This window comes from Abramis brama (genome assembly GCF_963993115.1).
Source record: "Abramis brama genome assembly, chromosome: 8".
NCBI classification, from domain to species: domain Eukaryota; kingdom Metazoa; phylum Chordata; class Actinopteri; order Cypriniformes; family Leuciscidae; genus Abramis; species Abramis brama.
This window is the reverse complement of record NC_139970.1, coordinates 9,881,276-10,025,454: the sequence shown is the minus strand read 5'-3', so window position 1 is coordinate 10,025,454 and position 144,179 is coordinate 9,881,276. Positions and strand designations below refer to the sequence as shown.

The following is a 144,179-nucleotide window of genomic DNA, read 5'->3' as shown; positions in this document are numbered from 1 at the left end:
CTTCTAGAGAGAACCGAGGTTACGTTAGTAACCGAGTACGTTCTCTTACGAGAGGTCTCTCGTACTGCGTTGAAAACGCTAGGGGAACCAGTGCAAAACGCCGTGCGTACTGTGATTAATCACCCATAAACCTGGATACCCAGGATTTATCAAGCATAAATCACTAGAGGGACTCACAGAGAGTCCTGGAACAGGAAGGGAACCCTTCTGCCCCTATATGGTGACGTCCACTGACGCAGTAACATGACATCACATAGACAAGGCGGGGAGCCTGAACTAATGTGGGAATTTGTGGGTCTTACGCAATACTGCCCATATGATAGCCGGCAGCGCACTGCGCTCGCGGCCTCAGAGTCCTAATCAGACCACTGATTTGATTATACCGACAATAGCTTAGCCTGTAGAGCGGGAACCTCTAGGTTATAAAACCTAATAAATGTAGACGGCGAGGCCCAGCCTGCTGCCATACATATGTCTTGTAAGGAAATCCCACTAGACCAAGCCCACGATGAGGCAACGCCTCTCGTGGAATGCGCTCTGACACCCAATGGACACTGAAGACCCTTGGCAGTGTAAGCTAGCGCTATAGCATCGACTATCCATCTGGGCAGGCTTTGTTTCGAAACAGCCATTCCCTTGGAACGTCCACTGAACGAGACAAATAGCTGCTCAGTCTGTCTAAAGACAGAAGAGCGAGACACATAAGCTCTCAGGGTCCTTACAGGGCAGAGAAAACTTGAGTCCCCTTCCTCGCCTGACACCGGCAGGGCAGACAGGGAGATAACCTGAGCCCGAAACGGTGTGTTGAGGGATTTTGGCACATAACCATGCCTAGGTTTGAGTATGACTCTCGAGTCACCTGGCCCAAACTCTAAGCACGCTGCGCTCACCGAGAGCGCGTGCAGGTCACCTACGCGCTTAACTGAAGCGAGAGCCAACAGAAACACTGTTTTGAATGACAGATGTTTGAGGCTAGTCGTTTGGATGGGCTCGAAAGGGGGACCTTTCATGGCCTCCAAAACTGTAGAGAGGTCCCACATAGGGACTGAAGGAGGTCTGGGAGGATTCAGCCTCCTAGCTCCCCTGAGGAAGCGGATGACTAGATCGTTCCTCCCTAATGACTGACCGAGCGTTGATTCAGAAAACGCTGCGATAGCCGCCACATAGACTTTGAGCGTGGAAGGGGCTCTGCCCTTATCCAACAGCTCCTGTAGGAAGGAGAGAACCTCCATCACCTCACAATCGAGGGGTGAAAGACCCCGAGCCGTGCACCAGCTGGAGAATACTGACCACTTTGAGGCGTAAAGCCGTCTAGTTGACGGTGCTCTAGCCTGAGTGATAGTGTTTAGCACCCCCACTGAGAGATCAGCGGGTACCCGTTGAGCGCCCACACGTGGAGGGACCACAATTCCGGGTGAGGATGCCAAATCGAACCCCTGGCCTGCGAGAGGAGGTCCTTCCTCAATGGCACTGGCCACGGGGCAGTGTCTGCTAGCTGCATCAGAACTGGGAACCACGGCTGGTTCATCCAGAGCGGCGCTACGAGCAGCACTGAGCATTTCGTTTCCCTGATCCGTTCTAACACCTGAGGCAGGAGGGAGACGGGGGGAAAAGCGTAGAGCGGACAGCGCGGCCACGTTCGGGACAGCGCGCTCTCGCTCTTGGAAAAGAACGCGGGGCAGTGAGCGTTTTCGTGGGACGCGAACAGGTCCACCTCCGCTCTGCCGAATCTCTCCCACAACAGCTGGACTGTTTGCGGGTGTAGAGACCATTCGCTCGTAGGAACGTTGTTCCTGGACAGTCTGTCTGGACCCAGATTCTGGATCCCTGGCACATGCACTGCTCTCAGCGAGCGCAAGTTGCGCTGAGCCCATATCAGGAGGCGTTCCGCCAGCCTGTACAGGTTTAGGGATGTGAGACCGCCCTGGCGATTTATATAGGACACCACAGACATGTTGTCCGAATGGACTAAGACGTGTTGGTCCTTGATTTGGGGACGAAAACGCGTCAGCGCGTTGTCCACTGCCAACATTTCCAGGCAGTTGATATGTTGGAGCTTTTCGCGTTCTGACCACAGGCCGAAAAACGCTCTGCCCTCGAGCAGCGCTCCCCATCCCGATGTGGAGGCGTCTGTCGACACCACTATCACTCTCGAGGAAGTCCCCAGGCTTACACCTGATTGGTACCAGTCGCTCGTCTTCCAAGGTTTTAGAGCTTCCACACAGCTCTGATTGACCCTGAGACGCAGCCAACCGGATGCCCACGCTCTGCGCGGTACTCGCGCTTTCAACCAGAACTGCAGAGGGCGCATGCGGAGCAAGCCCAGCTGGAGAACTGATGATGCTGAGGCCATAAGACCTAGCATCCTCTGAAATTTCCTGAGCGTGACGGTCGCGCCACAGCGGAAAAGTTTCGCCGCGCGCTGAATGTCCAGCACGCGCTGTGGTGACAGCCGCGCTATCATAGACTGTGAGTCCAGAACTGTGCCCAGAAACGAAATCGTTTGACTGGGGTTCAGCGAACTCTTCGTCCAGTTGACTCTGAGACCAAGATTCTCGAGGTGATCGAGTAAAATGGCCCTGTGCTCACGAGCTCTGATCGCGATTGAGCTAGAATCAGCCAGTCGTCCAAATAGTTCAGCACTCGCATGCCTCTGAGTCTGAGAGGTGCGAGCGCTGCGTCCATGCACCTCGTAAATGTACGAGGTGCCAGGGATAAGCCGAACGGCAGGACTGTATACTGGTATGCCTGGCCCTCGAAGGCGAATCTCAAGTATCGCCTGTGACGTGACGCTATCTGTATTTGAAAATACGCATCCTTCAGATCTATCGACATGAACCAGTCTCCTCTGCGAATTTGCGTGAGGATTTTCCTGGTCGTGAGCATTCTGAAACTGCGTTTCATTAATGCTTTGTTCAGCTGTCTTAGATCCAGTATGGGTCTGAAACCCCCGTCTTTCTTGGGAACCAGAAAATATCTGCTGTACAGCCCCCCTTCGCTTTGAGCTTGAGACACAGGCTCTATAGCCCCTTTGCTCATCAGTTTTGATATTTCGGCACAAAGTAGGTGTGCTACTTCTGAATTCACCGTAGTCTCGACGCGCGCTGTGGAGCGGCGAAGACGTCGATAAAACTGTAGCGAGTAGCCTCTCTTTATAATGTCTAGCACCCATTCCGAAACCCCTGGAAGCGCTGCCCATGCGTTCGCATGGATGGCTAAGGGTTGGATGCGAAGCGCGCTCTGTTCGTCGGGCGACAGAGGTGCTTCGGTGTGCTGCAACATAGGCGCAATGCCTGTGACATTCGAGGCGGGGAGCGCGCTGATCACAGCGGGCAGAACGCTCGTCCTCAACCCGACTACGGTGCTTAACCGAGTGAGGGAGGGCTGAGCGGGTCCCAAAGGACTCATGGTGTCTGTGAGTAAGTGTGGGCGTGGGGAAGCGGGCACATTTTCTGCCTGGCTGGGCAGAGCGAGCGCGCACAGGTTTCGTTTTTACAGAAACCCTGTGACATGTGTGACATAGTGTTTGTGGGCACTGGGAAGTGGGCACATTTACTATGTCGTTTGCGCGATCGACCTGAGTCGATTTTATGGGCGCGCGCCCTGTGTGAAGGGCTGTGCTTGTGTGTAGGGATGGGCACTGGGCAGTGGGCATCAGCACTACATTTATTGCACCATCGGCCGTGGCCGGGATACCAGAAAATACACTCTTTACAGGATTTATCTGGGTAGCCGTAAAAACGGCTTTTGTGTGCAGGCAAGCGGGCAACTGTACGGGCTTGCGCGTTGCAGAAGACGCTGAGACAGTCACAAATCCTGGAACTGAAACAGCGGCGCGCTTGGGTGAGAGTCCGGCCGCAGCGGGACTCACACACCGGCGCTTTCCTAGGCATGCTAGGATGTTTTCTGGGCTTCCGGTTTCACCGCAATCCTTGGCCGCGGCCCACGCGGAGCGGGGCGACGGTTGGCAGAGCGAGAGCGGGGCCTCGAGCTGCGTTGCTGTCGGTGTTGCGATGAAGCAGCAGGAGGAGGAGGCTGTGGCTGAGAGCTCCGTGGGGCCGGTTTAGCACGACTCGCTGAAGAGCTAGAGCGCTTCGGAAGGAAGTGCTTGAAAGCTTGAGACGCTTTCTGGACCTCGGCGAATCTCTCTACGAACTCGTTGACAGAGGATCCGAAGAGGCCAGCAGAAGACAGCGGGGCGTCGAGGAACGCGGTGCGCTCAGACTCAGCCATATCCGAGAGCGTTAGCCACAGGTGTCTCTCAGCTACAGTGGCGGAAGCCATGCACCGTCCCATGGCCTGTGCAGCGGACTTAGTAGCGCGGAGAGAGAGATCCGAAGCGCTTCTTAAGTCCGAGAGGCAGATCACATCAGGTCCCATCTCGTCCAGCTTGCGGAGGAGATCTCCCTGGAAGATCTGCAGCGTAGCCATGGTGTGTAGTGCAGACGCAGCCTGCCCAGCGGCGGAAAAGATTCGCGCGAGCAGCGTCGACGTCATGCGGCAGGCTTTGGATGGCAACACCGGTTTCGTCCGCCGTCCAGCAGAGGGCGGGCAAAGATGGGTCGCTATCGCCTGTTCCACCGGCAGAAGAGAATGGTAGCCTCTGTTTTTAGCATCGTCTAGAGTAGCAAATGCTGGTGAAACAGACGAACGTGTTCGGGGTGAAAAGGGAGCGCTCCAAGCCTTCGCGACTTCTTCATGAAGCTCAGGAAGAAAGGGGGCGGGCTTGGATTCCGGAGAAGTGCGCTCACCAGGGAGAAAGCTACCATCCAGTCGAGTCCGAGAAGGGGGCTCCGGAGCGGACCACTCGAGGCCGAGGCTCGCCGCGGCCAGCGAGAGTACGCGCATCAGCTCCTTCTCGATGTTAGCTCTTCTGTTAGGTGTACGAGCAGGAAGCGCGAGATCCACAGAGCTCGCCCAGTCTTCGCTGCCCGAGGCTAACAGAGAGCACGTGTCATCCTCCCCCGACGCGGCTTTAGAATCAACTTCCTCTGCTGAGGCGGCGGCAGACATCGGTCACTGAGCATCAGGAAGTGATCCAGGCGAAACCGGTGAAGCAGGCGGGCGAACCGGCGAGCTTAGTCGGGCTGGAGAAGGCTCCGGGACCCGCTGAGAGCGGCACTTCTTACGGCGCGGCAGTGCAGCGGGAAATGCAGGCTCGGAGAATACTGCCAGGCGAGTCCTCAGAGTCACCATAGGCATAAGCTCGCAGTGAGGGCAGCCGCCGTCAGCGAGCGCGAGCGCTGCATGGTCTTCACCCAGGCAGGAGACGCAGATGACATGACGGTCTCCCTCGCTGAGTGGGGCTCGGCACGAGCCGCATTTAGAAGGCATCTTGAAAAAGACGCGAGCTCTTTTACGAGTGTGTGTCGCAGGGCGAACACACACACACACAGAAAGATAAACAGAAAAGGATATGGGTGCCGGAAAGCGCAGCAGGAACGGCAGTCGAAGGCGGCGTGGGCCAGCAGCTTCTGTACGTGACTCGTCCCGCTGAAGTGCTTCTCAGACGACGCATTGCTTCTTCTCGTGATCCAACGATGCGTGAGCTTCACTGAAGAGATGAAAAATCAGTGAATCAGCCTTTTCGAGCTCCCTTTATAGGACTAAGCCACGCCCGTTTCGGCGGGAAGTGGCAAGGAGGGCACGAAGCGCCCTCATTGGCCTGACGTCACCGCAGGCCTCGCTCGATAGGCTTATGCAGTTGCCGCAGAGCAGCCAATGAGCGAGCGAGCCGTCTCGCCCATGGCTGTGTGCTGCTGCAATGCGCTTTACATTATTTCAAAAATTAAAGGATAATTTTTTGCTTCAGTATTTCGTGAAAAAGAGTTTTTCCCCTAGCGTTTTCAACGCAGTACGAGAGACCTCTCGTAAGAGAACTTGCAGACTTTGAATGGGATTTCGTTTGCACTTTTATGGACTTCAGAACAGAAACAGCAGTTCACTGCCATTATAAAGCTTGGAAGAGCCAGGACATGAAAGAAGAATGTCATATAGATGACTTGAGGGTGAGTAAATCATGGGCTAATTAAAATTTTTGGGTGATCTATCCCTTTAATTAAGCGCTAAGTGTTACCTGTTTGTTGTTAAAGTGTTAAAATTGCATTTTATGTTTAAAAATAATTCAGCCAACATGTTCACAGAAGGCAATTTTCTGATCTTTGCTTTTAACCAAAATAAATGTTTTAAAACCCAGAAAATGTTGTTTTCTTTTTCCTAGTATGGCTACTCTTATGAAACCTTAACGTATAATATTTTAATTATGTAATTATAAAAGCAGCATTCCCTGTAAAATACAATTTATTGCTGTAGACAAGTTTAATATTGTAAAAGTATGTGGTATATACTGTATTTGGTAAAAAAAATGCTTTTTACTGTACTAGTGCTGTAAAAATACAGTATGTGGCTGGCAACGGCAAAATATTTTACATGGCTCTATTGATTGAAAGATATTTTGAGTTTCAGGAACTAAAAGTTAAGTTGGGTCCGTTAGAATATACAATTTAGTTGAATTAGTAATGGAGTAATGCTTACTTAACAAGCTGAGTTAAATAAATGGGTGGGGAATGATTGTTTAAACTAAGTATCTTCAGTTACTTTAACTCGGTTATAAGTACATTCAACTTAAATGTTCTATTCCATTCCATTATGGGCTTAAGTACATTGAACGTAGTCCAGTTCACTTATTCAACTAATGCTTCATTACTTAAAATTTTTAAGGCAACGAGTTACCTAGGTTTTTTTAAGTAAATTCTACTTATCCGGGTTTACAGTGAAAAAGGAGAACGCAAAAGGGCCAGAGTTGCCTGTTCCTTATGTAAATTTACAAAGCAGCAGTCAGCACATTACATAATATACACATTGAAGTATTATATATATAATATTGCAGCCAGTGCTCGAAGTGGGGCGGTACTCACCGGTATGCAGTACCGGCACTTCTGCATTTTACTCCAAAGCGTACCTGCACTTTTTCTTGCGTACCGCTACTTCACGCATGTAGCCGGTACTCTACCACTGACAAAAAAAGCGTCAGTGTCACGCCCATTTCACATATTCTCCGTTTGCAATGCGTATGCGGTGATTATTTTTTTCCGCACCCATATTAACAGGTTAGAGCTTTCACACTGCACGCGCATGCAGTCCGGCAATGCGTTCCAGGAGCGGTGCGTATACAGCAGTGCAACGATCATTTCTGCACCAAGTCTATTTTCGCTGTGCTGCACGCGCTGAATTAAAGTGACAGCGCATGGTTCGTGGTCAAAATTAAAGGGATAGTTCACCCAAAAATGAAAATTCTGTCATCATTTACTCACCCTCAAGTTGTTCCAAACCTGTATGAGTTTCTTTGTTCTGCTGAACACAAAGGAAGATATTTGGAAGAATGTTTGTAATCAAACAGATCTCGGTCCCCATTGACTTCCATAGTAGGAAAAAAATATACTATGGTAGTCAATGGGGACCGAGATCTGTTTGATTACAAACATTCTTCCAAATATCTTCCTTTGTGTTCAGCAGAACAAAGAAACTCATACAGGGTTGGAACAACTTGAGGGTGAGTAAATGATGACAGAATCTTCATTTTTGGGTGAACTATCCCTTTAACACAGAATATGACATGAAAATATAATAATCTCACTTCAAATGCATTTAATTAAATAAAATGTAGTAATCTCACCATAAATGTATTTTTGGACTTGCAGTAGTTCCGTTTTCACACACACACACACACACACACACACACACGCACGCACGCACGCACGCACGCACACACACACACACACACACGACTTGTTTAAAATTGTTTATGTTGTTAATAAATATTGTTGTAAAGTTTTCTTTGTTCGAAGCAGAGACCAGTGAGACAGTCGGGATCGCGTTCAACAGAAGTTATTCTTTGAGAACTCTGCCGTACGCGGCTGTAGAAACGTCCAACATGATCTAACTCTAATACAGTATGCATTGTAGTTATATACATTCCAAGGGGGAGGGATTACATAGAGGTGGAGACTCTGAACAAAGCATGCAAATGAAGTAGGAACACACCCTACTCTGAGTCCAATTGAATCAGCATAACTATACACATGCTGATACTGGCCAGGAACTCCAATTCCAAGAGCCATCCCAGAGCCATTAAAGACAAAAGGTGAAAGTCATTCAACCTAACGATTCAACGTCTGGGCTCCGAAAGGTGAGAATCAAGTGATCTGACTCATTTAAAACACAATAGAGAAAACAGGTCTGGCAGGAATGGAGACTCTTGCTGGAGACTCAATAATCACCTGAAATCAGTCTACTCAATTTGATCAGTTTAGATACTATTGCAGTGGAAAAACTAAATTAAACATTTAAATGTAATCCAACACTTCCCCCTTTGAGAGTTCTAATAACTCTCACAAAAATACAAATTTATACACTTAAAAGTTAATTCTTGTAACTTGTGTAAGTTACAGGCACGTATAACTTATTCTGTGTTGTGTCCTTGATTTACATGAGTGTCATATAGTTCTTCTCAAAACCATAACTGTTGACACCTGCGACGCAGGGTGTAAAATGTCATACAAACTACATGATTACACAGAAAACCATGTAGCATAAGAGTGGAAGTCTTGAAAGTCCATGGCGCCTGAATAGCTGTGAAGTCTGTTTCCTGTAGAGTCCATTTCCCACATAGAGTCGCTCTGATGACTCGTCCCTCATGAGGCTTGTTCATGGAAATCTGAGGTGATGTTTTATACCAGGATGCTGCTTGTGAAGACATCATGGCATACACACATACCTGTAACACAATAAAACAAAGAAACGGCAGACCTGCAGTATTCATGCATGGACTTCACTCTTCCATAAGTTGCACATGTTCTGTGTTGATTTTCTGTAATTGCATGTTGACACAGAAACGAACATGCGATTAGGGTCCGTGAATTCTCTGCGTTGTGTATTTTTCATTTTCTCTTGTGATAGTTCGTTCAGCAGTGGGTCTGGTTGTCTTCTTGAGGTTGGGGCTTCATACGCAGATGAGACGGTCGTTGCATATGGATCTCGAAAAAAAAAAAGCATCAAGTTTTATCTGCACACTGTAAGACAGAAAACAGAAAAACAGAGAGCAGTATTTCTTCAAAACACTACGGTTGTAGCAGTGTAAACACTATGGTTCTATCGTTTTCAGAGTCTACTGTTGTCGTTTCATTCTTTCCCTATTTCTTAATTGATTTGACACCTATGGACCAGTGAGGTAAGGATGGACTAAATGGGGAAAGGCCTATGAGGTTGTCTTCACCCTGGATTCACCCCCGAACGCCTGTTGCGTCAGTTCTTTCCAGGGCCCTCACTGAACCGTGTCCTATTCTGTCCCTGTGTTGTGTACACACTGTACAGTGTGTGAGAAAATTGGCACATTTTCATTCTCCAGTGAAACATCAGTCCTACTAGACATCATTAACAGAGGATGGTTGTCTGACTGCAATATTCTATGGCATAACATTTAAGGCTGTGAGTCTTACTTAACCAGGGTCCCCTAAAAGAAGGCTGAAACAGTCACTTTCCTTTTGTTCTATTAAACAAAAATCAGTCTTTCATCTTTGTTGTTGTTTCTGGGGAAATTAAGCACTCACAGCCCAAATGGTTAACACCTTATCAAGTTGCCCCACGAGTCTAACGAGGAGGGGAGGGGCTGCTTCAGAGTATCAAGCAGGCTAAGCAGAAGCTGAGTAACCTTATTTACATCTTTAAAGTTCTTTTTGCTTTTCCTACACTCATTTCCAAAATGTCCGTGCTTGCCACAGTAAGAACAACTGGCTTCTCTAGGACTTTTGCGTTTCTTTTGCTTCTCTGAGTTGACCTTAACAGAAACTGCTGCAATTCTTACTCTCTCTTTGACATCAGAATCTCTTTCCCAAATAGCTAAACTGTCCAAGTTGTCTTCCAGGGTTCTCGTACACCATGTGATGTTTAAGTAAGGCAACGCCTTTCTGTGTTCTGGCAAAAGACAATGAAACCATGTGCGAACCAAAGGGCCATTATCACCTAACACCTTCTCTGGCGTGTCAGCAATTCCGCTGTAAGCGGCAGCGGTCTGGCAAAATCTTTCTGTGTAATCACAAACAGTTTCCCCCTTCTTCTGTACCAAACTAGTGATCTTTGACCAGTCCACGTTCGGGCCAACAATGTTCGTTAACACTCTCAAAACTCCATCTCTCAATTCATCTTTTCTGGCATTTTGAAACTCAGAATTGTTTACTGCACTTTCAAAATCATTGAATTCTGACTCAGTCAAGATCTGTGATATTAGCTGAGTGACTTCAGCTAGAGACATATCGTAGAGCCGCATCTTTTTGGACAACTCTCTCCTAAACTCAGAAAAATTTCTTTGCACTGATGGCAAACTTTCAGCAATTCTCTCAATATCTTTAGGACATAAAGATGTTTTGACTGCTTGTGGCTGCAATATGGGGGTTGCAAATGAAACTGTATCAACACCTTTTCCCTGAGGCTTTTGTCTAGCTACGCACACTTCAACTGCATTTACATCTGCATTGACATTGTCCTCTATACTATCAAAAGACTGTAAATCAGGATAGCTTTCATCTGACTGTTGGTTTTCTGAGTCACATTTGGTTGAGGCCTTGAGGCCCACCGTTTTCGTGAAACAGGACACTTGAGTAAGCAATTTTTTGTTCTGTTCTTTCAAATTATCTATACAACGAGCTTGTTCTTGTACAATGGATAAGCTAAATTCTCTGTGACAGAAGATAATGCCTTTGACACTGTTCTTGCGAATACTTTCTCCTAGTACCTTCTTACAATCTTCGATTGACCAAACTTTGCCTGGATTAATGCAAAATTTCTTTGTTAAATTCAATCTGACTTCCTCAGTCACGATTGAGTCCATGTGCTCTGATAACAAAGACTTGAATTCACTATCTGTCCAAAAAGGTGTAATCTGTCTAGTACTTTTCCTAAACATTTTGTGAATTTTTGTTACCACAAACAAAACACTAAAACTTCTCTCTACTGTCTACAATAGAGGGTACACTTGTTAACACAGCTTAACTATTGTTAACTTTCCAAATTACCACACTTAACTTCCCTGCTGACAAGAACAGAGAATCAACAGAAATAACTTGCACGTAAAGCTAATTCTTCTCTGCCTAAAGCAAAGGACACCACCTGTTAGCACTTGATGTTAACTTTCTCTAGCTTATAGATAGGTCTTCTCTAGCAAGAGCATACACACAATATTAACATGTAACTGTTAATCTTCCCTGCCAACAACAGAGGATCAATTTCATCTCTAAAAGAAAACTTTTTAGAGGCTTATCTTTAGTTAACCAAACTCTACAGCTGTTTGTTAACTACTTCTCTGAACGGCGCAGAGGAAAACATTTGTACTGGTCTGCATTGGTTCTTTGGATAGAGTGAAACTCACCGAGTCTTTGGTTGTACAGAAAACATTCGTCTGGAACTCAGTCAGCTTTGTTGAGATCTTTGAGCTTGAAGTTTTCAATCTGGAGGAAGCTGGAAAGATTCAGTCTGGCAATCTTTGTCAGATCTTTTGTTGAGCTTGAAGTTTCAAGATTCAGTTCTTTGAGTTTCCTTTTTCTCCATCCGGGTCACGGCACCATCTGTTGTAAAGTTTTCTTTGTTAGAAGCAGAGACCAGTGAGACAGTCGGGATCGCGTTCAACAGAAGTTATTCTTTATTGAGAACTCCGCCGTACGCGGCTGTAGAAACGTCCAACATGATCTAACTCTAATACAGTATGCATTGTAGTTATATACATTCCAAGGGGGAGGGATTACATAGAGGTGGAGACTCTGAACAAAGCATGCAAATGAAGTAGGAACACACCCTACTCTGAGTCCAATTGAATCAGCATAACTATTCACATGCTGATACTGGCCAGGAACTCCAATTCCAAGAGCCATCCCAGAGCCATTAAAGACAAAAGGTGAAAGTCATTCAACCTAACGATTCAACGTCTGGGCTCCGAAAGGTGAGAATCAAGTGATCTGACTCATTTAAAACACAATAGAGAAAACAGGTCTGGCAGGAATGGAGACTCTTGCTGGAGACTCAATAATCACCTGAAATCAGTCTACTCAATTTTATCAGTTTAGATACTATTGCAGTGGAAAAACTAAATTAAACATTTAAATGTAATCCAACAATATCAATAAATTGTTGTTGTACCAGCAATATCTCCAAGTTTTGTTTTTCACTGTAGAAATCTCAAATGTCGTGATTACTTGCCAATGCAAGAGAGTACCGGCACCTTTTTTACCCCACTTCAAGCACTGATTGCAGCACATAATAAGCTGAACAAAAACTGTTTTACCCATATTAAGGGCTCTCAAGTCTCACGCATTGGGCGTGAGACACACGCAATTCAACCAGTTCACACGCTCACACGCCACACCGTGTATTTCTCACGCTGAAAAGGCAATGCCAACCAAGTTGTCCTGCGAGCTTTATATATAACGTTGTATACGAGGCGCGGGCACACAAAGTGAAGTTTCCTGCCGCCAGCACGTATCTCGGCCAGATTGCGTTCGTTACAAGGCAACACAGATGCGCGAACACACGGAAGTTGACGGAACATTCTCGGCCACCGTACGTTCGTTACTAGGTAACCAACAACATCGCGTGAACACACGTCGTGATGGAGAAGGTAAGTTGGAAGAAAGCTCGTCTAACATTTTTAGGCTAGAACATTTAATATATAGCCCATCGTTTACATTATTATTGATGCAGTCAAAAACTCTACAACTACTCTGCAACCAGGCCAGAAGCTTTGGCTCAGTTTGGCTAGCTTACGTTTTCTTAAACTAAGGGAATGTTAGTGGGTAGGCCTATGGGAAGGAATGAAGATGTATTTCTTCATTTTATTTTAAATACATTTAAATTTGTTTATTTTATTTTAAATTATATATTATACTGTATTAATAGTCTTTCTAGTTACATTAAGGCTACATGTATTAAAGCAGAGTGCTCTGGGTAATATTTTATATCCTGTCAAAACATACATTAATCATTGCCATTGCATTTGTATTTTCCAAACACAAAACACATTTCATAAGCTGGAGTGTGTACTCTTGTGTGTACACACACACACACACACACACACACACACCTTAATAATACTCTAATATGTCATTTGTTCACAATGTCCCATGCACCACACAATAAATAATTATACCATTTTGACTAGACACATTCAAAATGCAAAAAGATTTGTTTTTCCAAACTGTTTGGAGCAATTTGTTATATTTTTGTAATTTTTGTATAACTTATTTGTAATTTTGAAATATAACATTAAAGAGTATATTTGATGTGATGAATTGCTCTGTCATTTATCAGATTTACCAAATTGTTATAATTTCAATTTGGGCTGGTTAATTATGAACAATGGGTAAAATTGGGGGGCGGGGACATATGGGGGCAGGGCTCCATTAGGGCTCCTCCCCTAACTGCATGTGATCTCACTCCAAGCTTTTGGTAAAACTTGAGAGCCCTGTTAACTGCAACCTATTTTAAAAGATCTTTTAGAAAGGCATGGTCTCTTTTGAGCCTTTGCCAGTGATGCTTGATTTCTTTCAAGACAACATACTCTTCTGTCACTTCTTTCAAGAGCTTCACTTGGTCAAAAACCAAGTGATAACTTGTACAATGTAAAATTGTCAACATCAAATTATGTACTACATATTACAGCATTGTTTCAATACAAGACATACCAATGGACTCGCGCACCTTTCTGTCTTCTTTGGGCAACAGATATTCCTTCCTCACCCGAAACAAAGGACTTATTCGATTAGCTTGCGTTGATATAAGGACTGGTCTTCCTTCTCTGCTGTAAAACAAGAGAGTCTTGACTTACTCTATGTGCAATTACTATTGTTCTTGAAACATATAAATTAAGACGGTTATAATTCAGTTAATTTACCATATGATTCAGGAGAGAGCATTTGATAAGTAAATTCTGACTGAAATATTCTAGGAACTTTACCTGGGAAGGGCTGATCATGGCAAGATTCGCTGCGACTCACTAGTAGCTCGTGTGAGGGTTGGCTCTTAAAAGAGCTGTTGAGTTTGAAATTGTAGAGATCTTTAAAAAAAGACTAAGTAATCCTGTAAAACAGAAAGGAAGGTAATTTTAATACATTACTTGCAAGTAGTCAGTTTATATATAACTGTGGGATATTTTTCTGTAAAGAGTGTTGCATAATTAAATGTTGAAAGCATTTTTATGTAATAAGTTCACTGATATGTGGGCATTTCTATACTGTAAATAAAAGTATGTCTTTAATAGCAAGCAATAATCATATGAACTCATTTAAAAAAACACGATTTACATGCAAACGGGACAGTTATCAGCAGTGTAACTGATCTGATTACGACAAAATAATCGAGTATCTGATGTCATGTGACATGATAATGTCAGATAAGCTTTTCTACTCAGAGGTAGGATATGAGGTGTGGAGAGACATCGTGTATCATTGGAACATGAACAGACAGGGACCAATTTGTAATAAATTTAATGAATACAATGCAATTAATATAAACTTTCTGACAGTGTGTGGGACATCCGACTACTTTCCAAGAAGGGGCGCAACTGATTTACAAATATCGCGATAAATATGTACAGGAATTGAGGCAGTAGCCAATGACAGCACTAGGAGTAAAAGCTGCAGGATTATGTACGAGTACAAATATGTACGAGTATCGTACTATGTTCGTACTGATTGGGCTATGGGTTTTGTGAGAAAAGGTTTAAGAAACAACAAATGCTTGATAAAATGTTTGATTTAGGGTTAAAACTAACACATACATACCATTGCGAATATTTGCCTTTGCAGCTGTCCGTCTCCTCCGGTTACTTGTCCTCAAACAATAATGGGCTGACTGAGTCCGAAAGGCCCTTTTAGTCTTTTCAGCTGAAAAAAAGAGAATAGAAAATATAATTATGTATAATATTTTTAATAATAGTAAAAGAAAAATGACTGATTTACCTTACAAATATTGGATGTTACATTATTAAGCATTAAAAGCATGGTAAGTGTTGTGGTTAATATGCATTTACAACAAATATCACTTTAAAACTACCAATACTGAGGTAAAGCATGGTAAGTTTTGTTATTACTGTCCTTTACTACACCCATCACAGTAAAACTAATGTTACTGAGGTTTAAAGCATGGTAAGTTTTGTGGTGGTTACTGTCCTTTTACCACACCCATCACAATAAAACTAGGGTTACTTTGGTAAAAGCATGGTGCGTGTTGTGGTTACTGTGCATTTACAATAAGTTTTACATTAAAACTACCAATAGTCTGGTAAAAGCATGGTAAGTTTTGTGATTACTGTGTTTTTACTACACTTATCACAGTAAAACTAATGTTACTGTGGTAAAAGCATGGTAAGTGTTGTTTTTACTGTGCTTCTACTACAAATACAACTTTGGAACTAATAGTACTACTTAACCTGATATGAATATGATGAACTGATTGAAGGTCGGGTCTTAGGCCTATAGCACGTCACGTGACAGACAGTATCACCCTGTTTTGAATTAGAAAACGTAAAGCCTCCGTGGAGATGACAGATATAATGCAGTGACTGTCGACAAACAGAAAAAGACATTATATCAAACATCATTAGAACAGCGTATTTACCAACAATTTACTACCGTATTTACTAACGTTACTTACCAACATCTGGCACACGTGAACTGATGCCAAATATCGCGATGTGTTTGGAATGAGACTTCTTCAGCGCGATTTCCTACTGATAAAATATAATTGTAAACATATCAATAAACAGCAAAGCAATCCAGCTTCCCTGGCAATAAGACCTAAATAATAACATTAAAAGAAATATATAAACCATGATAAGTGAATAAATGTTGATTAAACAGCTTCTCTGCTGCAGCCCGACAGGCATACATCCCAGAGCTCAAAGTGGCAGTTAAGAAGAGAGCAACAGACCATGCATCAGTGTTCACAGTTGAACTCCTGGCTATCACGCTTGCACTAAAATGGTTAGGGGGACACAACAGGGCCAATGCACTCATTGCATCAGATAGCTGGGCAGCCCTCTGTAGTATCAAGACCATGAAGTCATGCAGGCAAGATCTAATCATGGAGATCCATCAAATGCTGTACGACCTTCATAGCAGGGGGAGGACAGTCTGCTTTTTGTGGGTTCCTGCTCATGCAGGGGTTGAGGGTAATGAAGATGCAGATATACTCGCAAAACAAGCACTTAGATTACAAACAGTGAACAATATCCCACTGGGGAAAACAGAAGGAAAGGCAATTATTAAAATACAAATGCAAAAAGTTTGGCAGGAGAATTGGGATATAAATGAGACAGGAAGACACTTTTATAGCATACAGAAACAGGTGGGGAAAGGAGGAGTGGTGGGCGGAAGCAGGAAGGAGGAGGCGGTCATCACCCGCCTTAGATTAGGACACACGGAGCTTAACAGCACGTTACAAAAAATTGGGAAACATCCTACGGGGAAATGTAGATCATGTGGGCAATCTGAATCTGTACAGCATGTTCTTATGGAATGTAAGGAATATGAGAGAGAGAGGAGAGAACTAAGAGCCGCACTGCAAAAGGAAAGTGTCAGTTTCACGGTAGAAAACATGTTGCAAAGATCAGGAAACATTAGGAGGCATGTATATAAATACTTGAGGGAAACAGGGTTAATGTATAGGGTTTAAGTGTTTTTTTTTCTTTTCTTTCTTTTTTTTTTCTGCCATCGAATGTACCACACTCCAGTCCGGTAAGTGGCGGCAATGCACCTATAAGCTGGATGCCAGCCGCCAACCAAATCCAAAAGAAGAAGAAGCAGCCCGACAGGCAGAAAGAATCGTGCTGTGATCACGAAAGCTTCCCATTGAACTACTTTAGTTTTAAAAACGTGCTGACATCACGAAAATAACGAAATAAATTTTAAAAAGTCAATAAATTAAATTACGTGACCATATCACGAACTGCCGTGAGGTTGGAATGTCTATCTGACGGACCCCCGCGTCAAAAAACAACGCAAATGGTACACCACTTTGTTTACATGAATGTCTATCTGACGGACCCCCGCGTCGAAAAACAACGCAAATGGTACACCACTTTGTTTACATGAATGTCTATCTGACGGACCCCCGCGTCGAAAAACGACGTCAAGGGTACACCTCTTTCGTTGAAACTTGACGCCAGGGGTCCTTGACCATGCGTCAGACATTTGACGCGTAGGGAGTGAGACTGTGTTGAACTATACATTTTCTTGGGTGAAATCAGGTGATCATCTGAGCATGAGAGAGAGGGGGTGAAGGGAGGGGGAAGGAGATGTAGATTAGGATGACTCAGAGGTGAGACTTTCGTCTCAATGGTGCACGAGGGCCAATTCAAATGGTAATCTCCAGAGAGGTTCTTTTGTCCTCTCAGGGCCTGGCCACCCCCAAAACAGACTGTCTGGAATTTCCTAATTTATCAATTCTTACAGTTTTCCCTCCTTGACTCCGTGGGTCAAATTCAAATGAGCTCCTATGGAGTCACTGATTAACGTCTGTTGTAATCCTTGAGAAAATTGTCTTTTCAATGTTAGCATCTGTAGAAGCTTGCAGGACTGTGTTCACCTGTAGAACACCTGGTCTCACCAGGTGTATGTTGCTTGAGTCCAGCAGGTGGATGAAAGCGTTCAGGTTTTCTTCCTGTGATCTTGTGATGTGAGCAAAGTTCGTAGAGTCAATCTGGACCTTTGTTACTTGTTCAGTTGACGTGTCATTCCTCCATGGAGAAACTTCTGCTTCTCTGGCACCTTCTCCACGATGATGATCTGACCCTTCTTGACCGATCCTGTCACCTCCAGCGGTGCGGTTGTCTGGGCAGACCTCAGTGGATGAAGGGCTTCTCCTTAGTTCACACTGCTTTGTGTGAAAAGCCTGAGACACCTGAAAAGCATCCTAAATGTCCACTTCACGATTGAGCACTTATGAACTTACAGTCGTAAGGAAATGCATAGAAACGCATAATGCAACAAAACAAAATCATGTCATGTCTAATATAAAATATCATGTTCATGTCAGCAAGTGCGAATGGTACATCTGGTCTCAAATGTTTCTCAGTGTCATGTAGGATGGTCTCATTTTTAAATATCCAATTCTTCACTACCACTGTGATGTTAAATGGTAGTGGAATTTAAATATTCTTGGTCTGAATTAGTCAAAGGAAATGCAGCAAGAGGTCGGTGTAACCTAAATAAATTACAGCAATAATAATATTCAATCACAATTAGGAAGAAATGCATGTATATAATAATCACTTTGTTCATGAATCTTCCAATGCAAGCCACCTATGCAGATCTAAGTGACTTGGAACATGTTTAGGCTTATAAGAATGGAGATTGTTCATTCATTGCAACAGTGTAGTGTGTATGCGTGTTTGTGTTGGTGAGTGTGTGTGTGAGAGAGAGAGAGAGAGAGAGAGCTGGCTAAGTCACAGTCGATGACAGGGTTAAATTGTAAATTTTGTAATTGATTGAAGTGCTCACACTTCAGATCTATCCGTTTTTATGATATTTCTGTTATTAGTGGTAAGTTGAGAAATCAGGGGCCCTCTGATTTTCCAACCAACTTAATAACAATCAGAAAGTTTGAACATTTAGAAATTTTATAGCAGGTCTGTCTCTGCTTTATATTTTGCATCATTGACTTGTGACTGTAGTCATTCATATGTATATTTCAGTGTTTTCCAATGAGTTGGCAGTGTGTTGTGAATAGCGTATGCTATGTGTGTCTCTTTTAGACTGTCATGACCATCCTACATGTCTGAAGCTATCTGGATCTGTTTGTGTGAAGATGACACATCTTCGTATGATGTGTAGTGTTCAGTTGTGAGGGTATAGTCATGGAGGTGTGTGTTCAGTGTTCACTTCTAGGAGATGGGTGGAATATAATCTATAACAATTGTGTTGCAAATTTAGTTCCAGTTCTAAACTGGGAGGCCATATTTATGCAGTAATGTAATAGTGTGACGTGTGAAAAGGCCTTTTATAATGTCTTTTCACCCATCTCCCGAGTCTCAGGTTATGTTCTAACAATTCCGCTGTCCTGGATTTGTTCCAGGTGGGCTCCTGCCCCTCCTGGCATCTTTCCTCCGAGGAATTTGCAGAAGTAAGCCTGAGACAGAAAACAGAGGACAGCGAGCCACAGATAATTCCAATATTTCAAAAGCATTAAATTCAGACGTGTGGAATTCTTGTACTTGTTCCATTATCATGTCAGTCAGATATTTTTTGACCTGCAAAAAACTGTGGTACTTCTGTCTGCTGTTTAGCATTTCACACCCTCCTTGTAAATTTACTTCTCTGATTAGATTACATTTTAGTTGTTGCACAATTTGGTTTGCTATCACCTGTGCCACAATTCTAGCCGTGATTTCTAATGGTGAAAAATCAAGGCATACCCCTCCCCTTTTTTGGCACTGGGTAGCACACAAATGAAATTCTGTTTCAGAAATTCAATTTTAATGACGAAAGTCACACTTCTCCAATTATTATCCTACTCTGCGAGTGTAATATAATGTTTATTATAATTCAAGTTATAATATAATTATATTCTTTAACAATACAAGTCAAATTATATTGTTTTCAGTCTCTGAAGAGTCTCTGGAACAACTTAACGCATGGTCAAATCTCTACTTGTTCTCAGGTCAATGCATTTGAATATGAAAAAGGCTTTTCTGGGTCAGGGCTGATAAGATGTACATTTGCTGTTTCTCTTTTTTATTTGCTAGGTTTCAAATACCTTTTCTTCTCATTTAGTCTTTTTAATTGGCCATTATAACGTTTGATTCTTCTATTTACTCTTACTTTATATTTTTCCGTTTATAGATAAGGAAACTATATCGCTTTGCAGTCCTTCCCAAGGATGCACGACACAATCTCGCCAGTCTGATTATCAAAACAGAGGTAATTGGCCAAATATCTGAGATTTGCCGTATTCACACGTACAAAATAACAGACACTTACATAGCCCCCTTGAATGCCACCTCAGGAACTTAACCAAATTGTTTCACTTTAGTAGAGGTCATGACCACCATAAAAGACGTTAGTCGATCAACTTACTTTTCTTAAAATGGCTTTGGTTTAGTCAAGCCCGTGGTATAACCACGTACACGTATCTAAAGGAACATTTAAATGAGAACAGAGGTTATGGAACGCACCCGAACCCAGGTTGATCAAATAGCATTCGCTAATTCTGGACGGAAATAACTCACCCCCCTCATTCAAGTACACTTGAATCTGATATCAGTATTAGTCGTCACTAATGTCTAGCGCAGGCTTGTGGAAATATACGAATCCGGTAATTATTTTGGAAAAACAAATCTCAGAGTAATTCAGAATACATTCAAACATAACAATATTTAGTTCTCTGAAGCCTTAAATATGAAAAGGTTTTTGTTTCAGGATTAATGAGATGCGTTCGCTGTTTCTGATTTTCAAATTCATTGTGAATCACATTATAGCCACCAAATTTAGCATAGACACACGTGTTTAATTCAGTTTGCACAGGACACATGGCCTAGAATACAACATCTACAACCTTTTACCTAAGTGTTCCAAATACACCCACAGCAAAGCAATAGAATACAACATCTATATCACCTTTGCCTAAGTGTTTCAACTACACTTACAGTAAAGTAATCCTGTGTTTAAAGAATAAACTTTAAATTAGCCTATGTGCATGTTGTAGCACAAACAACCAAATTGTGTTCTATGTGCACAATGTGTTAAGCACAATTTCAAATTTGAAAATTCACAGAATTAATGCATACTTTTTAATCCCATCGTGTTAAAGTTTTAGCATTTAGCATTAGCCTTGAATGCAGCATGGCTTTAACATTTAGCATTAGCCTTGAGCGTTTTGAAAGCAACATGGACAATAGCATTTAACATTAGCCTTGAGCGCAGCATGGCTTTAACATTTAGCGTAGCCTTGAGCGTTTTGAAAGCAACATGGACAATAGCATTTAGCATTAGCCTTGAACGCAGCATAGCATAGCCTTGAGCGTTTTGAAGGCAACATGGACAATAGCATTTAGCATTATCCTTGATATTTGAGTTTTAGCCTGTAAATCATATCATCCTGTTTTCCCAAAATTTTCCTTTCATAAACAATGCATCGATCTGCCTTATTTATAAAATCACGTGTTTTCCGATCGTTTACAAACTTAGATTTTTCTTTCTCTGTTTTCTGTTAGTTTGCTCATTCTCTTCACTTGTTGCTGGTTTCAACAATGGCCGGAAAACATGCGGCTGATTTTAAAACTTTTTAGGCTTGACTTTTTCAGCTCTTCATCGAGTTATTAATTATTTGGAAGATGTTATTCTCACTTTAGGTTTCGCTTCCTGCTGCTTAGGCAAAACAAGGAGATCTTTAAAATCTAATCATTCTTCATCTGGCTGCGGCATCATGCTTACCCATAAACAATGCAAACATTTCTTCAACACTTCTAAGAATGCAAAGAAAATTGACTTACCACAACCACGGAAGAAAGAGAAGATGTTCAAACCTCTTGTTGATTTTAAAATCCTAATACTTGCTGGAAAGGACATTTCTCGTGAAACTGTTTAGATCTGTTTTGAGATCACGTCTCGAGGTCACCATTTTGTAAGGCCCGTTATATTGGTCCAATCTGCCGGTCCGCCAATACACGGGGAAGGTTATCACGTGCTCTGTCCTCACTCATGCAAAGTATTGGTTGGTTAAATTTACAATACATTTAGTTATGTATTCTCTCGTTTATTTCATCTGACTCCATAAATGAAAGGGTTTAATAATATCTGTGCCTCACTAAAAGTGAGCGAATGTTTGACTATTCCTTTTAACCATTAAATGAACAACGTCAAGATCAGTTAGAATAATCACATGTAACAATTTATTATGTCAGGTAAATGTATCATGCCAATTTCATAATCAATTCAAAGATAATCGATACAAAACATCAAATTCTCTGGAATAAAGAAAAGAGATGCATACCCAACATTAAGCAATACATGAGGCTGAGAGCTCTCACTCTCAGCCTCATGGACCAATCTGAAATACAGAAAAGGCCCCGATCTCCCTGCTGTACTCCATTAAATAGACAGACCTCTTTCACATGTAAACATGTGCTAACAATAGTAAATTTGCATTCAGAGATCACACCTTCATGGGGGTGGGAGACCATTTGTCTTGAGAGACCACCTTCCTTTGTAAGTCAGCTATCCATAAACTCTTAAAACCTTATTACCTTGTGTTTTACTTATTCTGAAATGAGACATTTGTACCAGTCGCACTGTGACATTTTAAATGATACCAAACATGAAATACTCTGTGATAATCATTCACATTAAACTATACATTTTCTTGGGTGAAATCAGGTGATCATCTGAGCATGAGAGAGAGGGGGTGAAGGGAGAGGGAAGGAGATGTAGATTAAGATGACTCAGAGGTGAGACTTTCGTGGTGCACGAGGGCCAGTTCAAATGGTAATCTCCAGAGAGGTTCTTTTGTCCTCTCAGGGCCTGGTCACCCCCAAAACAGACTGTCTGGAATTTCCTAATTTATCAATTCTTACAGAAGTGAAATGTGACAACATTCCCCATAGGTGGGGTACATTGTAACATGTGTGGGGCACATTGTAACATGACCATATGACAGCTTAAAATGTTATCTGATCTAATAAAAAAAATATACAAAACAAACTAAAATATTTTCTGAATAAAATACAATTAAACTTTTTTCATATAAAATAATGGCAATTTTTAATAATTAAATATAAACTCATTTTTGAGTTTTGACTACGAACATGAAAACACAGCTGTACAACATAGTTCAAAACAAATAAATAATTAGTAATTTCTGAACATTGACTCTCAGTCTTTATTCACCTTTTTCTCACGTTTTCTCAATAAAATTAATAAAAGTATAGAATATAATAGCATATTTCTAATAGGGGCACATTGTAACGCAGTGTTACAACATGCCCCCGCCTGCACAACTGGGATTTAAACCCTGCTAGTGTCTTCTGCTAGTTAGCGAAGCATTAAATAACTATCTCAACTGTTAAATAACATCTTAGAGATTAAAATAATATCAGATTTGTCTTATTTTAAATAAACAAAAAAATAGAGCTGAAAAATTAACTTAAGTAAGAAATTTACTTTTGCTATGGTTTAATAAATGTCTATGGATATCTTCCAAAAAAATATCTTCCTTTTTTTTCTATAATGTTGATATGGCAACTAGTAAATACACAAAGTTTCGTCATCCAAGCATGTGCGGAAGTATTTAAAACAAGCGTGTTACAACTAGCCCCGCGTTAGGTTGTGCCCCCCGCTCCGTTACATGTTCAAATCCAGCTAAACATTTCATTCTACTTCAGATAATTTACTTTCTGAAAGAAACTCTCAAAAGGCTACATTAATAATTTACAGTAATAACTTTGACTGTATCATTAAACATACTTTATAGGACTATGGTATACCGTTGTATAAGTTCAAAGTAACTTTTAGTCTACTAGCTAATTTTAGCCAAACTCAGTTAGCCAATTTCAGTTGACAATGTGGGCATCATTTCTTTCGGTTCATTCATGTCAAACAAGTAAAACTCTAGCACGTGAATCTAATAATACAAAATGTACGTACCCAACAGTAGAATTCTAATAATATGGATGGATAAAACACGCGCCTCAATTCCTCCTCTCTTCGTGGTTGTTCAAACTTCAGTGTTCTGGAGTGAGTCTATGGGGAAAACGCGTTAACATCTCGTGAGATAATCTAACCTATCGCGGGATTTTGTAATGTCGGGAGATCTTAGGCTTGTTTGAGATGAGCAAAATCTGCGCAGAATCGATCACCGGTGATCAGCGCGAGATGCATGCCGGTTAGAAATGTGTCCGAGTGCGGTCCGCCTTGCTCTGATGTCATGCTGACGTATGTCAAAAATCTCTCGCGAGCGCAAGGCGCACGTGTCGGATTCTGCAGTCGAGCGCAGTTGCTCTCCACCGACTGCGCTGATCATAAGCACGATGGGAAACGACTTGCTGACGACACAGCTTAATGCTCATTGGTTTAAACAACTGTGATGTATTGTTCTCTTTTAAAATGTTTTGATTTTAAAACTCTAATATCATGTTGCATGTGTATATGTTATGTGTGAATATTCCCAAACTATCTGACAGTGCGATCTCTTTGGGTTATGCAATTTAATTTTTATAAAAAAATAAAAATAAATGAAAACACATAAAGAAAAAAATATTGATAAACATGTATTTGGAATGGAATTAAATAACAAGTACCACTGCGAGAAGAGAGATCTGTCCGGCTTGCCTGCGCTTTTTTCACTCCTCCTCTCACTGCAGCCGCCTACTCTCGCATACATTTCAGGCGAGGCAAGGCGCATCTCAAACAAGCCTAATGAACATTAAGCTGTGTCGTCAGCAAGTCGTTTCCCATCATGCTTTTGATCAGCGCAGTCGGTGGAGAGCAACTGCGCTCGACTGCAGAATCCGACAGGTGCGCCTTGCGCTCGCGAGAGATTTTTGACATACGTCAGCATGACATCAGAGCAAGGCGGACCGCACTCGGACACATTTCTAACCGGCATGCATCTCGCGCTGATCACCGGTGATCGGTTCTGCGCAGATTTTGCTCATCTCAAACAAGCCTAATTATACATGCAACTGTAGACATGTACAAATGTATCTGAATGGATTTTTAGGAAATGTTCTGTGTTACATATTTTTACAGATTTATGCCGCCATACCGCGACTATTTTTGGCCAGGGACACGACGTTGCCGTCGGACCAATGTTTGCTGGGAAAAAAACCAACTTATCTGATCGTAGTCATAGTAATCATAAACCAAGGCCCTTCTTGCCCTTGTTGGGGGGATGGGACCACAGATCCCAGAGTGAGTTTTAAAGATTATTTATTAAATATAACAAATAACTGTGTCTGATTTGACTCAGTCGTTACACAACACTGAACCACAATTGTATTAATAAAATAAATACACCATTTTTAATTATCACTTGCATTTTTTAATGAAAATTACAAGACCCATGATTCATTTCTTACATTTTTTATCTGTCCCAACAAAAGCAATTGCAACATACATTTCTTCTAGTATTCCCTTCCGTTTTGACATGGAAAGACTTCAGATAATTGTTAAGCTAGAAATGATAGATGTTGGAATACATTCACTGCAGTAAAATAAGATGCAAGTATTTCTTCAAAGATTTTTTTATATGGTGCATTAAATATTAAATACTTTAAAGTGTAAGTTGCAGGTTAAATTTTTCACGAAGATAATGCAATGTGTTTATTAAACATAAAGATAAGAACCGCCCACCATTGTTTTTTATACCAAAATGCTGATGTAATATGAAAAGTTGGCACTTTTAACAGTGGTTTTAACCGCTCCCGCTCCCTTCCACTAGATGGGGCGTGACGTCATAAGAGGAACTCACTAGTAGAGTTACCGTACGCTAGCAGCTATTTTCGCCTTACATAACTTCAGAAAAGTTGGTTGTATGTTTTATTTGATAAAAAAAATTATGGATAAAATAACTCCATTGTAAACATACTCGTGTGTGCTGACTTCAAGGGGACCGTGATCCTGCCTGAAATGAGAATAAGCTATTCGCAAAACAAACGGGTTCAGGCACGTCAGATCAGCCGGTCACAGGTCGAGCTGTTCCACTAAACTCCAAAACGCGTTCACCTCACGGCAGCACATACTCTCCACTGCTGATTCAATTGGGTGGCATAGCCCACACAAACACAGTGATGGGGACATCGATCTCTCTTTTTCTTTTCTGACAATAAACATCGCTAATTAAATCGTGAGAAATTGATAATGCGTGGATTGAGGAAGGGTATTACATGACGTTTGAGGTGTCGATGAGACTAGCGATTGATGCCTGTGCAGTGTGTGCATCTCTAACGTTGCAGCTCTGATTTGGACTGACTTACTGTAAGTAAATAATGTCTTCAGTCGTTGTCCCTCCTTGCTATTCTACATGACGGCAATATTTTGAAAAGACTTGCTTGTTCCGTTATATTATCCGGGTTAAGTTTGCACCAGGCTAGACTAGCTCTAACGTAGCTAACGTTACTCACCAGGACACCTGGCCAACCCTCCACTAATTCTCCTCACACCAAGCATTAATAACTCTTTGAGTGCCATGGCTCCCCTCTCTCACGCCTGACCAGTTAAAAATTGTAGGGCTGTGGTCCATAAAGAATTTGATGGTTTCCCACATCCTCAGTCGTTCTCCAAATAGCCATAATACAGTAGGAATCTAGCAGAGTATGGGTTGCGAGTTCCTCTTGTGACGTCATCACCCAGTAACTGAAAAAACACGCTACCTTTGAAGAAACCCCAATAAATGTTATTTTAACGCATTTTAAGACAGAAATAATTAAATATATACATATAGAGCACTTTAATTTACACATTAATTGGCTGTGGTGGTTAACCTGCAACTTACACTTTAAGATTAAAAGGTTTTAGAGTTCATCAAATTTACGCTTACTTTATACATTTTGTTTTAGTTTGTAGAAATGCAATTTACACTTTAGACTCAACAAGACACTATTACTTCACAAAAAAATGTTGAGTGTTAGTGTTCAAGTAAATTTATTTTAAGTAAATAAAAAAACCCTGCTGTTCTATTATAAATATACAGCTTTCATTACTATACTTTGTAGCATTTATATTGTATTTTGTGAACAGTTGCCTTAAAAGTAGTTTTATTCTGCTCTATTAGAATATATATTTTTACATATATTTATACAAACTCTCAATGGCATCCTGTTTTGTGAGATTTTTCCATTCATTTGGAATCTTACCCTTTCCCTCAAATTTTTTCTTGTAGTATTTTTCCAGATCTTTCCTGAATCTGCACACAAACCATTTCCAGTAGGGTAGTTCAGAGAGATCAGGGGTGATGCTCCATTTTGCATAATCCCCTCCTGCTCTTCTGTATTCTTTATATGGAAACGACTTATCTGATTCAAGAAATGTGGCATCACTTGACACTAAATTTGTGCAAATACCCACAGAGAGATTATGTGATACATTAAAAAAACATCCATTAATTCCATCTATTCGGTGGAAAGGAACACTGTGATCTCCCTGATGGTTTTCTATGGTGTTGGTGCAGATGGCTTTACAGAAAGGACACTGGACCCAACAGCACTGACAAAAGTGATCAATTAGAATCTCATCTGGCCTAAACTTGAGGTCCAGTTTTTCATCAAATGTCCCTGTGTTAAATCTACTGCTGATCTCAGACATTATAGCAGGAAGTTCTTTCTTTATCACATCTTCTAGGAGGTTGAACTCATCAACATCATCATGTTTCACTCCACTGAGGTCTTTTTCAGAGAAAATCAGCTCATCTGAGAGCTGCTGTGTGAAACTCTTCAACCACAAACCAACATCTCCACTGTTCTCTTGAACATGTTCAGTAGATTCATGTGCTGCTTTCAAGATCTTCTGCTGCAGGAGTTTAATGTTCTCCTTCATCTTGTGTGAAACACTGACACTGAACTTATCAGTGATGTATCGATTGACTTCATCTGTGATTAAACTTTCAAAGTGATCTCTGGGATTATGAATGTAATTCATGTACTTGTCAAAATTCTCCTCTTCTGCCAATATCTTCAGAATTTGTTTCTCAAGATTGGATCGGTTTCCATTCAGTGATTCACAGTTTGATCTCATTTCATCTGCTAAATCTCTGGCAGTCTTCTTGTAGATACTCTGCTCAATGGGCTCTTTAAGTTTCTGACAGATGATCTCACCAAAAATGGCAGCTGATGCGGCTCCATTGAGATGTTTCTGGAAAATACTATAGTACTCTTCTCTCTTCTTCTCAACATATATTACAGGATCATTGGCTTCTCTGAACAGTCTGTGTTGGTCAGTGATCATCTTGTGTGCTCTCTTACAGATGGAAAGAACCAAATCCATAAAGAATTCATTCTTGAACACATATTTCACCGGTCCTTCCTCATGTTCTGTTAGTTTTGCCTTGATGTAACCTGTGAGTTTTTGAATGCAGCTAATGTTGTAGCCCTTCTTTGAAATGTTAAATGATTGAATCTCTTTGTCTGTCTGTTGAACAACATCTGTTATAAACATTCTTATTTGGTTTTCATCCTCTTTAGATAAAATGTAACCAAATGTCTTCTTAGTTGATCTGATGGCATTTGTGAAAACTCCTGTAATTCCAATGGATTTCTTTAATTTTACATAATCTGAATAACTTGGCACAGTGAAAATATCTCTCCTCTCCCTCCAGTGGTCTACAGGGAGACATCCCTCATATATGTCATTGAAGATCTCTCTCACATCTCTCATTATATCAATGTTTTTGATTTCAGGAGTGTCTCTTATGATCTTCTTCACACACTGTTTCCAAAATAAATCAAACTCTTTCTTCAGTGTTTCAACATCGTTTGCTTTGTCTTTGAGTTTTAAGGCAAGTTCTTTGCTCTTTTCATAGAGAATGTTTTCATTATCTGTTTTCTGAGCATCAATCTTTTTCTTCAGGTCTCGTTGCTGAAGAATCTCATTTAATTTCCTCTTCGTTTCTCTCACAATACTTTTCTGAAGCTCTTTGATTTTGATTTCAAATGATGTTTTCCAGTGAATCAGTATATCTTTATCTTTGTCTTTCTCAAAGAACTCTGACATTGATTTTTCCACTTCTTCACTTGTCTTCTTCAGTTCTCTTTGAAGATTAGTTTCCTTAATCTCATGAATTGCTTCATTTTCTATTTTATTGTGTAGTTTGTTCTCAGTTTCCATCATGGCACTGCGAAGACTCCAGGACCACTTGCTGTATTTTGTCTCCAGTTTCCTGTAAGCTGAAATCTCCAGAGAATTTCTGAAGCTGAAGACGAATCGTTCATTCAGTAAAGCTTCCCAGAGATCTTTAATATGATCTTTTAGATGAGTCAGCATCATTCCTTTTGATTTTGATGCATAAGTTTGAATGGATTTCTTTAGTTCTTGAATATTCTCACAGTAGTTTGGGTTTGGTGGTGCCATGGGTGGGCTGCCCTCCCAGAGCTGAGCGAAATACTTCACATCATTCTGAACATCAAATGCAATTACATCACTGAAACTTTCTGCATCATAGACTTCATCTTTAGCTGCAAGTTTTGTCATCTCATCCAGTTTCTCCTGCAGCCGTCTCTTGCCCTCCATGTTTTTCTCTCCAGCTGTGACGTCTGAAACATTCTGATGCACAAACACACAGCTGGGATTCAGTCTGACCTTGTTCATCCTCATGAAGGCCTGAACAACAATCTGAAGAATGTCTTGCATCTCAGATGGGTTTTCTCCAAAGATGTTGATCAAGGTCAGATTTCCAAAACCAACAACAAATGTGGCCAATTCATTGTCATGATGTCTTGTTGATTTTCCAGCTAGTTCTAGAGCACGGAGACCCTCAGTATCAACAACCAGAATATAGTCAAAGTTCATCTGTGTTTTCACCTCGTCTGACACTCTGACCAGCTGCATGAAAGCTCCTCTGGTGCACCTGCCAGCACTGACGGCAAACTGGAGTCCAAACATGGCATTTAGCATGGTGGATTTCCCAGAGCTCTGTATCCCTAAAACTGACAGCACAAAGACTCTCTGGTCTCCCAGTTTCTGGGTAAGTTCATCTAGAACAGCAGAGATCCAGATCAAAGGAACATGAACAGCATCTCCATCCATCAGCTCCAGTGGAAATCCAGAGATCATCATCTCTGCTGCAAGACTAGGGAGAGAAGAGAAGTCAAACTGCAGGTCTTTCTTGTTCTTCTTTACAGATGAACATGACTCATATATCTGACTGATCTCCCTCATGATGTGCTCCAAACCAAAGGCTGCAGCCTGAAGTTCCTCAGATATTCTCTCAAGTTCAGTTTGTTCAGTCTTGAGTAGCTCAGATTTATCATGATTCTCTTTAAGTTTTACAACTGTTGACCACTTTTCATTATACTTGTGGTGTAAAGCAGAAAGGTCAGCTGAGATATATTCATCCAGGAGGATACCAAGACATTTAAGGAAAAACGTCTTGTCATTTATATCATCTGAGTTCATTTCTTTAATGAAGAGCTTCATAAATTCACTGATGTCACAGTCATACTGCTGTTGACGGATTTTCTTCATTTCTATTTGTTTTCTACTGATGTCCATTTCTATCTCATCTCCTTGAGGTTGATGTAGTTCTTTGTTTTTCTGACTCCACTGATGCCACAGTTTCCCCTGACAGGGCAGAAATGTTTCTTTGGTTACTGTCAGATTTCTTTTCTCAAGTAAACCCATCATCTGCTGTGCTGCTTCTCTTCCTCTCCTGCAGTCATCATCATCTTCCTCATCTACTCTGATGCCTGGGTGTTTGGACACATCTTCAAGTCTGAAAGTGGAAGATGATTCTGAAAGACAGTTATTTATAGCTCTTCTGAGTTCTTCAGCTACATCTGACTGATTCCTGTCCTTCAGACCGATTTTGAATTTATCTTTCTTCATCTTCATTACAGTAGATTCATCCTCAGTAAGAAGACAAATGAGTGGCTTTTTGTTTGTGTAAAGGTTTTGGATTATTGTTGCATTTTTGTCATCCTTCTGAAGTTGTGGAAGAACAGCAACATTGACTGAGGCCATTTCAGTGAGGATCTGCAGCTGTTTCTCATGGTCTCCTGCTTCACCGTGGAGATTACAGAACGCAACACAGTCAGTGAATTTATCCGTGTTTTTCCCAGAGGGGCAGAACCAGGCGATCTCCACCACTCCATCCATCAGGACTCTGTTTTTGCTGCTACCTGGGCAGTTTCTGTGGAAGAATGTGTTGTGTTTCTCATTGATCAGACTGTTCATCAGCTGAGATTTAGATGAGGACACAGAGCCAAACCTGAAGAAAGACACCATTGGAGTTTTTGCTTTGTAGATCGGTTGGGTTTGACTGATGATTTCATTGTCTGTGTTTCTCATCTTCCAGCTCTTGTTGATTTTTCTGAATGTCCAGAGAGGAAACTCAATATGTCGTGTGAATGGATCAGGAACAAGCAGAGGCAGAGCGTACTGACACTGAGACAGTTTAGTGACCATCAGCTGCTTCAGCAAACCATCAGCACAATGAAACACAGCCATCTGAACATCCATCGGGTGAATTCGCTCTGATTGACTAGTTACTTTGTTAGACAAAGATGTTGCTTTGAATATATCATCACTGTCTTCAGAGTCACTGTCTCTTTGTTGTGTTTGATCCTGTTCATTGGTCTCTGTAGTTTCAATGTATCTTGCTCTGTAGTTCATCGTCAGTAGTTTTTGTATGAAAGTCTGAACTAGCTCATTTACAGCACAAGACTCATGGGACTGTAATGAATGTGCAGTTAACTGAAGAACATCTGCAGCTCTCAGTTTATTGTTTCTGTAAAGAAGAAGTTTGTGAAATAGATGCTCTGTTTTTTCTCTTTCATACTTTTCTTTTTGTAGGAGTTGATCTGGAATGACTTCTGTTCGTCCAATGTCTTTGTTTTCTCTCTGTTTAATAGACAAAACAATAACATGTATTTTATTATTCAATGTTTAATAAGTATTTTTAATATGTGGCAACAGGTTTTCACATTTGTGTGAAAGATCATTTTGTGTGAATTTGTCTATTCAAGCGCAAGAAGACGTGAAAGAGAACTCAATTTATTATTTGCACGCTGTCTGATGTCTGATACAAACTGCAATCCTAAAAGATCATTGCAAATCACACTGTATGACGTGGATCTAATATTATTGGGTACAACATGTATGTAGACTGTACGATGATGACACTTATTGACTCGTAGGCAACGGCGCAAGTTAGTATAGAAGAATAACACATCATCAGCATGCGCTTGTGGTAAATAAATAGAGCAAGATTAATCACAATTGTGGTTATGTGTACTGAAAAAAGAGGAGGAAGCAAAAAAGTTCAATATCGATGCTGTCATGGCTCGGGAAAACAGGCCAACTTGACATGCCAATTTTGCAAATTGAGCTTGAGGTCAGTAGTTTTAAAGGGATAGTTCACCCAAAAATGAAAATTCTGTCATCATTTACTCACCCTCAATTTGTTCCAAACCTGTATGAGTTTCTTTGTTCTACTGAACACAAAGGAAGATATTTGGAAGAATGTTTTAATCAAACAGATCTCGGTCCCCATTGACTACCATAGTAGGAAAAAATATATATTATGGTAGTCAATGGGGACTGAGATCTGTTTGGTTACAAACATTCTTCCAAATATCTTCCTTTGTGTTCAGCAGAACAAAGAAACTCATACAGGTTTGGAACAACTTGAGGGTGAGTAAACGATGACAGAATTTTCATTTTTGGGTGAACTATCCCTTTAAGTTTTAGTGCCATGTCACACTGATTAATATGCCATTTCATGTTGCATTTGTATTGGCCAGTCATTAGACAGTAGTTATAGCAGCAAACACACTGAGATGATCATGCTAAATTTCTGATTCTGTTGCAGACTGTCTTTGGTCACAAGACCGTGACAATGGCTGTCTTTGAAACTCTCTCACTCTATGACGTAGGACTATGGAAGTAAAATAATGCCAAATGTTTTTGAAATAAAAAAAGCCTGTTGAATGTTGCACTACTTGAAAAAAATTATGCATTGCATTTTTATGTTGAATATTTAAGCTGTGAATATTTCAATTCAAAACATTTCAAACACATTTTCATTATTAAAAATTCAATAATCCATATTCACCTTTCATATTTCACTTCCAAAATATTCAAACTGTTTAAAAATACAACCTATAATATTCAACAGGCAATTTTTGGTCCATTTTATTTCGCTTTGCAAATTCGCAGATGTGCTGCATGTAGGCTACTATGGTTTCCCTCAATACTTCAGGATTCCCCTGCTGGATATATAAAACGCTTAACGTAGCTTAATGGACTAATACAGTGATATAAAAGACCAAACTCGCAGGCAAGCAGATGGACTCAGAATATGAACTTAACTCGCAAAGTTTAATGCTGAGCGTTTCCCAGTGATGTACTGGCATAAAGTTTGTTTGACATTGGACATTCGCATATTTAGGGACCGTCTCTAAAGTTACATATGACATTGGTATACACGTTTCTAACTTCAATAGCATTTGAATAGACTTACAGTCATAAAACCAACTGTTAAGTGTTCATGTAGGAGTCAGGCATAATGCGCACCCTTTAGATTTTTGATATTTATTCAAATAAATTGAAGTTTGCTTTTGAAGTTAGAAACGTGTATGCCAGTATTGTATGCAACTTTAGAGACGGTCTTTTTTTTTTTTAAGTATGAGATGTATCGGCCCAAAAAGCACGCCGGCCCAGCTGGAAAGTGCATAGTCTGCCTGATGGCCAGTCCACCCCTGATCACAGTCATGCAGTAAATACATTGACTCTACTATAATATCTAAGAATTCTACTTGAAACATGAAGTTTGTGATCAGACTAAAATTTGGGAGAATCTTAATCAACATGCAGTATCCGTGATGTTCTGAGTAATTTATGTACAGTAGGTAGTCAACCAGAATGCCATTACCGCCACGCTAGCAAAAATAAACCAGTCGTTCGCAAAATGACCGCCAGGTTGTGCAAAGGGACATTTTGCAAAGCAGTTGCAATTGCCTCATTTTGAAACATAAGTGGGGCTTATGTCAATTAACAGTAAGGATGAAATACTACAACTTTCCAAATAAGCCTACAACAAACATGAAAAAAAGCTGAAATTTGCTGTACAATAATGAATCCTAAGATTTGGTGGAGTTGAAACTGCATGTTATAAAGTAATAATTGTATTATTAAATAAATAAAGAAAATTTGGTTAATGTTGTTTAAACAAACAATACATAAATATAAACTATTATTTGAATAAGCAGTGAACTATAATACCGACTATAAGACTAGGTTTTTGTCCTAAAAATAGGCTGAAAAATGGGGTGGTCGTCTTATATTCGCGATATAGACAAAATCACGGGGGGAAAGGGAGAAAGAACAACGGAATTAATATGAAATAGTGACTGAAACGCGACCCATTAAGACAAAACCAGCTCTCCCTTCCAAGATGTTAATCTGCACAAAAATCCTGATAATCGAGCCGTTACCTGAATTAAAACGCTGCTCCTCTCTGCCGCGCGAGACGCAGAGCGAGAGAGCGAGAGAGAGGTGCGCGCGCGAGACTCAGAGCGAGAGAGAGAGAGAGAGAGAGAGAGGTGCGCGCGCGAAGAGAGAGAATGAATTATCACAGCAATTTTCAAATAAAATTATTTTCTGTTGATAACCAGATTTTTTCCACAAAAATCTCTTTTTGTCCCAAAAATAAGTCTGGAAAATGGGGGGGTCGTCTTATATTCAGGGTCGTCTCATAGTCGGGTATATACCGTATATCTCTGTTTGTAGGCTATCTGTTTATTAAAAAAAAAAAAAAAGTTTTTTATTTTGATGCCACGGAGAACACTGGCTCTGAGAACGGCAGCCTTTGAGCGCACAGCTTTCCTATTCTCCGTCTTCATTTGGTCTGTTTAACAGTTTTGTGTAATATGTTACTAGATTAAACTGTTAAACAAAGAAAGTAATCTGTATATGAAAAAGTATTATAACATTTGCTTTTACATTATTTGTAACAGAAAGGCAAACTGTATACAAAAAAAGTTTTATAGCATTTGGTTTTATATTATTAGTAACAGATAGGAAGACACTACAAGACTTTCTCATTTACTGTCAACATTCAGCAAATCTTCATTTATATCATTTAAACAGATCTTTGAATATCTAATAAACATTTCATTTTACAAACCATGACAAACATGTTACTCTGTGCATGATGGTCAGCCCGTGAATATACGTAATGCGTAGGCCTACAGGAAAGTTCAGCTTCACTGGAGATGCAAAATCGACAAACTTTAAACCCTTGATTTCAAACTATGCTGCACCATATTCAGTTGCCCACTGTATGTAAAATTAATGTTAACTTGTCTTTATTTGAAAAAATATGATTCCCAGAGCGCACAAACTTAATTACTGAGTGCTCTGTTCGTTACAGTGTTAACTTCCTTTTTATTTAATATTTTTTCATGCAATTTCTATTGTGAATTTTTTTGTGAAAAATACAGTAATACAATTACAGAATCAAGAAGTTGCCTTCTAAAGTAATTCTGTTTAATTCATAGATTTATTCTTTAAATTCCTTTTCAAATTATTTACTTCTAATTTATTAAATATTAATTCAAATATATATAAAGTATATTATATATCCTGCTCTCTAAAGATATCGGCATTAGCCATAAAAAAACAACCACTATTCTGTGTCAGTGTTCATGCCAAAGAAATCAGGTCAGGTTGCTTGATTTATTTTTATTTCCCCTTCGTCAGCTCACTATGACGTGAGTCAGAAGGGATTCTGACAAAAGGGAATCGCTTGCGAGAGCCTATCTACATCGAGTGAAACTAACGAGCCAATGCACATTGGCATGCGATAATTGCACCAGCTGCCGTGCATCGCTGCGCGAGCATATAACGAGCAGCAGGTGCGTTCGCATCCTTGTCTTTCGCTTCGGAGCCAGATGGTGTATGCTGTTCTTATCTCCTGCAAGATCTACTGAGTGTCTTCGAGTCTCTGCCAAGAAGAAACTCTGAATTGTGGTGTTGGTATGATGGCGCTGACAGTGAGGGTCGTGATCTCTCTGCGTCTTCTCTCTCAGCATAAACAGCTGTTTTCACAGCTTTTTTGGTTCGGTGGGCGCGAAGATTGAGAGTGAGTGCTCACACTGGTTTGCATTCCTGGTGTGTAGCCACGGCTATCTCCCTGTGCGTTTCAGCACCTCAGAGCAGCTGTAAAAGAGCTAACATGATCTGTCTGCGTCTTTTTCAAGATGTCATTCAGATTTTGTGTTTCTGGATGCGGCCAATGTTTGACTCCGGCTGACAGGCATGATTGCTGAAATGGCACTCATGGATGACTCATGTTCTCATTGCGGGAACATGACCATCGCAGCGTTATGGTCGAGACTCCGTTACCTCGAAAGAGGTGGAGCCCCTTTATTCCCCGATCTAGCGCTTCTTCTGCACAGCAGAAGAAAACTACTTCAGTTAATAGCCTTGGTGACCTGAGGATCACAGTGAGAGGTAACCTGCCGACCCACGGCGGTCCCGATCGTTTCTTTTTGAGCTCGATCGGATGATCAAATGTCAATCGCTGCATCAGAGGGTGAGCATCCACGGTAGTGGTCCAGGAGCGACACCTGTGGCTGAACTTGGCAGAAATGTGTGAGCCCGACAAAGTGCAGTTCCTCAACGCCCCTGTATGCAAGGCCGGCCTCTTCGACAATGCTGTGGAAAACTCACAAGAGGAGCACCCAGCCCGTACAGGCCCCCCGCTAAATCCGGTGGCAAGCGTAAGGGCAAGCGGCCCTGAGGCGGGCGACCCAACGATGGAGGAAGTTGCTCTTCTGGAGATAGTGTCCGCACCTGGTGGACCAGGTGGAGAATTTTTTTTCCGTTTTGTTTCTGTTCAAGTTCTGTTCTTGTTCTATTCACCATGCGGTACCCACATTTTCAATGAAAGAGCAATATCTTCCATCTCTGGGTCACAAGAGGGCGAGGATTGCAGTAAGCGACGCTCCCATGCCTTGCCACTCCTATCCCCCTCTTCCATCACCAGCGGGCAGCAGTGTGCGGCTTGGGAACGCCACCAAGCCTTCCCACGCACGCTCTGCCACACCCTGGAACCAGGTAAGAGTGACACAACACACTCAGACTCTGCTTCGGGCCGCCACAGTGCCTCCCGAGCCGAGTCTCTGCATTCCACCTTGGGTTGCCCCACACCGGGTGTGTTTATGGTACCATTGGTCCCGCTTGCATGGTGTCTGGGAGCCTGGCTAGCGCTTCCCAGCCCGTCTCGCTGGCTCATCTGTACCATCAGACTCGGCTATGCGATTCAGTTCACACGGCGCCCTCCCAAGTTCAGGGGCACCCACTTCACCTCTGTGCAGAGTTGCGATGCCCCTGTCTTGCGGACAGAGATCGATGTCCTACTAGCGAAGGACGCAATCGAGCCGGTTCCTCCAGCCGATATGAAGACAGGGTTCTACAGCCCCTACTTCATTGTACCCAAGAAAGGTGGTGATTTACAGCCAATCTTGGACCTGCGAACCTTGAATCGGGCCCTGCACAAGCTCCCATTCAAGATGCTCACGCAGAAACGCATTTTCAAATGCATCCGTCCCCAAGATTGGTTTGTAGCAATTGACCTGAAGGACATGTACTTTCATGTTTTGATTCTTCCTCAACACAGACCGTTCCTGCAGTTTGCGTTCTAGGGTTGGGCATATCAGTACAAAGTCCTGCCCTTCGTGCTGTCCCTGTCGCCCTGTGTCTTCACGAAAGTCGAGGAGGCAACAATTTTTCCCCTCCGAGAACGCCACTCGGATTGCTTCATATGAGACCGCTTCAGTACTGGCTTCATGGCCGAGTCCCGAGATGGGCGTGGCAGAGTGGCACGTACCAGGAACACGTCACCCCACACTGCCCCCAAACTTTCAGCCCGTGGTCAGACCCTTCATTTCTACAGGCAGGTGTTCCCCTAGAACAAGGGTCCAGGCATGCTGTGGTCTTCACGTATGCCTCTGCCACTGGCTGGGGAGCCACGTGGAACAGGCATGCAGTTTCAGGTCTGTGGACAGGGCCTCAACTGCATTGGCACATCAATTGCCTTGAGTTGCTCACAGTACGCCTTGCGCTGGGCCGCTACATGGCAAGCACATACTGGTCCGTACGGACAGCACTGCAACCGCTGCGTATAACAACCATCAAGGTGGTCTACGCTCCCACTGCATATCACAACTCGCCTGCAATCTCCTCCTATGGAGTCGCTTCGTGCCATTCACATGCCAGGCATGCTCAATCGTGCAGCCGACGAGCTCACATGACAGCCTACGCTTCCAGAAGAGTGGCGTCTCCATCCCCAGGTGGTCCAGCTGATCTAGGACTTCTTCGGAGCCGCTCAGATAGATCTGTTTGCCTCTACGGACTCAACCCATTGCCAGTTGTTTTATTCCCTGACCGAGGGGACCCTCGGCAAGGATGCACTGGCACACAGCTGGCCGGGGCCTACACAAGTATGCGTTTCCCCCAGTGAGCCTTCTCGCACAGACTTTGTGCAAAGTTAGGGAGGACAAGGAGCAGATCTTGTTAGTTGCGCCGTATTGGCCCAACCGGACCTGGTTCCCAGAACTCATGCTCCTCGCGACAGCACCTCCTTGGCTCATTCCTCTGAGGAAGGACCTGCTTTCTCAGAGACGGGGCACTCTATGGCACCCGTGTCCAGACCTCTGGAAACTCCATCACTTCTGCTAGAGCCCCCTCAACGAGGCGCCTGAAGTGGAACCTATTCGTTGAATAGTGTTCTTCCCACCGGGAAGACCCCTGAAGATGTTAACCTGAGACCCCGGCTTGGATATGTGCCCAAGGTTCCGACCACTTCCTTCAGGGATCAGGTAGTGAACCTGCAACCTCTGCTTTCGGAGGAGGCAGACCCAGCCCTAGCTTTTCTCTGTCCTGTCCACTATGTGCGGTTATATGTGGACAGAACGCAAAGCTTCAGGACCTCAGATCAGCTCTTCATCTTACGGAGGCCAGCAGAAGGGAAAGGATGTCTACAAGCAGAGGATGGCCCACTGGATAGTGGATGCCCTCGCCTTTAGCCCAAGGCATGCCTTGCCCGTTTGGGTTGCGAGCACACTCAACTAGAAGTGTTGCTTCCTCCTGACCCCATATGTGTATTACTCCACGATCAGCTCCTCTGCCGACGAGCCCGTGTCTTTCCCTCGAAAGAGCCCGCTCTGTTGTCTCTGCTGGTGTTCTTTCCCCCCTATAACTAGGCTGGAACCACCCCAGAGACTACCATATGTTGTACTACCCTGCTTGGCTAGTCCATATGTGTAACCATCACAGTGCCTCCCTCCGGGGTAGGATGTGGCTTCTGCAGCGTTCCCTTACCCAAGGGCACGCTTTCCCAGTGAGCTGACAAAGGGGAATGTCTCCGTTACGTATGGTAACCCTCGTTCCCCGAGGAGGAAACGGAGACGTGAGTCCCCTCGCCACAGTTGCTGAGCATCCGCTGTACGGCCGAGTCACAGGTCCGGCTCCTCAGCGGAAAAACAAGGATGCGAATGCACCTGCTGCTCATTATATGCTCGTGCTGCGATGCATGGCAGCTGGTGCAATTATCGCATGCCAATGTGTATTGGCTCGTTATTTTCACTCGAAGAAGATAGGCTCCCCATTCGTCAAAATCACTTCTGACTCACGTCTCTGTTCCCTCCTCGGGGAACGAGGGTTACCATACGTAACCGAGATGTGTTTTTTTTAGATATATTATATGCTGTGGGCTACTGAGGTTTAAAATTTGCTTAATGGGATAAAATGGAATAAAAAAAAAAGTTTTTTAGTGAATACTCACTTTTACTGAATCATTTGATTTGGAATCTTTTTTTTGCTTTTGCTCAGGAATGCTGTTTCCTGTTACTCCATTCACTGTGTTTTCAGGTGAATCTGAAAAAGAGAAAACAGCATTAATCTTGCACTGTGAAATATTGCTACTGAACCCAGGTAGCAGGCACAGATTCAGCCACGTGGAATGATGGCATTTGGGTGGTCCGCTTTGCCAGATCAAGCCATAGCAATGCCACATGTCAGCCAAGAGCAAAGAAATAAACCAGACTTGGACTTATCTGCACCACAAAATCTGTGTATATTATATATAGAATCGTTTCAGCCTTCCCTTATGGAAAGAAAATGTATTTTCATATATTTATGATCAATATATTAAGTAGTTTAAATATTGAATAATACATAATGAATTGCAGCTTTTCATATATTGAAAAATATGTGACAATATATTTACTATGTTGTACAATGTAAAATGTAATTAGTTGTGTGTACTTAGAAAACATGAGGAAACCGATTGCCTTAATTTTCTCAAGCATGTTTTATTCAAAGTTTTTAATAAAAAAGATTGTTGGGACAATGATATACTGTGCATTTATTTGTACTTATTTGCATTTATTCAACTTTGTGTACAGAAGAAACATGCAGCATATCATTAGTGTTTACTGGTCTTCTCCTGGACTGAATCACAGGCACTACTCTTCAGCACAATGGTAATCCAAAAAACTCAGACAACAGAAACCCTTTAAATTTCAACAGAACATTATCGTCTCAGGTTACGCATGTAATGTCTCGGTTACCAATGTAACACTCGTTTCCTGAAGGAGGGAACGGAGACTTAGTTGATCGTACCGACTGTATGGGATAACGCCTAGTGAGCCTGATCACTCTGATTACTTTTAAATCAAACCAACAAGCTTTGGCAGGTGCGTAATCAACGCCCCGCCCTACCCTGCGGGTATAAACACGGAAGTGGATGCACCTACCAGTTGTTTTTCGCTGAGGAGCAGATCGTGCCCCAGTCAGCGGTGGTCCAGTAGAAGTGGCAAGGGAACTAAGTCTCCATTCCCTCCTTCAGGGAACGAGGGTTACATTGGTAACCGAGACGTTCCCTTTCAGTCGCGTAACGTTCGACTTAGTCAATCCAACTGTATGGGATCCTCTAACACGCCACTACTACTGCCACCTTCCGGTGCCTAAACACAAAGCTGCAAGAGCCTCCGCATGGCGGACGGTCGAGCTTAGGTCAGGAAGTCACTGCTGTTCCACAGGACCACTGGTTAAGCGTACCTTGAAGGAGAGGTCTATGCTGCGAAGCCACATCTGCATGAGAGTAACATGTGGAAAACACATATGGACCAGGCGCCTAAGTGGGTAGTACAACATATGGGATGTCATTGAGGTGGCTCCAGCCGCAGAAGGGGGGGAGGCCCAACCAGTCAATGACGGCAGAGGTGACTCTGCCAAAGGAAGATACAAGCTTACCGTAGGAAGCATGTCGTAGAGAAATACACATACGGGATCACCGTAAGGATCACAACGTATGGGCCCCACCTAACACAAGTTTCACAAGCATACAAGTGATAGGACTAGTATCAGATGCTCCGCCACGTCTACTTCCGACAGGGGGCTCGGAGGAACTCAATAGGGTTCAGTAGAACTCACCAGAGTAAATTTACGCACTTATCCAGTCCATAGGAGGGGAATGGCGTAGCAAGCCTACACTAAACTCAGGCTAAGTGAGGCTAACTTCAATGAAGGAGCCTACTAAGCCATGAGTTAAGTACACATTAGTGTAATGTCGCCCAACCCCTAACACAATATCTGTTCAGCGAGGCACCCATGTCGACGCTTTAGGATAGAGCACACGCTCCAGATGGAGGGACTCTTAACCCAAGTGGACACGGTGCACCTTGGACTTCCACCAAGATGATGGCCACACATCCCACGTGGGCCAACCATTGCACAGGGAACCGCCCTCCTTTCTGCTGGTCCCCAAACAGACAAGTAGTTAGTCCGGTACCGAGACTTTGCATTCTGTTCTACCACTGCAGAGCGAGAGAAGCAGAGAAAAGTCAGAGCTGGGTCTGCCTCCTCCGAGGCAGCGCTTGCAGGCTCACTATCTATTCCCATTACAGGAGAGATAGGAGCCTTGGCATATATCCAGGCCAGGGTCCCCTGCAGGAGTAGACCTGGCCCGAATCCAGGCACACTTCGTCAACTGAAATGATGCAAGTTCCCACCTTCTGAGGAGTAAAACACAATAGGAGAACTGTTACTTAGAACAGGTTTTTAACTCGCTACCTGACTACTCAGAGGACCGCTCCGAGCGCATGGCACTGGAGAAGTTTCTGAGAAGGTAAGAGCTATGCAAGAAGGGTGACCCCTTGCATTGCTCAGGAACCAGACGATCAAATTGTACCTCCCTCAGAAGCCACACCGTGACGTGCCCATGAGAACAACGTCACCCAGAAAGGTGGAGCGGAAGCTGCACTCCACAATTCTAGTGCAGGAGGGAAGTGACAAAATGACCGAACATGTCAGGGGTTCTTATTTCTAAGAACGCCAACGAACCGGTTCTACTTCAGATCACAAGCAGGCCTCTAGTATGGAGGGGGCTCATGCAGAAGTATTAGTATCCATAGCTCTACCAGAGATAGATACTGAACCACCACAACCAAGCTGCCATTTAGGGCTCAGTGCGGGTGTCATCGATGCCCATCTCTGAGTGACTCAGAGGAAGTCAGAAGGCTCTCGAGGAATAAGTCTAGTTGGGCCGGAACGGGGCAACTGAAGACTGTTCCATTCTGACATAGCACGCTGACGTGCAGGAAAGCTCACCGGGGAACGCCCTTAGCGTGAACCCTGCTGTCAGTCCATTCCGATACAACCACTATTCCCAGTGAATAGCGAAAGGATAGGGGAATACCCAAAGCAGCACAGATGACTCAGTGCAGCCCCGAGAATCCTCCCTAATGACACCTAGGGGGATTTGGTTTCCACTCTCTTCCACTGGCGTTTGCTATCATGAGGCCATGAGGTGTCATGATTGAGCAGGCCAGAGTTCTACTGTGGAGAAGCGTACCCAGCTTCAGCCCCATCGGAGGTAGTGGCAGGCGAGTTTGGACCAGCGAGGAAGCCCTTGAATTATCCTCGCTGAAACTCTAGGAGAAAAGACGCAAATGTAGTCTGACACGCCCAACCTAACTGATTACATGCCCGTTAGGGGTGTGCATTGGCACTGCCCCCACAATTCGATTCGATTACGATTCACCAGGTAACGATTCGATACAATTCGATTCTACGATGCATTGCGATGCATCAAAATTCTACTGCACACAACAAGGCAAAATTTTCATCAGTCATGAGGCAATACAAGCAGTCAGATATTGAACAACAGATTTTATTGGCTGCTATGTGTGTATTATCACTCTCCTGTATCTTTGACATAAATGTCATTAAATAAAATAAAATTGAATGGTACAGGGTATTGGATATGGCATTTTCAAACCTGAAAAAGAAAACATAAATCACTGCTTTTAGTGCTTTGAATGAGAAATGTTTCTCTTCTCTCTGCTTGAGAACCATTTGAAATTAAATTTCAACTTTATTGTCCAACTCAAGGCCAGAAAATAAACAGTCTAGGGGTGTAACGGTTCACAAAATTCACGGTTCGGTTCAATACGATACACTTGTGTCACGGTTCGGTACGTTTTCGATACAGCAAAAAGAAAGAAATGCCAGAGAAATTTCCTTGATTTTTTTTTTAATTCTTTTTTTATTAGAACTAACATCATAAAGTATGAAAAAATTTTCAAGTATTTACATTTTTTAGCTCAGTTTCGTTCCGCTTACATTGCGTTTGCCATTTGATGTTGTGGTCGCGCCAGCGTCTACATTATGAGTGCGCTCGCGATGCGCTTACATTTGAAATAACCGTTCGGTTTGAAAATGCGTGCCTTGTACCGAACGGTTTAATACGAATACGCGTACCGTTACACCCCTAAAACAGTGACATAATCGATTATGGCACTTTGCCGCATCGATGCTGAATTGTGCATGCCCCGCATTGCGATGGATCGCCGAATCGATTATTGTTGACACCACTAATGCCCGTTATACATGGCCCCTGCGCTCATGTCCCCAGATCTGGTCTACAGTCACTGATTCGAAAACCAAGACCTGGACACGGCTAAGGATTTTGTAGCACACCACGTGAGTGTGCTACTCTGTCACGGCCACTAGCGAATTTGGTCATAAAGTCAATGTTGAAGCGGTCAACACATGGAGGAAACCATCCAGAATGGCTACGTCTCACACATGAGTTCAAAGACTCTATGGAATTCATTAATATGATTCAATCTATTCAATTATCAGATGAACATTGCTTCCTGGTGACCATGGACATTGAGTCTCATTACTCGTCATCATTGCTAAAGCAGTAGAATTCTTTTTAAATCAGCGCTCTAGCTGCACCCCAAGCACTTCCTGTATTGTGGGCCTCATTGAAATTGTTTTTACATCCAACTATTTTCTTTTTGGCTCTGACTTTTACCTCCAGGTGTCAGGCATGAGCATGGAAGCTAAAATGGCCCCAAGTTTTGCATCCCTATACTGCGGACTCCTTAAAAAGGAAATCATCCTGAATAAACTATGCAACCCACACCTACCCTCAATTTCCAACTGGAGGAGGTATATAGATGATATTTTTTTTCATTTGGACCGGTTCTGAGATTCAGTTAAAACAGTTCCATGAGTTTATCAACGCTAACAGTCGCCATTTGAAATTCACAATGGAATATGACAAGCACAGGATGAACTTTTTAGACATCCTTGTTTACAGAGACTTGAATAGACTGGGATCCAACCTGTACTGAAAAAGCACTGACAGAAATTCTATTCTTCATGGACATTCTTTTCACCCTATTCCACTCAAGAGGAGTCTGCCTTTGTCTCAGTTCAGTCGCATTCGCCGGATCTGTAGTTCTGATAGTGATTTCCAAGCCCAGGCAGCTGATTTAGAAAAACGTTTTCAACAGAGACAATACAAACATGAATGGATTACCCAAGCACGTAATCGCTTTGAAAATATATCGCAAACTGATTGTCTCAGCAACATCAGATCCAGAACTTCTGAGTCTAGAGTTGACTGTATTGTCCAATACTCACCTCTTGGCAGAGATTTCGAATCCATCATTAAAAAACATTGGCACATTATTGACTCTGATCCAGCACTTAAATGCTTCACCACATCACCCCGCATTGTGTACAAGAGAGCACCTAATCTCAAAAACATGTTGGTGAGAGCGCATCTTCCACCATTGACTCCACCACATTTTTTGCAGTCTATGCCCTTTGGGAATTACAGATGTGGCAACTGCCCTCAATGCAACTTCACACATAAAACTACCACCTTCAATCACCTACGTACTGGAAAACTCTATGGGCCCTATTTTAACGATCTGAAACGCAAATGTCAAAGCGCAAAGCGCAAGTAACTTTGTGGGCGGGTCTCTGCGCTGTTGCTATTTTCCCGGCGGGATAAATGGCTCTTGCGCCCGGCGCAAATCTAAAAGGGGTTGGTCTGAATTAGCTTCATTATTCATAGGTGTGGTTTGGGCGTAACGTGAAATAAACCAATCAGAGCGTCATCTCACATTCCCTTTAAGAGCAGACGCGCTTTTTCCTTGGCGTATTGCTATTATAACGGCGGATTTGCCAGGCGCGCGCCAGGAGCGGTTCACAGCCGAGGAGAGCAACGCTCTCGTCACGGCCGTAAAAGAGAGAGAAGTGACATTGGGGATGGAGAAACACACCCAAATTAAACAGGCATATAATAATGTGGGTAAATGTGTAAGCTAGATGTATGCTTTTATAATAAATTGTCTATCTATCTATCTATCTATCTATCGTTTGTAATAATATGATTTGCAAAAATGAAAACTGCTGCTTCTGTGTAGATTAGAGAATCAAAGTGTATGCGCGTTGTGCACGCAATACATTATGGTCAAGCATGCGCCCTTAAAATAGCATAATGAACAACGCGTGACGCGCCACTGACTTTAGACTAGGTTTTTTCTGGCCAGTGGCGCAATTGTTTTATGGAACAGTAAAATAGCACCAGGGATTGTTTGCGCCGGGACACGCCTCCTTTTTTGCGCTGAACCGCCCAGGGAGCGCAAGTTCATTCCCTAGTTTAGCGACGTGCTTTTGTGGAGGGAAAAGCGCGCTTTGCGCGGGTGCAAAATAGGAATGAAACATGCGTCGGTGTACAAAGTCAATTGCGCTGGGTGCAAGATAGGGCCCTATGACATCAAAGGTGTGATCACCTGTAACACAAAGAATGTTATCTATTTACTTAAATGCCCGTGCGACTTGGCCTATGTTGGTAAAACAACCAGGCCACTGAAAACAAGAATCTCAGAACACAGATCAAATATTCGTAACCATGACATCAAAAGCCCAGTAGCGGTGCATTTTTCACAAGCCTCTCATAACGTTTCCTCTCTCAGATATTGCGGCATTGAACTTGTGAAACAGCCCTCCCGTGGAGGAGATGTAAATTGTCTGTTACTCAAAAGAGAAGCCCTCTGGATCTATACCCTGGACACTTTAGCTCCAAAAGGGTTGAATGAAGATTTTGACCTGAGGCCATTTCTGTAAATAACTCCTGTAATTGTGTACATATTGTAAATGTTGTGTTATCGTTTTGCTGACTTGATATATGATATATGTAACACACCTTTGTGGTACCCCTTATGTATCTACATCCTTGCTCATCTATCACAACTGCCTACAGTGGTAGAGACATTTTTAAAAGCTTTCTAGGCTATGCTTTAAACACTGCAGGCCTTCTCTTAGCCACTTAATATATTTCTAATATATTTTTGTATTACAAATGTTGGTATATTTTTTTAAAATCTGTTTTCCTGATGTAATTGCATTTTCACTTGATTGGTCATGTGATTAATCATGGATGTATGTGATCATGTAATCATGCATGGCTGTATATATGGAGGTGTGTCTCACTTGTTTTCATGTCTGATGAAGGGCTTGGGCCCGAAACGTTACACGTGGTGAGCAACCATTAAAATCGCTAAGGAGCATTTTCTGGTGTGCGGACTCATTGTTTACCTTTGCGTCTCACACATGCCCCGGGAGCCTCTGAAATTAATCAGTGGGACCCTTTCTCACCCCAACACTGACCGGACATGTCTCCTGAGGAACATGTAAACCAAGTTCACCTCCAGACTAAGAAAAGGTTATTCTCTGTTTAGGAAAGGAACCCCTCTCAGTTGACCTGCGAACCCCACTGGCTATGCAGCAATCGTAGGGTAGGGACCCATACCGAGACCTCCACCCCAGATGCCAGGCACGGGATAACCCATGTCTCGCGGGAGAGTGGAGCCCAAAGAACTGATCCAGTAGGTCCTTTGTTGCAACCACTGAAGGACCACAGTTTTACCTGCTGTGTGAAAACTGAACAGGGGCTTTTTATCTTTCAAAAAAGGCCTGAACAGTAAACACAGATCCCAATGAACTCATTGTAACCCAAGTATTACAGAAACGGATCCCATAGAGACCCGTTTCCATATCGGCTGGAGGAATGGCCTCACCGCAACCCTCACCAGTGGGAAGCGATGACCACGCTCGTCACGGTACTACCTGCACACATAGTGACACAGGCAGCAGTGGACCGAACGGGTGCCAGACAAACTGAATCGCCTTAGCCGAGTCAAAAATACACGAACCAATCGAGACGATCAGGAACACTTTTCAGCGCTACAACTGACCACCCAAAAAGGCTCAGCATACCAGACCTACTCAGAATGAGGCGACGGTTCAGAGGCAGAGATCTAGCTTCAGAGAGCCCGTAGGCGGCCAAAGACCAGGTCTCCTGGTCTCCTGGGTTGCACACCTACAGCTCACCTCTGCTAATGCTCGGGGATAAAGAAATTTGCTCTTTCTTTGAAAATGTAGGTACTGCTGGCCCTGCCAGCGGTGGAACAAACCTACACAAACAAAAGACTCTCCCCGGTCCTCCACCGAGGGGAGGGAGTGAACCGGTACCATCTCCAAGAACAAAATCCCATCCCTGGGCGGCCCACCTCACTAGCGCTTACCACCTGGCTTGGCAGCACCTGAGGTGGGCGGGGCGCTATGCCTGCGTCTGGATCCATGCTGAGCCCCGGGTGAAGGCTGCTGCACGTGCTCAGCGGGAGAAAAGGCAGACACAGGGGGACGCCCTCGGCGACGGGCAGTTGGAGGATCTACCCTCGACGGCCGGGTTGGAGGCAGCAGCAGGCCGTCAGGGAAGGATGTGCCGGATGGCCTCCATCTGCTTCTGTACAGTGGAGAACTGTTGGGCGAAGTTCTCCACTGCGTCGCCGAATAACCCAACCTGGGAAATGGGAGAGTAACGCAAAAACCCCTAACCCTAACTAACCCTAACCTAAACCTAACCCTAACGAACACCACTAACCACTCGGTGAGTTGCACAGTTTTGAAAACGAACGTAAAGGGTTGTTTTAAGGACATGTTTGTGCATGCCCGTAGCCAGCCACTCTGAAGCAGTCAAAGGCGATTCTAAACGAGTCAAAAAGTCGAGACAGGACCCATCGTCAAAATTTCTGTGTCCACCACTCTAGTTCATTCAAAACAAACCAGAAAAGAGAGTCAAAGTGCTAAATACCGGAATTATCCTTGTCATTGTCTTCTTAGGTGTGAATCACATCATTATTCATGATCATTCACACCCCCATGCATATTGCCTTTCCAAACAAAAAGTGTCTTACAAAATTTAAATCAATGTATTGTTTTATGTGATTAGGCAGGGTGATTTTCAGATCATTTCGAAGCAAAAATTCTAGGCGACAACATCCATTAGTCAAAAGTCTTGTGGACACATATTAAATATATGTGTTTTGTGGCCTTATTTCAGAAACTTTAATTTTTAGTTTTTCAATAACCATGCTTAAAAATTATTCTCTCAAAAATACAAACATGTACAAACATGTTGATCACATATTATGGTAGCCCTGTTTGTGCTAATTAGAGTGTAATTACATCTTTGTCATTAATATGTTTATAAGCAACTGAAATAAGCACAAATGTCAGGGCATGTCAAAACATCTTAAGGACCCCAAAAACACCTTAGACCCCAGAGGGTTAAACCGGAGTGTTGTTAGGCCTCCTCTCGCTATAGAGAGACACTTAGTGTTTTGAAACAAGGAGCTGATGAGTGCCAGCTGCAAGTGGCAGCTCATCCAGTAGCTTTGTTTGTGCTCTCGTGTTTTCGCTCTTTTATAGCCCACTTTTAAGTTTAACTTTATTATTTATATGTTTATATGTTTAGTATAGTGTTCTACTATATTTTTATTCTATCCTATGGATATGGACTTTATATTACTGAATAACGATCATGGACTTGTTTACAAGAGAGATCAGCTGATTGCTCTCAGAACTTCGGCCAGTGCCGGTGTTGTACCGCATCTACCTCGGGAGGTGAGGCGACCGTACTGTGGATGCCCAGTGGGCGCTAAGTTAAAAGCAAGGTGCAGGGAGAAGCGGTGGAGATTAAAGCCCTTTGTTCCATCTGTGGTAATGGGGAACGCAACTCACTGGCTAACAAAATCGATGAACTGGCTGCATTGGTGAAGAATGTGAGGATCTACATGGATTGCAGTTTACTGTGTTTCACTGAGACATGGCTAACCTCTATCATCCCGGATGCTAACTTGGATTTACCTGGCTTCACTACAGTCAGAGCAGACAGAGACACGAAGGCTAGCAGGAAGCGTAAGGGAGGGGGGCTTGTGATATTTATCAACAATAGATGGTGTAATCCTGGACATGTTACTTTGAAGATGACAACCTGCAGTAGGGACATTGAGCTGTTGGCTGTAAGTCTCCGCCCTTACTACATGCCTAGAGAGTTTTCACACACCATCGCGGTTTGTGTTTACATTCCCCCGTGAGCACAAGCTGAAGTGTGACGTCATCCACTCGGTAGTCGTGAAACTGCAGACACAGCACCCAGAAGCCTTCCTGATTATTTCTGGGGATTTTAACCAAATCACACTTGACTCCTCACTGTCTGCTTTCTGCCAGTATGTTGACTGTTCCACCAGAGGAAACAGAACTATTGATTTACTGTATGCTAATGTTAAGGATGCATACACTGCCATTTCTCTACTGCCACTGGGGAGATTAGACCACAATCTTGTTCTGCTCCAGCGCAAAGTTGTAAAGCAACCCATCACCACATGTTCCTTCAGGAAGTGGTCTCATGGGGTGGAGGAAGCCATGCAGAGCTGTTTCCTGTGTACTGACTGGGGAATGCTACAGGAGGCAAAAGGGGAGGACATTGAGGCTATCACTAGTTGTACAAGTAACTACATGAATTTATGTATGGACATTGTTGTTCCCACTAGATCTGTATGCTGCTTTGCCAACAACAAACCCTGAATCACGAGCAACATCAAACCAGAAGAAAGAGGGATTTTATGATTGGTGACCAGGAATAGTTAAAAGATGTAATGACATGCTTGGCAACAATGGTAAAATGACCTGCTCTGATCACATTCTCTGGTAATAATAGCTTTGTAGGACTATATTTTATTTTGATAATTAGTAAAAAAAAAAAAAGTAAAAAAATCTGTTAAATTGATTATGTTGATTGATTATTTAAAAAGAATAATATATTGATATATTGATGATATTTTAATATAGGGCTATTTTCTGTTCCTTTTTTTTCCTGTGTTGTTTAATTTAATTAGGTGATTCTAAGTTTAAATATTGATGATTACAAGCTTGGGGGAAATGCAATTAATTGCAATTAATTACAGCAAATTGTGCAATTAATTAGCAATTTTTTTAATCGATTCCCAGCCCTAATATATATATATATATATATATATATATATATATATATATATATATTTCTTGTGGCTCAGTGTCACACCTGAATGAAAGGCTCATTATGCAGCTCATTATGCGGGTCTTTTGTCCTTGCATTCGTTCTTCTGGCTCAGTGACACACGTGAATGAAAGGCTCATTATGCATATATATATATATATATATATATATATCCATCCATCCATCCATCCATCTTCTTCCGCTTATCCGGGGCCGGGTCGCGGGGGCAGCAGTCTAAGCAGAGATCCCCAGACTTCCCTCTCCCTAGACACTTCCTCCAGCTCTTCTGGGGGGACACCGAGGCGTTTCCAGGCCAGCTGGGAGACATAGTCTCTCCAGCGTGTCCTAGGTCTTCCCCGGGGTCTCCTCCCAGTGGGATGCGCCCGGAACACCTTCCCGGGAAGGCATCCAGGAGGCATCCGGAACAGATGCCCGAGCCACCTCAGCTGACCCCTCTCGATGTGGAGGAGCAGCGGCTCTACTCTGAGCTCCTCCCGAGTGACCGAGCTTCTCACCCTATCTCCAAGGGATCGCCCAGCCACCCTGCGGAGAAAGCTCATTTCGGCCACCTGTATCCGGGATCTTGTCCTTTCGGTCATGACCCAAAGCTCATGACCATAGGTGAGAGTAGGAACGTAGATTGACCGGTAAATCGAGAGCTTCGCCTTGCGGCTCAGCTCTTTCTTTACCACGACAGACCGGTACATCGACCGCATTACTGCAGAAGCTGCACCGATCCGTCTGTCAATCTCCCGTTCCATCCTTCCCTCACTCGTGAACAAAACCCCAAGATACTTAAACTCCTCCACTTGAGGCAGGAACTCTCCACCAACCTGAAGTGGGCAAGCCACCCTTTTCCGACTGAGGACCATGGCCTCGGATTTGGAGGTGCTGATTCTCATCCCAGCCGCTTCACACTCGGCTGCAAAACGTCCCAGTGCATGCTGAAGGTCCTGGCTTGATGAGGCCAACACGACAACATCATCCGCAAAGAGCAGAGACGAAATCGTGTTGTCACCAAACCTGACACCCTCCGGCTCCTGGCTGCGCCTAGAAATTCTGTCCATAAAAATCATGAACAGAACCGGCGACAGGGCAGCCTTGCCGGAGTCCAACACGCACCGGGAACAAGTCTGACTTACTGCTGGCAATACGAACCAAGCTCCTGCTTCGGTCGTACAGGGACCGGATAGCCCTTAGCAAAGGGCCCCGGACCCCATACTCCCGGAGCACCCTCCACAGGCCGCCGCGAGGGACACAGTCGAATGCCTTCTCCAAATCCACAAAGCACATGTGGACTGGTTGGGCAAACTCCCATGAACCCTCCAGCACCCTGTAGAGGGTATAGAGCTGGTCCAGTGTTCCACGGCCTGGACGAAAACCACACTGTTCCTCCTGAATCCGAGGTTCTACTATCGGCCGGATTCTCCTCTCCAGTACCCTGGCATAGACTTTCCCAGGGAGGCTGAGAAGTGTGATCCCCCTGTAGTTGGAACACACCCTCCGGTCCCCCTTCTTAAAAAGAGGGACCACCACCCCGGTCTGCCATACCAGAGGCACTGTCCCCGACTGCCACGCGATGCTGCAGAGGCGTGTCAGCCAAGACAGCCCCACAACATCCAGAGACTTGAGGTACTCAGGGCGGATCTCATCCACCCCCGGTGCCTTGCCACCGAGGAGTTTCTTGACTACCTCGGTGACTTCAGCTTGGGTGATGGACGAGTCCACCTCTGAGCCCTCAGCCTCTGCTTCCTCAATGGAAGACGTGACAGCGGGATTGAGGAGATCCTCAAAGTATTCCTTCCACCGTCCAACGACATTCCCAGTTGAGGTCAACAGCTCCCCACCTCTACTGTAAACAGCGTTGGTAGGGCACTGCTTCCCTCTCCTGAGGCACCGGACGGTTTGCCAGAATCTCTTCGAGGCCAGTCGATAGTCTTTCTCCATGGCCTTACCGAACTCCTCCCAGGCCCGAGTTTTTGCCTCCACAACCACCCGGGCTGCAGTCCGCTTGGCCTGCCGGTACCTGTCAGCTGCCTCAGGAGTCCCACAAGCCAACCAGGCCCGATAGGACTCCTTCTTCAGCTTGACGGCATCCCTTACTTCCGGTGTCCACCACCGGGTTCAGGGATTGCCGCCTCGACAGGCACCGGAGACCTTACGGCCACAGCTCCGAGCGGCCGCTTCGACAATGGAGGTGGAGAACATGGTACACTCGGACTCAATATCTCCAGCCTCCCTCGGGATCCGGTCGAAGCTCCGCCGGAGGTGGGAGTTGAAGATCTCTCTGACAGGAGACTCGGCCAAACATTCCCAGCAGACCCTTACAGTACGCTTGGGTCTGCCGAGTCTGTCCAGCTTCCTCCCCCGCCATCGGATCCAACTCACCACCAGGTGGTGATCAGTTGACAGCTCCGCCCCTCTCTTTCAGATGAAACGACCACAAAGTCGATCATCGACCTACGGCCTAGGGTGTCCTGGTGCCACGTGTACTGATGGACACCCTTATGCTTGAACATGCTGTTCGTTATGGACAAGCTGTAACTAGCACAGAAGTCCAATAACTGAACACCGCTCGGGTTCAGATCAGGGGGGCCGTTCCTCCCAATCACGCCCCTCCAGGTGTCACTGTCGTTGCCCACGTGGGCATTGAAGTCCCCCAGTAAAACGATGGAGTCCCCAGTCTGAGCACTTTCCAGCACCCCTCCCAGAGACTCCAAGAAGGCCGGTTACTCTGCAATGCCGTTTGGCCCGTAGGCACAAACGACAGTGAGAGATCCCCGACCCGAAGGCGCAGGGAAGCGACCCTATCGTTCACCGGGGTAAACTCCAACACATGGCAGCTGAGCTGGGGGGCTATAAGCAAACCCACACCAGCCCGCCGCCTCTCACCATGGGCAACTCCAGAGTGGTGAAGAGTCCATCCTCTCTCGAGGAGTGTGGTTCCAGAGCCCAAGATGTGCGTAGAGCAGTGTTAATTTTGGCAGCCATTTTTGATTTAGTCTTAGTTTTCATCTTGAGACGAAAATACTTATTGGTCTTAGTCACATTTTAGTCATTTTGTCTTTCATAGTTTTAGTCTAGTTTTAGTTGACGAAAAGTCATTGCATTTTTTGTCAACTTTTAGTCAAACTGCAGTTACCGACATTAATTTTGGTAGCTATTTATATGTATTCTTTATTTTTTATCTCTAGGCCAATTCAGTTAAGCTTATGAGAAATGTAAATTAAGGTAACAGGCTGTATTGACATTGCACTCTTTAGCAGTAGCACTTGTGCAATTCTACATACCCCTTTTCCTTAGTTCAGTGGTTTTTAGAGTGCCCTACCCCCTGGCACCCCCTCTCTTCCACTTAGACTGCAGTCACAATTTTTCCATTAAGGGACAATATTTTTTAAATATTTTTTTTTATTAAACAATGTTCAATAAATATGCAATGATGGTAAAAACAAAGTGATACCGGTACTTTTAAAATATTAAATTAAAGCCAGTAGTAAGTCACTGTCTTTATGAGTGAGTCATGGAGTCATTCATTCATTCATTCATTCAGTAAGGAAGCAAGCTGCTATTTTTATGAACGGGTCAGGAATCTCACGATTCTTTCAAAGCAACAGATTCGTTCACGAATCACCGCTGTGTGCTGCAGTTCTGCTGTGGCTTTCGTTGCAAAATAGAGCAATAAGCCTAAATGTAGGCTAGTACATTATTTAATGTTACCCTTCTGTTTGTTGAACTGTTGTATAAAATTAATGTCACATTTGAAATCGTGTGGATATTCAGGAAACATTGCATTCTTGCTCGTATAATATGATAAACATTAAAACACTGCTGGATATCAGCCTATATTTTGATCGCAGATTTAGTAGCACAGATAGCGCAAACCGCTCGTGGCAGAACACAGACCGACTGAACGACACTTTAATTTAAGTAGAAAATCTCAAATGAAGATCGCTAAACTCCAGCTTACTCGTCTGTGTTTTCAGATCATCCGCGGTTCTTCAGCAGTGTAGAGAGCGCGCGCGCATGGTTGCCAGATACTATTGAAAAGACCGGGTAGAAAACGTGTTATATTAACAGAAAAGCTCTGACTCGGGGTTTAATTATTGAAATCTGGCAACCGTAAGCATGAACGCTCGTAAAAAACAGTCAATGTGTTGTCGTCTCCTTTATTTGACACAAACTACAAGTGGTTTTGGTTAAGTTTAAAAAATGTTTAAAGTTTAAACACATTTCAGTCTCGTCTTTTTTCGTCAACGATATTGCATGTTCATATAGTCACAGTTATCGTTTAATGACGTGGGTGTCGTCTCTCATCGTCTTGTCTTAGTCAGGGGAAAAAAGGTCGTCAACGAACATTTTTCGTCATAGTTTTCGTTAACGAAATTAACACTGGCGTAGAGGTGATCCCGACTATCGCTAGTCGGAACCTCTCAACCTCACGCACAATCTCGGGCTCCTTCCCCGCCAGCGAGGTGATGTTCCACGTCCCTAGAGCTAGTTTCCGTGTCCAGGGATCGGGCTGTCGAGGCCCCCGCCTTCGACTGCCGCCCGATTCTCTAAGCACCGGCCCCTTACGGTCCCTCCTGTAGGTGGTGAGCCCACGGGAAGGCGGCCCCACGTCGCTCCTTCGGGCTGAGCCCGGCCGGACCCCGTGGGGGGAGGCCCGGCCACCAGGCGCTCGTATACGAGCCCCATAACATATGAGCAGAAATTGGTGAATAAAAGCTTATTTGATGTGGCAGTCTATTTTACAGTAAAAACTTTATAATCTATCCAAAACTAGTCAACGAAATGTTGCCTTTCATATTTCGTCTGTAACATAGGCCTATTGTTTTCATGATATATTAGGGCATATAAATGTTAATTTGCAGTTTAATACGTTGCTTATACAAAGACATTTTATTTCAACATATTTCAGTCGATTTTGACTCATCTAAGTATAGCAATATAGTTTGGTAAAAGCTGTTCATTCATTCACACACAGAAACACGATTCAAATTTAAACAGTCTTTTTGCAAGCTGTAGTAAACAACTGCATGCATCTCTGCCATTCATTCATTCACACACAGACACACAATTCAAATTTAAATTTAAAGTCATTTTGCGGTTTACAGACACTATTCCATATTTCGATTAGAACAAAGCACTTAAGAATAAAGAATTTACTATTCCTCAGCTGGATCTGTTGCTCCTCGAAATGAAACTACCAGCACTTCTGAGGTAAATTTTCCAGGATTATTATTATGATAGTATTATTCCTCACAGCGTTGTGAGACGGCATAAGCAAGTACATTAATCTGATTAAACTTGAGTTTTATCGAGCTGATGTGGGCGTTCACAGGTTTGCATGTAGTGCCTCAGACCATTTGCATTTGAATAGTGCGCGCTCTCCATGGGTGTGTTCATATTAGCAGATAATGAGTTGCAATGGGCTGTAATGAGAACAACTGACATCTCTCTCTTTTCATACAGATTACATAAACAGAGAATATTTGTTTTAGTTTTGAATTATATAATTTAAAAGCAGACAATTAAATGATTATAAAGATAGCTCATGTCTGGGTGACTAGTATTCGCTGAGTTTTGTTTAAGTTTAGAGACGTGCTCCAGAAAAAAAGTTCACGGAGACAGAGAGCCAGAAAGCACAATCTATTTATTTACTTTATTTTACAAAAACACAATGTTTATTTTCGCTTGTAGGTGGACACATAAAAAAGTAGACATTTAACAGTCTTAAGTCTGTATGACCATAAATGACGGAGTATTTTAAGTCTATTTTGCTGCTATGTGAAAAAAATCGAGCAAAACGTGCCGGCGCATTTGCCGACCCCAGGGGGTAAAGCTCAGCCAGGGAGGCTGACCAGAGAGCCTAGCAACTTAGTCCCTGGCTGAGCTCATAGGACAGAGGCCTCATCACTCCGTCCTCTACGCTCAGAACAGGAGCCTACCAAGGAGGCTTCACAAACCCTAACAACTCAGATTCGCTATTCAGGCGGAGCTCTAGGGGAGCGGAGGCCTCAGAAGAATGACTCTCAATAACAAGAGGAGGCCTAACAACGCTCCTTTTTAAAAGCAGCAGCCAAGGAGACTCACATACAGTCTGACAACTTGGCACAACTTGGCGCGTGCCCTTGCCCTTCAGTATCATAATCTAAATGGCAGAATCAGAACCTTCATGAGGACGCCTCAACCAAAGAAAGATAGTATGGTAGCATCACCACGTCTCTGTGCTCCCGCAAACCCTTCACATTTACATATTGTGAAAAAAGGATGAATGCAGGCTGAATATGGTTTCCCCCGTGCTTGATCTTGCCTCACCGCAGTAGAGAAAGAGTCATGCCTGGCTGGAACAGATGACTGCGACTGCATTGCAAAAACGTGCTTTTAACCACTTCGTGAGTCAAGCACACTTTTTTCAAGCATCAGATTATTCTTATAAAGAACCATAAGAGAATGCATAGCTATGAGTGCCATCAACTCCCTTGAGAGCTGAACGTTAATTATTATGCTGAGCTTGTGCAAACATTAACTACTATCCCTCAGGAGAGAGCAGAAAAGGAAAAGTCTTGTGAATGCATCATAACTAGTGCATCAAGCTTCTTAGAAGAGTCAACAGCAATCCACCGCGCGAACAGAGCTTTTGATTGAGAAAACCTCACAATTTGTGCATTCAGCTCCATCAAGAGCTAAAGGTGCATGATCCTCACTCTGTACAAAACGCACCAGATGCAAGGAGCTTCATGAAATGCTGGGCAAAGTGTTTATCCATGATATTCGCTCCTTAACACATACACAGACAAACGGTATACTGAAGACAAAAAAAGGATGACGTATTTCACATGTGCCTTTTTATACTCACGGTCTCACCTGAAGTGACGTCATTGGCTGTCGCCAGCCAATGTCAAGTTCATTGTCGTGTTTAGACTCATGCTTCAGACACCGGAGGTATTCCCTATAACGCCCTCTAGGGGACGCAGTTAGAGTTCCCATTCAAAAGGGAAACACTAACAGATCTCCCAAGATCTCAGCAAAGGAGGGTTAAACAACAAAAACAGCTTTACCAGAAACACTTATTACAAACAAGTTTGACTTTATTTCTGTCATATATCATAGATGAGTTTATTGAGAATTTAGATATTGACGACTTGTTGAAAATAATAAAGTCTGATATCACCATTAAGGTGATCAGTGTTTGCTTTAGTTGAGCTCTTGACCCTTAACGTTTAAACATTAGATTTTCTTGGCTAAAAAAATCCAAGACAAATACTGCGGGTGAACTGTTGGGTATTTATTGTTGATGTCCCAGTTCGTAAATCTTATTCAAAGATTTATCACTAAACAAAAGTGTGGTAGATCATTAAATGCTTTTAAATATTGTAATAAAACGATTTGATAATATAATACATTGTGCTCAAATTTTAATATTTAGAATCTAGACACACAAATATCAAGAATTAGCGTATGAATCTCAACAACGATGACATGCTTCATGTTGCAATGAATGCTGGGAACCATGGATGAGTTTTATACCTTGGTAGCTCCCAGAATGCATTTGTGTTGTGCACAATGTGTCTAAAAAAGTAACTGATTACCACAACATTGCTGAACCTCTTGTTATAGTATCACAGTGTTTATAATACAATATTTGTAGTGGCTTTCCTATAAGCCCGGTAAGGTGTTCTTCGTGCATAGTTAAAACAATGTCCACACAGCAGTATCTGTTTGAACAGTTTGTTATCCATTTAATGAGATGTATGTTACAGAGTTTAAAAAGCATTGGTTCTATGGTAAGAACCATAATATTCCCGCCACCTGTCCCTCTCTGATTCAAACCAGTTTAAAAGTTTAAATATCATATGATTGAACAGGTGTGGGTTTCACCTGCACCACTGGTGCACACCGCCATCTAGTGGTTGAACAAATTACATTATGCTCGAACAATATTTATAATGCATTTAAAGGGGGGGGTGAAATGCTCATTTTCACTCAATCTCCTGTTAATCTTGAGTACCTATAGAGTAGTATTGCATCCTTCATATCTCCAAAAAGTCTTTAGTTTTATTATATTTATAAAAGAAAGATAGGCTGTACCGAGTCTTTCCGGAAAAAAACGAGCGTCTGGAGGCGGGCCGTGTGGGCGAAGCTAAAGCTGTGCTAACCGAGCTAACAACAACACACAGAGACATTTGAAGCAGTTTTACTCATCGCCTGCGACCGCGAACCTTTATCATTGTGACTGCTCCATCCTTAAGCATTAGACGATCTGCAAATCCGTCGATCTGGGCTTTGTTTATAAAACAATCATCGTCGAAATGCAGGGAACAAACAGTCTTGCACAAAAACAAACAGTCTCTGAAAAAACAAACTCCATCCACTGGTCCCTTAACGCTGGGTTCTTTAGGAATCTGTGCAGGGTTGTCTTGCCCTGGCAACCAAAAACCCACTTCTTTGGTGAGCCGAGCAGAGCGCTTTGATGAGGTAAGTTACTGCTTTCGCTCTCTTCTCTCTCTGTCTGGTCTACGAGTGCGCGCGCGCCCGCGGAGAAGTGCCCTTAGGACCCATATAAGGAAATTCTGCCCCAGCTGACGTCACGCAGACCCATACTCAAAAAAAACTTTCCGAAACTTGTGACAAACCGGAAGGACAATTTTTGGCACAGAAATACTCCTTCAAACGTACAATTTAATTTTTGAAACTTTGTCCATGTTTAGCATGGGAATCCAACTCTTTAACAGTGTAAAAAACTCAGTATGCATGAAATAGCATTTCACCCCCCCTTTAATGAACTAACACCCTTTTGATCAGTGGACATTGGGATGAAACCTGTGAACCAGGATATTTAATGATGATAATGTCATCATCAATAAATACCCAACAGACCCATTTCTTCACCTATGCCTATCCTTAGCCCTACGCCCCCTCCATTTTCATTTGTATTTGATTCTTGTTTTGTTTTGTTTTGTTTTGCATTGTTATTATTATCTACCTGCCCTGTAAAGCGACTTTGGGTTCGTGAAAAGCGCTATACAAATTCAATTTATTATTATCATCCTCAGCATTTCTCTTGGCATTCTTGCCATAACAACTGTGTCTTCAAAAGACAGTTACAGCAGCCAGAAAAAAAAACTAAAACTAAAAAGTCAGGGGCAAGAGCCCAACTAAAGCAAACACAATCTCAATAATGGTAACTATTGTTTTAAATAAATAAACAACATCTAAACCTCTGTTGATTCTCAATAAGAACTTCTGTAGATGTATGACTGAATGTCAAACAGGGGTACATGCATCGTTGAAGAAATCAACTAGCTAGTCACAACTGTTTCCCAAAACCATACTGTCGCAAACCTGTCATTCAACCACACTGATTAATGATATCACACAGATGGTGGAGTAATAACTTCTTTAATAAATCTGTTTGAGATTGAATTAATGCTATATGTTTTGCTATAAATTACGTCATTATGGCATCTGATGACTATTTCTATTTCTCAGTTATTTTGCTTTATTTCCAGATTCAATCATAGGCTGGTTTTTACGTAGCCGTGCATGTTCGCACATGCGCACTCTCCAAAAACTACGCTTTAAATCTCTTGACAAACTAAAAGTCGTAAATGACAATGTATTTGTTAGAAATAAAAGATATAGATTATACTGAATGTCAGCTTGCTTATTTTGCTCAAGATAAGGATTTATTGAGTCCACATGTCATGCAAACAAGAAACTGTATCTAACCACAGGTCGAGAGCTGTCGTTCCAGCTAACCAACTTTGCGATGCTGTTTGAGAATGTTTGTTAGAACAATGGTTTCGGGAAACATTGACTCGTTGAACTATGCTGATAACGATGGAAATTGCGACCACTGTTTGCTAACAATGCTTTCTGGAAACTCTTCTGTTGTGATCTTGAGAGATCTGTTAGTGTTTAATGTTCTGTTGGGATTTAAAGGGTTTCTGTTGTGTGAGTTTTGTGGGTCACAATTGTGCTGAAGAGTAGAGTCTGTGATTCAGTCTGGGAGAAGACCATGAAGCACTGATGCTGTGCTGCATGTTGCTTTATTTAAAAGGCAATAACTGAATTGCAGTGATGTCTATTAATTACGTTGTTTAGTTGTAGTTGTTTTTTAGTTAAGTATTTCCACACAAAGTATTTGCAGCTTAATAAATACACTTCTATGCTGAAAAGGCCATTTTACCCATTAGGCCATTAGGCTTGTGAAAGGCACCTATCCAATTTCCCCTCAATAACAGCAAATTTTCATTTTTGGGTGAACTATCCTAACGATTAAGAACTAACTATTCAGATTTTCATATGGTCAGAGAAGGGGAAGGATCACTGCCACTATATTACATCACATCATGGATAGCATCAAAGCTAGGACTCACATTCAGTGTGTTCAAAGAGTAAATTGTTTAAAAAAAATATTTAATTATTTAAACTCTAAATATTTTACCTGGCATTAGAGGAGCTTGCTCTTTGTCTGTTGTTTTCACCTCAGTCCATGTCCTATCTGTCTGTGGAGGTCCATCTTCCTTCATAAATGTAACTGTCTGTGGAGATTCATCTGTCTGTGGAGATTCATGGATGATGGTCTGAGTTACAAACTACATATGAACAAAAAAAAATATTTAAATAATAATTAAATGCATTCTAATGCAGAGTTCACACTGCACGATTTTGTAAGTAGTCAGGTCTCGGTTCCCTTTCAGCTGCTCACGTTCAACGTAGTCGACGTGTCGACTGATTGGGATCACGCTTAGGGAGCCTGTCATCTTCGAGTATTGTTAAAACGAGCCAATGCACACATTGGCGTGCGAGATTTGCATCCACACTCCGCCCTGCAGCGCGGGTATAAATACGGAAGTGGATGCACGCACCACTTGTTTTTCGCTGAGGAGCCGATCGGAGCCCGGAGTCAGCGGTGGTCCAGCAATAGTGGTGACGGGACTACGTCTCTGTTCCCTCCTTCAGGGAACGAGGGTTACATCCGTAACCGAGACGTTCCCTTTCAGTCGCTCACGTTCGACATAGTCGACGTGTCGACTGATTGAGATCCCTATTATCCACGGACCACTTGTCTTTCACTTCAGAGCTGATCGGTCTTCATGTTGATGTTTCTGAAGAATGTTCTTTGTTATATTACAATGAGCGAGTGTGTCGGTGCTTCTTCAGGAAGTCTCTACCAGTGCTGATGGTTCTACAACATGAGTGCAGCGGTGTTCGCAAGCTTTCTGAGCTCTCAACTGCTGTTTTAACAGCATCACATTTCTGTTTGTGTTTGCTTGTCTGACGGCCGGTTGAGGGCGAAGAGAGTGAGTGCTTCACTGGTACAGGCTGCACCATCCCTGTCAATGTTGCAGCGATCATTCCCCTGTGTGTTCCAGCACTGGTGAGAGTTTTTCCATTTCCTGAAAGAGCAACACAGGTGCTTTTGCGCCTTTTTCAAGATGTCATTCCACCTGTGCGTTTCTGGATGCGAACGTTCCCTGTCCCCCTCTGACGGTCACAATTGTTGCATCACGTGTTTGGGCTTACAGCACGCTGAAGCAGCTTTTGTGGATAGTTCATGTTCTCATTGCGGGAATTTGTCTTGGTGTTGAGATCAAGACTCGCCTTTATCCGTGAACTTTCCATACCCCACCCTCAGGTGCCGTATGAGTGGCTGACCGTAGGATAGTGATGGAGTTTCTGCCCGGTAACCATTCCCCCTGGACTCCTCACGATTCCATCACACCGCTACCGGTGGATTCCTTTGTTGAGCACGCTGGCCTGTCTATAATGGATGGGCCAGAGGTTCAATTGGAGGTTCCTCAGGAGGATAGGATGCCGATTGCAGCATCAGAGGGTGAGTTGGGCTCTGGAGATGATGACTCAGCTGCGATGTCCCCTTTGGGGAGTACAACGTTGCCTGAGCTGGATCCACAGTTGTCAGCTATGCTGAAACGGGCCGCTGCTGACGGGCTCGAGTGGAACCCTCCACCGTGTCCCGCTCAGTCTCGGTTGGATGATTGGTTTCTCAGGGCGGGCCTTGCTGGTTCTCAGTTCGCCGCCCCAGTACCTTTCTTTCCCAAGGTGTATGAAGAACTGACCAGGTCGTGTATGGCACCTTTTAATGCTAGAAACGACCTGGATAGTTTCTCCCCCCTCACTACCCTTGAAGGAGGAGCAGTGAGAGGTTACATGGCTGTCCCTCCTGTGGAGTGGTCTGTCGCGGCACACCTGTGTCCGGCGGCCGCTGCATCTCGGTTGGGGGAGCCACGTTTCCCCTCGCAGGCCTGTAAGTTTTTGTCTGTCAGACGTAGCTTATAGAGCTTGCGGGCAAGCTGCTTCCTCTCTGCATGCCATGGTGTTGTTACAGGTCTATCAGGCCAAGAAACTCATGGACATGCACAAGGGTAGTCTAGACCGTGCGCTCATGAGTGAGCTCTGCACTGCAACTGACTTGGCTCTCCGGAGCACGAGCGGTGCGGCCTGCGCGATCAGTCTAGCGTTGTCCACCCTGGTGGTACAGAAGCGCCATAGTTGGCTCAGCCTGGTTGATATGGCAGATGCGGACAAGGTTCAGTTCTCTGCTGCTCAGGCACATATGGAGAAGGTCCGACACATCCTGCCCCAGCGGCCCGCTGCTGCCATCCACCCCGCTGTTCCTCCAACTGCATGTCGCCGAAGGCGTACCCCTGCTGCCGCTCACGCTGGACCACTGCAGCAGCCTTCACTCAGGCCTCAGCAGAGAGCTAGCCGCAGGCAAGCCACACAGCCTGTATCAGATGCTGTCAAACCCGGTGGCAAGAGCAAGACTAAGCGTTCCTGATACAGGCCATTACGCCTTCTTCCGTACCCAATGCCGACCAGTGGAAACAGGTCAGTGCTGCATTGCGCACTCAGACACCGCTCCGGACCACCCCTGGGCCCTCTGAGCCAGGTCCCTGCTCCCCACTCTGCTGCCCGACCCCGGGTACGTCTGTAGTGCCTCTGATTCCCCTGGCACGGTTTTTGGAAGCCTGGAAAGTGCCTTCCAATCCATACAGCTTCAACTGATCTGGGACCATTTCGGAGCCGCACAGATCGATCTGTTTTCCTCTCCAGACTCATCTCATTGCCAGTTGTTTTACTCCCTGACCGAGGGAACTCTCTCCACAGATGCACTGGCACACAGCTGGCCCCGGGGCTTTCGCAAATATGCGTTTCCCCCAGTAGCCTCCTTGCACAGACACTGTACAAGGTCAGGGAGGAAGAGGAGCAGGTCTTGCTAGTTGCCCCTTATTGGCCCAACCGGACCTGGTTCCCTGAACTTGCGCTCCTCTCGTCTGCACCTCCCTGGCCCATTCCTCTGAGGGAGGACCTTCTCTCTCAGGGACGGGGCACCATATGGCACCTGTAACCAGACCTCTGGAAACTTCATATCTGGTCCCTGGACGGGACGCAGAGGATCTAAGTGATCTACCACAATCGGTCATAGGCACCATAGTTTCTGCGAGAGCACCCTCTAAGAGGCATGCTTACGCATTGAAGTGGAACCTGTTTGTTAATTGGTGTTCTTCTCACAGAGAAGACCCCCGAAGATGCTTGATCGGGACCGTGCTTTCTTTCCTGCAAGAGGGGTTGGAGCGAAGGCTGTCTCCCTCCACCCTCAAAGTATTTGTTGCCTCCATTTATGCACATCATGATGCAGTGGATGGAAAATCCATGGTAAGGCACAACCTGGTCATCAGGTTCCTTAGGCGAGCGAGGAGATTGACCACTCCATACCCTCTTGGGACTTATCTCTGGAGCTGACCTTTGACCTCCCTTTGAGCCTCTGCAGTCAGTAGAGTTAAAAATTCTGTCGTTAAAGACAGTTCTCCTGCTTGCATTGGCCTCCATCAAGAGGATAGGGGACCTGCATGCATTTTCAGTCAATGAATCGTGCCTGGAATACGGGCCGGCTAACTCTCATGTTATCCTGGGACCCCGGCCTATATATGTCCCCAAGGTTCCTACCAGTCCCTTTCGGGACTAGGTGGTGAACCTGAAAGCACTGCCCCTGGAGGAGGCAGACCCAGCCCTGGCTTTTCTCTGTCCTGTCCGCTCCTTGTATGTGGACAGAACACAAAGCCTCAGGACCTCAGATCAGCTCTTCATCTGTTACAGAGGCCAGCAGAAGGGAAAGGCTGTCTCAAAGCAGAGGTTGGCCCACTGGATAGTGGATCATCTCCACTTCACGTCGGGGTCCTGATCAGCCTATCGGGATTGTATTCACTATAACAACCACCTCGCTCTACATTATCCCTTATATCTACATCTCTCTCTCTCTCTCTCTCTCTCTCTCTCTATATATATATATATATATATATATATATATATGCATTTTTTGCAATAAATGTAAAATGTATTGGTTTTGTATATATAATCAACATTTGAGCTGTTCGCAATGCATCATGGGATTGTAGTTCTTTGTTTCAGTAAAGCTGCTAAGTACACAGTCTTGTGCCTTTGTCTTTTTGTCCGATTTTCAAAAAATACAAACAAAAAAAAAACATTTGGCTTGTCTCTCTCACCATCACCGCCTCTTGTGCCTGTGATTGTTCTCCCTGTTGAGATCCAAAAAACATTGATTTTGCTCCTTCCAGTAATTTTCCGAAAAATCCAAGTCTTCCTCCTGATACTGCTACTGCTGCTTGTGTTATACCTATGACAATTTCAATTATTCACCTTGTTCAGATGGTGTTTCTTAGGAAATATAAATAAGTAAAATATAAAGAACAAATATTGTACATTTAATCAACCAACTTAAATAATTTTTACCTGGAATAAAAAATGGCAGAGATCCATCTTTCTGAGAAGATTCATCAATCTTTACAGCCCCATCTGTCTGTGGAGACTGATCTTTCTGAAGACTCTCATCTGTCTCCATAGATTTGTCTGTCTGTAAATATTCATCTGTATGTGGAGATCTCTCTGTCTGTTGACATACATGGATGATATTTTGAGTAAACAACATAAAAATATAAATAATAATAATGGAATTATAATTTCTCTCTTTCTCTTTCATATTCTGCCCAGTGAACAAGAGCATTTGTTAACTCTTTCCCTGCCAGCAGTTTTTAAAAAAAGTTGCCATTCAACGCCAGCATTTTGATCATTTTCACAAAAATGTCATGGCCACCAGTATATTTTGTTTTTGATTTATATGCTGTTTAATGTTGATGATCCCGTTATTTTACATATGCATCTGCTTACACATTCTCTCACTTGTTTCTGCTACTTCTTCATGTGTATTAATCAGGAGATTCAGTAATCTTTTGGAAGATGTGTAATAGCGGTCCCTACCATACACTCAAAAAAATGCTGGGTTGTTTCTGTTGTTTCTGTTATGTAATCATTGTTGGGTTGATTGTGCTGGGTCAAAATGCTGGGTTGCTCTGGGTACTGTAACACATTATTGGGTTGCTCATGCTGGGTAAAATGAGTTGTAAGGGGGTTATTCACAAATAAACAGCTGGTTGGGTTATTTTGACCCAGCAACTGGTTTATTCTTTGCGGAACTTTCTGGATCTTCACTTCAGACTCAAGGAACACACCACACGGGAGCAGGCAGTGTTTTATGGTAAGTTAATAATGTTTTTGAGAGCAGGCGCGCTCAACTCCCAAATCGTTTATGGGTGCGAGTAATAAAGAAGTTATCAAAAATAAAGATGAAAAACCGCACTCTCAAAGTATACTTTCATAGATTTCATACTTTCACGCGTTTAGGCCTAAGCCATCATCAGTGTGTACGGTGTGTGTAAGGGTACAATAAATCTATTAAAGTATACTTTGAGAGTGCGGTTTTTCATCTTTATTAAATTTAATAATGTTTACCTATATTTTTAAAAAGTTGTGGTAACAGCAAGCTAATTCCACTGTTCAACATACAGTCTTTGATATGGAAGTGTGAGGGGTAACGTATTTATTCTGTGAAACCTAAATAGCCACAACTAGCCGGTTAGATTTTTTGACAAAATGCAGCATCGTTAAATCCTTAATTGTAAACCAGCTAGGCCTATATCAGCAGCCTTTTTGAAATATGCAGTTTAAATTGTAAATTAATCACGTAATTATCGTATTCATTGTGAACATTGTGTATTTAAAAGTGAGGAAAGCGTTTTGAATGAAATCCATACAAGCGCAGAGTATGTTTTAGTCCCTCACAGGGCTCGCACGTAAAATCTGTGGGAAATTAGCCTCGAGGCTACTGTAGCTAGTGAGTTGTGTGTGGAAAGTCTGCTGGCATATTGTAGAAATACTCGTCGTCAGAAGAAGTGACTGGGGTAAGTTCCAGCATAGTCTCCTCCTGCGTGTGTCTTCTGTAATGTCTGTCGGAACCAGGATTGTTCAGAAAAAAATTTAACTGTGGAATAACATCACGATACGCGCCGTCACATTGTGATCTGTTAGTAGTGTAAAGGAATTTCCGCCTGGATTATTGTCAATGGACAGGCGCCAGTTTTGAGAAGAAAATGATTAAGAATGATCGTCAATATTTAAAACTTTAAAAATGTAGATTTACATGATACCCTACCATGCATGTCATCTTTCATTTTATTGTGTAACATTATCTAAGCGTGCCGATCATCAGCACTGCCGGAGCTGCCAGTCAGGAGATTAACGAGCAGTTTTGTTGGTTTGTGAGTTTTAATGTTGAAGACACTATCAACATTACAGTAATATTTTGACTTTTATTGCCTAAATGTTGACAATATTAGTACAAAGTACTTTTTGTACTAATATTACTATAATTCAGTTTGCAAATACTGAATTGAATTTAAATAGACATTTTGTTTGTTTGCCACATTTAGTCATATTTGGTAATGTTTGCAATAATGTTTTTTGATACTTCCACAAAAAAAGTTTAATTTGCATGTTAGTTATATTGCAACACTCAAAGTGATTGTGTGTAATCAACAGGTGGGGACCAACATGGTTGAATATTCACAAAATGAGATGACTGGAGCATTGCTGTTCAAATTGCAAGCTTTTCCCAAATCACAGAAGTGACCTCGATATGTGGGTTAGCGGTAGCATGAGCCGTCAGGCAAGTGTTATTTAACTCCTGATGCACTTACAAACTTTCCAATGCCTCGTTTTATGAGTACAGAACCTATTTGTACTACTGTAGAAGTTTGGTGCCATTCTGGGCATTATTAGTGGGGTAATTTACGAGATACAACCTTGGATCCATTAGCGCCTGCACTAAGCCATTCGGCTGATATCTCTAAATAAGCTCTAACTTTAATAATGTTCAACCAAGGGAAAAAAGGCTTCTGGGGGGTGTTTGGCTCGAGGTCATGGTGCAAAGGACCCTAGGTTGAAATTATTCCGAACCATCCCTTTAACACTATGCTGGTGGTTCCCACAGAGCGGTGTTAATTTAACATGGGTTTTGCTGCGCAGTGGCTTGGTATTCTTCCATAATGAGAGACTTAGAGGCTGTTTACATGACACCGTTTTCAATTAAAAACTAAAAACTTTTTTATGCGTTTTGGCCGTTCATTTACATGACAACAGCGTTTTGGGTGATTGTAAACGCAAACTTTTGAAAATGGGTTTCAAAGTGCATGTTTTTGAAAACGGTCTCCGTGTAAACAACAAAAACACGAATCTGTGAAGACGATGACGTCATGCACATGCGTATTACATGTTCAGTCTATAGTTTTTCATCTTCATCTAATAGTCTGGAAGCAGAATACAGTAATTTTTGTGGATCCGTGTGAATGGAGATCGTTTTGTCAATGGTGACGTCTGTACGCAGAAAACTCAAATGAAAAAACTTCTCCATTTCAAGCATATCGTTGTCATGTAAACGTACCCCAACATGCCGCAATGTCACATGTCTCACAGTATACTGCAGAGTATGGCATGTATCATTGGATGCACACAAACTTATGTTCTTTTTAATAGTGTTTCACGAGTTCACACTTACAAATAAGTCAGATGGAATAAAAAGCGTATTTGGCGTGCTGTCCGAGGAGAGGGCTCCGGGCTCGGTATTCGGCCCAAACCCAGAGTACTCCCCCCGTATTCCTGGCTGTAAAGAAAGAGCCAAGAGTGAGGAGTCGGGGTGGTGGAGGGATGCTGGAAAACTGTCAAGAAATGTTAGGTGAGTTGACAGAGTGGATATATATATACTTCTTGTCATGCTGATTAGGGAAGACATAATTGTTTGATGACAAGTAGATTGGATTGATTATCTGAACGTGCTCCTCCCGAACTTTGTTTATAAAACATCATTCATTTTCATATTTTTGCTGGTAGTGATGACTGTGGACTTACCTTTTCTTTTCCTGGCACTTCATCTGTTGATGCTGCTCCTGCCCCTGCAACAATCAAAACAAAACAAAACGAAATTATACCATCATAGAAATAGAAAAAAAAAAACATCTTAGAATATGCTCTTTTATGTACAGATTCTGTTATGTACAGGCAAATTTGGATATTATCCATATTTAAATTACTGGTCTTACACATGTTGCTTGATATTAAATTATCAGGATATGATGATTCGGGTCTTCTCAAAATCACATTGGTACTCAGTTCCTTATCACGTTCACAGCTCCTTCTGCAGCCATTACACCTCCTTTAAAATAAATAGTGTTACAGTATATACATCTGATTAATATATTAATTAACTTATTTAAATTTTTATTATTGTATTTTAGTCAACAATTTCAATGCAAATTGATTAAGTCTTAGAGTATCTGATTTTAACAGTACTTAAGTATTTTACACATACTGAACATATGCTGAAAGATGCAGTCATCAACATGCCAGTGAAAACAAGAAACAGTTGATTTGTAGGAGAGCAATCACTTGCTTATTTGTAAAATCAAAATAAAACTGAACACCTCAATTGCAATGAATCAGGATTACAGCCTCTTAAACGTCTACAAACACTCAAGTGTCAGTAAAGCTCAAGCTCAAAAATGGCATAAGTACGATAAATGTTCATTTACTTAAAAAAAAAAATATATATATATATATATATATATTAGGGCTGTCAATCGATTAAATTTTTAATCGCATGATTGTCATGAGTTAACTCGCGATAAATCACATTTAATCGCACATTTTTTATTTGTTCTAAATGTACCTTAAATTAATAATTTTCAAGTTTGTAATACTCTAATCAACGTGGGCATGGATAAATATAGATGCTTTATGCAAATGTATGTTTATTATTGAAACCATAGTCAATATAGAGCATAAGGACGAGACATGTTTCAAAGGTCATAGATGTTTTTCAAAGAACTTGTTCATGTCTATTAGACACATGTAGAAAGAACAAAGAAATACCAGGTTCCCATTACTTCTCTTTCTTTGCACTGAGCAATTTACTAACATAAACATGTTTAGATTTTTGCATGAGGGCAGCTCTTCTGAAAATGCTAAATGTACATTTATTATTTATTATTACATTGTGGTTTGTCTCTCTCTGTGCCCATTTTGATGAAGCTAAATTCTCAATAAAACTGTTTTCATTGGTATATTTTACAGTTTCTGTTGTCAAACAACTGAATGAATTTGAAATGGTGACTGAAACGCGACCCATTAAAGGTGCTCTAAGTGATGCGACGCGTTTTTTAGGCCAAAAATTTTTTTGTCACATACAGCAAATATCTCCTCACTATCCGCTAGCTGCCTGTCCCCTGAACACACTGTAAAAAAACGCGGTCTCTCTAGACACCACAGGCTCCACAAACGGCAACAAAAACAAACTGTGAAAACCCGCACCACGAAACATAACAAAACAGTGTTCCAGCCAATAACCGACAAGAAGTGTTGGAGGGTGGGGTTTGCGCGTTTGCGGGGTTAGTGCGCGTGCACATGAAGGGGTGTGGAGGAGAGAGAACAGAGAAGCATGAAGAGGGAAGTTTGAATTATGGCCGACACACGACCAAAGAGACGACGTTCCAATGAACAGAACAAATTGCAAAGAAGAGGGACAAGGATAAGGAACGCGCGAAGTCCCGAATTTACATCGGAAAAACCTTTGTGGTGAGGTGGCGAGAACTCCGCCGGCAGCAGGGATTACTATCCGACATTCAGTTGCTCTGTTTTTGCAGAACAGGTAAATCCACTTTTCTTTCTAAACTGATGTTCATGTTCGCCAAACCAACACAAGGATGTAATTAGCTAGATCTATGCAGTCAGCGTTAACTTTGGTGAATACAACATGTATGTTTCTAGCAGCGATCAATCTCTATTGTAAATGATCAAGCAAATTCACAGTAGGGCGACAATTTGTGTAAGTTAACGATTGTTTTCACCCACGGTTTGTAATGAATTTTAATGTTCATATATAGGCTATTGACAACTTTGACTAAATTTGTTTACGACGCCGCCGTTGTTTATGCTCACTGGGAAACGCGAAGCTAATGTTATCTTGCTATCATTGCGTCCTTGTATGGGAGCTAACATATAGTTATAACCTCAGGTGGCGAAACGATTTTAAGATAATGTTTCTCTTTTTCTGTATTCTGTTCTGCAATATAGCCTGTAAAAGCATTTATCTAACTTGGCGACATTACATTGAATGAAGTGTCAGTAAAACTTAACTTTGTTTGTAGTGACTATTTTGACTTTCCTTTATGCCGGAAGGGAAGGGAAGGGAAGGGAAGGGAAGGGAAGGGAAGGGAAGGGAAGGGAGGAGGGAGGAGACGGGATGAGGAGGAGGGAGGGTCTAGCCAGCCTCCTTTTTGTTTGACAACAATTCGAATGTCAACAAGAAGTAACGTCTCCCGGGGCCTGTACCATGAAGGTAGCTGAACAAACTCTGGGTTACAGGATTAGTTTTGAGTTGACAAAACCAAACCGATGCAATCAGGCTTTATTGGTACCATGATGCAGCTCATCAACTTTCTCTGTCAACTCAGGCTTTGATCCTCAAGCTATGATTACTCCACGCGCGCGTGCACATAAAAGAGTGACGTCGACACTGAACAACCAATCGCGGGTAGAGCGAGAGCGATATATTTTTCCGCGGAGGAGCAAGAGATAATCATTCATAATTACGATGAATTTAAATATGTATTTCAAGCTCGAAACAATACGGTCTCTGCGGCCAAAGCAAGAGAAGACTGTTGGAGAAAGATTGCTGATTGTTAATGCGTAAGTTAAACAAATACGTTCTATATTTATGTAAAATTATGTATATATGTATGTGTAGCCTATGTGTAATATACCCTATAGCCTATTTTTATAATATATAAAAAATGTGCATGTATGTACTAAGAAAGATTAATATTTATTGATTTTTAGATTTTTAGATGCAACCCCAACTCTAAATGTTCTTGGCAGCAGATAAAGACAAAATATAAAAATATAATTCAAAGTGGTGAGTATTTACCACAACCTTTTATTACTTTTGTGAACATTTTATCACAAACACTTGTTTGCAGCAAACAGAAATAAAGAGTTAAATTCAGAAAACCAGAATACACTGTGGCGGAGGAGTTAGCTCTGAGTAGGCAATAAGGGACGGACGATTATGGATGGGATTACAGGTGCTGTACAGTCTGACCCTGGTGCTGGCTCCTCTAAGCAAGTAACACTGGGTACGTGTGCAATACATTACTACTTTTTTAAGTTTTAAATATCCCTGTTGAAGCCAGCACACACACACACAGTCTCCCACACAGAGGTCAGTATCAGCAGACAGAACACCAAACATAACCTGCTTTTAGGGCTGGGCGATTTTTTCGATTTTTTCGATTAATTCGAATTTACGTTTTAAGACGATTTATTTTTTTATTAAATCGAGGTATCGCGATTTTTTAATAAAAAAAATAGATATTGTAATTGCACCAATGGCAGAATAATCACACCCGTCACCATGTTAACCCGGGACGGAACCACAATCGCCGTCCCCGCGCAACAGAAGTCTATTTACATCATTAAAGTTTACGGAAACTCGTTTTCCCTCCTCTGCGGCTGTCATTCTCCATTCGGTATTCAAACAGCGCGCGCGCCTCTAACGGTTACAGCAGCATACATGCACGGTAAAACTCTCTCCAATATGATATTAACATTAATGCTTGATCTGTAGAGAAAGGGCTGTGGATTTGCCTAAAATGACTTTATTTTGTTGGAGTTTGTTGCTGTTTTTAAACGACTCGCGCTACCGTGTGCCTGTTAGATCACACATCACAAGGACTAAATCGGCATCAAACGCACAATAACTGGAATTTAAAACTGTGAAGAAACAAATGATCAATAAACTGTTGGACAGATAGACACTAGGATTTGTGCGCTCGACATTTCTTCGCTTTGTGCCGTGAACTTTTAAATGCGCACTTGTGCAGCGCAGTTTAATATGCTTTATGTTTGCACGATGGTCTACAAAGTGTTGTTTTGTTTTTTTTTTACTGTTGAAAATTTGCATAACTTTTTGAGTTGACTGATGTAATGTTTACATTGGTTAAAATGGTTATTTTCTTACTATATATTCAGAAGTATTTAATGTTTCATTCAAATTGCACAATATTTACTTTCATATTTCATTCAAATCTTCTGCAAAGATATTTAACTCGTGAATTTGTTTTACATTTATTTACACCTTGTTGACCAAGTATGGCATGGCCATTAAAAATACAATGTTCCTTAACCAAATGGTTTTTCAAGTTACTTACAAAGAGAATGTTACTTAAGTCATGTTGTTATAATGTTTTAAGTTGACTAGTTACACAATAAAAAAAATCGAAATCGAAATCGTGAATCGGTCAAACTTTATGAAAAAACCTAGATTTTTTTTTTTGCCATATCGCCCAGCCCTACCTGCTTTACAACAGTTATGCTTTACATTGGCCTATTTTTATTTATTACTGTGGAGGAAATGAAGACACTCTGTCTGTGTGTTCTCAGACAGTTGCTGATGTGAATGCACTGGGCTTTTTATTATGGCAAACATTTGAATGTGTGGCATAAAAAAGGGACTGGCCCTTACACATCTCTATTATTGTAGGATTTTTCACAACCTGCCCCAGAAACTGAGGCCTCTCTCAATGGGCTTCAGAAGAAATGTGAAAGGATTTAAAACCCTTGACATAAATTACAGTCAGTCCTGTGTTTGTAGGAAGTCAAGGAACTTTTTGTGATTTTGATGAGCCTCCAGAAAACTCAGTCAGGGCCCTGTACAAAAGGAGACTCGAACTAGACTGCACACTAAAGGAGTCTTGAACTAGACTGCACACTTAAGGAGACTTGAACTAGACTGCACACTTAAGGAGACTTGAACTAGACTGCACACTAAAGGAGACTTGAACTAGACTGCACACTAAAAGAGACTTGAACTAGACTGCACACTAAAGGAGCTGGACTGTGAGCTGAGGAGGCTCCAAACAAAATCAAACAGCTGGATAAAACTGATCTCAGTATGTATATAGTTATATAGTATATATAGTATAACTTATTTAACCAAGTAACACTTTAGTATGAATATTTATTAATGCAACTTTCTCTTGCTCTCTTTCTCCCTCCCATCCCACAAAACCAATAAAACAGTTTGAGACCTATCTGCAGTTTCAATGTGCTTTTATTAAGTGAAATATTGTATGGTGATTGCATCTACACCAGCTGGGTGGTCAAGTGTGATCGGGTCAGTTTCATCAGGGAGAATCTGGTTTTGTGGTGTTTCTCGCTCCTTTCTACTGGTGGCTATATTGTGCAGAATGGCACATGCAGCCACTATCTGTGATGCCCGCTCTGGTGACTCTTAAGCGCCGAACACAGTTGAAATGTGCCTTTAGGAGGCCAAAGGTCATCTCTATCTTCACTCTGGTTTTACTGAGGGCCACATTGAAGCAGTGCTGTGGCCCTGTCTGAGGGTCATGATAGGGGGTTATTGTGTAGGTTTTTCTAGCTCAGTTCAAATTAACAGTGTTTTGTACTGTACCAAATTTAACTTGCTTTCCTCAAAGTGCTGACACAACACAGACTCATGGAAAATTTGTGAGACAAGCACTGGAGCCAGGCCATTTGGCATCCAAACTTGATCATATGTTCATGACCACAAGTCGTCTGCAGATGAAATGTTTAGTAGATCATTGTTATATCTGTTAAAGTTACTATTAATTTAAAGATTCATCTCACAGAAAATAATCATCTCACATATTCACATCATCTCTACCTGAACATTATGGCTGTGATAGGACTTCCTATTAACATAATCTGCCTCATGTTCCCTAGAGCAGTGGAGATTGGAGCAATTGACTGCATACATGTTGCAATGACTTGGGAATCCTATCATAAGATTAACAGAAGAATAATAAAAAAGATTCAAAATAATTCTTAACATGTATTATATTGTATAGTACATTTGTGAAATTTGCTTAAAAAAAAAAAAAAAAAAGTGTTCATGTGATGTCACCCTATCAATATATCTTACTGGCACTTTTATAAAAGCCCTCTTTTATGGACATGGTCGATAAATGTCCGGGGAACACTATTAATGAAACTTTTCATGTACTCCTGCAGAGCGAGGACCACCTTGCGAATGGTTCGACAAACATATGTTTTCCCCTAGCTTCTGTGCGTCACCCACCGTGCAAGAATGTACCACTTGCAAAAAAAAAAAAAAACGCAACGCAATACCATTTGCGGTACAGTAAGTGCATAAATTCGACGTGTTAAATTCTTTATGTGCGGCTCAAGAAGTTCGCAAAGATAAGAAATTCCTTCCGCGGAAAATCTGTATCTTTCATACAAGTAACTATCAGTTAAGGCAAGGGGATTTTGTCTGGCTAAAAACTCTTTCTCTACGAAGTGCTCGTCTAACAATTTGCGCTGAGATGTCACAGGATTTGGAAGAAAAGGTGAAGTCATTGCAACAGACACTTGGAATAAGTTACGTCACCTATATGTTTCTTTGCTCTCAGCTGATTGGTCAAACTTCAGTCTGAGATCTTGAATCCAGAACATAACCTGCCCCGGAGCAGGTTAGCCGTGCAGCGTAAGATACCATGGCAACGAACACCGATTAAAGCCAAGCTACTTTCATAGTACCTAAAACCCAGGGTTGACGGAAACTAAGCTGAAACATAGCTGGCTAGCCACCTAAACCGGCTTCATTGTATAGGCCCCCGGGATCACTTAGAGAACCTTTAAGACATAACCAGCTCTCCCTTCCAAGATGTTAAGTTAATCTGCACAAAAATTCTGATAATCGAGCCGTCGTCTGGTGAAATCAAATTCACATAAGATAAAGACAATATCTGTGCTCTGATTTCGGCTATACTTGTAAAATTAGAGAAGCAAAATAATATCTGTGCTTTAAAGGTGAACTAAGTAACTTTTTTATCTTAACCGAACAGCTTCGGAGTCATTGGAATGGTTATATGACTGTTTTAGGGTTGAATGGTGGTCTTCTCGCACCCCTCGAGCGCCTGTGAGACGAAAAACCACCCTTGTAACTTTGGGCCGGCGGGCCGACGGCCGCAGCATCAGGAAGTATCGCGTGAAATCAGGTCTTGCGATGTAACAAACTGCTTTACGGCACTGCACACATATACTATCTAAACATTTATATGCTAGCCTTCATTATACATACCTCAGTGGACATGGCTCCGTGCGTTCGCCGGGTTCTTTGAAAACCAGTCAACGAGTTTTAAAGGAGAAGTTCACTTTCAAAAAAACTTTTGCTGATAATTTACTCACCCCCATGTCATCCAAGATGTCCATGTCTTTCTTTCTTCAGTCGCAAAGAAATTAAGGTTTTTGATGAAAACATTCCAGGATTTCCCCCCATGTAATGGATTCTATTGGGACCCAAACGGTAGAAGGTCCAAATGACAGTTTAAGTGCAGCTTCAAAGGGCTTTAAACGATACCAGATGATGAATAAGGGTCTTATCTAGCGAAACGATCGGTCATTTCCAAAATAAATAAAAAAGTTTAAGTTTTATAAGCACAAATGTTCGCCTTGCTCTGTTCTGTGATGCGCGTTCGTGACGTCACGTAATACGCAATTACGTTGAAAAGGTCACGCTTGAAAAATTTCTGTCCTGAAGAAAATGTTCTTTTTGGCTTTTTAATATTAAAACACCCAGGATACGCACACGAAATGGGCATTTTAAACGATAAACTGACACAAATACATTTGAAAATGTGTATATGGTCCTCCTTCCGCACATTTGTAAACACGTCAAGCGTGACCTTTTCAACGTAATTGCGTATTACGTGACGTCTTCAACGCGCATCACAGAACAGAGCAAGGCAAGCGTTTGTGCTTATAAAACTTAAACTTTTTTATTTATTTTGGAAATGACCGATCGTTTCGCTAGATAAGACCCTTATTCATCATCTGGTATCGTTTAAAGCCCTTTGAAGCTGCACTTAAACTGTCATTTGGACCTTCTACCGTTTGGGTCCCAATAGAATCCATTACATGGGGGGAAATCCTGGAATGTTTTCATCAAAAACCTTAATTTCTTTGCGACTGAAGAAAGAAAGACATGGACATCTTGGATGACATGGGGGTGAGTAAATTATCAGCAAAAGTTTTTTTGAAAGTGAACTTCTCCTTTAACGACAGTGTTGTCAAATATATAAATTCCGAAGCTGTAGGGGGAGCTCTATAGAGAAACCCGTGAGCAAAAAGCGAGAAAACAGCGAAGAAGTCGGCAAAGCTGCATAATGCAGCTTTAACTGAATTAAAGCACTGCTCCTCCGCGCGAGACGCAGAGAGAGAGAGAGAGAGAGAGAGAGAGAGGTGCGCGCGCGCGTGCTGAGAGAGCAGTACCGTCGGTACCGGTAGATTCTCAGAAACTAAATAAGGTTTGGGCGCTTTGTTGAAGGGAAAAAAATCGCTAAAGGGGTCTGCAATGTCGCTAAGTTGGCAACACTGTGTATCTCCATTTCTCCGACTAGGGGTTGGGCCACGGGTCAAACAGAAAATACGCGCTGCCTTAATCGTGCGTTAAAAAAATTAGTGCCGTTAATTGTACTTTGCGTTAACGCGTTATTAACGCGCTAACTTTGACAGCCCTAATATATATATATATATATATATATATATATATATATATATATATATATATATACGCTTCTTAAAAATACTGCTTTAGCATGTTGCTTTTGAACACAGACCAGCTTACGACTTCACTATATATCAGTAATTATATACTGACCATTTACTAATGGCTTGTTCATGATAAACCATTATTGAAATGATACAACATACATATTTTAACTTATTTATAAGTGATTAATTATATAACAATAACTTAAGTCAAGTCACCTTAAATATAGTTCTTTATACAGACTGTTTCAAATCAGCTTTACAGTGATATCAGGAAAATGATGCATTTCGGCTGTTGTTTAGCTGAAGTCAGATCAGTGTTGATTCAGTGCCATTGTAAAGATCATTAATTATTACATTAGTTATTTTTATCTATAAAGCAGTTCTAAAGAAATAATACATTTGTAAATTGTTAGCATATCAATTATGTATGTCTAGTAGTTATGTTTTGTAAAGGATTATTTCATAATTAACTAACAACTTTTTAATGATAACCACATTAACAAAATATTCATAAAATGTTAACATATAACTATCTCTAAGCTCTATTCTTAAAATGTTCTGATAACCAAAACTAACATTCCCAGAATGTCATAGAACAAAAACTGGTTAGTTGAGTTTTAATAAAAATGTCTGGTAAATGAATTTATATAAATGTTAAAGTCAAACCTGATGGAATCTGGATTCCAAACAGCAAATTGAAGTTTTCTGCTGGGTAGTATATATTGTATGATTTGTCTTGGTTTCTTTTGCAATATGGTTCACTATATATTGCTTTATATAACTGTATTCATGTTGTGTAAGATACAAGCCAACCAATCAGAGTGCCCCATAGATTACTGAGATAACAAAAATCCAGTTTCTCTTTCTAGTAAATCACATGACATCGAAGAAATAGACTATAGTTGATTGTTTGGGCAGGACTAGATTATATTTGGAAAGGTACAGGGTGTTTCCTTAACAAGCTGTTACAGGAAATCAGCAGCTTAAGGGTTGACTGGTTAAGAGGTTAAAATCGGGACTTGCACATTATCTGTGCGCACACCCGCACACACCCGAAGCGCGCTATAGCGGCAAATCAATGTCAATAATCACCGAGCACACAACTGATGCTAGCGCGCGCGGTGAATGACTTCCGCGAGTATGGCAAGCCAAGAGGCTCAGAAATACGCCATAGGCTAATCGCGTTTAAAGCCAAACGCCGTCAAATACGGCGTTTTAAACCGTATTGGACGCCGTAAAATACGCCGTTGTAATTACAAACGCCGCAAAAGACGCGCGAAATACGTCAATGACGCCGTATTTGACGGCGTTTTAGTGTGCATGGAAAGCGCCGCTTTTTACGCCGTTCATCTCGCCATATGACGCCGTAAAAAACGCCGTTTTGGTTGCACAGAGCGCGTGCTATTTTACGGCGTTTTGCTTATAGTATAATGAGACACGCCCGCTGATTTCCACAGCCAGTAAGTTTGAACTGTTCTCTCCCAATCAATGATGAACTGAGTCAGACCAGACGAATTCAGCACGGATCATTTAATCCAATTCTTATGCTCATATGAGGAGTTATTAAACAAGGAAAAGTGTTGAATAACACTAAATATTGATATAACCAATAGAATGCCCTATGAATTTGTGTTTTAATAGGCCTATTTGAAAAAAATAAGACGAATGTATTTTTTGCTATTTCTAAAAAATGTGGCAGGTTTGTTGGTTGGTCTATAAGCTTCTCCTTCCAGAAATAATAGTGTTCCGATTTTTGTAGGCTAATTAAATTCGTGTTTTATTAATATTACATTGATTATATATTCATTACATAACATTATTACATTTCGTTATATCCAATATATTTTTGTAAAATGAAGATTCAACTAGTTTGCCCTTTCGATCGTCCAGTTCATAGTGAAATAAACGACTTGGGGAAAAAAGTCAACCGTTTGTGGGTATAGAGGTTCAGTGAGTAAAGCCGTTTTTAAAATTCGAATTTTGAAATAATTTCCGTCATTTTAAAAGATAAAACATAAGGTGCAAGGGGAGCAAATGACAATAAATAAATAAATAAATAACAATAACATAGCCTAGTTATTTATTTCCCACATTTGAGTCATTATTCTTAAAAGAAATGTAAATTATGCTTGCAACAATAGCTGTAGGTTAATTGGCCTGGATGAGTGTGATTGACCTAATATTGTGTCCCAGACAGGCATTAAATAATTCGTGAATATTTGTCAAAATTCGTGGCTTGAAAGAGTTGGAAAATTGACAGTTCTGTCGATGTTTTGCCCAGACAGTTAGTTAAGTAAAACTAAAACTTTTAAAAACATTTAAATGCTAATCGAAATAAACCTGAAATAAAGGAAAATATAACTATTAGTTAAAAAACTTCAACTAAACGGAAATGAGAAATGTTTTTTTTTTATCAACAAACTGGATTCATTTCGGTTTTTTTTTTCCTGCCACCTTCAACCGACGCGATCTTCCATTCATTAACCGACAAGATTATGTTAAATTAAAATTAAATTAGAATGAACAAGTGACTGTGACCCATTAAAAATACCAAAAACATTTTTTAGTTTTAGCCTGCATGTAAAATAGCAGCAACAGAATAGGGGGATTTATCATCGTATTCACCTGTGCTTCTGTGAACGGAGAAAAAACAGGATAACATTCATAACTGTATACTCTATCCATAATTCTGATACAATGTTTCTCAACTGGTTTTGTGACAGTGCTTAAAAAGATTTTTATTAATAAACTATGTTTTCTGACTGTCTGTTTTAAAGATGAAGTTGACGATCGCCATATTCGTAGTGAACGCGCCTATAGAGAAATGACATAATAGATAACATAATCAGATAGTAGCCTTTTTCTTTTCTTTTCTTTTTCTTTTTTGAATTATTTCGTTTAAAGACATTTCAAGATTTGTGTATTTGATGTATTTCTCATGTCTGTGTGAGGCATTTCGTTAAGTTAGGATGAGATGCGCTCCAGTTAACGTGCAAGTGATCGCGTGGGCGCCTCCATGATTATATTGTCCGTTAGATTTGCTTCTTATTCATTAAAATTAAGATACAATTTATACAAAACGAAATTCACTTTAAAGAAAGGCTTTCTACAAAACAAAACTTAATGAAGTGGTCAAAATCATGTCTGAACCACTCCATGTCTCATACTGCACATCCTATCTTCCCAGCAAACACAGAACGTTCCCCTAACGTTCCCGTTTGGTTCCCATTTGGTTATTTTTTTGGGAACCAAACAAGAACGTTCTGGGAACGTTCCCTGTAGGTTATTTTTAGGATCTTTGTTTATAACATTAAGGGAACGTTCCCAGAACGTTCCCTGTAGGTTATTTTTAGGTTTAAATTTATAACCTAAAGAGAACGTTCTGGGAACATTCCCTGTAGGTTATTTTTTGGATATATTTTTATAACTTTAAGGGAACGTTCCCAGAACGTTCCCTGTAGGTTATTTTTAGGTTTAAATTTATAACCTAAAGAGAACGTTCTGGGAACATTCCCTGTAGGTTATTTTTAGGATCTATTTTTATAACTTTAAGGGAACGTTCCCAGAACGTTCCCTGTAGGTTATTTTTAGGTTTAAATTTATAACCTAAAGAGAACGTTCTGGGAACGTTCCCTGCAGGTTGTTATTTAATAACCTAAAGAGAACCTTCCCAGAACGTTCCCTGCAGGTTATTTTTAGGTTTAATTTTTATAACCTAAAGAGAACCTTCCCAGAACGTTTCCTTGCAGGTTTTAGGTTTTATTTGTATAACCTAAAGAGAACGTTCTGGGAACGTTCTCTGCAGGTTATTATTTTAATATCACTTAGCCTACTATTAACAGGCAGATTACCAACTGACAACGTCGTCAGTACGGTCCCCTAAGGTTATAAGATAACCAACAACGTTCAGATCTATTCGCAATAACTTTTTATTAATGATATTTTAAATTATGTTATATTTTAATTCTATATGTTTATTTAAATGCTGCATGACTTTGAAGTGTTTTAATGCGCATGCGCGTGATCAAACACTGGAGCACGTGCGCTGCTCGAGAGCAGATGGAAACGTCATCGACAACTGACAAACAACAAAACTCCCGTCTCTCGCTGTTGGTTTCACTGCTTTCAGGTAAGTTTAGACAACAAAATCTCACAAATAATACACACAAACGCCCCTGACACATTTCTTACGTGTAATTGACACGCTTCTGTTAAATATTTATTTTAAAGAAATGGTTTTATGTCTTTGAAAAAGTCCGTTAGCATCTACGCTAGCTAACCGGTTTCAAAAGACAACGTTAGGCCTAAGTTACGTTAAGTTGAGGTCTTATTTATGAAAGTTTGGGTTTTTAAACACATATTTAGTGTAGATAACAGTTTTTGATAGTTTTGCTGGTAATTTGTCAATGGGAAGTAAGCTAATTTATTTAGGCTAACCAAAAAGAATGCACTGTATTGTTAACTTAATCAGTGACGTTACTTACCAATATTGCTAAAATGTGATTTCAGAATAGCGAGAGAAAAAATAAAACTCTACAACAAGGGGTGAGTTATTGTTTAATCATGATGATAATTCCATATGCATTTATTTCACAATATATTATCTTAAGATTTGTATATATTTATCTTTTCTGCATTTCACCTCTGTTCTAGCTTGGTTCCTTGTAATAAACCTATCACATGTAATATTTTTGGCTCTGTGACAAACAGCATGTTATGTTCCTAGATCATCATGCTGTGATGGCCTGCTGCACTCCCTGTCCAAGAAAATCTCTATGAACCATATGACTAGTAAGCAAAACCACCTCAAACATGCAGTGCACTGCTGTCCAAAGGTTTGGGGTCTGTAAGATTTATGCTTTTGAAATAAGTCTCACATTTTAAAATCATTAACCCCAAGTTTTTTCAGTGAGATTGTCCTTGAGAAGCCTGTAAGCTAAATAATCAGCTAAATAATAGGCGACTAATACAATATTATAATGGTCATAGTTATAATAATTCATTTAACTATTATGATAACATGATATCCTGATGATTACTATATTTTATTTTATTTCTTTAGGTCTGTTTTGAATTATGTTGGCCAATGAGACTGACAACATACTGTCCAACTCAAAGGTATTTATGTATTTTTTTATTTTTTTTTATTGATCAATACTGAAATTCTTTGTACTTTTAAATGCGGTTCAGGGGGTCGACAACTTTAGGCAGTTATTTTTCACAGATTTATTTATTTAATGTTTATTTGACAGGGACAAATGCATAGAACATTGCTTTATAAAAAATACAAAGTAGATGCCATGCATACAGGTTTATAGCCATGACTAATTTGCAACCCCTAGATATCTTGGGCAGCTGTGGCTCATACTCTTAGCCTTTAAAAATGTTTGAATTGATATCCCCAATGCAATATCAGGGGGTAAATATATCATTAGAGTTCTTAAAGTTATGGCTTTGCTCTTGTTACCAGATGAGATAAAATCCCTATTGTTTGGCCCTGTATTCTTCAGGACAAGACCTTGATGCCATCCACAGTCAGTAGATGAAGAAGGTGAGTTTAGCCGAATTCAGTTCTCTTTCACTTTTTTTTTTTAGCTTAAACAGACACGTGCACGCAAAATGAAGTCAAAATGGCGAGTTTCCTCTTGTCTTGTGTTTTAAACAGAAAGAAAACGGATGCGTGTCATTTATATTAGTTCTGCGCATTCGTCTTAAAGGGACAGCAGCCTAACGTACCCGCAGCTGCTTGTGTCGCCAATGGTGATCAAACATCAAAAGAGAGAATGACTTGTAGCTTTAGCAAAGATACATTAATTTTATAGTTATTTTATTTTTACACTGAAGACTTATTTTACATTTTGATAAATCAATTTCTGTACCTGATAAGTTAGATTTAACTGAAAAACATAATGCACTGCTTATTTCAACTGTGTTTTTCTTCTATTGTATTTATCTATGCTTGTTATCTATTGTAATTTTCTATGCAGGTTCACTCCTCTACAAAATCCCCCCAATAGGGGTTATGCGGAGCGCCCAGCGGTCGAACCGGAAAGAGGTCTAAGCATTTCCGCTTTTCACTTCCGTACACATCTGCAGCGGTAGGTGATCTCTGAGTTTACTGTTAATTTTTGCTTATTACACTAAAATTCTTACTTCTGTTTTAATTAAAATGTCACGAATGCTAAAATATCAGAAAAGGGAACATCCGAACAGCAGTTTTTGTTGTGTGCCGGTCTGCTCTATGTCGGGGAAAATGAGTAGTACAAATAGGTTCTGTACTCATAAAGTGACGTCAACATCAGCAGTAGCATTCGCCGTCAGGCAAGTGTTATTTAAATAAACTCCTGATGTACTTACAAACTTTCCAATGCCTCGTTTAATGAGTACAGAACCTATTTGTACTACTGTAGTAGTTTGGTACCATTCTGGGCATTATTAGTGGGGTAATTTACCAGATACAAACCTGGAGCCGTTAGCGCATGCACTAAACCATACGGCTGATATCTCTAAATAAACTCTAAATTTTTCAATATTGTGCAGCACTAATATTGAGCATATCTTAAAGTGAACCTGGAATGATAATTTGTGATACCAGATGAGATGTATGTATGATAGATTTTGAACTGTACTATTTTTTTATTTCAGGTTTTCTGGGATCCCAGCGGAAGGCATCAAGGCATCAGATGTTGGCCTGGACAGATGCACCTGTAAACTACACCGACCTTTGCTTTTGCATGGATGGCTGATTATTACCATGTTCTGTGAGGGTTTCATTATAGCAAAACTGAGCACCTGTGACAGTGGAATTTGTAGGTGTAAAGTCACAGAGATTAAAAAAAAAAAATTGATAGCAGTTTCAAACTTTTTTTCACTTTCTTTCTCATAAACAACACAGCAGTTACAGGTTTTCAAATTCTTCATTGGAGGTGAGACTTATACATAAAAGGTAGAGCGAATTCGCAGGTCAGAGTTCACTAGACTTAAATATTATTTTCTCTGTTTTTTATTTGACTTCAGAGAGAGAGGCTTAATATGGGTATCCTTACCCCTATATAAAACATTCCTTTTTTGATTTGTAGTCTGAAATAATAAATAGTGCAATATAAATAAATGCAATGTAGTGTTTTGAAATATATAAATTTTTCTATACACATTGATGCTGAAATATCTGAATAAATACATGATACCAGCAGCGCTCGTGCTCATATCTCCTACAGCTTGTGATCCCAATTGTGATCCACAATCCCACCTCACTCTTTTCATTTGCTCCAGATGAATATTAATGCCATTACAGGGCTTGAATTTTGGCATGGGATTGTGTGTCCATGTAACGCGTTGTCTTTTTATTTTCTTGTTAAATTTGCAGATGGTGTTGGGAGTTTAAATGTTTTGAGCGGAGTGAAGATTGGCACATTCATGTATATTGTATATAAATGAATACTTTTTCAACTTTTTAGCCAAAGTTATAGGCTACAGTTTGCAAAAAGATCGTTTTAATTAAAATGTTTGTGCAGTTTTATTTGAAATATTTTCATGTTTGAAATATTAAATGTAAATTACTGTTCCTGAATACATTTTGCTAACGCTGTTTTTAATGACTTATTTTAGGTTGATAATTAAACAATGAATAAACAAAAACATGGATTGTGTGCTGATTTATTTATTTAATACAAACTGATTGATTTACTTATTAGTGATAGTTTCTGTAAATTCAATTTATTGTAATAATATATTCATAGGATTCTTAAGTGTTTGAACAATAAACAATGTAGAATATGTTGTTTGTAGACCTACAATTTGTGTACAGGCATATCAGGATGTGTAGACGTTAGGAGAACGTTCCGGGAACGTTCTGGGAACCTTTCGGCAACGTTCCGGGAACGTTCCCCTAACCTTCCGGGAACGTTGCGGGAACCTTTCGGGAACGTTCTGGGAACCTTTCGGGAACGTTCCGGGAACGTTCCCCTAACCTATAGGGAACGTTCTATTAACGTAAAGAAAACTTTCCTGGCTAACCAATAGGGAACGTTCTGGGAACCAAAAACTAACGTTCCCAGAACGTTCCCAGAACGTTAAATTGTTAGCTGGGTTACTCGTGCTGTTCACTTTTCATAAATCAACATAAATGGAAAAAAATAACATAATATTTTAACAAATATGAAACTAAATGCGCTTATTTAATGGCTACAACAGTATAGTAGGCCTACAGACTCTCTATTTGTACAAATTGCTGCACATTCATTTAATCCTGAATTTTGCACACACAAGTTGAAAGGCATTTGTTCAAATCAAGTTCACGGATAAAATTGTGCGTGCATTTATTAATCATTATGATACTAAAATCATAACAAAGTGGGCTATGCTATGTACAAAAAAAATCAGATGAGCCCAGAACGCAATTACACGTTAAGTATTTCCCCCCATAGAAAACCATTATAAGAACGCTTAATGTGGCTCATTGCAGATTAGAATGTCCCCTTATTATGTCGAAATAACGAGATATTATGTCGATACTACTGCTGTGTCCACCATGGTCTCCACATTCTTGATCAGCGGAAACGATTTTTGATTGTTTGGGATCTGACTGGCCAGCGTATTTGAAAAAGTTAAGCAAACTTTGCTGTCTTTTTGACATTTTTCTCCTGAGTGAAACGATTGAGGCTAGCAGCAATCTCAACTAGCACAACAAGCGTGCAAGTCATGTGTCACCCATGTTCACATGTTCCGGCTCAAATTAAGCCCTGTGTGACACCCTTTTAAAATGTGAAAATCCTATTAATTTTGCTTTATTGATTTGAATGTTCTTTAATATTTTCTTTAATTTCAGTTCATTATTTAACTTGGATTATTTTAATACATAAAATTAATAATTCATTGGGAGCATACGATCGGATTACCACAAATGATCCGTGCTGAATTCGTCTGGTCTGACTCAGTTCATCATTGATTGGGAGAGAACAGTTCAAACTTACTGGCTGTGGAAATCAGCGGGGGTGTCTCATTATACTATAAGCAAAACGCCGTAAAATAGCACGCGCTCTGTGCAACCAAAACGGCGTTTTTTACGGCGTCATATGGCGAGATGAACGGCGTAAAAAGCGGCGCTTTCCATGCACACTAAAACGCCGTCAAATACGGCGTCATTGACGTATTTCGCGCGTCTTTTACGGCGTTTGTAATTACAACGGCGTATTTTACGGCGTCCAATACGGTTTAAAACGCCGTATTTGACGGCGTTTGGCTTTAAACGCGATTAGCCTATGGCGTATTTCTGAGCCTCTTGGCTTGCCATAGCGCTCTGTGCAACCAAAACGGCGTTTTTTACGGCGTCATATGGCGAGATGAACGGCGTAAAACGCGGCGCTTTCCATGCACACTAAAATGCCATCAAATACGGCGTCATTGACGTATTTCGTGCGTCTTTTACGGCGTTTGTAATTACAACGGCGTATTAATATGGTTTAAAACGCCGTATTTGACGGCGTTTGACTTTAAACGCGATTAATCTATGGCGTATTTCTGAGCCTCTTGGCTTGCCATAGAGCGCGCGTTATTTTACGGCGTTTTGCTTATAGTATAATGAGACACGCCCACTGATTTCCACAGCCAGTAAGTTTAAACTGTTCTCTCCCAATCAATGATGAACTGAGTCAGACCAGACGAATTCAGCACGGATCATTTGTGGTAATCCAATTCGTATGCTCCCAAGGAATTATTAATTTTATGTATTAAAATAATCCAAGCTAAATAATAAACTGAAATTAAAGAAAACATTAAAGAACATTCAAATCAATAAAGCAAAATTAATATGATTTTCACATTTTAAAAGGGTGTCACACAGGGCTTAATTTGAGCCAGAGGAACACGCCGGAGAATGGGTGACACATGACACATCGTTTTACTCAGGGGAAAAATGTCGAAAAGACAGCAAAGTTTGCTTAACTTTTTCAAATACGCTATCCAGTCAGATCCCAAACAAGCAAAAATCGTTTCCGCTGATCAAGAATGTGGAGACCATGGTGGACACAGCAGTAATATCGACATAATATCTCGTTATTTCAACATAATAAGGGGACATTCTAATCTGCATTAAGCCACATTAAGCGTTCTTATAATGGTTTTCTATGGGGGGAAAATACTTAACGTGTAATTGCGTTCTGGGCTCATCTGATTTTTTTTGTACATAGCATAGCCCACTTTGTTATGATTTTAGTATCATAATGATTAATAAATGCACGCACAATTATCCGTGAACTTGATTGGAACAAATGCCTTTCAACTTGTGTGTGCAAAATTCAGAATTAAATTAATGTGCAGCAATTTGTACAAATAGAGAGTCTGTAGGCCTACTATACTGTTGTAGCCATTAGCGCATTTAGTTTCATATTTGTTAAAATATTATAATGTTATTTTTTTCCATTTATGTTGATTTATGAAAAGTGAACAGCAGGAATAAGATAGGATGCGCAACATGAGACATGGAGTGGTTCAGACATGATTTTGACCACTTCATTAAGTTTTGTTTTGTAGAAAGCCTTTCTTTAAAGTGAATTTCGTTTTGTATAAATTGTATCTTACTTTTAATCAATTTTTCATCAACCAGTTGTCTGGATTTAATGAATAAGAAGCAAATATAATGGACAATATAATCGGAGGCGCCCACGCGATCACTTGCATTGCACGTTAACTGGAGCGCATCTCATCCTAACTTAACGAAACTCAGTGTATGCCTCACACAGACATGAGAAATACATCAATACACAAAGCTTGAAATATCTTTAAACGAAATAATTCAAAATTTAAAAAAAAAAATTAAAAAAATGCTACTCTCTGATTATGTAATCCATTATGTGCATTTCTCTAGGCGCGTTCACTACGGAGATGGCGATCGTCAACTTCATCTTTGCAGCAGACAGTCAGAAAACACTAGTTTATTGATAAAATTCAATGCACGCTTCACCGGATTTACAAATGCACATCTTGCTTGTTGCACGCACACATATTATGTCGAAATAACGAGATATTATGTTGATATAACATTATTATTAATAATAGCCTACATCTTTTAGAATATTTGATTGTGCTGAATGCTGAATGTTGCGCATGTTCAATTTAATAAAACTTTAATTGTGATCATTAAAATAATTGAATATTAAATATTTAGTGGCCAAGTTTTGCGCAGCTCCCCGTCAATGATCTAGCACCCCCTCAGCACATGCGTTAAAAATTCTCTGGCGCCGCCCCTGCAGAGAAGCTACTTAGGCAGTGTATAATTATTTATTTATTTTTTTTTTCCGTTACCTCCAACCCCCGTTTTGAGTCGCCGGATCCACCCCCCCTCTGTGCTCTGGGACCTCCCATTACAAATTAAGCACGGTCACAAAACCAGTTGAGAAACATTGTATCAGAATTATAGAGTATAGAGTTATGGATGTTATCCTGTTTTTTTCTCCGTTCACAGAAGCACTACAGGTGTAACGATAACCAGCTGGAGTGCCCTTGAGAGCCACCAGAGGGCACTCCACACCTGACTCTCATGTTCACTCACAGACTACATCTCCCATCATTCTCTGCCTGGACTCATCAGCACTCATTATCACATTCACCTGTATCTCATCTTCTTGTTTAGTTCACCCCATATAAGCCTGGTTCACCCCATCACTCACTGCGAAGTTTTGTATGTTGTTGCACTGCACTTCTGAGCGTTTTTCCCTGGTTTTGTGTCTCTTGGTTTTTGGATATCTTGCCCTGTTCCCTGGATTACTCTCTTGCCTCTGGTCCCTGGATTACTCTCTTGCCTCTGGTCCCTGCCTGTTTTGTTTGTTTGTTTTGTTTGTTTGTTTGGACTGCCTTCCAGTGTATGACCTATTGCTTGTTCTTTGGATTACCCCTAAATAAAGCTGCGTTTGGATCTTTACCTTCGAGTCTCGGAGCAGTTCGTAACAGAAAACTTCGCCATACCTAGATCCAGCAGCGATGCCATCAGATACAGCAGTACAAATCCTGCGTCTCCGTCAGGGGAATCGGCCGATTGAGAGGTATGTCGAGGAGTTTATTGAACTGGCAAATCTCACCTCAATGAACACAGAATGCCTTAAGATCTTTTTTCGGGGAGGGCTATCTGAACCGCTCAGTTCATTCATGCCCTTGCATGATCCTCACGAGACTTTGGAGCACTATATTGATCTGGCCCTTTTGTTAAGCGGATCATCGTTTACTGTGGGCGGGGTAGAGGAGGAGCTCCGTGAGCCTGCAGTATCCCCTCAGCCTGATCTTCTCCTCGTCAGCCCTGCCGAGCCTGCACTTCACGCCAGTCCAGCCGAGCCCGCACTTCACGTCAGATCTGCCGAAGCCAAGGCAGTATGCGTCATGCCCGCCGCCCCTGAGACTGAGAGCATCATGCCCGCCGCGCCTGAGACAGCAAGCGACATGCCCGCCAAGCTAGAGTCTTCACCGCTGGTCCCGTCCAGCACAGAGCCCTCTTCACCGCTGGTCCCGTCCAGCACAGAGCCTTCTTCACCGCTGGTCCCGTCCAGCACAGAGCCCTCTTCATCGCTGGTTCCGTCCAGCACAGAGCCCTCTTCGCCGCTGGTCCTGCCCAGCACAGAGCCCTCTTCATCGCTGGTTCCGTCCAGCTCAGAGCCCTCTTCGCCGCTGGTCCTGCCCAGCTCAGAGCCCTCTTCGCCGCTGGTCCTGCCCAGCTCAGAGCCCTCTTCGCCGCTGGTTCCGTCCAGTTCAGAGCCCTCTTCATCGCTGGTCCTTTCCAGCTCAAAGCCCTCTTCATCGCTGGTCCTAACCAGCTCAGAGTCCTCTTCGCCGCTGGTCCTACCCAGCTCAAAGCCCTCGCCGCTGGTCCCGTCAAGCTCAGAGCGCGCTGATCCTGAGCCAGAGACTGTTCACGTCACTTCTGCCGATCCAGAGACTGTTCACGTCACTTCTGCCGATCCAGAGACTGAGCTTCACGACACTTCTGCCGATCCAGAGACTGAGCTTCACGACACTTCTGCCGATCCAGAGACTGAGCTTCACGTCACTTCTGCCGATCCAGAGACTGAGCTTCACGTCACTTCTGCCGATCCAGAGACTGAGCTTCACGTCACGTCAGCCGATCCAGAGACTGAGCTTCACGTCACGTCCGCCCGTCAAGAGTCTCGTCCCGCCGAGACTGAATCTGTTCCTGAGCCTGAATCTGATCCTGATACTGAGCCTGAATCTGTTCCTCTTCCTCTTTCTGCGCCTGTGTCTTCGGACAAGATGGCCGACTCCACGCCTGTGTCTTCGGACAAGATGGCCGACTCCACGCCTGTGTCTTCGGACAAGATGGCCGACTCCACGCCTGTGTCTTCGGACAAGATGGCTGAAACCACGCCTGTGTCTTCGGACAAGATGGCCACCGCCGAGCCAGTGTCTCAGGACAAGATGGTTTCCGCCGAGCCAGTGTCTTCGGAAAAGATGGCTTCCGCCGAGCCAGTGTCTTCGGAAAAGATGGCCGCCGCTGAGCCGGTGTCTGTTCCTGAGCCGGTGTCTGTTCCTGAGCCGGTATCTGTTCCTGAGCCGGTGTCTGTTCCTGAGCCGGTGTCTGTTCCTGTTCCTGAGCCGGTGTCTATTCCTGTTCCTGTCCCTGAGCCGGTGTCTGTTCCTGAGCCGGTGTCTGTTCCTGTGCCATGGTCGCCTCCCTGGCCGCCTGAAGGGTCGTCTCCTCCCTGGTCGCCTGCACAGCCTGCTCCGCCCTGGTCGCCTGCACAGCCTGCTCCGCCCTGGCCGCCTGCACAGCCTGCTCTGCCCTGGCCGCCTGCTCCGCCCTGGTCGCCTGCACTGCCTGCTCCGTCCTGGCCTCCCGTATTACCGCAGTCTCAAGGTCCTCTTCCGCTCCACGGACCTGGCCCTCCATCCCGCCCCCGGATCCGCCTCCGGGCCACCTCCCACCTGGACAGTTTTGGAGCGTCTGGAAGCCGCTCTTTGGGGAGGGGCTATGTAACGATAACCAGCTGGAGTGCCCTTGAGAGCCACCAGAGGGCACTCCACACCTGACTCTCATGTTCACTCACAGACTACATCTCCCATCATTCTCTGCCTGGACTCATCAGCACTCATTATCACATTCACCTGTATCTCATCTTCTTGTTTAGTTCACCCCATATAAGCCTGGTTCACCCCATCACTCACTGCGAAGTTTTGTATGTTGTTGCACTGCACTTCTGAGCGTTTTTCCCTGGTTTTGTGTCTCTTGGTTTTTGGATATCTTGCCCTGTTCCCTGGATTACTCTCTTGCCTCTGGTCCCTGGATTACTCTCTTGCCTCTGGTCCCTGCCTGTTTTGTTTGTTTGTTTTGTTTGTTTGTTTGGACTGCCTTCCAGTGTATGACCTATTGCTTGTTCTTTGGATTACCCCTAAATAAAGCTGCGTTTGGATCTTTACCTTCGAGTCTCGGAGCAGTTCGTAACAACAGGTGAATACGATGATTAATCCCCCTATTCTGTTGCTGCTATTTTACATGCAGGCTAAAACTAAACCCCTGGAAAAAAATGTTTTTGGTATTTTTAATGGGTCACAGTCACTTGTTCATTCTAATTTAATTTAATTTTAATTTAACATAATCTTGTCGGTTAATGAATGGAAGATGCACCTTATGTTTTATCTTTTAAAATGACGGAAATTATTTCAAAATTCGTATTTTAAAAACGTCTTTGTACTCACTGAACTTCTATACCCACAAACGGTTGACTTTTTTCCCCAAGTCGTTTATTTCACTATGAACTGGACGATCGAAAGGGCAAAATATTTGAATCTTCATTTTACAAAAATATCTTGGATATAACGAAATGTAATAATGTTATTTAATTAATATATAATCAGTGTAATATGAATAAAACACAAATTTATTTAGCCTACAAAAATCGGAACACTATTTAATTCTGGAAGGAGAAGCTTATAGACCTACCAACAAACCTGCCACATTTTTTACAAATAGCAAAAATTCGTCTTATTTTTTTTTTCAAATAGGCCTATTTAAAACACACAAATTCATAGGGCATTCTATGGGTTATATCAATATTTTGTGTTATTCAGCACTTCAGATGGAAATGTGCCGAGTTAAGCCAATAGGACCTGGATTCTTTTCCTTGTTTAATAACTCCTCATATATGAGCATAAGAATTGGATTACCACAAATGATCTGTGCTGAATTCGTCTGGTCTGATTCAGTTCATCATTGATTGGGAGAGAACAGTTCAAACTTACTGGCTGTGGAAATCAGTGGGCGTGTCTCATTATACTATAAGCAAAAAGCCGTAAAATAGCGCGCGCTCTGTGCAACCAAAACGGCGTTTTTTACGGCGTCATATGGCGAGATGAACGGCGTAAAAAGCAGCGCTTTCCATGCACACTAAAACGCCGTCAAATACGGCATCATTGACGTATTTCGCGCGTCTTTTACGGCGTTTGTAATTACAACAGCGTATTTTATGGCGTCCAATACAGTTTAAAACGCCATATTTGACGGCGTTTGGCTTTAAACGCGATTAATCTATGGCGTATTTCTGAGCCTCTTGGCTTGCCATATCTTCGCGTGTAGATCTGTTATCCTCTCGCGGAAGTCATTCACTGCGCGCGCTAGCATCAGTTGTGTGCTCGGTGATTATTGACATTGATTTGCCGCCATACGCGCACAGAGAGAGAGAGAGAGAGAGGCATGTTTCAGTCAGCGCTCGAACACTGAATTGATTCCTCTTTCGTGTTACCTTGAACGGACACAAAAACACAATTATGTCAAAATACCCATCTAAATGCTCGTCTCTGCAAGTATTCTCTCCTTTATGTCATAAGTGAACAGTTGAGAACACTAGCATAGCCAGAAAAGAGTTTGGAGAGTGTGCATAAGAAAAACTGGGTGTGCCACATTTATTGTCAGATTACTGTGTAAAAAAAACCTGACTCAGTGTATCACTAACTTTACAGAATAGACTGGGCTGATGTGTAAAACTATACTCAGGCTCGCCACATAACCATAATACTAGCCTATATAAAATATAACTCAGGGCTCGACATCAAGCCTTTTCATGTGTTCATCCTTCAAACAAGTAAATCGGTCATTCACTTGTCCAAGTAAAACATTTGCTTGTCCAGAATTTTTTTATTTGTTTTTATTTTGTGTTGCAAATATAATTTATTCTGAAGCAATATTCTCATCAGTAGGGTTGGGTATCATTTGAATTTGAACGATTCCAATTCCGATTCCAATTCCTTGTTTCGATTCCGGTTCCTAACGATTCTCGATTCCAATTCTTTTAACGGCAGGGTCAAAAAAGTTTAGATCAATTTTAATTCTATGAACTTTTTACTTTTTATGAACTTTACTATGAATTTCTCACAGGGCTGTTTTCAACTACAATATAAATATCAAATCTATTTTAAACAAAACTTTTTAGGATATTTTAAATGAGCTAGCTAACCAACGGTCTTTCTGAAGGAAATAGTCTGACCTTCTCCATCAATTGCTATTTTCACAGCTAAAATGGGCTATCAGGTAAAATAGGCTAAATAAGGTTGTTTACACTCATGTGTAAATGTGTTTTCATTAATTTTTTTTTAACGTTCGCCGTCATCGCGCGCAGTTTTCAAACGGACGAGCAGAGGATGAGAGAATATGGTTGCAACTTGCAAGATACCGAAGAATAAGAAAACATATAAGTACGTTTTTAAGGTTTAACGCCAGGGTTGTTTGCTCTGAATAAATTTTATGAGACACTGTGAGTTAATAAGGCAAATCACACAGCATCTCATAAAATGTATCGGTTCGCAGTTTAGCATAACAATCCATATACGCTTACACCTGTGCTAGTAATACACGCATTTACCATGCCGTGTGTACGTTACAGTTTACAACGTTTAACTAATGTGGGGAAGTAGGCTACAGCTGTCAGTGTTCAGCGAGTTAACATTTGGCAGTTTGAAATCGATTAGGTAGTTACTTCAGTTCAGAATAGGGCTAGAAATGATCAAATTGGTAACTTAGACAGCAGTTTCTTCTTCCGGTCAGCAGACTGTGAATCGAAACTAGGAATCGAAATTTAAACTTTTGAACGATTCCGGGAAAATCACAAAGCTAGTCCCGGTTCCAATCGATACTCGATACTCGATACCCAAGCCTACTCATCAGTCATATTTATGTTATTTTAACCTTTATAAAGAGCATTTTCCCCTAATCGTTTTAAATATAGGCTATGCTTCATCTTTCATTTTAAATTCTTAAATTTGATCAATAAATTAAAATAAAATAATAAGACACTATATGGTTGTTACCAATCAAATTAAATAATGACATAACCACATTAACAAAATATTCATAAAATGTTAACATACCTGTATAACTATCTCTTAAGCTCTATTCTGAAAATGTTCTGACAACCAAAACTAACATTCCCAGAATGTCATAGAACCAAAACTGGTTAGTTGAGTATTGATAAAAATGTCTGGTAAATGAATTTATATAAATGTTAAAGTCAAACCTGATGGAATCTGGATTCCAAACAGCAAATTGAAGTTTTCTGCTGGGTAGTATATATTATATGATGTGTCTTGGTTTCTTTTGCAATATGGTTCACTACATATTGCTTTATATAACTGTATTCATGTTGTGTAAGATACAAGCCAACCAATCAGAGTGCCCCATAGATTACTGAGATAACAAAAATCCAGTTTCTCTTTCTAGTAAATCACATGACATCGAAGAAATAGACTATTGTCAATTGTTTGGGCAGGACTAGATTATATTTGGGAAGGAACATGGTGTTTCCTGAACAAGCTGTTACAGGAAATCAGCAGCTTAAAGGAACACTCCACCATTTTTTGAAATAGGGCTTATTCACCTTCTTTCCTACATTTAGAAAGGTGGGCAAATGCATTTTTGTCTCAGTGCATTCATTGTTTTAGTTTGACAGGGTCGGCGCTAGCTTAGCTTAGCTTAATGAATGTAATCATTTGTTGCCAGCTAGCATGTCCTGAGTAAAAGTGACCAAAAAAAAAAAAAACCCCACCTAATTACTTCTTGTGGCCTGCGTATTCACAACGAGTACAACTAGCGATGCAGATTAACACTAGGCGATTTCCTAGGCAGATATTGACTTGGGACCATATTAGGGGGGAAGCACAGGCTAAGCACTGCTACTTAGGCGAAGCACTGCTACTTGGGCGCAAAGATATCGTTTTTTTCCATGATGGCAAGCATATATCACTCTTCTTTTCACAGAGAAAGGAATGTGTTTTGAATAGTCTTCCACTTTCCAGAGAAATCGGGGTGTCACTTTTTTTTTTTTTTTACTGTCATCTGACCTGTCACCAGGAAGTAAATAAAAGAAAAGGGCATTTAATACTTTTCATACCACATTCCCTTTCTTTTACTTGCTCATATTTCATGCAAATAGGGTTCAATTATGAGAAAACTGTAAATAAAGATTTGTTTAATGAAAGTAGCTGTCTTAAGTGCATGTCTATAAATCGCAAAATGTTCTACATAGAAATGCTTTCCATAAGGTCATAAATAAACAAGCAGTTAATTTAGAAACTGATAAATTACCAAACAGTGTAAGATGTGCCAGTTGCCTGTTTGTGACTTTCCAGAAGAAGTTTCAGGTCTTCTTCTGAATAACTATGCCTGTGATGTACTCTTCTGATGAACATGAACATTTTTGATAAGATGATGGAAGCCAGTCTGGTGGGAAACAGCAAACAGAGTAATATTCCTTTAAAGTAGTTTAGTATTTTTGTCTACATTGCCCTTCTTTATTTTTTATTCATTCTATTTAGATCATAGACTGTTGATTTAGATGCGTTCATATGCACACATCACAAACCCCACACAGGTGTCTGATGCACATGTAATTCAGGTAGGACAGGTATCTCGCATGAAACCCCTGTAAAAAACCCTGTCGTCATCACTGATTCAGTCTACACTTGATTATGGTAGTTGCGCTGAGTTCAGGAAATAGATTTCTCAATCTATTTTGTGCACTGTCTGGACTAGTTTAGGATATTCACTTTTATGCATCCAGTGTAGACTGGGTGTAATGTTCCAATCTTTCTGCATCAATTACCTTTATCAAAGTAATATGTTCTTTTCTTTTTCAGTGGTGGTGTAGGGCCTATGTGCCACAAGGATTCTCTGTGGCAGTTACAGATGGTACTCACCCAGAATACTTTTACCGCCGCCGTTCCCGCGGCGGTAAATTGCGGGTTTGTATTTGCAGCCTCTAACCGCTAAGAGGCGCTACAATCACAGACGTTGCAAAGTGTCAGTTTATTCTCTCTATTGCGTAATCTGCCGCCGCACCGCGGCTCATTGAGAGCGATTGAAAGCTGGTAGCAAATCAATTCAAATGAAACATTGAACAAATTCATAATCACAATACTGAAATTACTGAAATTAAATTGAACTAGAAAAAAAAGTTTGTTGAGACAAACTTTAAGTTGGCTTGAGAAAGCCGGACCAGACAGTTTGAAGAAGTTTAAAGTAGTTAGAAGTTTAAAGTAGTTTGAAGTTTAAATTTTAATTTATAGATTAGTTAGAAAGAAAGAATAGTTAGGAAGAAAGAAAGATTAGTTAGAAAGAAAGAGAAAGAAAAAAAGAATAGTTAGAAAGAAAGAGAAAGAAATATTAGTTAGAAAGAAAGAAAGAAAAATTAGTTAGAAATAAATAGAAAGAAAGAACGTTAGATTAGTTAGAAAGAAAGAAAATGAAAAAAAGATAAGTTAGAAAGAAAGAAAGAAAGAAAGGTAGAAAGATAGATTAGTTAGAAACTAATCTTCACGCCAGTCCAGCTGCGCTTGCACTTCACGCCAGTCCAGTCGAGCCTGCACTTCGCGCCAGTCCAGCCGAGCCCGCACTTCATGCCAGATCTGCCGAAGCCAAGGCAGTTCGCATCATGCCCGCCGCGCCTGAGATTGAGAGTGTCATACCCGCCGAGCCTGAGCCAGTTGTTGGCCTAGAGCGGCCAGATCCAGTTCCGAGTCCAGTTCCGAGTCCAGCCGAGCCTGCACTTCACGCCAGATCTGCCGAAGCCAAGGCAGATCGCGTTATGCCCGCCGAGCCTGAGACAGTTGTTGGCCCAGAGAGGCCAGATCCAGTTCCGAGTCCAGCCGAGCCCGCACTCCACGCCAGATCTGCCGAAGCCAAGGCAGTTCGCGTCATGCCCGCCGAGCCTGTGACTGTTGTTGGCCCAGAGAGGCCAGATCCAGTTCCGAGTCCAGTTCCGAGTCCAGTTCCGAGTCCAGTTCCGAGTCCAGTTCCGAGTCCAGTTCCGAGTCCTGTCCCGAGTCCAGTTCCGAGTCCAGAAGTCGCCTGCCCTGTCGAGCAAGAACCAGAGCCAGTCTTCGAGCAAGAGCCAGAGCCAGTCTTCCCAAAGGCGTTTTCACCACTGGTCCCGTCTAACACGGAGCCCTCTTCGCTGCTGGTCCTGCCCAGCTCAGAACCCTCTTCGCTGCTGGTCCTGCCCAGTTCAAAGACTTCTTCACCCCTGGTCCTGTCCAGCCCAGAGTCGCCTTCGCCCCCCGTCTCATCCAGTCTTGAACCAGAGCCTGATAATTTTCCCAAGAAATTTTTTTGGGGGGGGCTATAAGTCCGGGGGGGGACTTGGGGGGACCGTGGAGTTAAAAAGAAAGAAAGATAGATTTGTTAAAAAGAAAGAAAGATAGAATAGTTAGAAAGATAGATAGATAGATAGATAGATAGATAGATAGATAGATAGATTAGTTAAAAAGAAAGAAAGATAGATTAGTTAGAAAGAAGAAAGATAGTTAGATTAGTCAGAAAGAAAGATAGATTGGTTAAAAAGAAAAAGGATAGATTAGTTAAAAAGAAAGAAAGATAGATTTGTTAAAAAGAAAGAAAGGTAGATTAGTTAGAAAGAAGAAAGATAGTTAGATTAGTCAGAAAGAAAGATAGATTTGTTAAAAATAATGAAAAAGGATAGATTAGTTAGAAAGAAAGAAAGATTGATAGATTAGTTACAAAGAAAGATAGATAGATTAGTTAGAAAGAAAGAAAGAAAGAAAGAAAGAAAAAGATTAGATAGATAGATAGATAGATAGATAGATAGTGTCACATTCACCGTCTGTCTTCGTCCTGCTCACTACAGTTCCCAGAATCCTCCTTGTCTCCACACCTGAACTCACTCCCTCAATTACCCACCTGTTCATCATTATCACGGTGGGTACATTATTCATTGTTATTATCAATATCATTATTCACATCACCTGTCTTGTGTTCATCTGTGTGTGTATTTAAGTTCCTGGTCTTCACTCGTCTTTTGTCGGTTATTGTTTGTGCACCAGCACACTGTTTCTTGTTTGTTTTAAGTTTTTCCCTGTTAATAAACCTTTTGTTATTTTGGTACTTCGCTTGGCTTGTCTCCTTCCTCACCCGGACCTTACAGAATAACCGACCACATCATGAGCTGGGAGCTCACTGGACAGATCGCTTTGGCTCGGGATAGCCGCGATCTGTTGCATCACGCCAGTCCAGCCGAGCCTGCACTTCACGCTATTCCAGCCGAGCCTGCACTTCACGCCAGTCCAGCCGAGCCTGCACTTCATGCCTTTCCATCCGAGCCTGCACTTCACGCCAGTCCAGCCGCGCTTGCACTTCACGCCAGTCCAGCCGAGCCTGTACTTCGCGCCAGTCCAGCCGAGCCCGCACTTCACGCCAGATCTGCCGAAGCCAGTTAAAGCGCCACCAATGGCCCGACGTCCATGAAAGTTTTCAAGCTTCTTTAGGATCATGTGACGCATGCGCATGCCCGATTTTGTGAGGTTGTAGGCAAATCAGACAGCAAGATGGCCGCTTTCAGCCATTTCATGGGATTTGCAATAGAAATACATCATTTTGACACCCTTTTAACAGTTATAGCGCCACCAAGTGGCCAGTCGCTGCGTCCTTTTTCACATGACCACAGAATGAGCTCGTACATACGTGTGCTGAGTTTGGTGCAAACATCTCGTTCCGTTCACGAGTTATAGCCAATTAAGCAAAATGGGCTCCTCCCACTTCGAAAGTTTTGGCGGCCCTTAGGGACCGTGAATCGAAATTTTCACTTTTTTTTTTATAATTATTGACATTCAGACTCCAGAGAATCTTGCCGCACCGGTTTGGTTCCGGTCGGGCCAAAAACCTAGGACTAGTTCACGAAAGTAGCAAATACCCGAAAATTTTCCCAGGGTGACGAGCAAATCCGAGGCATGCATCTGGTCCGCCTCGAGCCAAGGATTCCAGCGATATAAGACACTTGAGCCTACGCCTCACGGTTGAGGAGTTATGAGCCGTTTCATACTTTTGACCGCTGTAGCGCCCCCATCAGGCCGATCGGGGCGGGCCTTGGTGACGCTGTAGGCGGTGTGAGTACTATCAGCCCCCAAAGTTTCAAGTCTCCACGCCTTACGGTTTGGTCTGCCCGATCAGTTTTATGTCTGAATGTTGCATCATGGGAAAATTAACAATAACAATAGGGTTTCAGCACTTCGTGCTTGAACCCCTAAAAATCCTTACAATTACAATAGGGTTTCAGCACTTCATGCTTGAACCCCTAAAAATGTAAACCCTTCCTGTAGCTCAAACAGTAGAGTGTTGGCGCTTGCAATGCTAAGGTCATGGGTTCAATTCCCAGGGGAAGCAAGAACTGATAGGAATGTAAATGTGTACCTTAAAATGCAATATAAGTTGCTTTGGATAAAAACGTCTGCCAAATGCATAAATGTAAATGTAATTACATAAACATTTTCACTGGCCTAAGAACTTAAGTTTATTCATTTAACCCTCTGGGGACCACAAACGCGCCCGCGCGTTTTGCTCGTTTTTTTTTTTTTAGCAATGAAAATAAACACTAAATGCTCTGTTAATTTTGATCTTTCATTTTCGTGTAATACATCAATCGATCCTGTTCAGTTTCTATTTTTTTTCTGTATACTCACAATAAAAATAAAGTGTTTTGCTTTTTGACAAATAAAGAAAAATTAACATGATGCGATTTCTGCCTTCTCTCTGTCAGTAAACTCCCATTTGAAACGCGTTCGAAAATGATCTATAACTCCGCGAAAATTCAGTCAAACAGGCAAACAGACCCACGGGCATAAAGCTTGAGATCGCATCTTTTAAATGAAGTCATTTATATAAAAAACAAATATTCTCAGCTTCTGTAATCTGTATAAAAAGAGAGCGACTCCTGTCGAGCTCATTAGGAGCTCATTCACAGTAATGTGACCACTCCCCGGAGAGCGCGTGCTATTCAAACGCAAATTCTGAGAACTATTTCAGAGCTGTGAAACGCCCACATCAGCTGTAAACAAAGTGCGTCGCGACTCCTCGCGAGTGAGACATTATAGCCTACCTTATGGAGAAAATATTCCTCAGAACAGTGCTGATGAGGAGCAATATCTCCTGAAATGAGGAGCAGATTCCGCTGAGGAGTGAGGTAGGCTGTTTTCTTTTCTCACGTGTGGAATAACGTTATGGAATAACGTTAGTGTAGGCCTATGTAAACCGCAAAAAGATGAATCGCATTTCTATAATATGACTCGCCTTTCTGTGAGATGAATGAAGGGGACATATTTGTAAAGACTGTTTAGCCTAAATATGAATCGCGCGTCTTTGTGTGAAAGAATAAACTGCTTTGCTATAGCCTACTGAGATGAGTAAAAATCGACTGGAATATGTTGAAATAAAATGTATTTGTATAAGCAACGTATTAAACTGCAAAAAAAATACTATTTTTGTCAAAAATAAATTCATAGACTAAGATGTTAGATGTTCCAATGTTGGCTATATTCAAACTAATGAATACATATGATAAAATGTAGGCCTATAATCTTTTTTTTTTTTTTTTTTTACAAAGAAAGTACACTTGAAATATTGTTGAAATTGTAATTATTGTTGTAATTGTAACATTTTGAATAAAATAGCAAAACATATTTACAAGAGAGATGTAAGCGAAATCTTAAATGGTCAATATAAGTCTTCTTCTAAATATATATTTTGTCCTTGCATTGTGGCTCAGTCAGTTTCACACCTGAGTGAATGGCTCATTATACAGAGTGGGTGGGACATTCATAATCTAAGGTGTAAACTACTCCTCCCCCTCGCATATTGGCTTTCCAAGCAAAACCTGTTTTACACCATTTAAATCAATGTATTTTTTTTTGTGAACGATAAAGCAAGACTATTTTTACATCATTTTGAAGCTAGAACTCAAAGGGACAACATCAATTAGTCAAAAGTCTTGTGGACACATATTTAATATGTGTTTTGTGGTCTTAATTCAGCAACTTTCATTTTAATTTTTTTCAATAACCACGCATAAACATTATTCTCTTAAAAATACAAACATCTACATACACGTTGCTCGCATATTATGGTAGCCCTGTTTGTGCTATATAGAGTGAATTTACACCTTTGCCATTAACATGTTTATAAATAACTGAAAAAAGCACAAATGTCAAGGCATGTCAGAACATCTCAAGGACCCCAAAAACAGCTTGGTCCCCAGAGGGTTAACTCTATTTCAGCTGGCTTTACGTGTGGTGGTTGTCGGGTTCATCATATCATAACACTAACTTTTTGGCCTCTATATTTTCTCAAAAACATAATTTAATGTAAAATATAAAGGATAATATACGTATACTAACATCGGCTTTGGCCTTCTTTTTGGCCGAATCTCCTCCTCTTCCTCTTCAGACTGTAGATGTGATGTGTTGCAATTTAGAGCTTTCTTCAAGAGTTGTTGTGCCACAAAGTAGTCATCTAAAAAATAAATAGCCTACATGTTAAACTTCAGTAGACCTACAAATTAATAGAGTAAAAAAGAACAGAACTATAGACAACAGAACAATATGAGAATGTAATTAAAAGGATTTTCTTCCCATATAACATTGGCAAAATACTTTGATATTTGCTTACAAAAGCCATTGAGATTATTTAAAAAGAAAATAGCATACCACATGATTTAATAACTCTGGCATCATATTTTTCCAGTCAGGTCCAGGTTCCTCAGAATTTTTCACTGCCCTGTTCACTCTCTCATCATTTTTGTAGTTTGGCCAATAGGTAACTCCATCACTGTACCAATTTTGTGGCACCAAACATCCTTAAACGAGAAGGAAGTAACAAACAGCACCAGATAAATTTAACTTCCTGTTTCAAGAACAGGTCAGTATGTCTACCTTGGGTTATTTCACCAAGTGCATGGTGTAATTGCATATGGGTCACTTTTAAATTAAAAAATAAAAGAAATTCAGATATGGTCAACAAATCGGAATTGGGCATCAAGACCTGCAGTATAAATGTGGCCTTATTGAACTCAATTGAATCAACAATGAACTGTCAACTTACAGTGAAGTTGCTGAAGAACTTACTGTCTTAAGGTGGAGCTGGAGACAGGTACAGTTTTTTCTATTCATTTTATCTAAAAGAAACGTAACAGAAACACAAAATACACATTGCAACTAGTGAGTTGTGGAAAATAACCAAAATTTTTAGTGTTTTCAAAAATAATTATACAGCAGGGCTCGACAATAAGGACTGCCTGATGGCCCGGGGCCAGTGTGAAAGACACTTGGGCCAGTTGCAGGAACTTTCACCTGCCCAATTGGGCCAGTGCTGCATCTTCAAGTTGATAATTTGCAAATTTTTAAGCCTTGACAATTTAAATGCTGTAGTGTGGACCAGTGTCAGTATTTGACAACATATCTGGCTAAATCAAGTTGGAACAGTATTAAATCTTACTTTACTCTGATGTCAGGAAAAGATGAAACTCCAAAATAAGACTGGTGGCACTTGAACGAACTGTGAACTGTCAAAACATTTTAGTAACTAAACTGAATTTTATCTTGGTTTAGTGACAACATGTTACAATGTTTACATGGTATAATTTCTGGTAAGCTACGCTTTTTTTATTATTTCAATTCAATTCAGTTCTTGTGATTTGATTTAATACTGACTCATTTGGATAAATATTAGGTAGGCTACACAAGATAGACATTAATTTTTCTCAAGAAAAAAACAACTCACCTAATGCTGTAAACATACCCCTATCAGCTGTAAGGTAAATATAATTTTTTAATTATAATAACAACTTTATTTAATGATATAATAAAAATATAATAAATATGTAATATAGTACACATATTTAGCAAAATACTCTCTATAGCTCTTTTTTTCTAGCCAACTAACGTGCTATAGCCTACACTGTAAAACCCGATAAGTTCAGAGTACTCAAAACTTTTGTGGAAACTGATTACCTAAGTTTTTTTAAGTAAACATACTTAAAAATTACAATTACACTAAACTTAAATATTTTTCTTTCCCTTTTTTTTAATTTTAAGTACAGTGTACTTAAAAACTTTACATATGTTACACTAAAGTTTAATGTTTTCAATACTAACTGTTTTTAACTAATTACCACTTATATAAATAAAATATTTTATTCAAGAAATAAACTCCTTCTGAATAACTCATAGCCTGATACATATTTGAGTTCAAAATACTAAAAAGAAGCACACACAGAACTGTTGACATATAATTAAAGGGTTTTTATTTACTATTAAATTCTTTGTCTATTTTGTACAACTGTTTATATAAATCTCTGTAAACATGTAGCAAATCAAATTAGAAACTGTTAAAACATTGATTATAATTTTTTACACCCATGGCCATTATTTTGCAACATGGCAAATCAAAATAAATAAAATCAATAAAATAAATAAAACTCCTCCAAAAAGAAATGTTAAAAAATTATAAATTATAGGAAATAAAAACAATAAATTAAGTCAAAACACAAACAATAATACATACCTGATTGCATTAAATATGCAACAGAGATAGATTTTACAAAACGTAAATGTAAACATTTAAATGCTTTAAACTACATGTTCCATTGTGTAAAGTGCAACTGAGGTAGATCTAACAACTTACCAAATGTTTAAACTACATGTTAAACAATATACACTTGTAAACAACCTTAAAATAAACAAAATCTGATAACAAAAATCAAGTTTCTGTTGTAAGAGTGCAACTGGGGTTGATCTGGTGCAGAAAACAACCTACCAAATGTAAAAATGCTGTAAACTACATGTTTAGCTTATAAAACAAATTGAGATAAACAAAGGAAGTGACAATATTAAAGTAACAACCTACCAAATGTTTAAACTACATGTTTAACAATATACACTTGTAAAACACCTTAGAATAAAAAATACAATCTGATTGCAAAAAGTTTTTGTTGTAGAAGTGCAACTGAGGTGGATTTGGTGCAGAAGACAACATACCAAATGTAAAAATGCTTTAAACTACATTTTCTACAACATACGCTTACAAAACTACTTAGCAGGAACTAACAAACCCAGAGTGCAATCAAGATAGATTTGGTGGCCAGGACACAACCTACCCAATGAAAACATCCAAGCACTTAAAACAGCACTTGTAGACAAGATGGAATTTGCCTACAAAGTAAGTAATAGTTCATTTTTTAGATTGAGTAAGCAGGGTTTCAGAGGTTTACCATCATCAAGCCCCATCAGCATTTTCTGGATGAATGTGAAGGTGTTAATCAATTTTCTTGGGTAATCCAAATGCAATGCATACATTAACCCAAAGAGTAACACAAAGGCCTCAGGAAACGTGGGGATGTCGCTCAGCACAAACTCATCTTCCACCACAACAGCGGTCCTTGCCGGATTGAAACAGACAGGACCAGTGTTCTCAGTGACTTCCATCACAAGGGCAAGAGGGGTACCAGTGATGTCTGGCTCATCCGACTCCTCCACCTGGAATGCACAAAGAGGGTCCAACTGTAAACATGTCTAGTAATGAATTACATCATCAGGTATATCATAAGAATTTTTTGGTTAACTATCACTTTAATATAGTATCATACTTAACCAGGCAGGCCTTTTCAGTTTACACAGAATTGGCCCAAATTTAAAAACTAGACAAGAACATACATAGAGAATTTGCAAAAGTAGAGTGAAATAAAGTTGAATATATATTAAGGTAATTTGTTAATGAAGACTAAAAAACCCTGGTAAGCACAAAAACTGATCCTGTTTGGTGAGTGCACTGAATGCTTACATTCCATGTCTTAAAAAACTGTGGGTCATCTTCACGTAAGTATACTGCTAGGGCACGAAGAGCTACAGTGCGCTTTATGTTGATATCATGCACATCCTTGAAAGACAAGCAAAAATAACAATGAACAAGCAAGCAAAGTTATTCTGGGTTCGATACTAGAGTTGTACAGTCTTTGTCTTTAACTCACCTCACGATCATAAATCCTGAGGATGTCACGCAGCACCTCCGAGACCTTGCCAGTATGTGATGCTTTTTGCCTGTACAAGGCAAATAGTTGTGGCGTATGCCTGTCCAATTCGGCATAGAACTGGTTTCGAAGATTGGTGTTTGTGATGCGATGAAACTCTGCGCAAACCTACAAAATCATTAATACACAAAATGTATAAATGACATCAAAACAGCCTTAGAGAAACATACAATGCAATCATCTTGATAGAAGTTAAGCATTATTCTCCCAAAAAGTTTTTGCTATCTTTCAAAGATTAAGTAGTGGCCAATTCACACATATTCAACAAATGCTAATAAGCAGCAACAAACCCCAATAGTTCAAAAGTCTCATTGACAAACTAGTTTGTTAGTGTTTGCTGGAGCCGGACAAGTAATTTAAAGATGAGGCAGAAAAGAGAAATGTAGATGTGTTTTTTTTTTTTTACCTGCGACTCAATCCGAAGTGCTGGCCATTTCACCAGGAAGTCCTTCAACAATGGGTTTTCCTGTACGATCTCCTGGCGATGAAGGGAAAATGTCATCTGCATAAGATTATCTATCAACAACAGGTTTTTCTCACTCTTCTCAACTTCGTGTAGAATGTCTAGTCTCATTTCTTCCAAACTGGCCTGGTTTTGTCCCTTTGGAAAGTTTGGAAGGAAGTTCACTTCTGCTCGTCTTGCTCGTTTTATGTTGGAGTGGGGATGGTCTTTGTCAGGATTGTTCTTACTTCTTTTGCCTGTGTTGACCGACACCTCCAGACATCCAGATCTGGCTAGCTTGGTACGGTAATTGCCCATTTTGAATTTAAGGCTTATCTTCCATCCATACCATCCATTTTCACTTCCAGGCTCTTTAAGGCATGGATGAGCTTTAACAAGAGCCTCTGCTGCCATACCCACATCCTTGTCACTTGGGTAAGGTTTGAAACCATGTATTATTGATGCCATGCTCTCTAGGATGTTGTGATTTTGGGCCCTGGATAATTTCAGTGTCTTTCCAGATCTGTCATAGGCAATATTTCCCTCTTCAAGCACATGCTCGACTTCATAGGAAAAAGTAGGCAGAGGAAAAATGTCAGGCCAGGTCTTCCGACGCTCGCTTACAGGCACATGAGGAAGGATTTCTGTATCAGAACTTGCAAGTGAGCTGGCATCAGATTCGGATCTAACAACTTTGAGTGTTGCCTTCTCTGGTAACTCTTGAATATCAATCAGACAGCTCAGTTGTCCATTAAAATCTGTATCCTCATACTGCAGGGTAAACTCAAAATCCAGTCTTGGCTTGACTTTCTCTCGCAGTATGGCGATTAGATCATCCACTGATTCTGGTCGTCCAGTCAAAGTTACTTTCACTGCAATATCTGTGGCAATGTAAACACGCAGCATGAATTTCTGGGGTGCTGCCATCGTCTGGAAGACAAACAAAACAATTGATGAAAACAGGCATGGCATATTTATTAACATTTTTTAAACACATACAGAAATTAAAGTTATTCTCACACTATTATAGTATGACTGATTAGTATAAAGACCTTAGAATGTAAGGATAAAGCGCTGCAGAATTTTGCTTTTTTAGGCTTTGCTGACCACAAAATAAATCAAATTCTAACAGTTTTTTAATAATAATATTAAAATCTGAAATACAGTCAAAATCTGCAATTGGTTTAAAATTAACAGTCATACGTACATTATTAGTGAAGAAGAATGAAGCGTTTGGGTGTTGTTGGAGAATTTCATACATGAGTCTATGTTGGAGAATTATATCTGTCTCATACATGAGTCCAAATGCATGATACAAACCTTGAAGAAACTAGGCCTAGGATATGGGAGGCCTACAACTAAGGGAGAAAGAGAAAACAAGGCCTACAACTAAGGGAGAAAGAGAAAACAAGGCCTACAACTAAGGGAGAAAGAGAAAACAAAGTATGATGGGAAACACAGGACATGTCAAAAGTGCATGTGAGGATAAGAGTTGTGTGAGGACAAGACAGAAAACTGGGTAAAAGGTAAAATAAGACTAAAGAGTGGAAAAGTACCCAAAAAACCATATGCAAAGTCATCATCAGAAAAGCGCATGCGCCAGTATGGCCACCAATAGAAATTGGGCATTAATGCAGGTGTTTCTAATCGTGGTGAAGTGATAAGGAGGAGCAAAGAGAAAAAGATAACTATATGAATGCTAATTGGATACCAAAGTGGACAATAAATGACGTAAAATGAGGTATAAGACCCAAATGCAGACCATTGTAAGATCAGATGACTAGCTACCATCTCCTTTATTGAACTGCTCAATAAAGTTATTTCTACTGAGACCTGAAAACTTTGACTCTGAAAGATTTCTTCTGAGACCTGAACCAGACTTTGAAGACTTGAACCAAAGATCAAGAATTGGCCACAACAGTGTCAACAGCACTTTTCCTTCAAACCTGTATGCATAGAGGGGTAAAATGTCATTCAGCTCGGATAGGCTGTGGACAGTCATATTCCCTGAGGAAAGCTCATATGACCTCAGGTGTTCAATGTACCATGACTTGTGTTCTTGGCAAAGAAATGTCACATCATTGTTAACAAGGAGAATCGATTCAATTTTGCTAAACTGGGGAAGTCCTCCTTCCTGTCCCACAGACACAAACATTCCAACATCAAAATTAGTTCCATCAGTAATGATCCTTGATGTGCTGTATATCATGTTGCTGTTTGTTTTTTGTTCAATGTGAACTTTTGCAACTTCAGGAAGTGATGACACCAAAACAGAAGAGACATCTGTAATCTGCTGATGTGGTTTGAAGAATGATGGTGTTTTGAGAAAGTATGCCACCATGTGCTGATGCCGAGTTGCTAGTGTTTTCAGCACATTCTTGAAGTTTTGTGTATCATGAACTACACGCTTGAAAAAGCGGTGCTTACCTTCAAACCTCATCGTCCACAAATGGACAAGAGGCCCAAAACAACGTATGAGATCTGGATAATGCTCCAGATAATGATGCTTGGGGAGCAGTCGGAACTCTGGAAAAACCTCTTGAAGGATTTGTCTGTGATCCTGTATCTTAGTTTGCAAATAATGAATGGAATCTTAAGTAAATTTTGGAGATAGCACCACTTCCACAACTTCCTTCAAATCCATCAAAACATTCCAAAAACCATTTTCCTCAGGAACCATATTGCCAATCATCAATGGGAGTAGTCTCAATAATGTGAGATTTTCGTGACCATTGCCACCAATGGTCTTCTTTCCTGCAAAGTTCTTGGGAATGGGATGTGGCTTGTCAGTCTTGTCTGCATGTTGGTATGGGAATGTCAGAATTTTCTTGTTCAAATACTCCAGGGTAAAATATTTGAGCTTAATCATCTCCTGAATACACAGGGCCAACTCCACTGGAACAATGCCTTCAAAAAGATCATGAAGGACATCAGGCAGGAAACCAGTGATTGTGTGAAAACACTGCAAACTCTCTCTCAAGACACAGTCTCTTTGGACACCAAACTGACTGTGACCATCCCCTTGTAAAACATCCTGCAGGTCATGATCATGATTGGCTTTTGTCCTTGGGGTAAATTCGCCATCTCCAACAGCAGAAGATTGAATCTCTTCTCGTGTAGCTTTGCAGAACCTACAAACATATCCAGCTCTGAAAGACTGCACAAAGCCTGCAAAGGAATGGGCTGCTAGATTATCAGCCACAACAACTGAAACAGTACCCCGAACTGACTGACCAAGGGACTCGATAAAAACCCCATCATGTTCAAGGCAGCCAAGGTCTTGCAACAAAGGAGAAAGTGCTCTTTGATAGCCACAGCTGTGAAGATCTGGTACCTTACATAGGACTGCGAGCTGAATCACATGCAGTGCAGATCGATATTTAGATGGCAGATCACCAAACATCCAATAGACTGAACAGAGTTTGTGGATCTTACGTGAAGTCCCAAGTGGATTAGCGATTTCTAGATCATCTATGTATAAAATCAATGGCAGTGACAGTTCTGAAGATGACAACAAAGTATTCTCCTGGAAATACTTGCCATCTTTATGGCTCATATAATGACCTTCTTGTGATGCCTTGGTTTCCTTTATTCGGTCAAGGATGTCAGTATGTTTGAATATCTCCTGGATCATCTGAAGTATTGGGACATAAACGACTGTGCGCCCAGACTCCAACACGTACTGCACTGGCTTTACCACAGGAAATGTTTTTTCGAAATATGTTTTTCTTCGTTTATTTGAAGACAAGTCCTCACCTTCAGCTGTGGCACTGACAAAAATGTTTGTGTCATTAACAGCATTTACCAAATCATTCAAGACAGCTTCAGTAGGAGATACATGATGCTGTTGTAGTATCTCTTTTATAGCATCTTTGATAAGAGGTTGCGATAAGGAAAATATCTCTAACAGATGATCAACTATTTCCTGACATGCCATGTCAGAAACATGGAGAACAGTTTGCATCTTCAGAAACAGGGAAGACAAATTATGGTGTAAATGGGCCCTTAACTCTCCGATGTTGACATTTTCAGCCTCAGGAACAGAATTTGAAGTGTCCGCAATCCAACAAGGAACTGGATCATCTGCATTAAGGTCTGCAGTGCTTGTGACTGGGGAACTGTCATTTTCCATTGATACAATATGATCACAAAAGTCTAAACTTCCCGAATGCTTCCTACTTTTGTGAGCATTAAATGATGAATATACATTGGTGTGGTAGGTACAGTTCTTAAACGGGCATGTCACATTTTCATGGTTCTTTAAGTGGCTCCTTAAATGGCAGAACATGTTCGATTCTGAGAAGGGCTCTTTGAGGCCACACAAGGGACAGGTAAAAAATGAACATCCTGTTTTTGATCCTTCACTATCAAGAGTTCTCTGTGTGTCTTTGTGAATCCGTGACAAATGAATTTTCAGTGCATTAAATGACTGAAATGTGCAAATGCAAGAGTAATAGAGGCATGGCAAAGGGCTAACTCGTGAGTAATGACTGTGCTTTAAACGGTAGTGCCGAAATAACTGTGCCCGGGTGTCTGAGGAGACAGCACACAACTTGCACTTCCACTCCATTGATTTTTTTATCCCTACAATTCGAGTGAATACTTTTTTAAAACCAAGAAATTTAGCCTTAACTTTACATTGTGTTATGTAACTTACCACTGGAATTGAATCAGATCTTCACAATAACAGGGACTATACATCTATACAGGAAAACAAAAAATAGCAGCATTTTAGTTTTCATGATTATAATAGATTAGATCTGGCAAATGCTACAAAGTCGACCAATGAGGCCAAAGCATGTTTCAGACTTTCAGTCATTGTTTTGTACAATTTGTACATTGCTTTGTAAACTCTGAACACGTTATTCTACTTCACTCACTTGCTAACTTGATCTGTACAAAATTAGATAAATATTCAATGCAGGTTTATGTGTGAAGCTGCTAAAAATATCTGAAGTAAACGAAAAAAGGATACTTACCAAGTTCACAGACTCTGCATCCACTTTAGCCTACAAGGCAAAAAATATGTAACTGTTAATACGAGCTTGCCGGTGTCTCTACCATACCTAGTTTTCACAACTCTTATTATGAACTATTTTTCCAATATATTGCTAACTTTGTGTCATTAGCCTTAACGTAATGGATAAAAGTTACAGCTAGCCGCAAGCACATTAACAGCTGAAGGCAAGCATAAATAAGCATTTTCCAGAACAGATCGCTTAACAAAAACAGAATAAAAAATTATGACTTCCCAGACAGCAAGCAGCGTTGGCCCAGATCCGGCTCACATTTTGCCCGCATGGATTTCACTCAGGCCAGATATAGACCGGATCTGGGCCAAAACTATGTTGCTGACTTGGTTCCGCTGACTAACTGATTACAATATTAACGTTACATAATAAATAAATTATGGCAATGGGGTTAATGGTTAAAAAATGTGCGCAAAGCAGAGCACTGCAGAGACGCTTGTCGAGCTTTCTACGTTAACGTTACCGGTAAAAAAGACAGCAAAGCCAAACATGAAACATGTTTAAAATATATACTTGTAGTTATTATGATAAAATAAAAAGCAGATTAAAAAACATTTACTTACAAATCTCCCCACGTGCGTCCACACTCACACGAGTGTCCGCCATCTTGGTTATGTTTTCTGGTAGCGTCAGTCAGAACAATGGCGTACGTCCTGACGTAGATGACGTCATTGAACGTCACTCCGTATACTTAAAAAATATCACTTCAGTAGCAATGTATACTCAAAAATGATGAGCAACGCAAAATTAAAATTAAGTCATTTGTTCAAAAAATGCTATAGTTTTAAGTTCAATAAACTATGTAATTGATTATAATTATGGTGTTCTCATTTTTTATAAGTTAGTAGTACTGTTCGGGTTTACAGTGTATATTATGGTCATCAAATGGCTTTCCTGAGAATGTTATGTGACATAATTGCTCTCCAGCTGTTTTATTGACCCCTTTGTTTGTTTGATTGATTGGTCGATATTATGTATGAGGAATATACATTTCGGTAAGTTGTACTGTATCTTTTTCAACAGTGTTCATTCGTGTTTATTTACTATTAAGCTAGAGATGATCGGGTCACGTGCCGCTAGGGATCTGTCGCGTCACATTTACAAGCGCAAAACGGTATTGTTTGAATTTCGTAATTAAAGTGACAGAATCTGAGAGCTGAGATTTTTTTATATATCATAAGTATCCTGATCTGTCTAGTCTATCGGTCTCCGTGTCCTCTTTGCTTCGCGATTTGTCTGTGCATGAGAAAATGGATGTGTGGCGTGAGAGCGTGTGAAAAGTGTCAATTGCGTGAGTCTCACGGTGAATGCGTGAGAGTTGGCAGCTCTGCATTACATGGGGAGGTGGAGAATATATTTGTCATGATGTAAACAAAAATGGACTCAAACTAACCAGTACAGTATTAAATGCTGTAGTGTGGACCAGTGTCAGTATTTGACAAAATATCTGGCTAAATCAAGTTGGAACAGTATTCAATCTTACTTTACTCTGATGTCAGGAAAAGATGAAACTCCAAAATAAGACTGGTGGCACTTGAACAAACTGTAAGCTGCAGTAGTATCGCAGCGAAAACGAATCTGACAGCGGATCTGGCGGCTTCAGGGCGGGTCCGCCACGGACTCCTTTGCTGTGTGGGGCATTACTTGTGTCGTAACAACGTTTAGTTCATGAGTTATTGAACGCGGAAGTCAGCGAATGTGCGAATATAAAACCAACTTTACCTAAGTGATTTAGTGAGTTGAACAGAAACTATTGTCACAAAGATCTGCGAAGATGTTGTACGTCGTGAAATACAGTTTTCTATTGATCAGTATTTGTAGAAGCATGTCATGGGCAGCCACGGAGGTGCAAGGTATGAATATGTGTAAGTATAGGCCTACACTTTTTGTATTTGTTAACATTAGTTAATGCACCGTGAAGTAACATGAACAAATATTGAACAGCTGTATAACATTAACAAATATAAAAAAATACAGTTACAAATATTGGCAATTGCTCATTTAACTAATGTTAACAAATTAATAGTGTACATTTTGTTATCCAATAAAAAAATTTACTTTGGATTATATTGCTATTACTCAGAGACTATTTGAACTAGACCAACCAAATTTGTATATGGGTGATTCTTAGACTATGGGCACTTTTATGTACTTTGGTCATATTTTTAAAAATACATACAATTTTGGACAAAATCTTCTTTCTTTTTCAAACTAACAATAAAACCTCCTTAAAAACTTTTTTACTACCTTTCTATTATGATTTTTTCATACTTTTCAACCTCCTTATAGGTGTCAAAATCACTGTTTTATCCCAGACTTTTTAACTTCAACAATGAAATACAGTTTAAAAGTATGACTTATCTGGTAACTATTAATATACCTAAATTAAGCACTAGTAAAATAATTAAAATACATTATAGTATTTAATGTGAGACCACCATCAATATTACTTTTTATACAAAATATAGCTGTCGCACAGTATTTGTCACGGTGTGGGTTTTGTGTCTTGTGTCTTGTTCTTGTCTGTCATGTGTTCCCCTGTCTTTTCATGTTTAGCTGTCTCCCGTTATGTTGATTAGTCTTCCCAGGTGTTTCTTATTTACCACGCCCCCTTGTTATCTTGTTTAGCTTGGTTGTCTGTGTATTTAAGCCCTGTGTTTTAGTTCAGTCATTGTGAGTTATTTATGTTGTTAGGTTGCATGTTCTTTGTTCTGTTCCGAAGTCTGAGTCTATGTCAAAGTTCTAGTTTATTTAATAAAAACACTGCTGCACTTGCTTCCTGCTTCCTGCTTCTTGCTTCTTGCTTCTTGCTTCCTGCTTCCTGCTTCTTGCTTCCTGCTTCTTGCTTCCTGCTCTGCATCGTAACAGAATAACTCACCACAAATGGATCCAGCAGCTGTGAGCAACCAGGCCCTAAGGAGATTCCTTGCTGCTCTATTTCAAGATGGCCAGCCCATTGAAAGGTATGTGAAGGACTTCTGGGCTTGCTGCCATTTAGCGTCACTAGATGACGTCCAGCTCATGGATCTATTCTGGAGTGGTCTGGACGAGGATATCGCTCAAATGATGCCAGAGGTCTATACCGGCTGGACGCTAGAAAGGTATATCAACCTGGCCCTTTTCCTGAGTGATTCATCGTTTGCTGTGGGTGTGGAGGAGAAGCTCCGTGAACCCTGGAGCCGCCCATAGAGGGGGGGCTATGTCACGGTGTGGGTTTTGTGTCTTGTTCTTGTCTGTCATGTGTACCCATGTCTTCATGTTTAGCTGTCTCCCGTTATGTTGATTAGTCTTCCCAGGTGTTTCTTATTTACCACGCCCCCTTGTTATCTTGTTTAGCTTGGTTGTCTGTGTATTTAAGCCCTGTGTTTTAGTTCAGTCATTGTGAGTTATTGATGTTGTTAGGTTGCATGTTCTTTGTTCTGTTCCGAAGTCTGAGTCTGTCAAAGTTCTAGTTTATTTAATAAAAACACTGCTGCACTTGGATCCTGCTTCTTGCTTCCTGCTCTGCATCGTAACAGTATTGGTGTCATTTCCACCACAACACTGTAATGTCCCTTTAAAAAGTTTGTGTGAAAGATTGTTTAGGTGGTTTCTATGGAAATGTTCAGAGACATCAGAGCACATGTTGGACATGGAGGCAATTTTAAATTTTCATCAAGAACAAAATAAGAAAAATCAAGTTAAATATTGCTTGATCAGTTAATATATTTATTCTACGTCATTTCCAAACATGCTGTACCTTCAAGGGTGTTTTTAAAAAGTTAAAAATTAAGTTAAATAAGAGTATTTTACATACATGAAATGCTAAGTATTAATTCAAAGCTAATCAGTGAAACTATCTTCCATTTTTTTCACAAAAAACTACAGAAATGTCATTTCCACCACAGTCATTTCCACCACACTGCCCTCTGTGGTGGAAATGACAGCATGTGGTAGAAACATGCTGTACCTTCAAGGTTTTTTTAAAAAGTAAAAAAAAATAAGTTAAATAAGAGTATTTTGCATGCATGAAATGCTGAGTATTAATTCAAAGCTGATCAGTGAAGCTATCTTCCATTTTTTCACAAAAAACTACAGAAATGTCATTTCCACCACACTGCCCTCTGTGGTGGAAATGACAGCATGTGGTGGAAATGACATTTATGATTACAAAGTACAATTGATATAGATTGCAAGAGTAGATTGACTTTGTGAATTGAGTTTACTGAGTGTGATGAGTTTAAGAGTTTTTCAAATAAATATTTCTCTAAATATTACTGTTTCTCTACATTCACGTTAATTCATTGTCATTTCCACCACCACCCTGTCATTTCCATCACCACACACATTTTTTAAAAACATTTAAAAAGTTCTCATCACACATTAAAAATGTATCCACAATTTACGAGATCATGCTCTACTTAATATAAAAATTCAAGTTATTTATTTTCTAATAAGCTCTTGCCCAAACCAATATTAAATTTCAGAGTGTGACAGGTGTACAGTTCACCATTTGGTCCTTAGGGCAGTTAATTTATCTCATTGACAAATGTATAATTATTGTACATTGTGGAAAAACTGATAAAACTAGTTACAAAAATGATCTTGAGTGGCATAAGTTATTCTGTTTTTAAATAACAGATGTATATAGAGATGTGGTGGAAATGACATTTGTTCATTGCAGGTCAGAAAAAATGTAAAATATTAACAATTTCTCTTGTAATCTAAGTTTGTCCTCTTACAGACCTTAAAACTAGACAAATTATTTAAACTTATGAGACTGTGTTACGTGACTTTTGAACAAGTTTTTTTTATTCAACTTCACAAGCCTAAAAGTGCCCCTAGTTGAAGAAATGCCCATATATTAAACTTGCATCTGTCTGCTAATTACCCATACCATTTAAAGATGATTATATAAGACATATCGTTCACAGTATTTATTTGAATGGAAGAAGCCAGATGTTGCAACTGACCCCAACCCAGGGACGGTTGCAACATGTTAAAAATACCTTAAAATTCATTAATTAACTTAGCTTTTTGTCTCAATGAGCATATAATTCTGAAAATATTAACTGTTTTAGGCCTACTATAATATTATAGTATTATTTATTTCAATTATATTATTGTAGCCTATTATTTATTTATTTAGTCATATTTATCAAATACATTATGTAGAAAAGTTAAAGGGTAACTCTCGCCAAAATTGAACCTAGGCTCTTTTTGTTAATGTACCAGAGTCAAACTTTCGTGTAAAAGCATCATTTGAATCAGGGCCGTCGCTAGGGGTGAAAGGTGGTGACAGTAGTAAACTTTGTGTACACAAACAATGTAGTCAATGCTCAAGTTCATGTGTAGAGCCCCTGGTGATACTTCGAGCACAGTTTTATGTTTTGTGTCGAGCCTCCTTAATGTGTTAAAAATAGCGATTTTGATGCTATCATAGAAGTGCCCCATGCACTCCCATTCAAAAGGCGTTTTGACCTAAAACGAAAATACTGTCAATCTTAAAAGTGTCGTTTGCATTCTAATTATGCTTTTACACGAAAGTTTGACTCAGGTAGATTAACAAAAATAACCTAGGTTCAATTTTGGCGAGAGATAGGGCCTACCCTTTAAGAAAATATCAAGCACACACAAGATAGCTTTGCAAATTAATTAGTGTATTTAAGTGTTTGCAGAAAAAAAGTCTTAATAGTTGCTTTTCTTCAAACAGTAATCAAATCTTCTGGGCATGATGTCACCATCGAGTGCGCTACTGATAAAATTCCTCAAGATGGAGTGTTCATGTACAAACAAGGAGAAACTAAACAGCAGAAACTCTTCTTCTTTTACAAAGAAAACGATCTTACCTACAAAACAGCGAACAAATCCAAAGTCCTTGTAAGTGGAGCACTTCCCAACCTCAGTGTCACCCTCTTACATGTAACTGCTGAAGACATTGGGCTTTACTGGTGTGAATTTAATTTGGAAGAAAAAAATACTCTTGGCAAGTTCACTTGGTTATGGATAGGTAAGTGTATCTTATTGCATGTAAATAATTGTATTCTAAAACATGATGAGTTTATTATATAAATGTACCGCATGTGTTTAATATGTAAATGGTGTGAATGGGAAAATTTGAATGGAGAGATTTAGAAGTGCAATCACTTTCTGATTGATATTAAATGTAAAAATGCATAGAGTATAAAAAGTATAATTCTAGAATTCTCTGGCCCTGATTTTTTATTTATTCTGTCATTGGAAGAAAAAGACTGCCCGGAAGAAAAAGAAAAAGACTGCCCAGAAGATGCTCTTTCTCTTGTGGAGATCATCCTCATTGTGTGTGCTGTCATACTGTTCATCAGTGTTATCTGCTGTATAATTATGAAGGTAAGCATAAAATTACAACATATGTTGTTTAAAGGTAAAAACAAAACTTATGGACAACCTTATGCGTATATCTGAAGTGCATTACTGAGGTATGCTGTCGAGTGACTTTTCATTGATGCTTTTTGTGGTTTGATGTTGAAAATCTTCTCATGTGTAATTCTTTTGCAATTTTTAAGCTCTGGGATGATTTTAAATGTGCACCATTGGTTCTCAACTCTGGGCCTGAGGACCCACCACTCTTCCCATTTTGTATGTCTTCTTTTTTTAACACACATAATTCAGATCATCAGCTCATTAGGAAAGAACGTGAACTGAAGTGATTGCATCAGATAAAGGAGACATACTAAATGTGCACAGCAGTGGGTCAAAGAGCTGTGTCTTTAATCTAGCTTTGAACTGACAGAGTGTGTCTGCTTCCCGGACAATGTTAGGAAGACTGTTCCAAAGTTTTGGTGCTAAATAGGAGAAGGATCTACCGCCAGCAGTCGATTTTGATATTCTAGGTATTATCAACTGGCCGGAATTTTGAGATCGCAATAGACGTGAAGGACTATAATGTGTTAAGAGCTCGGATCAAGTTGCGTTTTTTGACAGAAATTATGATAGTAGTCAGCCTCAGCCCTCAAAGTCCTCTTTTGTTACTTTTCCGATCCATTCAATTATTTCTGAATAAACAAACAACGCAGTTTACATGCTTCATCCTTGTCGCATTATTCATTAAGATAATAATTAATAAATGCACGCACAATTATGAACTTGATAAATGTTACAGATATGTTTTACTATGCACAAACAAATGCCTTTCAACTTACATGTGCAAAATTCAGAATTAAATGAATGTGCTGCAATTTGTACAAAAAGAGAGTCTGTAGTAGCCTATGTGTTTTAGCCATTAAATAAGCACATTTAGTTTCAAGTTTAAGTTTTGTTTTTAAGAAAGCTTTTCTTTAAAGTGAATTTCGTTTAGTATAAATTGTATCTTAATTTTAAAGGTGCCGTTGAATGGATTATTTTATTATTTTATAATGTTTTCTGGGGTGCCCTTATAATGTTAGTATGTTTTTTAGATCAAAATTTGTTATAATTTAGAAATAAAAGGCATATTTCCTAGCCTGATTTCATCCCCTGATTTGAACACTCAGTTTGAAGGGGCGTGTCTGCTTTGAGACTTCAGTGTTGTTGCCCACTGCTGTGATTGGCTGACATGCTTGCATATGAAATATCTGGCATTACATGTAGAGCTATCTGGAAAACTTTTACTATTACAGCTTTTATACGTTTTTACTATTACAGCTATCGGGATTAACGAATCATGAGAAGTTTTTTAAGTATTTAGATCTATTCCCATCACATAAAAGGTTGCAGTGATGAGCATTGAGCAGATGACAGCCTGTTGATCGCGTGAATGAAGATCTTATCACTGCAACGCGATTTACTGATGCATAAACAGTGTTGAACGACTTTGAGAGAAAGATTATCTGTCTGAACTTGAACAATTACACATCAGAAATTCACATAACCCACTGGTTCTCCAGAGGCTCGGATGAAGGAGCTAAAAAAATACTTTTGTGTTCATTTGTACATCCAAACACTGAGCAACTGCCATGCTTCGTTCGCTCGTTTGCAAGCCACGATGTCTCTCGAGGAAAAAACAATATCGCGCTGGATCTAGATAACACAGTGTAAATTATCGTTAATAAAATCACTACTTACCGCTTGCGGGAATATAACGTTAGTTGAAATTGCCCCCTTCGTCCGTTTGAGACGCCGAGAGAAGCCTGGCTGCTTGATATTGTTCCAGGTTAGAAAAACAGTCTGTGGTGAAATGGGCAGAGCAACTAACAACTTCGAATTAAACTGTAGCGGTATCCGATTATAGATAGATTATAGATAGATCTGCCATTTTCCCTATGATCCTCGCTTGTTTCTTCACCTGCAGAACTTCCGATGATTCGGCTGCGCAGTTCCGCCTGGCACTGAGCATGGGCTGGCATATGCAAATTTTTAGAGGTGTACATATTAATGATCCCGACTGTTGCGTCACAGTCGGTGTTATGTGGAGATTCGCCTGTTTTTCAGGGGTGTTTTTCAAAAACGAGATTTAAATAAGAAAGAGAAAACTATGGTGTTTGAGACTCACTGTATGTAATGTCCATGTACTGAACTCTTGTTATTTAACTATGCCAAGATAAATTCAATTTCACATTCTAGGGCACCTTTAATACATTTTTCATCAACCAATTGCCTGAATTTAATACATAAAAAGCAATATAGCAGACAATATAATCATGACATGGAGGCGCCGGCGCGCCGCGGTCACTTACACCATTTGAAACTGGTCCACATATTAAAACATAACGGCCCACATATTAAAAATGTTGGGTTTAAATCGGGCTCGGGGCCTCGGGCTCATAATTACAGTGAACGTGTTGGGCCGGGCTCGGACACAACGTGCTCGGGTACAGCTGCGACTACAGGGCCAAATCTAAAATAAATCATCTTTTGCAAAACAAACACTTTGACAAATAAGTTGTTCCAGATACTCTTCAGAGACCAGAAACAATATTATTTAATTTATATTCTTAAATATAATACAATTGTATTACAACTCGAATTATAATATACATTATATTATAATCGCCAAGCAGGGCATTAATTGGAGAGGTGTGACATTAATCCTTAAAATTCAATTTCATTGGTTTGCTACCCAGTGCCAAAATGGGAGGGGGTGTGCTTTTATTTTTTGCCTTTAAAAAACACGGCTAGAAGTGTGGCACAGGTAATAGCAAACCAAATCATCTTTGACTGGGGTGCACCAACTAAAATTGAATCTGATCAGAGAAGTAAGTTTACAAGGAGGGTATGAAATGCTAAACATCAGACAAAAGTACCACAGCCTTTTGCAGGTCACGAGATCTGCACTAACTAAATGTGTGAACGACACCATAAAACAGCAAATGCTAAGCAGGCAACACCGAAACAGGTGAAATAATTTCTGCCCACAGATCTGGCTGTACTGAGAGCAACTTGAAGTAAAGCCATGACCATCGACCCATTAGAACTCACTCATGACACTACGAGTGATAAAAACTCTGATTAATCTCTAATGCTCATATGAAGCAGTAGACTGTGAAAGCTGAACTGCAAGAGCAGCTTCAGGTGTCACACAATGCACTGAAACAACAGCAATAATTCAGACTTGGTCAATGAAACTCGGTTTCATGTGACATCTGGAATTAAAATTGCAATGGACATGATAATGGACCAAGTAAAAGAATTCCACATTTCTGAATTTGAAGTTGTTGAAAATATCACAATTAACTGTGGTTCTCTCTGCATTTGTTTCTGTCTCAGGTTTACTTCCGCAAATTCCTTGGAGGATGGATGCCAGGACGGGCCGGAACCCACCTGGATCAAGGCCAGGACAGCGGAATTGTTAGAACATAACCTGAGACTCGGGAGATGGGTGAAAAGACACTTCAAAAGTCTGTTCACACCTCACAGTAGTACATCACTGCATAAATATGGCCTCCCAGTATAGTACTAGAACTAAATTTGCAACACAATTGTTATAGATTATTCCACCCATCTCCTAGACATGAACACTGAACACACGCCTCCATCACTACACCCTCACAGCATCATCACCTGGAATAGATCAAATCTAGCCACTACAAATCATAAGAAGATAAAGTTGACATAGAGGGCCCTATTTTAGGGTCTTGGGCGCTGTTGCTATTATACCGGCGGGATAAATGACTCTTGCGCCCGACGCAAATCTAAAATGTGTTGGTCTGAAGTAGCTTCATTATTCATAGGTGTGGTTTGGGCGTAACGTGAAATAAACCAATCAGAGCGTCATCTCACATTCCCTTTAAGAGCAGGCGCGCTTGTTCCATGGCGGATTGCTATTATAACGGCGGATTTGCCAGACGCACACCAGGAGCGGTTCACAGCCGAGGAGACCGACGTTCTCATCAGGGACATTGGGGATGGAGAAACACACCCAAATTAACTTCGGTTAAACAGGCGTACGATAATTTGGGTAAATGTGTAAGCTAGATGTATGCTTTTATAATAAACTATCTATCTATCTATCTATATATCTATCTATCTATCTATCGTAATAATGTATGATTTGCAAAAATGAAAACTGCTGCGTCTGTGTGTAGATGAGAGAATCAAAGTGCATGCGCGTTGTGCACACGCTACATTGATTATGGCCAAGCATGCGCCCTTAAAATAGCATATGAATAACATGCGCAACGCGCCACTGACTTTAAACTAGTTTTTTTCGATCAGTGGCGGAATTGTTTTCTAAACCTGTGGTTCACACTAACAGATCCAGATAGCTTCACACATATAGGATGGTAAAGCTAATCCCATGATTACCGCCTAACAAAGACACACTACCATGCGCAATTCACAACACACTGCCAACTCATGGAAAAACACTGTAATACATATGAATGGCTACAGTCACAAATCAATAATGCAAATTCCATTAAATTTCAAAATGTTTAAACTTTCTGATTGTTATTAGGGTGGTTGGAAAATCAGAGGGCCCCTGATTTCTCAACATACCACTAATAACAGAAACATAATAAAAACGGATAGATTTGGGGCTCGTTCTTCGTACGTTGCTTATTACATCCGAGATCAAATGACACATCCAAGATGATATCATCGTGCTAATCATGATCTGGCTAACTTCGAACACACTTGCCGGATATGATTAGTATCGCTGGATTGAGTTATCTGAGATAATTGCGCGTTCATGCGCTGGTTTAAAAGGGAATAAGTATCGATAGTAGAAACATTGATCAGCAACGCTGCTATTGGCTGCTCAGCGTGGCCAAAGAGCGCGCTCAGTTTTTCTCTTCAGCAGAGCAAGAACTAATAGTCGAAGTTTATTCGGAATTTTAATGTTTAATCAAAACGCCAGGGAACACCTCAAAGTCTGCAAAAGCCAAGAGAGAGGGCTGGCAAAAAGTAGCAGACAATTTAAATCCATTAGAAGTGGCCATGTTAGATGTTTTTATCACTTATTAGCCTATATTTTTGTATTTTTATAATTGCATAATTACTTTGTTCATTGTAATGTCAGTCACGACACTAGAACATGGGAACAAATAAAAGTGAAGTACAAAAATATTCTACATGATGGTAATTTTTAGTTATTATAGTCTCTTTTATAAAAGGCACTGTTAAATAAATGCTTGTCTGTTTATAAAAGCAGCCAAGAAAAAGGCTGAAAAAAAAAAGAAAAGATCTTAGTAGCCTACACTGTAAAATAATTTTTGCTGAATTAAATTAAGGCCGTATAGTCATTTCAGCTGTTAAATCTTGAGTAACGATGAATTGCTTTGACTTGTGAAAGTGAAAACTGATAAACTTATGTTAAAGGATTAGTTCACCTCAAAGTTGAAAATTGTGTCATCATTTACTCACCCTCAAGTTGTTTTAAACCTGTATGAATTTCTTTCTTCTGCTTTACACAAAGAAAGATATTTTGAAGAATGTCGGTAAACAGACAGACTTGGATCCCATTGACTTCCATAGTAGGAAAAAAAAATACTATGGAAGTCAATGGGACCCAAGTTACAGACATTCTTCAAAATATCTTCTTTTGTGTTCAGCAGAAGAAAGAAATTCATACAGGTTTAAAACAACTTGAGGGTGAGTAAATGATGACACAATTTTCAACTTTGAGGTGAACTAATCCTTTAATGTAAAAATATTTTGCCATGAGTTATTGATCACATTTTTCCAGAGTGTAGTTCATTGTAATGACATTGTGTTTTCCTCTTTTGTGCACTTTTACATAATACACAAACACTTGTATCTGTTCCCAAGAAAGTGGTGGCTGAAATATGTGCAGTAAGTGGACATTTTCTAACTTTCCAAAGGAAAGAAAGTATAAGACTTTGTAATGTCCATTTGTTTCCATTGCACTGGACAGTGAATAAACCCTCTCAGATAACTGTCATATGGAGGAACTAGCCTACCTGCAAGTGCATAAATAACTTTACTTAATTTATACTTGTATGCTTTCTTTCTTTCTTTCTTTCTTTCTAGCAATTACAATTATACTTATGCAAAATAGCAGCCATTTATATACTTATTTCTGGTTACAATGTAGTCTATTACTTGTGGTGAACACTAAAAAATTCATACTTTATGTAAAACTGTGGGAACCTTTTCTGCTATCTAGCAAAGAATATGGATGGGCGATATGACCAAAATCTAAATTTTACTTCACAGTAACAATATCATGGTTTCACAATTCTCAATATCAGTTTTGATTCCACAGCATAAACTGAATTTCAAACTCTTTTGAGTTTTTTTTTTTTTTTTTTTTTTGCAGGTAGTCCAATGCTTTTTAAGTAATTTTATGTTTAGTTTATTTAAAGTTTATTTGTTTCTATAAGTTTATTCAAATTATAAAGTGTATCTAAAATTTTAAATTAGAATTAATTTAGATTCACTTGACACTATTTACCCCTTTTTGATTATTATTTTTTATGTACAATAAAACTAAAAGCTGAAGATGTTTGTGGAGTATCATTCATCAGTGCTTCTTTTTCCACTCCAACGTTCCAATAATTCCTGCCCACTAAAAGCTGCACGGATAAATTTGCTTACCCCACAAATAGGCCCATCTATGTCAACGATTTAGAAAAAGCTCCATCAATTCACACTTTATATCATTGCTATGATATGTAGTGTCATATCACCCAGCCCTAACATGCAGTAATGCTTTAAACACATTTGACAAGCTAGTTGATAAAAATCAACTATTCTTTATTTTATTCTGTCATGTTTGAAGTGAATAATGCACTATTTTAACTTTAATCAACAAGTAGAATTGATCATTACATTCTCACCTTATAAAAACTTCCACTTGTTTAATTCAGAATTTCTATGTTATAAAAAATCGTTGTTTGAACTTCTAGCAAGCTCATTTAAACCGAGTTGTAAAAGCCGAAATTAAAGGAGGCTAAATAAATATTATACCACTTTAAACTACTAAATATCAATATAAAATTGCCAGTAGATGGCGCCAAGGCCCTGTTCTATTGAGATTACTGGTTGATGTTCAACCAATTCTTTCAAAAACACAAATATATATTTAACACCCACACAACTACTCCTTTCAGACAATTGCAGTTGTTCTGCTGTTTGGAACTGTATTTTCATCGACTATTGTGTGAAATGCCAGTCATTAATATATTGTTTATTTACAGGCATTCTGGTTTTCTAAAAACTGCTCATTACAGAAACATTCAAACAAATATTTACAAATTTGTGTTTTACTTGGTATTTTTCTCAACTTGTCTCAGTTGACAATTTTCATTATATTTATTTATATATATATATATATGTTACTCAGAAGTGAAACATTATGTGAATTTAAAGTGGCTGCGTTATAAATAGAAATATGGGTATAGCCTAATGTATGTGCTGTTGTTGGTTCCCATGACATGCTACATTTTAACGTTTTAATGACAGTGTCTTGGCTATAAATTTTGCATTTCACTAATGAAGGGGAATGTAAAGCATTAAATCAACCAGGAAGCATCTCCTGAAGCTTCATTTGACAAGCACATATTGACAGAGCACAACTCAGTGACACACATTTAGATAATGGAAGAACAACACAGAAACAAACAGGGTCAACAGCCGTGAAGAAGAGGAGTAATGATGTGTGGTGGAAGAAGGGTACGGAGGCAAAACAGTGGAAGAGGTCAAGATTGTGGACATGTTTCTAATGAAATAAGGACACTATGGCAGACAATGTTATCAATCATGACCTTACAATGACTGAGGGTCAAAAGGTAAAGCCGAATGTTGGGAGAACAACAGTGTCTTCAATCATTCAAACGTTTGTAGACAGAACAGGTGTGTAATCAGACATTATTTTCAGTACTGTAATACGTACTCCACTTGCATTTTACATAATACAGTAAATATACTTTATAGAGACAATGTAACACACAAACACACACATATATATATATATATATATACACACACACATATGTATGTCATTGTGATCTGACATCTTTTCATTGTGAAAGAATATAAATATAAATCGTAGCCATAGTTTAAATCTGAAAATACTGAACACTGTTATATTGTATAACATATACTTCATTAACTGCGAAATTGTTAAGTGAATGCTTTTTACTGTAATTCTTATTTATGTAACAAACTTTATTTCCCAGGATTTAAAGATTTAGTGTAGCATTTATGATTATTGTGTGTGCTTAAGAGCAGAGTAAAGGTATGGGTATCTCATGTATAAATAGGTAGACAGGAATAAGACCAGCATTGCAGATAGCATAGAATAAAGCAGTCATACACTGACCATTTCAGTCTATTATTCTGTTATTAAAAGATGCTACAAATGACATTACAAACTCTTCGTTTTGACACAAAAATACATTTAAAAAAATAATTCAGTCATACATTTCACTCATTATTTATCTTGTGTTAGTGGAATATAACTTTTCCAAAGATGCAGAACCCCCATACAATACAAATCTGTAAGACATTTAAAGCACTGAAAATATTTTACAAAAGCAAATGTATACTATATCGAACATTGCTCCTTTCAGAAATTGTTAATGCATTGAGCCCTTAATGTACAGGAATAAATGACCCAAGACTTAGGTTACTGAAACTTCCTACAAGTATATCAAGGAGTGGACATGGCTAATGAGCAGATGAGTGTCCCTCTGCTGCCACCTTATGATGTTAATGGTCATTTCCTGTCATTTTTGTTTTAAGTGTTTGTTTTTCCTGCAGGTGAAAACAAGATGCATCCGTTTACAGTGACGTGCGTGCGGTGATGTCTTAAAGAGGCTAGGCACTGAGTTATGAAAGCCAGGACCGTTTAAGCCTTTTACTTTATTTATCAGGGCTGTCAGTTGTTTTGCCTGAATTGGGTGATATATTTGTATGCTCATAACATGTAGCAAAAAATGTGCAGTATGACTAGGCTACATTTAATAGAGTGCTAGGCTTTATAAAAACTTTAGTGTAGCTATATTAAATAGTATATTTATGTTAAACAATTTTAAATTGAATGATTAATGACCTGTTCAGAATAAGTATAGCAGTAACCGGCAATCAGAAGTATGATAATTCATTTTAGTTTAAATTCCAATAAGTTTTAAAGTGGTTTCTGAATGGATAATTAATACTAAATGCAGCATCTATGAATGAACTTGAGGCATGCAGACCGGCTGCTGCAGGGCTTTAACAAATCTTAAACAAACAAATAATGATATGACCCACTTTTTCTGAATTTTACTAGCCCATTTTATTTGTCTCTCATAAGATCGTATATACATGACAATAGACTTTTATCTATCATTGGGATACCAAATGTATACTAAACAGACATTTAGCATTATAGAAATAAATAAATCCAATGTAGTTCTAAGTAAACTGCCAAAATAAGATTGTCTATGATAATGTCTAAAACAGTAAATGTATGAGAAAATAAGGAAAATTAGACGGGCAGACGTTAAGACAGGCAGACGTAATCCACACGTTAACTTATAACGTGACGCCGCCGTCACGTCTGTAAAGATCAACAGCTATGGCGGGTGCATAATGCCACGGATAACCTACCGAAGTCGACAGTCGTGTACTTTTACGTGACAGAAGGGGCACGCCCCACCACAGACGCGTGACACCAACGTCGCACCACAGCACGCCGCACAGACGCGTGACACCAACATCTTTTCTCGTAATAACGAGATCTTATGTCGTTTTAACGACATCTTTTCTCGTAATAAAGAGATCTTATGTCGTTAAAACGACATCTTTTCTCGTAATAACGAGATGCTATGTCGTTAAAACGACATTTTTTTTGCCCTTATAAGGACATGTGTAGTCATGTACAAAATATGCCATTATCCACATAAAATTGACAGCCTTAAAGCTTTTTGCTAAAAGCTTAAGAGAATAGTAGCAGAAGCCCAATCAGGCAAAATTAATCAATGAGGCCCTTTTAAAAAAAATATATTTTATATAGGCCTATAAGTTTTTTTTATATATTATATATAGCCTAAGATTTATTTTTGTTAATAGGCTATATCTTCATTACCTAGAGATATAATTAAACAAAAAGTAGTCAAAACAAGCCTAAGTTGTTTATTTTTTACAACGTGTTCTTATTTTGTTTAATTAACGAAATGTCAATCTTCGTCTTTATAACAGAAGATACAATACAAAAATCTTCAAGATACAGCCATACAATCTTCACATGTATAACGGATTGTCACCTTATAAACAGTCCTTTGTGTGGTGGAATATATAGAAATATATGGTTTATATCGTCTTAAATTAAAATTTATTTTATTATTTTATTAGTTCATTAACTAATTATGCTAACTCAACTAATTTAATGTAAAGAGCTAGATACGAATTACTAATTAAATAATGTTAAATATTAAATGTAGGCTATTGATTAGAGTTGCCATAGATTAAAGGATTTTTCTAGACTAGTAGTCATTCATTTAAGCAATTAGGACTAATCACACGTTTATATTCAATCCTGGGTGCATGTAGGCTATAGCCTATATTACGTGCTCAAGCGCATAAAACTTGCCGCAAAGCACCGCAAAAGTAGGCTAATGATATAATTAATAAATGTGTCTGAAAAAATAATGAAGCATTTTAATTGTTTATTAATGAACTAGTCTTTTCTAAATCAGTGTAGGCTGCAAACATATCTCCATACATCTCCGCTGTAATGTAGATGTGCCTTTCATACAGACAGGATTACATAATCAGATGGTACCGTATTTGCTTTCGATCGGATTTTTTCCATTGATGGACATTTTTTTAAAAGCTTTATATAGATAGTTATATTTCTCATGTCTGCGAGGCTTGTCTATACACTGTTTTTCAGTTCATTTTTGAGACGCGCTCCAATTCACAGAGATCATGAAAGCACGTCCTGTTTATTTTCTTTTATTTTACAAAAGCACAACGTTTTCTTGTTGTTGTGAGTTTACACAAATAAAAGTAGTTGCGACTGATGTATTATTCTTTTCTGTATGAGCAAAAATGATGGAGTATTTTAAGTTGTTTCCACTGTTGATAGGAAAATGCGAGTGATGGCACCGGCGCCTCCATGTCATGCAGCGCGCTCCACACTCCGCACAAACACTCGGATATGCGCTTAATAATAGCGAACATTTATCTAGGAGGTTAACGTTAGAGCGAGCGGCCATGTTTAACAAATCAAATTCTGTTGCATTTTATTGCGCCAGTTTGAAAAGAGCGGCTGAGAAACACTTAGCTTATACAGATAAACGCCCAACGCTGGTGTTTTTCTTTAAACAAATTTGTTTAGTTTTTAAAATAAATATTGTTTGTGGGCTAATTATTGCCACACTAATTTGTTTATTTTATTGGCTACTTTTATTTTTCATTTTTGTTTTGCATTGAATACCATTTAAAGGATTTGCTGTGCACCGCAATGCCATCCTCCCATAGAAAGACAAGTTAAGAGCCACCTTTATTTTCTTTATAATAAAGGGTTTCTATCGGAAAACTCTTAACGTATAATTAAATGCATTGCGTTCATATTCTGGGCTCATCTGCTTTTCTGTAGGATAGTATGGTTTATTAATAAGGTGTGTACAGCATTTGATCTTTAGCACTGAAGTAGCCTATTAAGCCACATTCAGCGGCTTTTTCTTTATTATAAGGGTTTTCTATGGGAGGAAAATGCTTAGCCTAATGTGCAATTAAACACAATGTTCGTATCTCATCTGCTATTAATAAGGTGTGTACAGAATTTTATCTTTTAACATGAATGTCCATTGGGGGCTGCTATTTCTTCAGCTTTTTGAACGTAGATGTATGATAAAGACATGATTGGCTATCAATTTTATGTGGATAAAGGCATATTTTGTACATGACTACACATGTCCTTATAAGGCCAAGAAAATATGTAATTTTAACAACATAAGATCTTACGAGAAAAATGTGTCGTTTTAACGACATAAGATCTCGTTATTACGAGAAAAGATGACGTTAAAACGACATAAGATCTCGTTATTACGACATAATTGAGTGGAAAAAATAATATGTATGTGGCAGCAATGCGTCACTGTAGTTTTTCATAAACTTCGATTTATGAATAAAGAATTTTCCAAGCAAAATTATTAAGTTGACTATATATTGTACAGAGAATAGTTTGAGTCAGAAAAGTAAAAGAAGATATCAAAATTAGATAAATGTATGTTTGAGCCAAGTTGTCCATTAATGAAACATTGTATATCATTCCACAGAGAAGAGCTATGTGAACAACTATAGAATAAATGGTCTAACGTTTCCGTTTCCATAAAGCAAAAGCTGCATTTTTCGTCTACGGGATAAATTTAGAGATAATCTTGTTACAGGGGTAATAATGGTGAAGAATTTTAAATGATATTTTCTTTTACTTTGTTTGTAATTAAAAATGTATGTGGGTTACTCCATGCTCTATTCCAACTAATATTTTCATACAAGAGGGACCATTTGTATCTGGGGGCAGGGATAGATTTTGCACATAAAATATTTTGTATTACTTTGTTGTTAACTTTTCTGTCTAGAAAAGATAGACCATATATTGAAACACTGCTGGAGAAAGATATTATTAGCCTGGCAAGCCAGACCTACATCAAGATGTTAGGTCTGGCAACTCACCATAGACACGGCTCAATCCGAGGGGCGGGATAAACGGCTGTCTTTCAAAATCCCTCTGCACGCAATAGGACAGCGCTTCAACCAACCAGAGCATTTTCCCACCAGCGGAGCTAACGTTACTTGATAGATTCAACTTTTGCCATATCTGGCTGGCAAAACTACGAACACATCTTCCTTTTTTTAAGAATGACTTAAGTGCCGTTCTTTGCTCTTTTCTCAAAGAAAAACTTATCTCCAAGTCCTCCAGAGTCGCGGCCAAAGCCGATTCAAAAGACTGTCCTTCAGCAGCAGCCGCCATTCTATGTTTTTGTCACCGGGTGATTAGGTGATTATTAAGAAAATGAGCGGCAGGTGTGGAGGGGGAGGAGCTAGAGTGGTGATTGGGGCACATGCTCCAAAAGTGGAGTATAAAAGGCCATTTTGAAGAGAGAAGAAGGGAGAGGGGGAGAGCAGTGAAGACACAGGGAGAGAGACACAGAAAGGCAGTGGAGGGAAGCTGCGAAAGAAGAGAACTTGTAGTACTTGTGGTATGTTTATTCCTCACACAGTCTGGAGAACCCCAAGCCAGTGGCACGAAGGACCCATGGATGAGGAGGGAGGAACGAACTTCAGTTGACCAGCGCTCTGATATTTCCATCTGCTGAGGCATTAGTTTGGACACGGTACAACCACCCTATTCCCTGTGAGTCTTGTATTTACAGTGCTTGAAGTTATTTTGATCACATGTGAAGAGTTATATGGTTGCAGTGCATGCATGAGTGTGGGATGTGTACTGGTGGCCCAACGAATGGATCCTCTGTGAAGCGGCGCTGGATTGTCCTTTACTGTCCTTTACTGTCCTAGTCACTGATGAGTGAATATGAAGCTAAGAGCTGTTACTGATCCTCTGCTGTTCAGTCTCTGTCGCCAGGAATGAAGAATCATTGAGCCGGTGAGCGAATGAGAAGCTAAGAGCTGTTACTGATCCTCTGATGTTCAGAGCTGGAGGAACCATTGAGCCGGTGAGCGAATGTGAAGCTATGAGCTGTTACTGACCCTCTGATGTTCAGAGCTGGAGGAACCATTGAGCCGGTGAGCGAATGTGAAGCTAAGAGCTGTTACTGACCCTCTGATGTTCAGAGCTGGAGGAACCATTGAGCCGGTGAGCGAATGTGAAGCTATGAGCTGTTACTGACCCTCTGATGTTCAGAGCTGGAGGAACCATTGAGCTGGTGAGCGAATGCGAAGTTATGAGCGTTACTGATCCTCTGATGTTCAGAGCTGGAGGAACCATTGAGCCGGTGAGCGAATGTGAAGCTAAGAGCTGTTACTGATCCTCTGCTGTTCATACTCTGTCACCAGGAATGAAGAATCACTGAGCCGGTGAGCGAATGAGAAGTTATGAGCGTTACTGACCCTCTGATGTTCAGAGCTGGAGGAACCATTGAGCTGGTGAGCGAATGCGAAGCTATGAGCTGTTACTGACCCTCTGATGTTCAGAGCTGGAGGAACCATTGAGCCGGTGAGCGAATGCGAAGTTATGAGCTGTTACTGACCCTCTGTTGTTCAGAGCTGGAGGAACCATTGAGCCGGTGAGCGAATGTGAAGCTAAGAGCTGTTACTGATCCTCTGCTGTTCAGTCTCTGTCGCCAGGAATGAAGAATCACTGAGCCGGTGAGCGAATGAGAAGTTATGAGCGTTACTGACCCTCTGATGTTCAGAGCTGGAGGAACCATTGAGCCGGTGAGCGAATGTGAAGCTATGAGCTGTTACTGAGCGAATGTGAAGCTATGAGCTGTTACTGACCCTCTGTTATTCAGAGCTGGAGGAACCATTGAACCGGTGAGCGAATGTGAAGCTATGAGCTGTTAACGGGTCCTCTGCTGTCGCTCACCCCAACCTGTGACATTTTCAACAAACCGTTGCAACTGTCGTCATTATGTTATGCCCGCCCCGCCTACTCTATACACGATGTGATTGGCCTGACCCAATTTAGGTTTTTGCAGCTAGAAGGCCTATGGAGAGTTGCGTCTAGATTTCTAGGCTAGAAAGATATATTAAATTGATCCAAATCTGTCTCATTTAAGTAGGGTGATGATCCCATGGGGTATAGCTCTGGTTACAAATCAAATTATTTTCTTGGAAGATGGAAATTAAATGTATGGGTGAAGTCGTCATAAGTTAAAATTTGATTTTAGTTATTTATTAATTTGGATATCAGTAGAATATCATGTTTAAACCAGTTTTCTATAAAGACAGTCTTAAGACTTCTTGTTTCTATGATGTTCATGTTGTTCCAGATAAAACATTTGTGAGGGGAGAAATTGTGCTTGTATAGAAGAGACCAACAAGTTAGAGCCTGTTTATGGAATATTCGCTTCTTTTTTTATTAAATCCATGCAATTGATTGACAAATTGCTTAAAATTAAGATACAATTAAACAATTCACTTTAAAGAAAGGCTTCCTACAAAACTTAAGTCGTCAAAATCATGTCTCCCGATGTTCTGCCCCCGCCTCTGTGTGTATGGCGTGGCATAGCTGTTACATCAGTTTCCCCAAGACAGAATTTAGCTTGTTTATCCTTTCCAAACTTTACTCAGGAAGCACTGTAAAACTGAAAAGAACAATACATTTCAGTATTCAATTCAAATACATAAGTTGTTCAAGAACAATATTGAAATTTAATCTGTTGAAAGTATAAAAATAAATGCGCTAGCTTAATGCTAACTTCTATAGGAAATTACATTACGAGGCTATAACGTTTAGCATATGTGTTCAAAATACACATTTAGAACGAACTCAACTTCATAAACAAAGGATCTCATTACTAGTATTCTTAGTGCTAGATGATGATATAACTGTATGACTTCGTACTTACAGGCAAACGTGTTTTCTGGCCAAATTAAATCCAAAGAGAAAAATATGAGACCGCTTAATTCACCGAGAGACATTGAACTGACGCGAGACTACTAGTAAAATGTGAACTGACGCGAGACTACTAGTAAATGTAAACAGCACGCTATGTTATGAGTCGCCACAAGAGGTCTCTCTTTTGCCCAGATAAACAACAGAACATAACACCTGATATAGCCTATTGCAAATCCAATCTTACTCATGCTATTCACTTTTCATTATCAACATGGGAAAAATAACATTATAATATTGGGACAACGTGTGTATCAGGCGTCTTATTAGGCGACGTACTGAGGGACGACGTGTGTATCAGGCGTCTTATTAGGCGACGTGCCTGGTTCAGACGTTATGATTTTTTATACATTTCTCACGTACACCGTCGCCACGTCGCCGTGAGGTATACGTTACTACTGTGACGTCGCCGCCGGTCTGTCGTCTGACGTCTCTATCAATCCCATTCAAAAATAGACACGGACTGACGGCGATGGAAGGGTAGACTGCTCCTTTATGGAACGCCAAAAGGGTCAAATTTCGCCACTAACGAAACGCCTTTCATTCTCAAAACGCCGGTGTTTACGGCGTTTAAGACGAAAAGACGCCGCAAAGTACGGCGTTCTGTGGTACAAACACCGCAAATTACGGCGTTTGCAAAGCAAAATCGCCGTCATTATCGCCGTTTTTTTTATCCAGTCAACAACGCCGTTTCTGATGCCACAGGCCATCCATAATGCGCCGTAATTTGCGGCACTTCTGTCTGACAAAGACGGCATAAAAAGCGGCGTTTTGTATAATATTATAATCAGCCCCTCCCTTTTCTTCAAAGTTCAGCCCATATAATGAAGCAAATGGAAAGACATATGTAGTAGATTGTCGATCTGCATGATAGGGTTCTGTTTTTCTAACGTTGTTAGGACTAGTGTTTGGACTTTTATATCGTGTCATATTTTTTATTTCTTCATTAGGCGCGTGTATCCCCCTTTTTCCTTTATCATATGTGGGCTGATTTTAGCCTCTGTTTACATTCATGTCTGTGAAATACATAAGATTTCCCAGCAAGCTTACTTCAATAGGGCATTGGTCTGCGTGCACGGGCAGTGGTGTCGTTTTGCTCTTAGTGACAGGGGTTCGAATCCAAGGTCTGACCGTATTATTTTTTCTCCGTTTCGTTTCTTTTGTATTGGTCTGTTGCTGTATGTCTTTTAAATTTTGGAAGACTACTCAGTAGGTGACAACTGATTGAATAGCAGGCGGTATATGCTACTTTTTACGGAAATGACAGCTGGTAGCCTATAATAATGCTTTAATGCGTGTAGCAACTGTTGCTGTATGCCTGCTTTGTGGGTCCGTTTGTATTGCTGATTATAATGATTTAGATAGGCCTAGATGCTTCACGATATAGTCCATCTCGCTTTTTAAGATCATAAAATGCACAACTTTTTTAAGCCTTCTTACAGTGGCCGTTGTGGGTCCGTTTCTATTGCTGATTATAATGATTTGGAATGGATAGGCCTAGGTAGATGCTTCACGATATAGTCCATCTTAGAGCTTAGATCGGGCCCAAAAAATCAAGCCCGAGTGCCCGACCCCACCCGAGCCCGTGCACGTTGTGTCCGAGCCCTGCCTGGCCCGACACAAAACTGTAATTATGAGCCCGAGACCGATTTCAACTCGACCATTTTATAACCAGGGGCGGCGCCGGATAATTTTTAACGTGCTGAGGGGGTGCTAGATATATTAGGCTATATAATACTATTAATAAATGAGCAAACATTGGCCACTTAATATTTAATATTCAATTATTTTAATGATCACAATTATTAAATTGAACAGGCACAACATTCAGCATTCAATCAAATATTCTTAAAGATTTATTATTAATAATGTTATTTCAACATAATATATCGTTATTTCAACTTAATATGTGTGCGTGAAATAAACAAGATGTGCATTTGTAAATCCGTTGACATGCATGCATTGATTTTTATTAATAGTGTTTTCTGTCAGTGGCTGCAAAGATGAAGTTGACGATCGCCATCTCTGAACGCGGCCAGAGAGAAATGCACATAATTGATTACATGATCAGAGATTTCTTTTCGTTTTGAATTGTGTCTTTTAAAGACATTTCAAACTTTTTTTTTTTAGATATATTTCTCATGTCTGTATGGGCATACACTGAGTTTCGGTTAATTTATATGATGAGATGAGCTCCAGTTCACGTGCAGTGCAATGACCGCGCCGGCGCCTCAGTCAGGATTATACTGACTGCTATATTTGCTTCTTATTTATTAAATACAGGAAATTGGTTGATGAAAAATGTATTAAAATTAAGATACAATTTACACAAAACGAAATTCACTTTAAAGAAAGGCTTTCTGCAAAACAAAACTTAATGAAGTGGTCAAAATCATGTCTGACCCACTCTATGTCTCCCGATATATTCCGCATCATATTTTGGTCGTGCTGTTCACTTTTCATAATCAACATAGATGGAAAAAAATAACATTATAATATTTTAACAAATATGAAACTAAACGCGCTAATTGAATAGCTATAGTAGGCCTACATACTCAATTTGTACAAATTGCTGCACATTCATTTACTTCTGAATTTTGCACACATAAGTTGAAAGGCATTTGTTTGTGCATAGTAAAACATATATGCAACATTTATCAAGTTCTCGGATAAATGTGCGTGCATTTATTAATTATTATCTTAATGAATAATGCAACAAGGACGAAGCATGTAAACTGCTTTGTTTATTCAGAATGGAATGTATTGCAAATGGATCCGAATAAAGAAAACAATGCAGAACAATGCAGAAAATGAACAAGAATGAACTTTGAATGGCCGGAGTAGGCCGGCTACTCTAATATAATAGCCTTTATGCCCAGCTGCACTACTTCCTGAACTTCAGCCAGCTCCTTTGTTTCCTGTCTGCCATTATTGGACAAACTGATTAATCCAGGTGTGTCTGATTATTGTTACTGAGGTCAGGCACACCTGGATTAATCAGTTTGTCCAATAATGGCAGACAGGAAACAAAGGAGCTGGCTGAAGTTCAGGAAGTAGTGCAGCTGGGCATAAAGCCAATTCAACAAGGTTTTAGAATAGAATATTTTTTAAACAAAATAAATATTTTTAAAGCCTAGTATCCCGCCCTGGTGTGATGCGTGCTAGTGGAGGAGATGCTGCGCATGACACATGACGTGTTGCATTTTGTAACAATTCTTGATCAAGGGCCCGGCCCGGCCCAGCCCGGCCAGAGGATAGTGGCGGGAAATATCCAGTAGAACTGGCCTTTATGTTTCTGCATCGGGATGCCCGTCGAGATCCATCCTCTTATGAAGACTGTAGATGAACCATTATCAGTGAGATGACGCCAACCCAAGCAAGGACTACCGCTGCTCTTGACCATCATACAAGACTGTAAAATATTTCACATATAAATGATTTATTATTACGCTGCCATTGCCTTAAAATGGACATTAATATTGCTATTGCCTAGCCTATATCGTAAAAACGAGGAACAAAAACTTTCAATTCCTCCAACAACACAATGATAAAAACAATACATACCAAATAGCAATAAAATATGTAGCCTACATCTGTAGTATATTGATGTGTAACAAATTTTTTTTTTTATCGGCTATTCTCCAAGTGATAGTCATATAAATATAATAATGTTTCAAGTTTCGTTTTGTGTAATAAAGCATTAGATATGAATTTTCTGATATGCGGAGGGTGAACCAAGACACGCTTCCTATTTAAAAAACAAGTTTCAAGTTACTTTTCACCATGACTCTCCGCTCAATATCCGCTCTTTGCCAGCGCACTTTACACTCAATCGCTCACGGCCTAAGAGATCGCTCCACTTTTATTTAGTTTCATATTTATGTTTAAATATTATTATAGGCTATTGTTATTTAATTTAATTTATTATGTTGATTATGAATAGTGTGCATTAGGAGTTTGTTTTTTGAAAGACTTTCTTTAAAGTGAATTTCGTTCTGTATAATTTGTATCTTAATTTTATTCAATGTTTCATCAACCAATGGCCTGGATTTAATAAATAAGAAGCAAACCAAGAAGATCGGGTTTGGATTAAAGTAGGCCTGTAACAAATGAACCATGTTTCCGGGGCCTTAGTTTGAGGCCGAATCAATAGCATTTGTCTTTCTGATTTTATTGAATTTCTTGCATGTATCAATTATTGTCAGCCTAGGAAGTTATGATATTTGTGGCTTTAAAGCAATATGATGTATTGTATAAAGTGGTATAAATAAATGTGGTGCGACTTGACTAGGCTATAGAGTGCTGAACTGCAGAAATGGTCCACATCACTATATGATCAGACCAGACTTTTTTTTATTTTTGTATGGCTTGAACGAGACGTCCGCAGATCCCGCTGCTTCAAGGTATTTAAATAATAGCCTAATAAAAAAAAAAAGTTTTAAATTGCTCCAGTAAATAGGCAATTCCAATTGTGCTGAGTTCAAGTTTGACTGAAACAATTAAATTCAAGATTTTATTTTAGAAAAATACAATACAATTATTTTTTTTAAATACACATTTAAAAGAAAAACCTAATACAAGCATTAGCCATTATGGAAATACAGACATCGCACAACTCTTTATTTTTACAGTCCATAAAAATAGGGCATGTATTAGGCTATAATACGAGAAGATATTTCTTACAGTTTTCCCATGTATTTTTACTGAGGCATTGTATTGTGTTGTGTTTTAAGGTTAACGGAAAATTCCGTAAAATTACTGAATAAAGTCTTGACCATTACATTTTCCATCTCTAGCCCCTTTTTCCACAATGGTCCCCTAAAAATAACGCCAGAAATTCTGATTCTGATTCTACAGAAAACGAATAATTTATTGTTAGGCCTAAAATAAAAAAAAAACAATAAAAAAAAACAGCCTTAATCGTTATATTATATGACATCAGAATGAACCGTTAAATGTACAAAATATATTATTCAATGTTAGCAATATTAATGTCCATTTTAAGGCAATGGCAGTGTGATAATAAATCATTTATATGTGAAATATATTACAATCTTGTATGATGGTCAAGAGAGCAGCAGTATAGTCCTCGCTTGGGCTGGCGTCATCTCTTGTTTTAATAGTTCAATCGTTCAGGAAGGCTCTACCTCCTTTCGTGGACTTAGCTATCCTGGGAACTGCTAAAAGTCCAGAGCTTTATGATCTTAAAAAGCGTTTCTACAAAACAGTTGAGCTTAAAATGAGCTTAAAGTATGAGTTTAAAACAGTTGCTACACCTAAAGCCTTATACAAGCTGTCATTTCCGTAATAAGTAGCCTACCGCCTGCTATTCAATCAGTTGTCAGCTATCGGGTAGTCTTCCGAGATTTAAAATACATACAGCAACAGACCAATACAAAAGAAACGAAACGGAAAGAAAATAATACGGTCGGACCTTGGATTCGAACCCCTGTCACTAAGAGCAAAACGACACCACTGCCCGTGCACGCAGACCAATGCCCTATTGAAGGTAGTAAGTTTGCTGGGAAATCTAATGTATTTCACAGACATGAATGTAAACAGAGGCTAAAATCAGCCCACATATGATAAAGGAAAAAGGGGGATACATGTGCCTAATGAAGAAATAAAAAATATGACACGATATAAAAGTCCAAACACTAGTCCTAACAACGTTAGAAAAACAGAACCCTATCATTCAGATCGACAATCTACTACATATGTCTTTCCATTTGCTTCATTATATGAGCTGAACTTTGAAGAAAAGGGAGGGGCTGATTATAATATTATACAAAACGCCGCTTTTTACGCCGTCTTTGTCAGACAGAAGCGCCGCAAATTACGGCGCATTATGGATGGCCTGTGGCGTCAGAAACGGCGTTGTTGACTGGATAAAAAAAACGGCGATAATGACGGCGATTTTGCTTTGCAAACGCCGTAATTTGCGGCGTTTGTACCACAGAACGCCATACTTTGCGGCGTCTTTTCGTCTTAAACACCGTAAACACCGGCGTTTTGAGAATGAAAAGTGTTTCGTTAGTGGCGAAATTTGACCCTTTTGGCGTTCCATACTCCTTCGCCTTCTTCAGTGTAGTCTTACTAGAAATGTCACTTTTCACTCGCCATACAACAGCTACACGTTATTGACGTGTCTACGTGACGTGACATTTGCGTGTACGTCTCCATATAAAACAAATGGAGACGTACACGCATGTATGCACATGTGTTATCTGTCGTGCTTGTCAGTCTCGTCGCCGAATGAAACATTTCGAGCGCCATACGCACCAAGGAAGGCTGTTTGTTTCGCGCGCTTTCCCTCGTGTTGCACTTGCCGTCCCGGGACCATCAAGGACTTTGTAAGTATGTTGTAATATTGGTAATACTAATAGTGAGTGATTCCCGAAATGTTATCATAAAGTCTCTTTCGTTAGTCTCAGTTGGTCCAGCTAAGTCATCATTCAAATGTTTCCAAATGGACGTGCTAGCTAGCCAGGTAAAATGTTAACGTTAGCTAGTTAGCTAGCTGCTTGTATAGCGTCCACGCTAACATTACTTAACCCCCCCGTGGTCGGCAAACTTAAGACTTAAAATACTCCGTCATTTATGGTCACACAGACTTAAGAAATATGAAAAAATAAACTGTTAAATGTCTACTTTGTTATGTGTCCAATACAAGCGAAAACAAAACATTGTGCTTTTGTAAAATAAAGAAAATAAAACAGGGTGTGCTTTTTGCTTGTCCGTCTCTGTGAACTTTTTTTTTTTTTTGGAGCACGTCTCTAAACTTAAGCAAAACTCAGGGAATACTAGTCACCCAGGCATGAGCTATATATCTTTATAATCATTTAATTGTCTACTTTTAAATTATCTATTCAAAACTAAAACGAATATTCTCTGTTTATGTAATCTGTATGAAATGATGTATGTTTCTACTCTGCGTTGCTTAGGTATATCCAGGTCTGGGCCATGACAGGTCAACTAGAGGTGAGTTTAACATTTAATTTTTAGAATATCAAATCAGCATTCAGATCAGTAACACTATTGATCATGACAAACTGATGTTTCAGTTTTGGGTTGCACAGGTTCGTGGGCCGGGACAGTTCAAGTAGTCGTAAGTATAGCCAATCGCAGTTGGCTTGTCTTATTGAATATCAAATTAGCATGAAGAATACTATTGCTACTGGACTGACTAATGTTGGTGGTTTGGGTTTCTCAGGTGTACCCAGGTCCCAGGCTGTGGAGAGCAGGTCCATAGATGGTGAATGTCATTGGTTGTATCACTCAATGAGGTACATTATGTTGTAAATACATCGATCGCTTCACACACTTTTTTTCTTTCCTGCTTAGGTCTTTCACATGCAAGGTCCATTTACAATATGGCTGTGCCAACCACATTCCCTGTCAGAAGCAAGTAAGTACAAGAATATTTTCATGTGACACCCAGACTAATTACTTATGTATTATAACATTGCATTCTCTTTGTAACTGTTTGGTAAATCAGACTTCAGGTTTTCATCTTGTTGCACTGGCATTTATGACATTTAGTCTAGAACCATCTCTTAATAAAATTGTTCTTTAATGAAACGGATTTGTCAAATACAGGGTTAAGGTTTCCCTGTTGAATAAAGTGTTAAAGGTTGTATCAGCGATTTCAGGCCCAAACATAAATGATCACATTCATCTAATCTTTCCTAATGATCCGCTAGCTGCCCGCCCCATTAGGAAAGATCATCATCATCATTTTTATTTAATGCCTTGTCAGCAATCAGAGCTATCTTCATGGCAAAAATTCAATTACAAAAACACAAATATCATATAAATAAAAACAGAACAAAGATCAAGTCATATTATACAATATATTAGAAAAGGGGTTATGCGGAACGCCGAGCGTTCGAACCGGAAAACAGGTCTAATCATTTCCGCATTTCATTTCAGTACACATCTGCAGCTAGAGATGTTCATTTCGATTCATTTTCCTGACCGACAACCGCCGCTAGTTAATTAGAGTTTGAATTATATCGATCTCCATGCACAGCCTGTGTCTATATTTGTTCTTCATGCTAGTAAGTGCTAACTTAAATCCCTACTTTTACAAAGGTAACGTACATTGTCGAGAACGTTTGCGGGACTCATGTTTCGCGCTGTAGGGGATTTAAAAAAAGTGACGTGAGTTGAAGGGCGGCGCCGGGGCAGTGTGTGTGTGAGCGGGAGGCAGAGCGGCAGAGAGATGCGACAGAGTTGCGAAATTGCAGGCGCGGCTCGAAATGGCTGTTATTTCAAATAGCGTAGCATATTTTAAACTAATCGGTTAACCGGTTTCAACCGGCTAATGAGGCTCGGCGGTCGGTCAAGAAATTTTTTAGTTTTCGCCATCCCTACTACAATGTGCTGGTTGACAAGTAGTTAACATTAATGCTAATGCTTGGTGGTTAAAGCCAAAATGCAACCTAGGGTCTTTTTGGGAATGTACCTGAGTCAAACCTTTGTTTAAAAGCATAATTAGGACGGAAGCGGCACTTTTAAGATTCACCGTATTTTCATTTTTGGTCAAATGGCCTTTTGAATGGGAGTGTTAGGGGCACTTCTGTGATAGCATCAAAATCACTATTTTTAAAACGCTAAGAAGGCTCGACACAGCATGAAACTTTGCTCCAAGTATCACCAGGGGCTCTACACATGAACTCCAGCATTGAGAACATTGTGTACACAGAATTTACTAAAATGTTTTGAACAACTCCCTTTAGCAATTGGAAGACTCATGTATTTTATTATTACTGTATTAATAGTGACAAATTATATTTTCCAAATTTTTTTTTACAATTTTGGTTTGTCTTAAGGGATAAGGTGATCTTTTGGGCAAATTCTATCTGCATTTTGTATTTTACCTGCTGATACAATGTGTTGGGAAATATGTGATCTTTGAGTTAAACAAATCTTTCAATTTTTTCAAGACTAGACCAGATGGATGCATATAATTGTTAAAACTGACAATGTTTTTCAGGGCAGCAAACAACTGGACCTCACTGGTTGAACTTTTTTTCTTTTTTTTTTTTATCCGTACAATGTTCTCACCTTTTTACCCGTAATATTTTTGCATGTGTTTTTTTTTTATTATAGGTTTGTCAGCTGGCAAGAGTGGGGGGAAAGACGTTAAGGACTGCACGCACAAAGTGCTGGACAGGTATTTACTTAACAGACACAGGTCTTTAGACATTTGACCAGAACAGTTGATCATGTTAGTTCAGCTCTGCTTTGGTTTTCTTGTGTCCCCAATTTGTTTTCATTTGGTGGTTGAGAGTTTAGTTGATGGTTTAAGTAAGGAGCAGGACTGTGCACTAGGGCTTGGCGATATGGATAAAAAATTATATCTTGGTGTTTTTTGGCTAAATGTTGATAAAATATATACTGTATATCGTATTTTTTATGAAAATGGCTAAATATGTAGATGTAAGTCAAAGCCACATGTGATGTCATACGCACTTTTAAACGGACTGTCAAATAAAATGCAGACGTTAACATCCCTGTGTTTCATTCCCTATGTTGAATAAAAAAGCCCTATCTCTTGTTTCTAACAACAATAACAGAAGGATTAAGAGAGGGAGAAGGAGAGACAGACAGGGGATCATTGACAAGAGAGAGCATGTGATGGACTGAAGTTTGATACAAAAACGGTCTTTAATTGGAAAGCCTACAGTTAGTCTATATCCACAATGTGGCCATCTCAGCCAAGCAAGAGGTCTGATGTATGTAGAGATCTGTATGGTTATATTGTATCAGTCTGTCGTTTTCAGGCAATTTGATGAAGGTAAAAATAGTATGGCTGTGCATAATGCCAATGCTCTATCAAAATCTTCTTTTTTTTTTTTTTCATTGATTTTGAATTCCTGCAGAAAAAAAGTTGAGACAACTTATTGGAGAAATGCAACCTGTGGTCACCATGCATGGACAATCATGTTACCTGTGTGTGTGGAATAATTGCATATTTTTTTTGTCTTGGATTGGATTAGGCTCTTCATCAATCAAATGATGACCCTATTCAACATGAAGGGGAAGGGCAAAAAAGTCAAAATAGGATTTGAAGACAAGAAATAGTTTTCAGCAATAAAAGGTAAGCTTAATATATTGGCCATTTAAAAAAAATATGTAAGTATATGTATATATGTGTGTGTATATGTAGGCCTATGTATATATGTGTGTGTGTGTATGTATGTATGTATGTATGTATGTGTGTATATATATATATATATATATATATATTAGGGCTGGGAATCGATTAAAAAATTTTTAACTAATTAATTGCACAATTTGCTGTAATTAATTGCAATTAATTGCATTTCCCCCAAGCTTGTAATCATCAGTATTTAAACTTAGACTCACCTAATTAAATTAAACACAGGAAAAAAAGGAACAGAAAATAGCCCTATATTAAAATATTATTAAACATCAATATATCAATATATTATTCTTTTTCAATAATCAACATAACCAATCAATCAATTTTCATAATCATAATCAATCAATTTTTTACTAATTATCAAAATAAAATATAGTCCTACAAAGCTATTATTACCAGAGCATGTGATCAGAGCAGATAATTTTACCATTGTTGCCCAGCATGACTATACCAGCTCAGTAGGGCTATTGCAAACAGAAGTCTACTACTGAGAAATTTCACGTTATTTGAGCGGACTTTGCTTTTCCAGTGCGTGATCAGTACATGATTGGAGTGTTTGGGCTGTTAACGACAGAGCAGAACGCGCAGCGCAAACACGAAGCGGAACATTGAGCAGGGAGTGCAGCGCGCCGACACACACACACACAATGGAGAGCGCGGCGCACACACAAAGCGGAAAAGACCCGCCCGCTCATGAAAGCTGCGCAAGAATGAAGCCTGATCGCCGAACACGGAGGGGCGGGAC

At 40.4% G+C, this 144,179-nt stretch overlaps 3 protein-coding genes and 1 long non-coding RNA gene across 7 annotated transcripts; 2 read left to right on the top strand and 2 right to left on the bottom strand.

The window, feature by feature from the left end:
- Nucleotides 1-26,713: 26,713 nt before the first annotated feature.
- Nucleotides 26,714-95,060, bottom strand: LOC311088687 (interferon-induced very large GTPase 1-like). Of its 2 annotated transcripts, none has more exons than XM_084122937.1 (8): nt 94,977-95,060; nt 68,919-69,031; nt 68,728-68,771; nt 65,221-65,377; nt 64,974-65,104; nt 60,890-61,004; nt 39,535-39,626; nt 26,714-31,586 (listed from the first exon to the last, which is right to left on the bottom strand). In XM_084122937.1, the coding sequence occupies exons 2-8, from the start codon at nt 68,920-68,922 to the stop codon at nt 26,820-26,822; spliced, it is 5,310 nt and encodes a 1,769-aa protein (XP_083979063.1). In that variant the 5' UTR covers nt 68,923-69,031; nt 94,977-95,060; the 3' UTR covers nt 26,714-26,819. The 2 variants fall into 2 exon arrangements, with proteins under 2 accessions (XP_083979063.1, XP_083979062.1); XM_084122936.1 differs by lacking the exon at nt 94,977-95,060 and adding an exon at nt 78,136-78,186 and having other exon boundaries at nt 60,890-61,040.
- On the top strand, nt 80,951-85,178 carry LOC311088191. 2 transcript variants are annotated; one of them, XR_014607464.1, is made up of 6 exons: nt 80,951-82,014; nt 82,196-82,260; nt 82,532-82,587; nt 82,940-83,020; nt 83,457-83,567; nt 84,115-85,178. It is a non-coding gene; the product is annotated as an uncharacterized lncRNA (long non-coding RNA). The 2 variants fall into 2 exon arrangements; XR_014607465.1 differs by having other exon boundaries at nt 80,952-82,014; nt 82,980-83,020; nt 84,115-85,176.
- Nucleotides 95,061-104,768: 9,708 nt separating the features above from the next.
- On the bottom strand, nt 104,769-107,193 carry LOC311087830 (uncharacterized protein; the record flags this gene model as incomplete). Its single annotated transcript, XM_084121301.1, has 4 exons — nt 104,769-105,273; nt 105,578-105,673; nt 105,765-105,932; nt 106,231-107,193. 4 exons carry the CDS (start codon nt 107,191-107,193, stop codon nt 104,950-104,952), a joined length of 1,551 nt encoding a protein of 516 aa, XP_083977427.1. The 3' UTR covers nt 104,769-104,949.
- A 5,665-nt stretch (nt 107,194-112,858) lies between these two features.
- Nucleotides 112,859-124,191, top strand: LOC311088446 (uncharacterized protein). Of its 2 annotated transcripts, none has more exons than XM_084122535.1 (4): nt 112,859-113,161; nt 116,989-117,285; nt 117,520-117,644; nt 120,999-124,191. In XM_084122535.1, exons 1-4 carry the CDS (start codon nt 113,071-113,073, stop codon nt 121,089-121,091), a joined length of 606 nt encoding a protein of 201 aa, XP_083978661.1. In that variant the 5' UTR covers nt 112,859-113,070; the 3' UTR covers nt 121,092-124,191. The 2 variants fall into 2 exon arrangements, with proteins under 2 accessions (XP_083978661.1, XP_083978662.1); XM_084122536.1 differs by having other exon boundaries at nt 112,860-113,149; nt 120,999-122,882.
- Nucleotides 124,192-144,179: the final 19,988 nt, after the last annotated feature.

Coding starts and splice junctions, on each gene's coding strand:
- LOC311088446 (XM_084122535.1), top strand. CDS start 113,071: ATGTTGTACGTCGTGAAATACAGTTTTCTATTGATCAGTATTTGTAGA. Junction 113,162..116,988: donor GGTGCAAGGTATGAATATGT/GTAAGTATAGGC, acceptor TTCTTCAAACAG/TAATCAAATCTTCTGGGCAT. Junction 117,645..120,998: donor TCTGCTGTATAATTATGAAG/GTAAGCATAAAA, acceptor TTTCTGTCTCAG/GTTTACTTCCGCAAATTCCT.
- LOC311088687 (XM_084122936.1), bottom strand. Junction 65,105..65,220: donor TCTGCCATTTTTTATTCCAG/GTAAAAATTATT, acceptor AAATTGTCATAG/GTATAACACAAGCAGCAGTA. Junction 39,627..60,889: donor GCAAGCTCCTCTAATGCCAG/GTAAAATATTTA, acceptor TCTCTTTTTCAG/ATTCACCTGAAAACACAGTG.